Source organism: Pseudochaenichthys georgianus, chromosome 5 (genome assembly GCF_902827115.2).
Source record: "Pseudochaenichthys georgianus chromosome 5, fPseGeo1.2, whole genome shotgun sequence".
NCBI classification, from domain to species: Eukaryota; Metazoa; Chordata; class Actinopteri; order Perciformes; family Channichthyidae; genus Pseudochaenichthys; species Pseudochaenichthys georgianus.
The window spans coordinates 5,773,849-5,918,027 of record NC_047507.1 but is presented as its reverse complement, the minus strand read 5'-3'; the positions used below and the strand labels follow the sequence as shown (position 1 = coordinate 5,918,027).

The 144,179-nt window shown below is 41.6% G+C and overlaps 2 protein-coding genes, 1 long non-coding RNA gene and 1 pseudogene across 9 annotated transcripts in view; 2 read left to right on the top strand and 2 right to left on the bottom strand.

Moving 5' to 3' along the window:
* LOC117446763 (PRA1 family protein 3-like) overlaps nucleotides 1-1,868 on the top strand; it is a 32,182-nt gene extending 30,314 nt beyond the window's left edge. The window contains exon 3 of one of the 2 annotated variants that reach the window (XM_034083162.2): nucleotides 871-1,868. In XM_034083162.2, the coding sequence (XP_033939053.1) occupies nucleotides 871-1,046 (176 nt within the window). In that variant the 3' untranslated portion in view covers nucleotides 1,047-1,868. The remainder of the gene's footprint in view (nucleotides 1-870) is intronic. The other variant, XM_034083161.2, reaches the window with a different exon arrangement.
* A 9,982-nt stretch (nucleotides 1,869-11,850) lies between these two features.
* LOC139433842 (uncharacterized) lies at nucleotides 11,851-13,311 on the bottom strand. The gene is made up of 4 exons (XR_011643244.1): nucleotides 13,210-13,311; nucleotides 12,543-12,743; nucleotides 12,275-12,428; nucleotides 11,851-12,192 (listed from the first exon to the last, which is right to left on the bottom strand). It is a non-coding gene; the product is annotated as an uncharacterized lncRNA (long non-coding RNA).
* Nucleotides 13,312-14,051: 740 nt separating this feature from the next.
* Nucleotides 14,052-25,450, top strand: LOC117446762 (PRA1 family protein 3-like; annotated as a pseudogene).
* Nucleotides 25,451-32,871: 7,421 nt separating this feature from the next.
* On the bottom strand, nucleotides 32,872-95,835 carry frmd4ba (FERM domain containing 4Ba). Of its 6 annotated transcripts, XR_004552124.2 has the most exons (25): nucleotides 69,487-69,809; nucleotides 65,321-65,386; nucleotides 64,439-64,533; nucleotides 64,164-64,256; nucleotides 63,810-63,894; nucleotides 62,497-62,553; nucleotides 62,093-62,115; nucleotides 56,881-56,964; nucleotides 55,142-55,207; nucleotides 53,660-53,717; nucleotides 52,880-52,966; nucleotides 47,041-47,117; nucleotides 46,486-46,624; nucleotides 43,914-44,049; nucleotides 43,650-43,783; nucleotides 43,405-43,521; nucleotides 42,364-42,592; nucleotides 42,054-42,110; nucleotides 41,823-41,952; nucleotides 39,934-40,098; nucleotides 37,580-38,340; nucleotides 36,747-36,876; nucleotides 34,601-34,753; nucleotides 34,364-34,497; nucleotides 33,760-33,844 (listed from the first exon to the last, which is right to left on the bottom strand). XR_004552124.2 is itself a non-coding variant. In XM_034082468.2 (24 exons), exons 1-23 carry the CDS (start codon nucleotides 69,646-69,648, stop codon nucleotides 34,648-34,650), a joined length of 3,057 nt encoding a protein of 1,018 aa, XP_033938359.1. In that variant the 5' UTR covers nucleotides 69,649-69,808; the 3' UTR covers nucleotides 33,755-33,844; nucleotides 34,601-34,647. The 6 variants fall into 6 exon arrangements, 5 of the variants coding, with proteins under 5 accessions (XP_033938358.1, XP_033938359.1, XP_033938360.1 ...); XM_034082468.2 differs by lacking the exon at nucleotides 34,364-34,497 and having other exon boundaries at nucleotides 33,755-33,844; nucleotides 69,487-69,808; XM_034082469.1 differs by lacking the exons at nucleotides 34,364-34,497; nucleotides 34,601-34,753; nucleotides 69,487-69,809 and adding exons at nucleotides 36,172-36,411; nucleotides 95,624-95,835 and having other exon boundaries at nucleotides 33,759-33,844.
* Nucleotides 95,836-144,179: the final 48,344 nt, after the last annotated feature.

The following is a 144,179-nucleotide window of genomic DNA, read 5'->3' as shown; positions in this document are numbered from 1 at the left end:
TGCAAAAACAGAGAGGTTTAAATATGTGTTTTTTAGATGCTTTTACTTTTGATTAATTTCATGTTATTTGTAATAGCCATATAGTTGAATATATAACCCCAAACATCGCCATTTTTTAGAATCCATTCTTCGTGAAGTTCTTCGGCTGTAGGCGTCTGAACCCGGCATACAAACTGCATTCGTTTCTTGATTGGAGCACCCAACGGATGGCTGTAAGTTGTCACCGGTGTCTCGTCCTGTCATGTCCTGTTTGCAAAAACAGAGAGGTTTAAATATATGTTTTTAAGATGCCTTACTTTTGATTAATTTCATGTTATTTGCAAGTATTTGTAAGTTACATTCGATACTGTATACAGGATTAACCACACAGGAAGTGGTAAGGAGGCGGGACATATATCCTAGGCATATTAATTGATTGAAAACAACGGCATTTTATTTTTCTCATTTTTTAAATTTTAATTTATTTTTATTTTGAAAACCGGAAGCGGGGGCGGGACATCCGCCGGAAGCGGGGGCGGGACATCCGGTCGAACGAGGCGGGACTTCCGGTCGAACGAGGCGGGACTTCCGGTTTCAAAATAAAAATAAAAAGGCGGGACTTCCGGTCAAATAAGGCGGGACTTCCGGTCGAAAAGGGGCGGGGCGACCTGTCACTTTTTCTGCATACTAATGAGATTGAAGTGGCATTTGTATTACTACTGTCTTAAGCACAAAGCTACAGTGTAGAATGGCAATGGAATTCTTCTGACCTGAGCTGCTCCAAATGTAGTTTCTCAACGCTGACACTCTTCCGGTTTGACTCTTCACGAAACAAAGTTTATAGGCTTGTTTTTGCCAAACATTCACAGTCACTCCCCATCTGCTTTTCAGTGATACTTGCACACGCATCCTATCGCCTGTGCAACATGAAGAATATGATGGAGTACAAGAAAGAGGCCGTGGGGCTGAAGAGGTCACCCATGGGTCACCTGCTGCTGGCTATGGGTCAGCATGAGGAGATACTTATGAAGATCCAGAACTGCCTGGCGGAGATACTGAACGATTGAAGGGACTTTACGCACCAAAGATTGTGACTTGGATTTTTCTGTGAATGCCTCAGTCTAAACCCCAGTGAGGGCCTAAAATATTCTAAAAAATAATATTTGAAAACATTAAAAAAAATATATATTTTTTATATTTTTGTTGTTACATTTTTAATTAGTTTTACCAAAATAATTTGATTTAATTGTATTTAAAATAATATTTCCAAAGAAATAAATCCTTCGAATCTGCCTGTTCAGTTTCTGTTAGAATGTGAAGGGTTAAATGCCGTCTCTGCGAGTTATGTGAAGACAGGAGGGCTTGTTGGTCCCTCTACATCAGTGTTTCTCAAGCTTTTTCATACCAAGGACCACTTAACCAATAAAAAAACCACCTAACTCCACAAATATCCAAAATCGCATCGTTTTTCTAGAACAGATTACAAATCGCCTGAAAATGGTACAAACAAGTGGCAACATGTGTGATGAAGGTGTTGCGCTGGGCTATATCATGCAATCGAAAGTGAAACTTAACCTCGCTCCATTGCGGAGATATTCCCGCGAGAGTGCGGAAAACTTAAATGTATTTATTTATTTCAAATGTGAAATGTTACCAATATACTCGCGGACCACCAGGGGGCGCTCACGGATCACCATTGGTCCGCGGACCACACTTTGAGAAGCACTGCTCTACATTCACAGAGGGCCCGCTATAGAGAGGCGAAGTCCCTCCCTTTCCGGGAGCCTCCATGGGACCCCGGAAGCGGAAAATTATACATTGAAGTCAATGGAGAGAGAAAGGTTATCTTTTGATCCCGTTTGAATTGTGCCACGAATGACACATATGATGTTTGTCAATTTAAAAGAATTAAAGCAAGTCAAAAAAATTAAAATGTGTCGTAAAACTGTGAAGTTACACATTTTTTTGTGTGAAACCGCTGAGTGAACTACAGGTCTCTTGGTCTCGCACAATACGCGTCACCATCACAAAGATGGCCGTCACGTTAGCAAATGTCACCTGTTTCTTTCAGAAGGAGAATAAAAGTATAAAACGAGGTGACTACAAGTCTGGACACGTTGAGAGCTGTACATACACGAAAGGGGAGTTATTCGGTTCTGTAAGAGCAGCGGGACCGGCTTTACAAGATGTTGGTGAGTAATATGAGTGCAATGTGTAACGTTAATGTCAGCTAGCTAACATTAGCTAACAAGGTACACTAACGTGTTTTGTTTCAGTAACTCGTGTTCTCCTTAAGAACTTCATGGTCTGTGTATGCTGTGGATAACATTAGTGTTCACAAGAACAAGGTATACTCCCGTGTTTTGTTTTAGTTGCTCTTCAGATTGAAACGGCCAGTTTTATATCGACTATACTGTATGTGTGATCTCCTTTTACATCTCGTTGTGTCATTTGAGTTTATTTGCTGTGTGTAGATTCAAGGGTTTTGGTTATCTTGTCAATTTGTTTGGTTATCCAGGCACAGCTGTGCGTGACTCCCTCTGGTACACTGGTATGTGTTTTCCTAATGTAGAGAGCATTGATTAATTAATAAACTACACACTGAGTCTAGATCCTGACCAAATCCTTTTTTATTGTTGATCAAATGTTTTTCAAAAATGTATTCATACACATTTAGAAAAATACAATGTACAATCACAACCAGTACAACACACATTACAAAAAATACAGAAAAAACAAACAATAACAACAATCAGACAAAACTATGGAAAAATAACCCCTCCCACCCCCAGATCCGGACCATCCTTGTATTATTGCTCATTCAATCTATTATAGCATGCTAACAAACATGGTACTTTCTTTATTTGTACAGATCTGCATGGGAGGCGATGGCGCGATGCAGAGCGCTGTCTGTGATTGTGCACGGGGGATGTACAAATGCAGCCACGCTGCAGCATTGGCAATATGTGCCATGTAGCAGATCAGCTCCACAGATGTCGAGTGCCAGTGGAGGAAGCCTGGCACTTCCAAAGTAGTCCAGCCGGTGTCTCAACTTTACCAACAGTGAGAGGAGACATACAACCCACTGGCCAGAGACATCGCCACTCAGGATGTAGACTGGTTCAGGTCTGCACTGAGGGGCGCACAGTGTGGCATGGCATGGCTTTTGTCACCTGAGCCAGAGCCGCGGCCTCAACATCAGGCCATTGTCACCGTGCCGGAGCTGGTGAAGGGGTCATGGGGGCTTGAGGCAATTCTTGCCTCAATGCGACTGAGCAGAGACCAGCAAGCTGCCATCCAGACAGCCACCGGAGGACAGCGGACAAAGTGGCAGTTACACAGGCGGGGCAGGTTGACAGCCAGCAAGTTTGGTTCTGTGCTGCGGTCGGGACTTTCATCCACTCCATGCGCGTCCCTCATGAAGAGGGTGCTCGGGGGGTACAACTTGGACGGAGTCATGGCTGTCAACTGGGGGGTTTTAAACGAGGCCGAAGGGGTGAAGGCTTTTGTGCAGGCCTCTCAGGAGACAGTGTTCGAGTCTGGTCTCTTTGTGAGTGAGTCGGTGTTTTGGGAGCATCCCCCGATGGACTTGTGCAGCCATCTGCCCTGCTGGAGGTGAAGTGTCCACCATCATTATACATGATGGTGTATATAGGATATATATATATATATATTTGTATACATATCTGTAAATTGTATAATTTTATTTGATTTAAAAGTATTTTTGATCTCTGTCTATAAACACAAACTGAGTAAGATTGACAATAAAGTTGACTTTGAAAAATATATATATTCTTTATGAAAATAGTTGACTGTTGGAGAAATGAATCCAAATGAAACGTTGGACTGAACTACAACTACGCCTTTAAATCTCTACGGACTGTTTTTCAGTGGGATGGCAAGTTCCTATCTTTAAACATTTATTAGTTTTTTCTCAGAACAGATTTGATTTTCTGAAGTTAATTTAACTTTGCCATGTAAGGTCATTATTAAAAAGGTACAATCAATTTGTTTAGGGTTGAATAAAATAATGATAAACATTTCATCTGGATAATTTACTGACAGAATAAGAAACTCAATGATGCTCTACTCACCTGTTCCTTTTTATAAAGTGAAACAGTTTAAACGATAGATTTTAGTAAACTTAAAAACAACCTTCTCCAAAAGCTATCAAGGAATATACCGAATACTTGTTTTAGAACTTTATTACATATTTTTATATAAATAGTTTGAGTGATCCATAATTGACAGAAGCTTGTGTTTACACTGACCTGTTACTCATATATTAATGTCTTTGTAACTTCAGTAAACCACTACCTCACTCATTTCTTTCATCACGGTTCAGTAAACTAAGTGACACATGAACCAGTTTAATAATTATAATAACGTAGGATTGCAACTCTTTGAAACTGTAGGTGGCTCTTAAAAGAGCCGTTGTATTTGGGTGTGCTGGTCTCAGGTCAGTCTAAGCCCTCTCTCGCGGATGCAGCTGGATGTCCTTGGGCATGATGTTGACCCTCTTTGCTTGGTTCATCTTACTGGGGGCAGCTACATGGATGTCGGTGCAGTCCACAATCATTGTGCAGTTGAAGGAAGAATGAATGTATTATTGACTCCGAATGAAGCACAACTTCATGTCATACAATACATTGACTTTATTTGTAATTGTGTAAAAAAAAAAGCATTGATTAGCAAGCAGGACCTGCAGGAACAGAGCACGGTGATGGATGGAGCTGGGAAGAGAGAAGAATAAAGAAAACAGATCAACTTTATTATCGGATATTAAAAATTCAATTTCAAAACAAGTTGCCGCTCCTACAGTTTTCTAGTGTGTAAAGATGATTTCACATGACCTATGCACAATGTCACACTCAATACATGTGTGTCTCTGGGGGGTGCATTGTGCCTTTGATGTATATAAATAATATACCATAACCAAATACTATTCCGTACAGTGGAAATCAGGTTGCCAGAGCAGGTCAGGGTGCATGTTCCTCAGGGTCTCAGCAGTTACAGGTGAGGTAAAGAAAATAAAAGAGAAAAAGGTCAGTAACAACACTTTAAAGTAACAACACTTTGAATAATTATCTCTTTTAATAATGTTCTATCAGTAATCACTCAACTACTGTCTTTCCAACAAACAGATTGACTCACTATCATCACAATGAAACACGTCCAGAAGAATGGACCACAGATGGAAATTAGCTATTAGCTATAATCTGGCATATTGCATCTCTTCTCTTTGCTGAGATTAATGTTTTTGTATGCATGGTCCTTCTATAAATAAATACATGTCATGCAAAGCTGCCTGCCTGCCTTCCTTCCTTCGACTCTCCCTGAACTGCCTGATCTTTTAATGTTCAATGTTAACCATTTGAGCAGATAGCATTAAGTAGAAAAGATCGCAGATGCTAATCTGCCGTTAGCCTACCTCCCGCCCCCTTAGCACCTGGCGATAGGCTCCTCTTCAAATGTTTCACAAAATACTTAACATCATGACTACTCTTACTGTTTAACATTTGGGTTCACTTCATGTTAAGGCTAATACAAATGACAAGGCTAAGTAATGTGATGCTAACTAACGTGCTCGCTACTAGCTATGTAGCTAGCTTGACTGTGTTCCATGCACAACATGTGTATTACCTGAGATCTCTGATCCAGCGACTCCTGGTCCTTTCATCAGACGGGAAGCGATAGAACGAGCTATGATCTATAAGTATGATCACTTATGTGATTACAACCTGGTACAAAGCACACAGGCATCTTGTAAAAGTGAATTTATTTTTAGCAATCTCTTATTTATTGGAGGGAATAATCAGTTATGAGATCTTCTTCTTCGCTTTAATTACGAGTCGCAACCACTTGGAGCATTATCGCCGGTGACATCACTTACGCGAGCCAGAATGGGATTTGGGATTTGTAGTCTTTGTAGTCCCGTATTTTTCATAGTCTTATATTTCAACAGTTTTACGACAAAATGTGACTTTTTTGACATGGAACTTATTGTTTAAGATTGACAAACATCATATGTGTAGTTCGTGGCACAATTCAAACGGGATCAAAAGATACGTTTTCTCTCTCCATTGAATTCAATGTTAATTTTTCGCTTCCGGGGTCCCATGGGCCGGAAGTAGATGGGCGTGACTTCGCCTCTCTATAGTAGGCTTGTTTGAGACGCGTTGCGGCTCGCCTCGAAAGTAGACGAGAGTAGCCGATCGCAGCCGGGGGAGGTCTCAAAAAACTCGCCTGAAGTCGGACAGCTCCGAGTCGGCTTCTTCTTCTTCGCCTTCTTCTTCTTCTTCTCTCGGTTTTTTGGCGGATTGCAAACAACTTTAAGGTGCATACCACCACCTCCGGAGTCGGCTTGACTCGGTTTGCATTTATAAAGAATGCACACATGTGTTTTATCGTTAATATCAGATATGTACTAAGTAAATACATTTGTTCCTGCTCAAGATTAGATTCAACTTTATTGTTAGTGCACATATTACAGGTACTGAGACAACGAAATGCAGTTTAGCTTCTAACCAGGTGCAAAAAGCAGTAAAGTGAAAAGTAATGTACACAATCTACAGAATAATATATAGAATGAATTGAATGATGAATAAACAGTGGGGTATGAATACACTAGATATCAGCCTGTGAGCAGTATGGACAGTGTGTATGAATGTGCTAAGATATATAAAGTATGAAAACGGTAAGCAGTGCAAGTATAATATATAGATTCTTTGTTTTAACATAGGTTTTTGTTTGCAGTTCTTGTTTCTTCTTTCTCAATAATCAGACTTTTGCTCTCGCTGCAGCTCTTCTCGTTTGCGCTCCCTCATTTTTAGTTTGAGATTTTGACACAAACATCCCAGGTGAGCGGGACTTTCAGGGGTGCGTCCCCATTGGATATTCAGCTTTTGAGTGACAGCCCACTACACCACAGATCATACAGTGCAACTCATGCAGAAAACTCCGGAGTCCACTCGGCCACGTTACTGTCGGTGTCTCCTGGGGAGTTTTCATGAACATATCGGACTTATCTTATGGATTGCTGTGCATTATACTTGTGATGTGTAGTTCATACTTTATTCCAACTTTAAATATTTTAATACCTGAACACACTGGTGCTGTTAAATAATTTCCCAATTTGGGATTGATAAAGTGTCTGTCTATTTATTTTATAGATAAAAAAACACATCTATGTACATTTCAAGCTAAAGGTGATACACAATATAAACTGTATACTATTATTTTTCAAAGACATGTTACATTTCAAACGCATATATTGCTATGTTTAGGACAAACAATTAAAGACTGCTTTAATTGAACAAATTCTGCAATATAAAAGTGGCAGATTTGCTTTATGAAACAGACCAGACCGGTTGCATACCAACACAATTAGGAGCATGCTCACATCTTACTATGTTGGTCTGAAGAGCTGAAGCATTCATACACAATGGATAAAACCGGTGTTGTTTCATTGTATATCCTGTGAGAAAATGATATACATTTAGCTTTAAAAATTCGACATACTATTCCTAGCCTGAGAAAGATATGAATAATCAACAGATTTGAATGGAATCTCTACCATTTTCATGTAGAATAAAGACAAAAGAGTGATTATACAAATTACATTTATTGAAATTTGAACCAGAAGATGAAGTCTCAAAGAATGTTTTAAATAAAAGGACATAAAACAAAAAGGTGGATAATAATAAAATCTATTAAATGTATATGTAAATACATTTGGTCAAATGAAATGACACTGAGCCAGTGATAACAGTAACGCCAGCTTGGATGAAGATGGTGCAGTTCTTTCTTCATGCCCCCCCTCCATGCTGTCCCCTCAGAGGAAGTGGGGAAACGGGATAAGACTCTGGACGCCACGCTGTCTCAATGATCCACACTGTTAATATGAGAGGAACATAAATGTTTTAGGAAATGAAAAATATGAAGTTAACAAATAAAACACAGCTCATGGACGGAGGTTTTCCTACAAAGTTAACTCAGCCTCCATTGATTTTCATATCAAATTAGCGTGTTAATAAAATAAGCTATCATGGCTTATACTTGCATATCTAAACATAATCATGAAAACCTGTTGGTAGTCAGGCACACGAGTCTGTTTGAGTGTGTGCGCCGGTGTCTGAACGCTCACTCAATGCTAGCTATGTAGCTAACTGTTAGGCTACTTAGCTTGCATTGTTATGGATCTAAAGGTAGCACAAGCTAACTTTCATAGCACAGCTTTACTTCTCACTTTACACAATAAAGAAACAGACGGTATAGCACAAACAACACAAATGATCAATACTTACATATATGAGTAGCCAATGGGGACGCACCCCTGAAAGTCCCCATTGGCTACTGGGATGTTTGTGTCAGAATCTCAAACAAAAAATGAGGGAGCGCAAACGAGAGTGCTGCAGCGAGAGCAAAAGTCTGATCATTGAGAAAGAAGAAACAAGAACTGCAAACAAAAACCTATGTTAAAACAAAGAAAAAATACTTATAGTTTACATGATTACACAAATTATTTGTTTGCAACTTATAGTTTTATTTTTGAAATTTATTTTATTTTGCTTGACTCAGTTTTTTTTTCTTTTAAACTCATAGTTTTGCTTTATTCTGAAAAAGTGTTGCTTTATCTTTATGATACAAAACTAATCCCATAAATTCCGCCCGCTGTGAGGTCTATGCAAGTGGTGCAGTCAGCTCCATATAAAGAGTAGACGCCGCATCGACCGCTACTGCCTATTGGCGCTGACGAGCCGTGGGGCCGCCATCTTGGACCGGGCACCCGCTCCACTCAGTGTAATCTGTCTGGCAGGCGCAATGAAGTGTCAGCGCATTTAATCAATCATAACTCGCTGAATACAAAACTGATTTTCACGGGGGGGGTTTTCTGCAAACGTCATATATAGGCATGATACCGGACACATGATTCGGCGTATTTTAATATTTATAGTAGGCTTAACAGCAACAGAATATTCTGGTATTTGATAGCCTGTATGATAGGTATTTTGCAAAAGACACACGATATATAATATAGGCTAATATATACACACACACACACACACACACACTAATGGTCTATATGATAGAGAAGCAGAAGCAGATTGTGTAGGCCTACTACTCAGCTATTTTAATAAGTTGAAAAATGAAGAACCAATAATACATTATACATAGACAGAAGTTATATATTAGTAAAAATGAATATCTATATCTATGTCAGAAAAAATGAAAATCTACATCTATATCTATATAAAACATGTACATTTTCAAGTTAAACACAAGAACATGACACCACCCCGCCCCAAACCATATTTACACAAAGTTACTCATGAAAGTTTAAATGAGCTAAAAGCCCTGAAAGAGGACTGTTTTGCAGAGCTTCTTTCTCGTGCTCCCTTTCTGCAGGTCAAGAGAGGTGAGTTTGGTGGTGTAGTCTTATTTTCAGAAACACAGACACAACAAGTTGGAATAATGGTTGTCGATACCAAACTGCGTCTCCTCAATGTGTTCCCCAAGCTGAAAAACATCCTCCGTTCCAATCTCCTCCCGGACGATGCAGGTGACTGTCGACACCTTTGGAGCTTGCCTTGTTGAAGCTTGGCGAATCACCCTCTCTGCAGCTCTCAGCACCTTCACTGTGCCTTGTGATGGAATCACTAGGCCACCGTTATTTTTCAGCGCTAGAAGGTGGTAGCTCTCATCAAATGATGAAGGTACAGCATCTCTGACCAAGCTTGCACGGCACACATCACAGGACAGCTTTCGCAGAATCTGCCGGACTACAAATCCTGCGATGTAGACCAACGCATTTTCCACCAGACCACCAAACCGAGTGGGAAGATAGCTGTGGTCACTCACAACAGCCGAAATGTTGGCGAATGGAGATGGGTGCTCTTCAGCAGTTTCAGCAGAGGACATCTCTACCGCAGACAGGGACACAGTGTGATCTTGGGCTGCCACATTGCCTGTCTCACTATGAAACACCGAACCATCAGACGGCGGAAGATGGCCTGGAACTGGCGTGCAGATGGATTGTTATTCCAGCCACCTTGTATGGAAAACAGGCACACAATACATACATTACTCATAAGTCATTTTCAGAAGTTATTGCAATTAAAAGAACATCAACCCTACCTGACGCTCTGATGGAATTAAATAGGAGCTCAAGTGATCCTGGCTGAACCTGTAGGTGAGGACATACCGCTGAACTTGGAGCAGTTCAGGAATCATCAGCATCAACGTGTCGATGTTAATGACAAATCCGATGACTGACAAGTACCTGCAAAAGAAAAACATTTTATGACTCTGATCATGGCAAAACATATACAGTATACTTGTAGGACACTTAGCTAACACATGCAAGCACACATGCAATACATACCATTTTGACACCTACATGTGCTTGATGTTGTGTAATACATACTATTTAGAAGCATCTGGGACCTCAAAAACAATGAATACAAGATAATTCCAACAAACAAAAGTGAACACAGAAAAACATTGAAATAAAAGAGCATCATGTTAGCAGACCAAACTAAAGGAAAACACATTGTAACAGTAGCATCATATGAACCTGATGTAGAGAACAGAGCATCTTATGAACTCGATGCATAACGGAACAGAGTATCGTTGAACTCATGTCGTGAACTTTTCATGCATGAATAACAAGCACTATTTTAATAGACCTCTTAGATCGGTGAAGTGGTGTTCCATCTTTTGTCACCAAAGTGAGCAAGTACTCCCTGGCTCTTGACAAAAATGCTTTCCTCTCTATCCAAAGCACCCAAGGGAGATTTGAATCCTTTGGCACGAGGATTGCGTCCATTCATTGTGTCAAACAGCCTGTCAATAATCTATAAAGAAATATCGGCATCTAAATCACTATCATTACAGTGTTTCATTAGGTATCAGATAGTTGTAATCAATACTCATCTACTCAAGACATAAAGAGAACAGAGTACTTATTTCTAAACGGTATGTTCAACGTGCAAACTTAGTATTTGCTTGACTTCCTTCTCTCCATAGGCCTGCTTTGTGCTACAGCACATTTCACACAGAGCTGTACCACTCTAAAATGTGTGAAGGTATGTGTAAGGTTATATACAAACTTTTGTATTTATGAATATGCAATATCACGGTTCATGAAAATATTTGCATGTTGAACTTAGAGAATTATCAACAAATTGTTCCTGATGCTCAAATCACATTTTGATCAATTATTTTTTTTTAAACACGTACTTGGTTCTATAATCACTAACTGTTTACGTCAATGAATTCTGCCGTTGCCTCACAGTCTTTAAACTGAGAGTACCTAAGATCCCTCACTGTGCGGAGAGCAACTGGCACGGAGCGACTCAGGGACACCCTCATCTTGTGGTTCTCAAAGTAGACATGTTTGTCTGTGATTTTATTGGCAGCATGCAGTCCGTCTTTTTTTTGCACATCATTGAGATGATTGATGAACCTCCACTTGATCTGTCCGGTGGTCGTTGCAATTGGACTGTATGCCTGCAGAGAAAGATTCAGTCACTGCTCAAACAAGTACAAACAGCAAAATGTTGATCATCACGTCCAGCCATAACGTGCAAATGAACAGACAACAATATTTAGATACAACTTTTAGCAGCAGAGACATAACTTGTACAAATAGGTCTACAACAATCATCATTTACCTGCAACATATTACCAACTTCAGCATGTGGCATGCATCCGTCATTACAAATACTTTGTTGTGAGGGATGTGGGAAACTGGTTTGAAGTGGCTCCTGTGGGTTTCCCTTCAGCTCACACCCAAGTTGGTTGCACATGCTGACGTTGGAGGCATGCCCATCCATCGTGACAGATACCACCCGGATGCCCCGTGCATGCGGCTCCTCCAAAGCATGACAGAGAAGGACCCTTTGTGTTTCAGGTGACAGAGACTTCGTCAGGTAATATGCAATGGGAGCCTTCCAATGTCCTTGTAGGCCAACCACCATGAACACAAGAGCCTCAGTAGCAGTATCGGTCTCATTGTTTCCATCACCCATGTCTACAAAAGCAGACATTGACTGGTTATGTGGATTATATTGCACATGTTTTCTGATGGCCATGGCATCCAACATGAGTGCAACACATCCATGTTCAGCCTGGTCGTCCTGGCATCTTCTCTCCAGCATATCCAGCATCATCTTGTTCAGGCCAGGCTTGCCATCCACCGAACACAGCCACCTGTACACAAATTGAGAAGTAGCTATTTAACGTATTTGCAACCGTAATTTCCAAAAATGAAATTGAACAACATTAAGACTACCTTTGTAATGTATGTGGATGAGGGAGGGGAAGATGTTTAGTCTCTGTGAGGTATTTGTATGCCTTTGGACCATGTAGATGCAGTGTGAGGGCAAGCTCTCTGTGGGCCTTTGAGTACTCATGGCCCTGCTTTGCCTTGAAGTCTATTTGAAGATCTGAAATTGTATGAGAAAAAATTAATAAGTCCCCTTCATATAATAACAAAGGAGTTTAATAAAGAGTGTTAGAGTAAGATGTACATGAATTTAAAAGTGCTACTTTCATCTTACCTCAGTAGAAATCAAGCCTCTTTGAGTTCTTCATTAATGAGGTTCTTTTCCCTCAAATCCCCCAAAAGACTCCTCACTGTGGTCTTTGCCCTCTTTTCTCTAGCCATGGCATTCTTCCTCTCTCGCTCTCCACTCTCCACTCTTGCTAAAGCTTCATTGAGTCTGGCCTTAAGAGCAGTAGGAGAAGCAGGCGAGACATAGCTATGATCCCAGTAGAAAGAGGGATGAACATGGTTTGAGTGATGTTTCACTTCACACACATCACTTTGACACAACTAGAGTATGGCCCACACTCTTTCTTATAGTCATCACCTGTCAAAGCCACTGCCAGCATTGTGTGTGTGTGTGTGTGTGTGTGTGTGTGTGTGTGTGTGTGTGTGTGTGTGTGTGTGTGTGTGTGTGTGTGTGTGTGTGTGTGTGTGTGTGTGTGTGTGTGTGTGTGTGTGTGTGTGTGTGTGTGTGTGTGTGTGTGTGTGTGTGTGTGTGTGTGTGTGTGTGTGTGTGTGTGTGTGTGTGTGTGTGTGTGTGTGTGTGTGTGTGTGTGTGTGTGTGTGTGTGTAAGTGTAAGTGTAAGTGTAAGTGTGTTTAATATGAGTGGCAGCAAACAAGAGAGATTTTACTTTGTCTAGGACCATTATGATATGATGTTAAAAATAGAAATACTCACATCATTAGGCTGAGGTTGTGAGTGTGAGGTTGAAGCTTCTGGGTCGTCCTGAGGGGCCACAGACAGGCTCTCTTCAGCTTTTCTGGAACTAGACGTAGTCCTGCCCTTTTCCGGCTAAAATGAAGAAGCATAATACTTGAAAAGAATATATATATATTAGGGCTGTCAAACGATTACAATTTTTAATCAGATTAATCACAGCTTAAAAATTAATTAATCATGATTAATCACCATTCGAACTATGTCCAAAATATGTCATTTATTTATGTATATTGTTGTTGGGAATGGAAAGATAAATGAAAGAAGGCGGATATATCCATTTCACATACAGTATCTATGTTTATTATAACATTGTTCTGTGCAGTGGCATAACAAGGTTGTGATTGGCCCCGGTGCAAATAAAAATGTTGGCCCCCCCCAACTCAGCGCTGCTTGCTTCTTTTTTTTTTTTCTCTCTCTCTCTCTCCACTTTCAAAATCTATTTAAAACTCATAACAAACAAACAAAATTAAAATATTAAAACGCCTTAAAATGGTACAAACAAGTGACAACATGTGTGATGAAGGTGTTTATCTGGGCTATATCATGCAATCGAAAGTGAAACTTAAGCTCGTTCGATTGCGGAGATATTCCCGCGAGAGTGCGGAAAACTTAAATACATTTATTTATTTCAAATGTGAAATGTTACCAATATACTCACGGACCACTAGGGGGCGCTCACGGACCACCAGTGGTCCGCGGACCACACTTTGAGAAGTACTGTTCTAGAGAATTCGAACGGCACTTATCATGGCTGCCACTGAGGAACTTCCGGGTCATTTCACTCCGTTAGGAAGGTTCCTAAGCTAAATGGACTATTCGACTGCAGCCCAAATGTCTATGGTGACAATGAGCATGCAGCTAAGCAGGAAGTGTTTCGGTGGTTTCTGACCAATAGCGTGAGGTTTAATCACGCCGACGAGAGCAGCTTGCTGTCCACAACTGATCGCGCGAGATTTCAGTTGGGTGGTTTAGTGACTTTATTTATGTAACAGGATAGACCCCTTGCTTTGTTGTTAACGATTATCTATTATTTATTTGCAACATTCAATGTTATTGACAGAACATAAGTGACTTAACGGTTTGGAAATGACTCTTGATTAATAAAGTGAACACAAAAAAAACACGCCAACGAGAGCAGCTTGCTGTCTACAACCTCTCGTGAGAGTTCAGTGTGTTGCTTTAATGCTTTGGTGACTTCAAGGCTTGTGATGAAGTCCTGTCAGATCAGTACACGGAGCTGTCAGCAAATGGCTAAAGTGGAGGTGACTCCGCTCAGATCCTGGGAAGACTTCTTCCCCGGCTCGGAGAGGTTCTGCAAACCGGACGGGAATGACCTGACGAGATGGGGCAACAGGGTGGTCAGCAACCTGCTTTACTATCAAACCAACTACATCGCTATAGCCCTGGTGGCTTTCGTCGTTGTTGGGTAAATTACATAATATGCATACAGTAGTCGGTGATGTGCTTATTTGGTTGTTTGCAGCTAAATTCACTTTTCATGGTTGTTTTTGTCTCATGTGTATTGCTTGTTGTTGTTGTTGTTGTTGTTGTTGTTGTCCTGTTAGTTTAAACTGCACTGTAGCCTACGTTAAAGGGATTAAGTAAACAAGTGCAGAAAGGATATATAGTTTTGTGAAGAAGAGTTTTACAGTGGTGTACTCAAGTACGATTTTGAGGTAATTGTACTTTACTTGAGTATTTCAATGTTTTTGCTACTTTGTACTTCTACCCCACTACAATTCAGAGGTAAATACATAGGCAGCGCGTGAGGCTCAGGTTTGAGTTTAAATCTCTCAGGTCATATTACAGGATAAAGGAAATACAGTTTAAACTGCCGTATGCATAGAAGACGCCGACGTGTCGCACTTATCATTCATAGTACATCATCAATCAGATCATCGATCATATAATATCATATATTTCCTTATCTGAGTCAGCTTCTCCAGCCGTATCTGGCCGTGCAACACTTACAGTGTCACATACTGTATGCAGAAGTATTATTTTAAGCAACACATTATGTTGACGAAACACTCGAGTCAAATGTAATTAAAGTCAGACCCACTCGTGTCTTAGATGGGGCGATATCATAAAACTATACGCTTTCAAACACTCGGTAGGCCTAGTTATTTTGTAACCAGTTGTTCTGTATTCTCCTTGCAGGTGCAACTCTGTGGCTTGTATCCTGGATTATATGTTTAAGTCATGGATGTTTAAAGTTCATATTTGTCTAATATTAGTTTACTTTTCATTAATGAAGTATGACGCTGCGCTGTCAGTACACTTGTCCCTGTTTGTGATTGGTCAAATGTAGCTAACCCCGCCCCTTTCACGTGAACGCGCGCTCAGCTGGTGAGAGAAACCCTGGTTTAGTTGATAACCAGCGTCGTAGGACCGCTTAGCGAGATCTCGTTTGTTAGTTTGTTGTTGTTAGTTTGTTTGTTACTCAAACATATCCAGGGTATGTTGAACTGGCTTCGTAGTACAGGGGGCACAGGTGGCTAGCAGCGCTAATGTCAAAGACACAGACATTATACATTATATTTGTATTTTACAAATATAAAATACAAATATAAGCAAGTGTTTAAGTCATGGATGTTTAAAGTTTAACTTCTTAATTTTTGTCTAATATTATAGTTCACTTTTCATTCAGGAAGTATGACGCTGCGCTGTCAGTGCGCTTCTCCATGTTTGTGATTGGTCGAATGCTCCAGATACCACCCCTTTCATGTGAACGCGCACCTAACTAGATAGGACACGGCTGGCTTGAGCGATCCACTTGATAACCAGCGTCGTAGGACAGTTTAGCGAGAGCGCGTATGTTTTGGATTAGGCCAACCGGCTAACTCAAACATATCCAGGTTAGGTTGAACCAGCTTCGTAGTATAGGCCCCTGGAGTAAATTCACAAGCTACCCTGCAGTATACAAAGTCATTACAACTAGCTGCACCTTTACCAGCTTTGATAACACTTTAATGGTAAATTAAACAAAACATATCCTATATATTATTCTGAAATGGACCAATCTGCAGAATGAGTAGTTTTACTTTTGGCACTTTAAATATATTTTGATGCTAATACTGATCTACTTGTACTTGAGTAACATTTTGAATGCAGGACTTTTATTTGTAACAGAGTATTCTTACACTCTGGTACTTCTACTTTTACTGAAGTATAAGATCTGAATAATTGTTCCACCTCAGACCACAGACAGTTGGATTGAGTCCCTTAGGAGTGAATGGAAAATAATGTTTCAGCGATCATGTGATGTACTGTTACTGTCTGTATAAAACTGTCTTCTTTTGAACAAGTTTTAACCAATGTGTCCTCTTATGTAGGATATAGGTAAGATTTTTTCATTGATATTACTATATAATGCGCAATGTATGTCATGAAGCACCTAGTATGTAATAATGGGTACAGACTGCATTCAAGTTATTTATTTAGCACTTTTAAGATGCAAAAGTAACAGAAAGTAACCAAAATAAAACACAACAAAAAAATATATAATAATAATAATAGCAATACCAACTCCCTCCTAATGGAGCAACTCTTAACTTTGTAATTAACAAATACACTTTATACCAACAGAAGTCAACGAACACAGGACAGAATAAAGCATATATTTCAGTTAAAAGCCAATTAAAACCAGTGGGTCTTGAGCATTGACTGTATATATAAGTGTCTTGAGTTGTCCCTTTAAAAGTATGAACACTCTTTTGGAGCCCTCCCATAGTCCTGTGCCATAATAAATACAATCAAGTCTAAGCAGCAGCTCTAATCTAGACTGCTGCACACTTCCTGAAGAACTAGTTTATTATCTAAGGAGGAAGACAGATTTACTCAGACCAGGAAACAAGTGGTTAAATATCTCATCTGGGGAAATATCTTCTCATAGATGGCACCACTTTGTTCCAACAACAAAAGCCTAATATACTAAGAATAGCCCTGTCATGGTTTGTCTGCTGACCTGTGTGTTGAAATATTTAGTCCTGAAGGCTTCATAAGGTGTGTCTAGTCAGCGTTTGCAGAAGCACAGTGGTGGGAAAACAGCGCTTTAAACAGCTGAACCCCAGATTAGGGAGATCACACAGTATTGGATAATTTAGTAAATTCTGAGTCATCATCCTAAACAAAGATGGACTTTGACTGACACATTACATTTGTTTTTTACACAGTAAAAACATAGAAAGCATGGTTCCCTTGTTGGCACATTCACTGTGTTTGTGTGGGTGTGTGTTAGATATGCGGAGGGTACAACTTGTATTGAATCGAGATTAAAATATAAAGTCACATGCAAAGAGTTACGATTGCTCAACTCAATTATAGACTCAGGAAAATGTTTTAAACACATACAGGAAGCAAATATTTAGCATGAATACAAGGGGCTAGCATTTCTAGCAGGACTGGTGGAAAAGGCTAATGCTAAGCTAACCTTCTTTTTTGTTTATTTACATGATGTCTGGAGATTTTCCGAAATGTAGTAACTTTCTTACAGTGGATAGACTACTGAAGAATATATTGTTTTGTTATAGCTTATGACAGATAAGTTGATATAAAGAAATATGTGATGATGACCGTTAGTAACAAGAAAGATGTTTTTCAGGTGATTTAAAAATGTGCTGGTTGTTACATAGTTCGTCCACCAGAGGGCACTGGCGAGTCAATGATCTCACCTGTAAAGTGGACAGTGGATTTGATGTGGGTTATGTATCTCCTTATGTAAATGACTCTTTGGAGCAATATATATATACTGTTGAACAATATATGGATAATTTCTATTTTTTATTATTTTGTGTCACAGATAAATTAATGCAGCTGTGCATTTTACAATTGAGGAAAACAATTAAACAGTTTAAGGGTTTTCAGGGCTGAAATTAATGAATTGCATTAAGAGTATATTTACTTTATCTTGGTTCCTGTCCTGGTATGCATAATGTCTGTGATACTAACAGGTACAATGTTCCATCCAACCACTAGGTGGAGCCAGTGATAATACTGGTAATTTTCAGGTTCATATTAGTATGTTGTGCCTCTACTGGGACATGTCTCCATGCTTTAATGTTCAAAAGCTCTTTATTTTTCTCATACTGCCTGTGCTGCAGTAGCTCTTTTCACCCTCTGTCTGAAACCAGAGGCCAGTCTGCTCTGATTAGTTAGCTGGCCGGCTCTATTGTAATTGGTCAACCGCTTAGAAATGTCCCGCCCCTTAGCCTATCACGTATAATGTGTTGGAGCTTCAGCCAATAGCAGTGTGAGTGTTAAGTAGTGATGTCACTATGTTCTGGAGTTTAGGGATTTTAGCCTTTGCAGACCATTTACATGCACAAACCTATATAACACACTACAGGAAAGGGAAGACCAAAAATACATTTAACTGACCGTTTCCTCTCATGCGTGTCCCTGCAGGTGCCTGAACACTGAGGGGATGTTCGCAGCCATGGCCCTGGGGTCGGCCATCTTCCTGGGCTCAGTGTGGGCCGCAGAGAACCAAGACTTCATGGGCAGCTTGAAGAGAGTCAACCCTGTAGTGTTCGGGATCGGCCTCACGGTCACCAGCTACATCTTACTCTGCATGCTGGGGAGCATCATGTGGTTCCTGTCTGCCATCTCTCTCCCCCTGGCTCGTAAGTAAACACGCAGATTTCAATTCCAAAGGTTTTATTGTCTTAAGCACAAAGCTACAGTGTAGAAATGGCAATGGAATTCTTCTGACCTGAGCTGCTCCAACAATGCAACATATATTTAATAAAATACAAAAATACAAAGTAGTGCAAAAAGTCTATATACATGTCAATAGAATAAGGGATATTAACAGGCTAGAGGAGTAACAGGATACTGTAATCAGAATACAAAAAAGTAACGGTGTTGCCTTACAGTTTCATAAAAAAAGGCGTAATCAGATTACTATTACATTTTAAAAAATTGGGGATTACTAAAGAAGAGTGCATATAGTGTTTGTTGTAAAAGGATCAGATTTTATTTCTTCTCTGTAAGCTGTACTGTTCTGTAGGCTCATACTTTAAGTGTGGATCGATACGTGCCTGAATCTGCTTTATGGTTTTCACTTTCTTTGGTTCATGTGTTCTTTTGTTAATTCAGCAGGTGAACCTTTTCTGTGTGTGAGCTTCACTGTATGTATTTAAACTAGGGATGGGAATTTGAAAGCAAATGTATATTCGAATATTCGACCCCCCAAAAAACGGTTAACCGGTTAACCGAAATGTACACATCCTATAAAAAAAAAAATTGGCTAAACTTTTTTTTTTTTCACCCAATTTTTTTTCAATATTTTTTTTTAAATACATACATGTTCAAATAAGTGTAGAAGCCACGTCGAATTTGTCAAATGTATTGAACTGGTGATCACAGTTTGAAGGCGTGGAGGCGATTCACAATCAGGCCAGCTGTAGAGAAGACCCTCTCAGCTGGAATGCAGGTTGCGGTATAGCATGTATATATAAGTTTAATTTCGCATAGTTTGACCTCTACACCGCACTCACTAACCTGGTTGAAATATTTCCACACATTACTCCTTTTTGACGCCATGTCTGTTGTGTAGGACTCTTCTTAGAGTGTAAATAATTACTGGACTATGACTGGTAAAATATGTTGAATACCGGCAAAACTAAATCTTTCCTGTCAAAATGTCTATGTACTTTGCCGCCACACACGGTTGCCAAGCAGCGCTTATTGTTGTTTAGGCTGGCCACTCATGTGTCGCGAGTGTTGACGGGGCGGAGGAGCACGCTCGTGAACTGTTAGCGCCGGAACCTCACAATGGCTGCGGAGCTCATTTGCGCCACATTTGGGCCTAAGATGAGGTTTGAGTCTGCGTGATCTGCGTGTAGGGAGGGGCAGCAGCCATATCATTGGCTAGAACTAGCTAGATCTGATGGATTTGGACATAAACGCGAGTATAGTATAACCGGACACGAGAGAGAGATCAGCACCTGCAGCTCTGCCCCTGTGAGGGACCGGTGAGCGGAGCAAAACACACCTTTAGACGTCACCTAACACATTTAGCTATGGCACTGTCGTATACATTGAATTATTCAATTTGATAATATGTAATCAACTTAGGCATCCCTCCCACAAAAAAAAATTAATAAAAAAAAAAAAAAAATTCATAACTCATATTCGAATACATGAATAATTATTCGAATACCTGAATCATTTCGAATATTCGATTAATCGTTCCCATCCCTAATTTAAACTAAAACAGAGTATTTCCTGTGAGCTCAGATTTTATTTCTGCTTTTTTAAACTGTAGTATGTGCTCATGTTTCATTGTTGGTGTATATAGGCTACTGCCTGAATATGCTGAATGAAAGGCAGGTTTTCCTATAAATAGGTTTCTTATTTTCAAAGTTCACATTAAAGGTAGGGTAAGAATGGAGAAACCAGCTCGAGTGCGCTAGAATTTGAAAGTAGGCAGCCAAAAGAAATCTGCCCCTTCCTTACAGAGCCCCTCCTCCAACACACACGAACGAACGCGCACATGACCAATGAGGGCACGAGATAAGTTTTGTGCACAGATCGAAGGCTGACAGGCAGGTAGGCCATCCAGTTATTTTAGCCGGGCCGGCTAAAATGATTGGTCGTGCTTTTTACAGAGCCACGGCTTCCACAGATGACATTTTGTTATGGATTTGTTGTCAAAACACTTCAGATATTCATTGCTATCGGGATGTTAAGAGCATTCCATGGAATATAACAAAGTGTATCTCGAGCCGGTTTCTCAAACTTACCTACCCCACCTTTAAGATACAAAATATATTAAATTACTGATTCCATTTTTTCTCAGGTAACTAATTGAAACAGAATATATTTTTAAAGCAACCCTCCCAACACTACATATATATATATTCAACACATCCTCACTCCCAGGTCGGCCTATGTTGACGTTATGTCAAGTCCCCTGTGTCGGCTTTTTCCAATGCAAGGGGGGGCCCTTAGCGTCCATTTTCAATTTTCCGGGATGTCCATAGGCTTCTATATAGCTCCCTAAACGTATGTTGTAGACGACTTGAGATCGCGAGCGAATGCTACCCGCAGATCCATTCTCACAGCGTTTATCAACCTTTTTCTTACTCAATATCAAGCCACACTTATTGTTTTTACTTCTTTATTTTAATTTAATAATGTAGGACTTTTGTTGCCGTCAGTTCTGCGTCGGGATTTGATGCTCATGGAAGCACGGCATTCGTTTGTGTCGACTGCCCTTAAAGGCAATGTGAGCGTCCATTCCCATTGGATAACGGAGAATTGTACACCCGGAAGTAAGTATTCCCCTTACTGTCGATTGATTTTACAGTGATATCTGCACTACTCATCGACTAAAAAACACCAGATTGTCCTTGTTAATTACACAACATTGATTGGTTTAAATTGTGTACAATGCTTTTGTATTTTTCCCCTTCGATTTGGAGAAACAAATATTTTTTCGGAGTAAAGGATGGCAGAAGACACTACACTACCCAGAATCCCCAGCTATCATTTGGACTACACCATGTGCTCTGTTTGACAAACCCCGTGATAGTCCTCAAGCTCTGTGATTGGAGAGTGTGCTCCGAGGGTTACGCCTAGCCTCTAACAGCACTTGAAATGGGATGGAACCGGCAGACTGTCCAAACTGGAGTTGCCAGTATTAAACTGTGTACATCCCTGGAGGTTTAGGGGACAGGAAACACTCACATTTAAAACATATAATTAATAAATGGTGCCCATTATGGGCAGTATTAATATATATACCCACATGCCAGCTAAGGTCAGAAGAGCTTTATTTAACAGCTGGTCTCATGTCTGTGACCCCTGTGATAACATTACATTACATTAATTGATAAGCCTGAAACATGCACTTGTCAAGGTTCAGAGGCACATTTTGCAAATATGGCAGTAGCCATCGATCAGCTTAAGATAAGATATACTTTATTGATCCCAAGTTGGAACATTTGCGTTACATCAGCATGTGTAACAGTTAATATGCAGTTGTGTTTATTTGAAAATCATTTAGTATAATCACACAAATTCTGTGTTTTATATTAACAATTCTGTGTTCTTTATTTATTGATTGTTCAATACCTGACAAGGCCGGAGATGAAATATCTGCATACATCTTATAAGAGCATAATACATTATGTATAATATCAGTTAAAATAAGTGCTTCAACATAGTTAACATTGCTGGAGGTATGCACACATATTGATAGATGTCTTGTAATGCACTGTTGAGGAACCTGCAACCCAAGTTTTTCATTCAGTGCAGAACTACACCACAGTTGTGTAGGCCTATATGATATGTCAATAAACCTTAGAAAATCTTGAAAGGGATGTGCAAAATAGTCATTACATACAGTCTTTAATTAACTATTAGTAGAGAATAACGAGTAATGAATATACTTTATAGGGATCCTATTAATATCTAATAATAAAAATAATGAATTCAATAACATGCTTTAACCACCAGGTGTCCCTTTATATCAGCTGTGCACCTTTATGGTGTAAATACAGCCTATCTACCAACTGGATCAAATATAAAAGTGAGCCGAATTAGTGTTGATACTGCAAGGAGACGTATTGTGTGAAAAGAAATGTAAGATGTTGTTTAATGGCTGATATATTTATGATCCACGTCACGTTTTCAGTTCCTCATGTTTGTCTTCTCATCAGGGCTCTATAAATACAGAACTACGGCAGATATGTAATATGTAATGCAGCCGAACCGTGTATTACAATGCCGTTATGTGATGACTTTCAAAGAGAAAAGCAAGCACACTCGGAATAAAGTATTATTATTTTAAATGTTTTGGTCTGTTTTCCGGTATTTGTTAATGACGATGTGCTGTGAGATGTGAGACTGGAATTGCACAGGGGAAAATAACGTAGGCTATCTTTAGATGCGGATTTTGTTAAACTAATACGTTGCGCTGTGGACCAACACTATACATTGACGGGGAAGGGGGGTAGCAATAAAGATAACACCATTAAACAGTTACACAACATAACAGAAATAATATCGATAGCAGCGTCCCTAGCAACCACCTTGGTAACAATTAAAACGTTGTATGGACACAATTTCCTGAAGTAATCTTCGTAATAACGAGCAAACTAAAGATCATGTACATCCACTGCACACATAATCTGAAATAACAACTCATATTTCTCGCATCAAATGACATCAAAACGCATTTTAATGGCCAAACTAACTTTAAAATAGGCATTTTCTACCGAGAATAAAACGAAGTTCGGCCATGTTTTTTTTTTCTGCAGGGAGAAATGTGAAGATCAGGGTTTGTCAAACAGAGCACATGGTGTAGTCCAAACGATAGCTGGGGATTCTGGGTAGTGTAGTGTCTTCTGCCATCCTTTACTCAAAAAAAATATTTGTTTCTCCGAATCGAAGGGGAAAAATACAAAAGCATTGCACACAATTTAAACCAACCAATGTTGTGTAATTAGCAAGGATAATCTGGTGTTTTTTAGTCGATGAGTAGTGTAGATATCACTGTAAAATCAATCGACAGTAAGGGGAATACTTACTTCCGGGTGTACAATTCTCCGTTATCCAATGAGAATGGACGCTCACATTGCCTTTAAGGGCAGTCGACACAAACGAATGCCGTGCTTCCATGAGCGTCAAATCCCACCGCAGAAACTGACCGGCAACAAAGTCCTACATTATTAATTTAGAATAAAGAAGTAAAAACAATAAGTGTGGGCTTGATATTGAGTAGAAAAAGGTTGATAAACGCTGTGAGAATGGGATCTGTCGGGTAGCATTCGCTCGCGATCTCAAGTCGTCTCCAACATACATTTAGGGAGCTATATAGAAGCCTATGGACATCCGGAAAGTTATGAAAATGGACCGCTAAGGCCCCCCCCTTTGCGTTTGAGAAAAAGCCGACACAGGGGGAATTGACATAACGTCAACATAAGGCCGACCTGGGAGTGAGGATGTGTTGATATATTTCATCTAGCTATGGTATAATGATCTGGATCATTCGGAGTATTGTGAAATGACAACACAGATCTTCCAAAATCAATGAACATGTTTTGGACTGAAATGTAGTTTCTCAACGCTGACACTCTTCCGGTTTGACTCATCACGAAACAAGAGTTTTATAGGCGTGTTTTGCCAAACATTCACAGTCACTCCCATCTGCTTTCAGTGATACTTGCACACGCATCCTATCGCCTTCGCAACATGAAGAATAAGATTGGAGTACAGATAGAGGCCGTGGGGCTGAAGAGGTCACCCATGGGTCACCTGCTGCTGGTCTATGGGTCAGCAAGAGGAGAAACTTATGAAGATCCAGAACTACCATGGAGGAGAAACTGAAGGATTGAAGGGGCTTACGCCACCAAAGATTGTGACTTGGATTTGTCTGTGAATGCCTCAGTCTAAACCCTTCTAAAGTCTGTGTTCCTGTGTTGGTGTTTTTTAGAAAGACAGCTTGTAATCTGAAGGGCTTTATCTTTACCTCAGGGTATCTCTCTCGCTCCACCCAGAACTTGTCGGGGCACTTTACTTCATGCACTTCACTCCTCTGCTATGCAATGTGTTCCTGTGCACATCTGAAGACGTCGGAATTCAGTTTAATGAATCTCAGAAACGGTTTTAGTAGAAGTTGTGAAATCAACGTGTCGTTCTGTGACAAAGACTAAAAGGGTGCAGACTCGACACATATCACTGCCAGGGTATTTGGAAGGCTAAAGTGTCGACGTTTTGGAATAATCTCTCCTTACATGTGGAGCAAGTATTCAGATAATTCGCAACAAATATATATTGGCACTGTAAATAAATACTTGTCCTGCCTTGAATAATGTGAACATGTGTGAGTAGTATCATGAGGAACATGTACTTCTAAGTCCCAAATGTGAAATGTCTCAATGCAGAAAACATGTCTACTGTGAGTGCATCAAATGGGACTATATGTGCAATACACTGCAATATATTATGGACCCATTAAAGTTCAAGCAGAACTAATTTTAATATCTGTGTTGATTTGTAAAATGTCACATTTAAAGAGGCCCTATAATGCTTTTTGAGTACAAAGGCTAACATCCCAAAGTTCCTCCAGATGGAGTTTCCTTCCTGATTCATCTTTTAAAATCAAATGTAGACTGGTCTGGCAAAAAGTGTTTGATATGTTTTCATGTAATATCTTTCTGAAATGTAGTGAAGTAGAAACCTGTCGTGAAATGGGGAACTTGCTCAACTAAAGTAAATCACATTTGTATACAAGTATAATATATGTACTGTCATTGTACTAATAAACCTTTCCAACTTCATGTTCATGCTGTTCAGAAAAGAAACCTTTGTCTTGAGCTATGAAATAAACACTTGAGTCAATATAAGAAATGAAGACTTCAAAGCAGTGTGAGGTCTTAAACCCTGACCATCAGTATTCCTGCCGCACCTCTCACTGCTTGGTTTATCTTTGACAATGCCTCCGTCCTCGGCTGATGGATTATCTAACTTGCCTTTCTCTCTCCACTTACCCTCATGCTAATCAATGGCCTGCAGTAGATTATAGTGTGGAGAGCTGAGTGCTGCACAGACTCATCTGCAGTCAGTCACCTCCAAACCTCGCTGGGTCACAACCTGCAGACAAAAACATAAATAGGATTCCTTTTGAAATTGACTGCAGATAAGGAGAATCCATGTGGAACTGTGTTATATGTAACGTGGCCGTGTGTAAGGATTTGGGGGAAACATGAAGATAAGAATGATGGGGATTGGAAAGAACTTCAAAGACTGAATCTGGTTTTAAGAGTGCGTGTGTTAATTCAGACCTGATGGCCACTTGTTGCAATATTTAGCTGTTGCTCCAAACAGCTCCCTGCACTGCCGCGGGCCGAGGCAGATCATTGGACTTGCTTGTTACAGCGCCACGGCTTCCACAGATGAGATATTTGTATATATGTATTGTCAAAGCATTTAATGTATTTATTGCTATCGGGATGTTAAGAGCGTTCCATGGAATATAACAAGTGTTTCTGAAGTGAATTACCTAGCCCACCTTTAAGCTGAAAAACTACAAGAGAAAACTCTAGTTTTTTAGTGTAGTCAATTCAACAATTTGGGCTAATTAGTTTGACCTCTTTCAGGTACATGCAGTACAACAAATATAATATCTTTATTTAAAGGTGGGGGTAGGTAAGTTGAGAAACCGGCTCAAGATCGCTAGAATTTGAAAATACACAACCGGAGAAAATCACTTCCTTACAGAGCCCCTCCTCCAACACACACGAACGCGCACATGACCAATGAGGGCACGAGACAAGTTTGTGCCCCGATGGAAGGCTGACAGGCAGGGAGGCCATCCTCCGGCTAAACGGATTGGTTGTACTTTTCACAGTATTACGGCTTCTACAGATGACATTTTTTTATGGATTTGTTGTCAAAGCACTTCAGATATTCATTTGCTATCGGGATGTTAAGAGCATTCCATGGAATATAACAAAAAGTGTATCTCGAGCCGGTTTCTCTGAAACTTACCTAAGTGGTAACTACTATTTTCACCCTGTTTTGTACTTTAAAGGCCTTGCAAATGTAGGTTTTTGAGAGAGACACCTCCATTTCAGTCGCACTTAAATACACCACATGTTCCTGTTCCATTCCTATCTATATTCCTAACATGTTAACAAAGAAGTTTGTTTATATTTCACTCAAAGCCTGATTCATATCAGAAAATGTTCCCAAAACATACAACTTTAAATAATCTTGAATAATTAAATCAGCAGTATTTTGTCTACAGTGCCTACAGTTTATAAACGACCTCGCCCTTCTGTTTTTAAAATGACTAAATTCCATGTTAGGCTGCACCATTACTCTGAAAGGTACGTGTGGTATTCTTCTAAAGCAGGGGTGTCAAACTCAAGGCCCGGGGGCCAAATCCGGCCCGCGACTTCATTTTATGTGGCCCCACAAGAGCTTGCAAAAAATATGATGTGTTTATTATACGGTTTACATGTTAGTTTACGGAGGCACGTTACCCATAAACTCCATGTCCCACAATGCATCTCAAATTGACTTTTTCTCAGAATTTGGATTTCTTTTTAAATCATTTTGTGACATTCTCACTGAAGAGACTTGCAATTGTTTGCCCTAGACTTCTGCTTTCAGACGTAGTTAATTATGAAGGTATTACCCTATCCGATAATAATCCAATGCAGAGCCAATAATGTAATATAATACATTATTTTATCTATGTTAAATATTTATATATGTATTTTTATACAGTCTTAAAGTTACAACCGGCCCTTTGAGTGCAACCAAAATGCGAATGTGGCCCGCAATGAAATTGAGTTTGACACCCCTGTTCTAAAGGAACCCTGCTAAGGACCTCTGCGCACTCAGGTGTGACAGTGCTCCAGTGGCTCTCCTCCGTGCTTCAGTGAATCAGTAGTGATACATGTCCTCCCCTGCCGTGCCTCATCTACGTCCATGTTGTGCAGCACGAGGGAGTGAACACAAGCACTGGTGGCAATGAACTCGTGTAAAGTCACGTCTGTCTCCGGGGGCACAGTGGAGGCCCTTGTGTAGCTGCAGCTGCTGTGATGATCATATCAACACGTGTGTGTGTGTGTGTGTGTGTGTGTGTGTGTGTGTGTGTGTGTGTGTGTGTGTGTGTGTGTGTGTGTGTGTGTGTGTGTGTGTGTGTGTGTGTGTGTGTGTGTGTGTGTGTGTGTGTGTGTCCAACAGGTGTGTCTTTTGTGTGTGACAGAAACCAGTAGAGGAAAACAGCAACACTAACTAGTTATCGGTGTTTTTGTGTGAACCCTTGTAGTTTTGAAACATCGTAATTGCTTCAAAGGTAATGGTCAGTGAGGCAGTGACACAAAAACAAACCTGTGTACTGTTTCTGCGCTAGTTGCTAGCACTTGCAACATCTGTGTCATGTTTGGGTTCCACCGCACATACTGTAGGCGTGGGGCATTACATTTAGTGACTTACAAAAAGTGCAATCTGCCATGAAGATTAACAGCGAGAAATTCTGCAACAAGGCCAAACAATCTCAAGCGTGAGTGCATTAGCTTCAAAAAGGCTAACGTGCTGCATGGCATACAGACATCTGGTGTTTTTTTAGCTTTTGAAATAGGCCGGTGTTCAGTCTGTAAAGGAATATGTGTAGACTTTCTGCAGTTCCAAAATCAATGTAGATCTGGTTCCACCATTTTGCAAGACAGTGCATGTTTTTATTGAGGGGTAGCTGAGTCCCACTGCTAGCTAGCCGATTAGCCGCTTTGGAGCTAGTGCATCCATGTCCCGTGTGTCGTGCCTGATCCATTCACAGCACGTAGGCCAGTACCAGTTTCTTGAAGAAGATTCCGGCAGCCACTGGTAGCCTACATGTTTTTGGTAATGCACACTCAGGTTGACCCCTCCATTCCTCAGCATGCCCGTGAGGCTTTGGTTTCTTACTGGCCAAGCTAGTTAGCAAGCCTCATAACTCAGACAGCCTGCAGTCTGTTAAAAAAGCAGGTTTGGCTGCTTGGACCCAGCTGGTCACGTGACAGATGCCCCCTGTGACCTCTGCAGGCTGCCACATCCTTATGAGCTCTTCAATCTGACCGTACACCCACGCTGCTTTCACTGCCTCCTCTACAGAAGGGTGTCTGTATTATTAGCCCATGTGACCGCGCAGCTAATCCCACTGTTCCCTCTCCACAACGTGTCAAAGCCATTACCCCCTGGAATGGATCAAGGTAAGTGTGCTGATCCAGGGGAAGCCGGGGCACAACAAAGTCAATTTAATCTGAGCTTGTCTGAGCCATATGGCAGCAGTGACATGTCTGACATCCATCTGCTGCGTACTGGGTGCTGTTTATGTGATACTAGATTCACTAATGTATGTTTCAGTACTGACACAGAAACTATCCAATTTTAAAAGCTTACTTTGATGCCAACATGTTTCTTGACAATAACCCGGTCATGATGTTTATCCTAGATTTGACAAATTCTTGCAAGATGTTCAAGTCTCGGGCACAGACAAGGACTACTGTCCTGGAAAGACTCAAAAAACCTGACTGCAATCACCAAAAAAGCCCCACATGCTAACGTCCAAACACAGCAGCATTTTGGGGCGGAACAAGCGTCACAACATCATCTTATGAGGTTGTAATTGTTAGGTAGCAGTTGCCTATTTACACATCAAAAAGTCACAGCACAATATTAGAGTTAATTTAGTCATATTATTGAATCGAATGAATGAATGAATTGTACGACAATATTCACTCTACTTTAAGCTCTGAGGAGCCCAAATACCAAGGGAAATATGTGGCTGGTTAGCCCAATGCTACGCTATGTTTCCTCTGCTGGTCACGCAGTTTACAGTTGGTTTATAATGAGTTTTATTTTTTACCAAAAACAGCTTCTTGCTATTTCTAAAAACAGGGTACATGAACCCTGTTTTTAGAAATGACATCCATCCTCCACAGCAGCCAGAGGTGAAATGGCAGTTGGGACATTTGATGGACAGTTGGACAGTTAAGGAATGATACATTTGAAATAACTCAACCGTGATTGGGCAGGACAGTGGACACACTAATGTGTTGACTATGTGCATTTTTATTTTTTTCTATTTTACACACGTGTGTGTGTGTGTGTGTGTGTGTGTGTGTGTGTGTGTGTGTGTGTGTGTGTGTGTGTGTGTGTGGTGTGTGTGTGTGTGTGTGTGTGTGTGTGTGTGTGTGTGTGTGTGTGTGTGTGTGTGTGTGTGTGTGAAATAGTTCAGAAATGACACTGAATGTGTTGAATTGCCTTTGACACAGCAGTGTGTTAAAAAAAGTACACATTCATTCTAAGAGTGTAATACTTTTACTAACACTATATATAGTAATAATATGCATTCACTATGACAATAGCATGCTATTACTATAGGAGTGTTCTAGTGTGTTCAAAAAACAACTACAGAAACACAAAATATTATTCTATAGTAGTACTATTTAAAATAATAGTCTTAATACGGAAACACAAAAAAAAAACACTATAGTAATACTTTTACAAACACTACAGTAATAATATGCATTCACTATGACAATATCATGCTATTACTATAGGAGTGTTCGATAGTGTGTTCAAAAAACAACTATAGAAACACTATATATTATACTATAGTTATACTATTTAAAATAATATAGGAATACTACAAAGATCTAGATACATAGTATTACTATTGAATTATTATAGAGCTACTATAGCTAATAAAATGGCACTACAGAAAAATCTATAGTAATACGATAGCTGGTGAAAAATACTATAGAACACTACAAACTTACTACAGGATACTATACAACTCTTATAGTGTACTATAGTAATACTATAGTTCATTTTCGTAAGGGCACAACAGTGGAACCTAAAGGTGTTGGGGCGTAAAACCAAAACAAAGAGGCTGAAAGGCGCTAATGATACTCAACTCACGGGAGAGTGCCTTTTATTTTACCATGACAATAAGACAATGGGAATTTGTTTTTGTGCTTTTAACATTAATAAGACGCTTCGAAGAACATCAGTAGATAGAGCTTGTTTATCAAAAAACAAAAAAAGTTCCCGAGAAGGTTTGAAGGTTTCAACACTTCCGGCTCTTTTTCTTCCCATAATTGCCATAATCTTCCCCATCTTCCAGTTTTGTCTGTAGTGTTAGATGAGGGGGACGCACATAAGAGCCCATTGTTGATGTAGCGGAGTGTCAGCTGGAGCAGCCTCGCCTGATGTCTGTCTGCAGCTGGTGTGAAGCAGCAGCAGCAGCAGCAGCAGCAGCAGCAGCAGAGGCACAGAGACACATGGAGACAGCTGGATACAGAACGACCCCCCCCCCCCCCCCACACACACACACACACACACGTTCCTCGCTCTGCCTCGGGTTAAAGCCGAGAAGCTGGAAGTGCCTGAGACCTCCCCTGAGCTCACCCAAGAGGCGAAACACTGGAGCACTGGAGCACTGCATTTTATTCCATTCTATTTCTATGTAAATTCTGCTATTGACTTTATATGTTATTATAGTTTTCCTAAAATAGTGTTTTTTTATTTTTGTTTTACTTTTATGTATGCACCATGATATCAAGTTAAATTCCTCGTACGAGTCGACCTACCTGGTAATAAACCTGTCTCTGCTCCACTGCGGCCTTCATAAAGAGGCATGCAGGATATTTGGTGGTGGAAAAAATGTAGGAAGGAAGACAGAGTGGGGAAAGGAGGTGAAGGGTTTCAGCGTCATCTACATGTGTACAGCAGACTTCTCAAACACTAGGCCCGCAGGGAGGGTTGGGTGCTATAAACACAGGCTTGTCATTCAGAGGGAGAACAGGTTTATAACCCATAATGGGTGTGACAGCTTTTAAAGACTGGTTTGGGCGGTTCTCGGCTTAAGGACACGGAAAACCAGCCGAGCAACACAGCAGGCGGTGGGAACAGAAAGGCTCTGCAGCAGAGGGATGCCAGTGATTATTCGATTATTCGTTAGTCTCCATAATCGAATATTATTTTTAAAAATCGATTTTATTTATATATTTTATTATTATTATGTATTTTTTTTTTCTGGCTTAGTTTCAACCAAAATATAGACTAATGCTAGTAATAGTATTACTAATTGTAAATGGCCATTGGTCACACCACCAGTTTGTTTTACTGTAAACTTGGAGGAAGCCTGCGTGCAGAGCAGACTGCTGCTGCAGCACGCTACACACCGGCCCCGTGTTTTCCTGCACTCAGGTTTTTTCACTTGATTACATTCCCTGAGATGTTACAGCGTCTTTACATTACTTTTAAAGGAGTCATTCTTCCGTTAACCCTCCTGTTGTCTTCGGGTCAAATCTGACCGATTTACTACTTTTATCAATCATAACTTTTGAGGCTTTTTGATATCCTTCACAGGAGACATTTGAACATATACAATTGCTGATCACCACTTTCATTGCATTTTGGATGATTTAGTGAACTTTGTAACACCATGGTGTTCCCGGACCGCCATAAAGAAAAGGAATTAGTAACCATCCAGATCTCACACACACACACACACACACACACACACACACACACACACACACACACACACACTTCTTTGTATATGTACTGCAGTGTTAATGTAATGGCAGTTAAAACAGGACCGGTCAAATTTGACTGCGAACACCAAAGTATATGAAGACAATAGGAGGGTTAAATGACCATTTGTCTGATCAGATACTCAGAGTGTCCTTCGATACCTAAAGAAATCGAATGCCTGCACGTCAAATTAAGTATCCAACATCAGAAACAAATTCCTGCAGATTTGAGGTAAATCTTATAGTTTTTGACAAAAGTAAAACTATGTCAAAACATCAAACTCTCACAAAGACTGCAGTATTTCACAAGTCTCCTTTATTCAGGCCTGTGCTTAGTAGCTCGTGCATCTTCACTAAAACCACACATAAAACGAATGGCGCACCTTTGCACGCGTAATGCTTTTTATGCAGAAGTGTAAAAAAATTGTGAGAGTTTGTAAAAAGATGCTTTCATAGTGTTTTACTTACTACACTGAATTTTCTTCCAGTTTGATTCTTCGTCCTCTGAAAAACAAATAATCTATGCGGTAATCTTGCGGGCAAAGTATATATATTATAAATATGACTGAAGACAGACTAAACTGATCTAAATGCTGATTTTATTTATTCAAACAAATGCAATTGTACAAATGACTAAGAACCAGCTTAACAACCATTGTTTTCACTATATATTACATGCTTTTCAAATACATACAAATGCTCTAAAAAAAGACGGAACCAGTGTATTTACAAAACCAACATTTACATACGGCTTCATTCTCTTGAGAGAAACTAGGAGCACCAGTCCATGATTTCCAGCATGGATGAAAATAACCATGTTCAAATAAACAAGTCTTCCTGCAGCGACTGATCAGATGTGGCAGTGACATTTAAGTGTGGGTAATACTCAGAATGGTGACAAGTATTTGGAAATTACAAACAAAGAGTATGGTGGGTGTTAGTAACAAGCTACAATACAACTGGCTCTGCAGAGTGTTCCAGGAAGTAGCCATCACCTTTTGACTCATTCATAACGAGTTCAATCCTTCATTTTTTTGTCCTTATCGCTCCTTGTCCGATCCTTCATGGTTACAGTGTTCATACATGTGTGTGGCGGAGGGTTGTTCGCAGCGGCTCAGTAACCCTCGCTTTGTAAAGTCCACTTTCCCTTTGTCTCCACCACACAGTCCACAGCAGGTCCTGGTACAGTTTCAGTGCATCACCACCACACGCACTCCCAATCCAGACACGAAGACGCTCCCGTGGGCTTTTTTTGTTCGGTACGATCACAGCGTTGTGGGGCAGTTTGGCAACAGATTCCTTTACTCTCACGAAAGTTAAGTTCCTTCATTCTTTGGATCCTCGCGTACAGAGAAAAACAGGTAAGTGCAGTCTAAGGCACAATGACAGCTTGTCAAGGTGTGTGAATTCAAACGACGATGACAGACGGCAACTACACTATTGTTCCCGGTTTTGAATCTTCGTGCCAGTGTATCTTATCGTCCGGCTCTGGGTTCGTGTGCATTTGGTCGCTGACGTGCGGGTCCATTTGGGTGACATCTATGTAGGATCTGGAAGAAACAGACAAGATGAAACACATTAGACCGATGGAAAAGGGAATGTCGATTGTGATTGGTTAAGAATGGATTGACCCTGGGCTGTCAACATTGTGCTATTTTATTTGAGCTTTTAAGTGCCAAGATTAAGAAACTAGAGCTGCAACAAATTGTTTCAACTATCAAAAAAATCTGCCTTTTATTTTAAGGATTAATCGAATGTTCAATAAAATGTCAGAAAATTGTGAAAAATGCTCGTCTCAAAGTATGTCTTGTTTTTTCAATGCAATACCCAAGTATATTCACTTTACTGTGACACAAAACTGAGGCAAGCAAGACATCTTTGTATTCGAGATATTTTCTGCCATTTTAGTGGAAGATTTAAGGACTAATCAAACCGAAATAGTTGTTGATTATGTTTTGTCTACAGGACACTAAACTAAGAGAAATAAGACGCACTCTGGTTTGCGTCAGGCGCGTTGTTATCAATCTCAGTTTCAGACAGATGTCAAACCCAGGGTCAATCATTCTCACCGCAGCACAGCACAGCAGATGCATGCAGGCATTGAACACAAGCATAGCCTTTGAATTTCAGGGGTCACATGTTCCTCCTCTGCCACACAAGTGCTCTCCCACCACCACAAAACACCCAGGGAAACACAGCAAATCTGAAATGTGAGATGATTTCCGTTAGTCCCTGCCACACTGCCACAGATCCAAAAACACATCACCGTCACCATGAGGGGGAGTTTTTACCCTCTCGTCTCTCACCCTTTCTGCTGTGCTGGGACTGATAATGGGAGGGGACGGGGGGGGGTTTATTTCTCTTGTTTGGTAGCATAGGCAACATCACCACGCCACTCTAAAGGCCGTGCAGGGAACGCCATCCTACCACGGCTCCGCCTCTCAAACTCTGGGGGACATCTGCGCATGAGAGGGGGCAAAGGTCAAGGGTGAGCGGTGCAATGACACTTTTTGGAACACAAGGCGAAACACTGGAGAGCTCAAACTGAAGTCAGACACTGAAGAGTCATTGGAAGTTGTGGCCAGAACATTGAGAAAGACATTAGCAGCAAAGAAGTGATACAGCTCCAACCAATTGTGAAAAAGCTCTCTCACCCAGTCTCGAGTATTTAGCTAGTTCTAAGAGAATAATCAACATTTGATAACTAGTCAAAGCAGGCTCTGTTCCCAGCAGGGAGTGATGGGAGCTATCCACCTGATAAGAAGGACGCCAAGATGTCCTCACTGCTCTCTGACACGGTTTGTCCTGGTATTATCTGAAGAATGTTTTATGAATGTTTTGGGCAAGCCGACTCAACTATCTGGGTCATAACTGTACACAGCTCTGGGAAAACAGCTTCCCACTGATATCAGGACAGTGGAGAGACTACATATCTTCCATTGCAAACTGAAGACCCACCTGTTTCGCTTGACCTAAGCAGCACCTAAGAGTTGACCTAAGCAGCACCTAAGAGTTGACCTAAGCAGCACCTAAGAGTTGACCTAAGCAGCACCTAAGAGTTGACCTAAGCAGCCGTACAGAACAACCTTGTTTGAAGTGTATATTTCAGGACTGTTGTTCTTGTCCTTAAGTTTGAATCTTATGGTTTATTTGCACTTATCGTAGGGCTGTGCAATTAATCGTATTTTAATCTCGGTTACGATTTTGGCTTGCAACGATTACGAAAACAACGTAATCGAAATAAAACGATTATTATTTTTATATTTTTTTTTATTTAATATTGGTTTTTCAGTTGAATTATACTTAAAGTTCAGGGTAATCAACTGTTAAAAACATACCGTTACATTTTTTTTTCAATATATGGATGTTTTCAAAGTAAATGGATAATCGTTTTTTAATAATCGTGATATCAATTATTGACCAAAATAATCGTGATTATGATTTTTGCCATAATGGCAGAGCCCTAACTTATTGTATATCTCTTTGGATAAAGACGTCAGCTAAAATCAATGAAAGGATAGTTAAAGAATGACAAAGCTCCTCGGCGGTTTGCCCGCATGAGGCAGGGGAGTGAGAGGAAAGGCAATATCTAAGATGACTAGAAGTAGAACTAAAAGCCATGTCTACGATGTGTGGGCCGAGAGGAAGGCAAACTATGGTGAGAGAAATGTGACCACGGTGACAACAAAAGCCGGCTGGAAGAGGAAGTAAGGCAGGCATGTTTTTTATAAAGAAGCCAAGCCATGCAGTTACCTTATCATACATGACAATGAGCGATCAGTCAAACACACTTCAAAACACGGACAAGCAAGACTATGGAGTCACGTTGCAGACAAAGTGAACGACGCGCAGGCTACGGGGGTTTCCGTCTACTTACTATGAACTACCTTTAGCAAAGGACACCTTACTGAGGCTGTGCCCTCTGGAGGAGTTTGGTCGTGAAGGGCTGGAGGAAAGCTGCCTCTCCCGACACCCGGGGGCGTAGGAGCAGGAGGAAGAGGAGGGATAGGAGGAAGAGGGCGGAGAGGAGGAGGAAGAGCTAGCAGGGAAAAGGGCACAGCGCCTCTGGCCTTCGGGGCTGAGCCAGGAGCCTTTTAAAAGCTGGGAGGCGCCATATCTATAAGAAAGCAGGGCCGGTGGACAGTTAGGGAGGAGAAGTCATCTTAAGCTCCGAGGAACTGAGTGCACAGATCTGATAATCCTCAGATGAACCTCGCTTGTAACCACATGGTCGTTTTTTCCAAACTTGAACTGAAGAAATGGTCCCATTGGCTACACATCAGAGCACAGTATTGTTGTTAAAAAACCATAAAGCAGCTTATTTTGTTCTGTAAACAGCCATTCTGGGTAATGAACAGTAGTGTTAGCTGTGGGGATCAGGAGGATCAGGGAGTGGCTTATTGGATAAGATGCTGAGTTAAAGCCAAGTTGGCCAAGTTTCTTCTTTCTCACCTGCTGTGGGCGGAGTGGCTGTAGGGCGCTGTGCTGTAGGAGTAGGACTGCGGTGCGTGCGGGGGCATGTCGTATTCTGACATCGCACTACCAACACTCATGTGACCGTGCCAGTTTCCACTCAAGGACGCTGAGGACACAAAAATGGTACAAGTCAGCATCCGACCTTCATGTGGAAACGGGGTCGACGGCACAATGCAGGAGACTAGAGATTCCCTGAGGACGTTTCTGTGATTGTTTCCGTTTTGATTTGTCTCGTTATAGCAGCTGTTATATCGTGGAACATTTTTCCACAGCGTTTGTCAGTAAAGACCAGCGAAATGTTATCCTTTTAATTTGTTATTGCCATCTATTAATAGTGATATGCAAGGATAGACATTCATAAAGAAATAACAGGGCATAGTTCCCTCTCTAATATCGATTTGATATAGATAATATTTTAAACAAACAACTGTATTTATTCTTGCCTAAAACAGCAACTTACAAGATAACATTTCAACACATTAAGACAAATTGATAATTAACCAGATTTTAACTGAATAGAGCAAATCATCTCAAGTTAACTAGCTTGAATCCTGCAGTTTCTTTTAACACATAATTGTCCACAATGCAGCGAGATCACATAATAAAATAGGGTTACGTTCGTGGCCGTGTCACTACTTAGTATATTGAATAAAGTGAATGTTGGTGGTTCCTTGAGCTGCTCAGCAACTACAAAGCACTAATTCTAATCTACCATTTGTTTTGTTTTTACTCAACATGGACCAATAATATATATCTGATGTATCGGGTGATCCAGCTGGAATCCATAACACACGACGCAGTGATCTCACCGGAGGAATAGGCGATGTTCCTGTGGTTGTGGCTCTGGGCGGAAGGCATGGTCTGATAGCCCAGGCTGTGCTGCGAGCCTCTGTCGTAGTCGTAGTTTCCGTACGCAGGCTGTTGTTGTTGTTGTGCATTGCGTTGGTACCAGCCTCTCAAATGTTCTGCCACGATGGCTTTCTGGAAGTTCTTGACGGGCTGCTCGTTGCCGCGGGGGACCTGGCGATTCCTGGGTGGGCGCAAAGTGGCGTACGGGTTCTGCGACATGCCGTCCATCTCGTCGTGCCCGTAGTGACCGTGCACTTCCTGGCTGTGATAAGTTGGCTGTGTTGGGTGGTACGAAGGATTGACGGTGTAGTGTCCCTCCATCTCGTTGTCGTACATGTACACTCCGTTAGCGTAAGGCTCTGGTTCTGGGTAGCTGGGGTAACCCGTCACATAGTAGGCCGTGGTGGTGGGTCTGGCTCGCGGTTGGTTGGCATGGCGATTGTCGGGCTGAGCCAGGTTGGGCATGCTACCCGTGTTGGCGTACATGTCTTTTCTGTGGCGGCCGCGAGCTCTGCGCCTGTTCGTGTGGTTGCCGGGGACGCTGTACTCCACGCTGGACTGGCTGGTGTAGGAGGAGCCGTCGTCGAGGATCTCGGTGCTGTTGCTGCGTCGGGCGGGGGTGAAGCTGAAGGTCGGCACGGGGGGCTCGGCCTCCGTCAGCTGAGACTGGGACTCCAGGCTGCCACTGCGCTGGCGGAAATGTTGTGGAACGTCCTCTGATCTGTAATAAAAAACACCAGTTAAAAACTTAAAGAGGCCCTTTTAACTTCTGTAACATAATGACATCACTACTTAACATTTGCACTTCTAAGATAAAATGGACCTTTATTAATCCCTGAGGGGAAATTCAGTAGTTCAAAAAGCAACAGGGTGAGAATGAAAAACACGATTCACACAGATGAGAGGAATAAAATGTAAGATAAAATCAAAGATACAAACAAAATGATATACTGTAACTTTAAAATAAGAAATTAATTAAATGAACATATATACACATTTAGGTCATATATAGATATTAGATATATTGACATGTATGACAGTGTGTATTTTATGTCCAGTACTTGTGACTAGGGATGCCAGTGATTATTCGATTATTCGTGACAGTCTCCATAATCGAATATTATTTTTAAAAATCGATTTTATTCATATATTTTTTTATTATTATTTATGTCTTTTTAAAAAAAATTCTGGCTTAGTTTCAACCAAAATATAGACTAATGCTAATAATAGTAATAGTATTAATAATTGTAAATGGCCATTGGTCACACCACCAGTTTGTTTTACTGTAAACTTGGAGGAAGCCTGAATGCAGAGCAGACTGCTGCTACACACCGACCCCGCCCCCCTGGTCGGTCGATTATTATTCGCCAGGGCTGCCGAATAATCGATTTTGATCATGGTCAGTTTCTGGCAACCCTACTTGTGACCCATTGTTGTGCAGCCTAATGGCTACAGGCACAAAGGATTGTCTATTGGCTAACACTCCAACAGACATTACGTAATAGGCTAAGGGGCGGGACATCTCTAAGCGGTTGACCAGTCACTACACAGCCGACCAGTCACTACTAGGGTTGCAAAGGGGCGGAACATTTCCGAAAAGTTTCCATGGGAAGTTTTGGAAATATTCTATGCAAAATCAAACAAAAAACAGGACATTTCAACAGATTTTTTTTAATTTTAATTTTTGTTAAGTAGAACAGAACAAGTTTTAATAATTGTATTGAACAATTATGTGTTTCATTGAAGAACGAAAACATGGAGGAATGCACAGTGCCTAAAGGGGGTGTGGTCTCAATAGCCATGCAGTAAGCAGTGTGCTATGGCATGGATATTCAAGTATACTTGAATGTCATCGGTTTGTTTTAGTCAAGATTATGCTAAAATATACTTTCCCCAACTTATCTATATATAAGTTCCCCAAGAAGTGCCAACCTTCAATTTAGAAAATTCTCAGTTTATTCCCATGGAAAGTTTCCATCTTTGAAAATTCCCGGAATGTTGCAACCCTAGTCATTACACAGCCGACCAGTCGCTACACAGCCGACCAGTCACTACACAGCCGACCAGTCACTACACAGCCGACCAGTCACTACACAGCCGACCAGTCACTACACAGCCGACCAGTCACTACACAGCCGACCAGTCACTACACAGCCGACCAGTCACTACACAGCCGACCAGTCACTACACAGCCGACCAGCTAACCAATCAGGTGTTTTCCTGTTCATGCTTTAAACTGCACACAAATGCCAGGATGTTTTGTAATTTGCACCAAAAAGAGTGAAAAAAGTAACGGAGTGAATGAGGGCTGTACCTGAGCTGGCTGCTGCTGTAGGCGTTGCGGGTGAGGAGGGGGGTGGGGGGCATGCTGCGGGCGTCACGCGGCTGCCTGGAAGCCGGTTTGAACAGGCTGCTGTGGCTGGATAAGGCGTCGCGGTGGCCGTAGTGGACTGATTCCTGGACCTGGCCGTAATTTAATCTGAAACGCAGATAAGAAGGAATTATTTCAGGGCATTCTGCTGTCAAAGCTGAAGGGGAAAAACACCCGGGGCTTGCTTGGATGCATTTAAGTGATCACTTACACCTGGATGGCTGCCGTTACATAGTCCACTGACCTTTCCTTTTATGCACCAGCAAGCATTATGACTGTATCAAATGGAAATAAATCTCTGAGGCTATAAATGTTTTAATACGAGGGAAGGAATTATCTATTATTTAAGTCTTTGTATTGAGTAGAAAATGTGCAAATGCAGGTTAAAAACGTCATGATTTCATTGCAATAACGATTTAAAAACAGCTTTGAAGCCGAGAGCAACACATCACACATATAATTGAGCAAACAGTCGTGAAGTGGCTGCCGTTTAAACTCCAGGTCCACTTTCCGGTTTCCCTTTTGTTGTCTGCTCCCTCGCAGGCAGCGACATGTTCTTTCCCATCTATTTTTAAAGCGGGTGCATTGGGCTGATAAGCGGCAGATTGTTGGAGAGGCAGGAGAAGGAGGGAGGAGGTGACTGGCAGGAATGTAACTCTGGATGTCTACAGGTCTGAACTAGCCTCATCTGCAAAAACAACTGTCAGACACGTTGGAGATTCAACGTATTAAAGGGGACCCATCATGCAAAATGCACTTTTTGACATGTTTAATACAGAAACACGTGTCCCCGGTGCGTCGGGGGACTCACACGGTGGCAGAAAATAAAACCCTCTCTCCTTTCCTCCGTACCCACATCTCTAAAACGGAGCTGATTCAGATTTGCTGAAACGGAGGGATATGAGGCTAGAATGGGTGATCTTTTGGTATTTTGAGCAAATCACTTCATAGACATGTTTTTTATATATTTGTATACATCCGAGACCTTTGCTATTGCCTTAACCCTTAGATGCATAAGTGGGTCTGTTTTGACCCGGTGACGTGGTTTTCTTGAAGTATCTTTGTAATTACATTTTTTTATCATTTCATATTCCAGCTATTCCTCAAAAAACATGTTTTAGATATCATGCCATTCACATTTTAAATATACATTTGATACATTTTAAGAAATTGTAGTTTTTGTATTTCTACCCCAAGCTTCCACAAGTGGGTCAAAAATGACCCGCATGCATTTTCTATGGCATCCTACGGGAACCTTTGATTCTTATCACCTGTTGCTGTCAGGAATACATTCACTGTGGACCACACAGACGACATCACAAGTGACACCTCTCAGGTAGATTATTTTACACAGCAAGATCTGATACCTGTCAGTATAATAATAATACATTATATATTTATAGGGCTTTTCAAGGACTCAAAATCGCTTTCCAACATAAGGGAAGGTTAGGGTGGGCCTATCAAACTTGATCAACCGGCATGGATTGATGGGGGGGGGGCTATGAGTAGACAAGAGGAGAAGAGATGAGTTTTGAAAAGGGACTGGAATACTGTGAGGGTCTCAGAATAGCGGAGATCTTTGCATCGATATGTTCAAAACGGTTTTTTCAAAATGTAATTTTTTTTTATAAATGTATAATAGTATATATAGTAGTAGTGAAAAAAAATATTTATATATAAAATATTTCTAGTGAACCAAAAATGGCATAAAAACACATTCTAATACGGGTGCTTTTTGAGTGTAGGGTCCAGTCACTCGTGCATCTAAGGGTTGCAATAGCATGATAGGTGACCTTTAATATATTTCTCGGGTGTCAGAGGTATCCGTGTACCTGCTGTCTGGCTGCTGGTCCGAGAGCCTCCTGTCGTTGTTGTAGTGGATGTCCAGCGTGTCTGCATGGTGCGGTCTCGGGGAATACTGAACCGATCTGGAGCGCTGCCTCTGGGAACTGAGCTCATCATCTGGGGGATAACAAGTGGTTCAAATGGTTATGAAATGCAGTGGGTAGGGGGAGGGGGGGCGTTAGTGAACACATGCACACTGGCTATGGCTCAGCACTCACCGTCATCCAGAGTGAGGCTGTCCGATAGGGAGCTGAGGTCTGAGGGGTTCACGTCGTCTGGTAACACAAGAGAGAAAAGGGATTGTTACTTATTCCACATAACGAGAGTAGTTAGTATTAAACAGACGATTACTTAATACGTTCAGAATAAGACAACCTGGTCAATGAAATATATGCAATGGAAAAAATCACCATGAAAATCTGAATAACGGTCCTATCTTTGACAATAGATGAGAAAAAACAGTCCTCAGAGAATCTTTGAAAACCAAAACATCGATTAGACTTGCTCCCCCTGCTGTGGTTAACGTACCTGCTATGATCAGCGAGGCCCTCTGGGTGGGTGTCCTCCCCTTCCTCACCCGGTAGGCGTTGATCTCCTTCTCGATCTCCTCCAGCTTCCTCATGGCGTCCAGGCAGTTGCTTCTTCTCTTTTTCTTCACCGTCTTCCCGAGCTCGCCCTCGTTAGACAGCTTGATGGCCGCTTCCACGATCTTCTGCTGCAGGGCGAACCTGCTCTCCAGATTCCTCAGATGTGGGTCCTGCGGGGAGAAACACAACCAACACAAGGTGAGATGGGGAATTTCCCGGAATATGAAAACAGACCCGTCAACGGAAGCAAACGGACTTCCAACATCTCCATATTCCTTTCACCAAATGACAGGTGGAACCCAGCTACACCTCACAGCATGTTTCATGCAAACATTAGGTCATCTAAGCCTCAAATTAAAAAAGGTAATATCTTAAGCCTCATTTTAACAACAGGGTATATTCAGGAATCCTGAAGTCAGATGTAAGACCTTTTAAGACCTTTTTTAAGACCCTTTCCACACATTTTAAGACCTCATCGCCACTTGGAGTACTAACCGGTTACCTTGGCGACACACTTTACCTCACATTGACTATATACAGAACTGATTGTCCTTCCTCCACTTCCTAACTTGCATTTCCCCATAACGATGTTTAGCAACCGGCGTAAACGGACCTTCGCACGCCATCAGTCAGTGAGCGTGCGATGTCCTGTTCAGATGATGTCAATCCAACGGGACGCCATAAATAAACTCCACAGAATCACACGACACACCTACGCCATGACTACATTCAGGCACACTGTAGAACACAACCTCTTTGGACACTTCATATACTTATTGAAAACAAGCTACAGAATGTAACACCTTGAAAAATCCTGTTCAATACTTTTTAATAGCCTTCATTTTCGCTGCATTGATTTATCAACTTGTAATACTGTTTAAGACCCCGCGGACCCCCTGAGCAAGTCACATGCTCTCTAGGTACCGTGTTTCCACAAAGAGTGACTTTATAGAACAGTGATACATCACAACGAAACACCCACCTCATCGTAGGGGAAAAGGTCATCAAGCTTGAACTCTGTCCCGACGCGGCGGCGTACGGGAGGAGCCTTCTCGCCCGTTGCCAAGGGATACTCTTTGGGCAATTTGCCTGTTAACTCCTGCAGATTACAAACAATATTCAACAGTCAGCCGAGTGGATATCTTCGGGAGGGGCTGTAATGTCTGTTGGGGGTTTTCCTCGTCCTGTAGTATGCTATATGTATGTATATAAGAGAGAGACACTCACTGCTTCTCTCAAGCAGATCTTCTTCAGTTCCTCAAGTTTCTGTTTCAGCGTGTCTTGGAGGTTCTTCGCTTTATTTTTCAAATCGACAACCTTGTCTTTCTTCTGTTCATCTGTGACTTCAGAGTCAGCAGAACCTGGAACAAGCAACCGTCTCATTAACTAGAAATGATAGCAATCACTCATCATAACCACCACCATCATCATCATCATCATCCTCATCCTCATCATCATCCTGGTGATGTAACATTAGCAGGTCCTGCTTACCGGCTGAGATGAGGCTCCCGTTGCTGGCCATAATGAGCTGGTTCTCTAAGCTGGAGAGTTTGATGATCCGCGGGGCGCAGATCTCCGTGAGGTCCATGGCGATGTCTCCTGAACTCCGGGTTGTGGTCATCTGTGACTGGAGGGGAAGAGGAGGGACAGTTAGCCGGAGGAAAGAGGGAGCAGCAGCGAGGGAGGGATTGGGAGTACTTCATTTTAATGATAGCACGCTGCAAAAAGCGGGCTGCTCCATTTGCATGCTGGGTACTCAAAGCCCGTTGCTCTCTCATCAATCAGTGTAGGCTCTATTCCTGGATGACACACCATCTGCCTCCGAGAGACACAGTGGCTGAATAACCTCATTTGACTGCGGCAGCACTCTCATCCATCTCCAGCAGGACGAGCACATCACACGGCGCTCATGCTGGATAATAGCCCGGCTGCTCAGCCAATGTGCTTCACAAACACAAACACATGGACCGCCGGCATCTTCAGCCGGCTCCTAACACTCTGACAGGGATCTCGGCTGTGGGCTTCATTATAAATTATTAATGTTCGGGCTTTTAAAAAATAGTATGTTATTTCTTTAGTGAATTGTATTTTGCTTTAAGCCTTAGATGATTTCTCTTAGGCTACATACAAGGCGCAATAACAGGGGACAAACCATTGATTGGAATTCTATTAAGATTGCAGATATAGATTAGTGCAATATCCAAACCGAGGAGCCGCAGTATTAATAAAGAAAAAAGATGTATAACAAAACGACAACAATATCAAACCAAAAGTATATTAACTCAATAAATCACAAGCAATAATGAATCACATACTTTTCTAAAATAAAAACAATATTAAAGGTAGGGTAGGTAAGAATGGAGAAACCAGCTCGAGTGCGCTAGAATTTGAAAGTACGAAGCCGAAAAAAATCTGCGCCTTCCTTCGGATTTCCTTGCAGAGCCCCTCCTCCAACACGCACGGACGCGCACACGACCAATGAGGGCACGAGATAAGCTTGTGCCCCGATGGAAGGCTGACAGGCAGGTAGGCCATCCAGTTATTTTAGCCGGCTCAGATGATTGGTCGTGCTTTGTACAGCGCCACGGCTTCCACATATGACATTTTTTAATGTATTTATTGTCAAAGCATTTCATGTATTCATTGCTATCGGGATGTCAAGAGCATTCCATGGAATATAACAAGTGTTTCTCAAGTGAATTACCTAGCCCACCTTTAACAGCAATAGGCACACCAAGTTCAACTATATTATTCTCCCTGTGCTATTAGCATAGTGATCAAAGTATTAGAGGAGTTAGAAGCTCTCAACTTAATCTACCAATCATGTAATCTACCAAACACAAGCTCTATCAATAACAGTGATTGTATTCATGTTAAACCAATGAAGCAACAGTTTCCAACACGGGATCTATTTACATTAAACTGGTGGCCTGTCACTTCCCATCATCACGCTGTTGACACAAGTCACAGGCAGAGGACCCGGATCAGGCAGCAGATCACATGGTGAACAGTCACCAGCACACCACGCTGCCACACTTTCACAATAACCTCATGAGCTTCCATCAGTCCATATTCACACCGAGAGAATGGGTGATGAGTGCGTTTCAATCAGTGTGAAAAACAGGTCAACAATATAGCTCGTACGACGTACATCATAGTAAAGGAAATCACTCTAAATCAGGGGTGTCAAACTCAAGGCCCGGGGGCCAAATCTGGCCCGCGACTTCATTTGATGTGGCCCCGCAAGAGCTTGCCAAGAATATAATACGTTTATTATACGGTTACAGGCCGCTTTACGGATGCATGTTGCCCATAAACTACATGTCCCACAATGCATCTTGTTTTGTGACATGCGCACTGAAGAGACTTGCAATTATTTGCCCTAGACTTCTGCTTTCAAACGTAGTTAGTTATTACCCTATCCGATAATAATCCAATTCAGAGGCAATAATGTAATATAATACATTATTTTATATATATATATATATATATATATATATATATATGTATTTGTATATAGTCTTAAAGTTACAACCGGCCCTGTGAGTGCAACCATAATGCTAATGTGGCCTGTGATGAAATTGAGTATGACACCCCTGCTCTAAATGAAGTTCATGACAGTGTCAGTACTTGTAAACTATACCGAGAGGAACACACTGTGTCTATCAGCCAATCAGTACAGCTCCTTAAAACATGTTGTATCAAGTGTAATGTACATGTTGTATAATGAGCACATTTCTATCTAATATATTGGACATTTTACTTTGACTTCCTCTTACTCTCCATGTTAAAATATTTATTTATTTTTAAATTCCAAAATGGAGAAACTGTCAGAAAACAAAATGTTCGCCGCGGGATAAGAAAGTATTCTGATAGGTAATTTAAAATATGATCAACACACAGACACATGTCGCTGGTCTGTCACCAATGTGAGTCACTTGCGTTATAAGGCAAGATGTCTACACACTTGAGTACTAGAAGGTATTATTAGATTTCAAACTGCATCCGAGTCGGCAGGAACTGTGGCGAGAGAAAGTGTGAGGAGAAAACAACAGACACTCACTTTGCTCTGCTTTCTGTCCAGGTAGAACTGGTGCTGACTGATGGCCATCACCCAGATGGTTTTAATCAGAGCGTGGCTGGCATACCACGTGTGAATAACCAGACCGGTCTGTCCGAACGTTCGCTTGGTCACTGTCCTTCTGAGAAAGATAGCAACGACATAACACAAACATTCAGTGCTGCTCTGAGACACAACACAGCTGCAAACACGGGTTGATAAACAAGTCTTTAATTAAGTTGGGTTACGCAAAGATAATGGTCTAATTCAATGTGTGGCTGTTTCTTAATTAATTAACTGAAGAGCAGACGGTTTAACAACAGCTCTGGTGGCTGAGAGAGACGCACGTGTGAAGGGCAGAGGCCTTTAAACAACAGGAAAACAGTCATTGAGCAGAGCAGCCATTAACACGGTGTCCTGACTGGCCCCCGCGGGCTGTGGTGCCCTTCACAGTGTGTAAGGCGTGAGATAAGGACATCTGAAGCCAGCTCAAATTGGAGCACTTCAGACAAAGGGGGGAAAGGACATCAGGTAAGATAAATGAAACCTTTCTCTGACCTGTGCGGGTCGTTCACTTCCACAGCAAATTTCTTCTCGCGGAAATACAGATTCTCCAACTGCTTCCACTGATACAACTGCAGAGAGACAGTTGGGAATAAAGGGGGGGGAGGGGAGGGAGACATTACAGATCCGAGAGTATACACAACACAGGGCTATTGATTAAAATGAGGCATTGCTCCACATTAACAGAGGTATAACTTGGCTGTGAAGCGCAACAATGTAATCAGAAAGGCTTCCCAGCACGCAGCACAGCACCGTTTTCCTGCTTAACTTGCAACATTAGAAGAAACAACTAAAGCAGTGAATGGGCTCAGCGGGCCCGCCGGTCCTGTGTAAGGTAGTCAAACCGAGCCAGGCAGCAAGCCGTACTAGTTTCTCATTTCCTTCTGCTGCGGAGGGAACCAGAGGACGTGTTTCTGTGCGTCAGGATGAAACGTCTGCTCCACTGATAGTGTGTTCAATAGACTCGGTCTGAGCCAGTGGACAACTCTTCACTGCTCAGATGTAGGTAACAAGAAGAGACGCAACAGTGGGGCGAGAGGTTATGTAGGAGAACATGTCTGTTTGACCGCACTCCATTCTAAAAAGGTAAGAACTTAAATTACTTCAAACAAAAACTCAATAGATAACATCGTACCCAGGAGGTCAACTGTGCCGGGGGTGAGAAATGACGATAAGCAGAGAGGACATATTTAAACTTGGCAGTAACTGTAACATTACACTTCCCCGCAGAGTGGCCCTCAGTGACAGACTGCCTGTAGAGCAGGTTCACTTTTAGGAGAACGTTAAAAGGAGCACAAGGAGAATAAAAACATTCAAACCCCTTGACTATTTCAAACAGCGAGTAATTGGACACAATAAAAAGGCTTACCGTGGTTATTTTGTTTTTAAATCCGTGCTGAATTCCCTCCGGCTTGTATCTGTAGAGTTTCCCACAGGGCTAGTGCTTCCTCGAACAATACTCTCTTGTCTGTTCTCAGGGAGCCAGATAGGTGTTGCAAGAGTTTCAGCTGAGCAGGCCACGCCCCTTTAACCACCCCCTCTCCTCTGACATCACAGAAACATCACAGATACCTCAGGAACTGCTCGCTCTCTCTCCCTCCCTCCCTCCCTCCCTCTCCAAACACAGCCCACTTCCCTTTGAGTCAGACCAGATGAGCAGGTTGTTCACAAGCTTCTGCCAGCCCAGGTTTTTAGAAGATTTCTCCGCTCCACTTCCCGTCACATGCAGATAAGCGATCAATCTTCCACAGACTGTGAATGCTCTCACTTCCAGATAGGAAGTTCCTTGCTTTTCATATTGTAAGTGGCGCACAAAGCACTGCTGTGGGGCTGAATTAACTACCACCATGTCCCCCAGCAGGGCAAACATGTTAGGAATCTGTTGCTATGGCCTAATCATTAATACCAGGGGCGAGGGTGCACTCAACTGCCCATACATGCACTTTGCTCCAAACACAAACTCATATATTTACAGGCAGTATGCGCGATATCCGAAAGCAGTACGAGTATGAGAGAAGAAAAGAGAAAGTAAGGTATTTAGTATATAACATGAAGGTGATGACAGTGTTTCCCCACATAATTAGATTTTATTTGTGGGGGCACCGCCCCGCCCCCCGGCAAGAAAAGCCAAAGGACCCAGGTGGCCCACGCACCCACCCTCAAATAAGAAAATACATGCGAGTTCTTGGCTACTGTAGACAACGTTCGTGTTGCTCTGTGTTGCGTTGTTAATGAGTGAGACACCGGAGTTGAGGATCTGTGGGGTTTATTCTCCCAACAATATCATTTAGGCCTTTAGCAGACGCCTTATTGCAAAGCGACTTACAGTGACCAACTACAGGGACATTCTCCCTGGAGTAACTGAGGGCTAAGTGCCTTACTCAAGGGCAGAGTAGTGTAGTTCCAGGCAGGATTTGAACTCGCAACCTTCCGATCATCAGCCCACCTCACTATCCATTAGACCACAAAAAAGTATTATATATTTTTTTTTTTTAAATGTATGAGATCCATTTGTGGCAGACGATATTTAATTGTGCCGGCCCGCCACAATTAAATCAATGTATGGGAAACATAGTTTAACTTCTGACTTATACTGCTATTATCCATTTAGTATTTGTCATATCGTTACTGTAATTAGTTTAGTGTGTAAATATTCTCCTTATTTCTAATTTGTTATAATAGTCTTGTTGTTGTTATAATGTACTGGTATTGGCTCCTTTTCTACAACTCATTCCCCGTTGTGTGTCTCTGCACTATTTAAATGGAAATAAGCGAATTCCTCGTGTGTGTAAACCTTCTCTGCAATGAACCCCAGTCGATAGCGATCGTCTGATTTCTCGTCTTTATTACGGTGGGCTCTAAATGGAAAAAGAAGCATGGGTACCGCCTTGCCTCTAAAAAGCTCTCATCACTGCAGATGAGAGCTCACCCCAATTCACACTCTTGAGTCACCTCATTAGCGTCAGAACAACCGATCTGAAACAAAGGTCTAGCCAATGAACACACACGTTCACAGCATTAGAGATACTCCACACCAGCGTGCCAGTAACAAGATGAAACTAAAGCCATTGCCAACATATTTAAAGGGCCTGACACACCTTTATCTCTACGGTCACAGGTCGTATACTTTACTCTTAGTTCCTGCTGTCTTGGATGCTTTGTAGGCTCGTAGCTGTGACCTTCCTCTGTGCACGAACCACCATGTATTACCAGTTGAGGGTCAGAACTTGCTTTAGGAACCTTTTTTATTGGGGTTTTAATTGCAAATGTACCCATAGGTCTGAGGGTAACTCCGCCTACTGCATCATCTCTCTTGTGGGCACGGGGCCGGAGGGGGGGGGGGGGGGGGGGGTGTGGGTTGGCATGCATGTGTGATGTAGATGATACGCTGTGAATAACACTCTTTTTTTATTATAAAAACTTAACTTTAATATAAATATCATCTGGCGTCTATCTCAGAATTGGCCTTGCGAGGTTCAGGGCTGATTTGTTGAGCCATGTTCAACCCAAGAAATGGCGATTTCATTTAAAAAAAGTATGCGTTTATTAACGCCAGCTTAAATGTGTTTTATCACAGTACAGTTAACACTTGAGTGAAGCTTCAAAGACATGTGTACGTGTGCAGTTCCTTCTTTAAACTTGATCTAGCATGGGTCATATTTCATACTATATGAGTCGTATACAAAAAAAAACACAACCGTAGTGCACAGTAGATGCATTTCATTTTTATCAACAATGAAGTAACTCTAATATTCTTACACACTGATTTAATGGGGTGGCCAACCTGAGAGTTGCTCTTTAAAGTGGAAACGCTCCAAGAAAGTTGGACTACGTAAAAAAAGTGACTCATCAGTACAAGTCATAGGTAGAGAAAACAAAAGCAACAAAGCGTTCCTGAAGCAGGAGACCGCCAGCTCCGAGCACGCTCATGACTTGAGTAATTACACTGTATCTCCCGTCTTTAGTATTTCATCTCCCTTTGTTTTTGCCAAACAGTTCATTAGCGGCAGAGAGCCAGACGTGCCTGTGGTTTCCGAAGGGATCAGGCTGTTCGGATCCAGCCTCACACCCACTATCCGAGGAACCCCAGGGCCACGAGTCCGCAAAATCATACACGGATGAATATGTCAAAGGCTGACTCACACGCTCGTACAGAAAAAGATCTGCCACACCCTCCATGGACCACGTCACATTCCCGCAACACTGTACGTTGCACAACACGTTGATTTAGGTTGGGAAGAGAGAGCGGAAGAATATTTGCCCTACTTTTACGGGGCGGGATGAAGAAAACAAAAAAGTGGAAAGGATTTTTACTTCAGCTCTTTAGGTCCCAGGTCCTTATTACCCAGAGGCTGACACTGTCCCTCATAATGCACTGAAGATTCATTCGGGCTCTGCTGGCTGACCATGTGTGAGGACCAGCATGCGGTCTTGGAGGGTGTCCCATTACCCACTGGGAGAGTGTCACCCAGAGAGGAGGAGAGGCAGAAAAGTCCCCGGCTTTAATTCAGGGAGAATTGAGTCTCGACTTGCCATCTGCTTCATTCCCGCAGTGTGTCCTGCAGACATTGAAGCACTGCTGTGTTCAGTACATCAAATGAATGTTTCCACCTACGGGACAGACCGTTTGGCATCTTGTATGCAGTCTGTGTCCTATTTTGGAAGACACAAGCTACGCCTTGTACAGTAGAGTAGACGGTGCTTACTTACATCTACATGATATTGAAATATGATAAAAATCTCAGTATGGATTCGTATATTATCCCAATCCCAGAAAGCACAGTATATGGTTCAGGCAAACTCTGTTTTCAAATAGCAAGAACTGCAGAAATGTCCTCGCTCACAAATGATATTCTACTGACCTTACAAAACATATTTGTCCGGGGCAGATCTTCTTTCAAATCACCCCAGTTTCAAATCGAGCAGCTCCATGTTCAATAAAGACGGATGGGACTGGCAGCATGCGTGCAGAGAAGACACTGGGAGGTTAAGCTATTCCAGTGGCTTTCAATCCAAGTACTTTTCTATAACTACACGAGTACTGAGCTCTCCCCGGAACCAGCTCTAGATCCAGCCCCCAGCCCCCTACGCAGATAATTGTTCTGTATTGTTTGATCAATTGTATTCCCTCCGAGACACACACATGCATTAGCATAAAGAACACAGCCTGCTGAGAGGGGCTGGGCAGAGGGCAGGGAGGGATGGGCCGGGTGAATAAAGGGGCTGTGAACTGAGGCAGGAAGCCCCATCAACATTAAATACAGAGGACTCCCTAAAGGCAAAAGAGAGTAGCTATACATTTCTATTGGTTGGAGGGGTCAGAGACTAGTCTGAAGTGCTTTTAGCACCCCAACACCCTCCAAATGCCCACCCACCGGCATGGCGGAGTGCCAGTCCCAGGGGCATGCTGCTTCCCCCCCAGAGAAACCATAATTACAGCTTCCACAGGGAGGGTCTGGAGAGACATACTGTGGCTGTGCCCGTTAATGCCTCGGAGTAACAGCACACCCTGCTATGTCAACACGTTCCTGCCGTGCAACAACAGCTCCGTGTAATGAGAGAGGCCGGGAGAAACGCTTGGTTGGGACACCATCACACAACGCGTCTCAAACAAACAGACACGACAAGTGCCAGCTCAAACATTATGAAAATATTTCATTTAAGTAGGCATCAACCAACCGGCATACCGTTAGAACGGGAAAGGGAAAGTCATTGTTAAAAGTGAACCGTTTTTTACACTTAATTATTGGATCTCTTCAGTAATAAATGCGAGAGGTGGCCTTTACGAACAACTTGCAAGAAGGGGTGTTTTAAGTTCCTTGCAACACTAGCCAATGATGAGCTTCTATAGTCAATAAAAGACACTTGTATGCCATTTAATCCAGAGTGTGTTGCTATTTGCACATTCCCCCTTTAAACTTTGCACGTTGAGTCGATTTATATCCCTTTGACAATTCACTCCACTGTTACTAGTTGTTCTGTGTTTGCTCTTACACCTACAGCCTTGACTGCGAGCAGCACCTACTGATACTCCAAAATGTTTTCCCCATCCGTCTTCCTCTTCCTCTTCCTCCTGACTGACATGGGAACCAGGGTCTTAATTACACCTATTTACTGTGTGTGTGGATCATTAACCAGCGAGCAAGAGGAGATGAAAGCTGTTTCCAACCAGCCATTCAAGTGTACATACTTCCAAGAGAAGTTTAAAGCAAATAGGTTTGAAATAGTGTTTTTGGTTCATTACAAACCAAAAAAAGATTTGAAAAAAGCAAAAAGAAAATACAACTCCACAAACAAAAATAAGACAGTTAATGTAAAAAAGAGTTGCTCCAACCTTTCTTGGCTTGAGTTTATCCTGCAGGTCGTACTGTCCGATGCCTTTGTAGCTGACTCCCAGCCACCACGGTAATCCTTGCTTGTCCTGCAAGAAAGCACACACACACACACACACACACACACACCCACACACACACACCACTCATTAGAGGTAGCTTTATTGGTGAGGGGGTTTGAAAAAGGGCTGTTACCAAAGCAATTACCCCATTAGGCTCCCAGCAACACAAGAGGAGATCAAATACATCCAAGGCCTTAAAAAGCCCCTGCAAGCCTGACTGAGTGGTTTTTAACGCCACCGTCTGATCTCCCCAGACACCTTGATCTAACGAGGTTTGGTTGGGAAAGTGAGTGGATGCATGGAGAAGGGAGTTCTAGCTAAACTTAACGTCACTATGTGGAGTCTTCATGCACGTGTAGCTGCGTTCACTGGATAAAGGGTAAACGTAGGTTTTATAGGGCTGTCCATTTGGTTAAAGAATCTAATTAGGATTATTTTGAGTGACATTGCAAATTATGGATGAAATGATCATTTTTGAAGCATTATTCACATCACCATAGAAACAGATATCGAATTGATCATCGTGTGAATTTTTTGTATCAGTCTGGAGAATACTGTTTGTAGGCCAGGCCACACTTTATAGATAAAAAAAAAACCAATCGATTCATGGTGCAGCCCTAATAAGTGAAGATGAAATGCGGAGAACAAAGGAAGCCAGCATGTTGACAGAAGCTTGTTCAAGAGGTTAAGCTGCTTTATGACTGGGGGCAGCACTGTTACCTTCACTTGGTAGTAATGGACTCCGTATGTTGGCAGGGACTCCACCAGCGCCAGATACCTTCACAGAAAGAGGAACAGGTTAGCGGGAAACCCCTCCCGTGTACACTTCATCAGTGTCCACCGGTGGCTGTGGTTCCGCAGGCGGAGTGCGCTTTAAGCTACAGTCACTGAGGAGCCACGGCCATCTGCAGCGGCAGGACGATCGATTTGTTTCCGGGCCGTGACGGAGTGCATTGATCAGTTCAAGGGCACAAATCACCCGAGCGTAAATGACCCAGGGGTTGCTCCGAGTTACAGTCCCGGGAAAAACGCAGTTGGAGGGCTGAAGCGTTCGACTTCTCTAAAAGTTTTCTTTTTGCAATTAACGGTAGAAATGAGGACGGCACACGGTTGTAGAAAATGAAAACCATCATTTATTGCTTCCTCTTTACTTAAGATTTCCTTATGCTTGTTTTTGTTTACAAAGTAACTGACCAAGAGGAACATCTTGATGAGAAAAAGATAAAACACATTTTGAATAATACCGTCATAACTCAAATGAAATCTGGTTTGCATTGTAATCAGTGTTTCCGCCAGACCAGGGCTGAGAGGGCGTCCACCCCGAGAGCTGGGGGAGGGGGGCCGTGTGACGTCACGTCTGAATTTTGAGTTGAGCCGTCCCTTATAGATACTATCTCTTTACGCATCAGTGAAGGGAACTCCAGCTCTTCTTAGTGAGCCGGATCAATTGGCTCGGCTCACGAAGAAGAGCCGTCTCTTTCGGCTCCTAAACAGTTTACCACGGAGCCTCAGTTTCGCCGCTGCGAGGCTCCGGCGCAGTTCACGCGCATGCCCCACTAGCGCCCCCCCGTCAAGGCTCAACGGCAGTACACTTTCCGTCACAGGAACACGCTTTGCTGGCGGCGAACAGAATCCCACCAGACTCCTTCGCCCCTCCCACAGAGGGATGTCCTTTTTGGCATTCCAAGCAATAAAAACTCGATCTTCTCTCGAATTATTTATTTTTTTGGACGCCCTCGGCTCGAGTTCAGGGCGTTCCGAGCTGAAAAAATGACGGCAAGACGCCCCAACACTGCCACTCTGCTTGTATATAACATGTAGTGATCTAATAGAGGAGAAAATGAAGTTCATCTCCGGATGGTGGGAACATTGACTCCTGTAGAATTCATAAAGAGTAACCGATTGCTTTTGGTTACACTCCTATCAATTAAAACTGTCAATGTTGCTAAGAACAAATAAAACAAAAGCAAACCAAATAACATCACACAGCCTAGATATGAAGCGGGGGAAACACAACAAGCCAAGGCGGGCCTGCTGCCCACTTTAAGAGCCCCTCTAATTAATAGCACATTCTGGCATGGTGACAGTCAGCCACCTCTCACAACAACAGACACAACACTGCAGACACCAGGGGTTAAGGGGGGGGGGGGGGGGCATCAGAAGCAGTAGTGCGTAACACAAGTCAGTCACTGTTGAACTTACTGCACAATGGCTTGTCCTCTGGTCAGTCCCTTCAGCTTCTTGTAATGTTCGATCACTGTGTCCTCGCTGCAAATGGAAAGATGAAAACCCCATTGAGTGTTACACATTCCAGCCCACAGAGGGGTTGTGAGTGGGCTCTTCCCTTGACACACATTCTGCCTGCTCATGCAGTAAATGCAGTCTGGCCTACTTGCCAGCTGATAGCTCTCATCTAACTTCTCCTGCATAACGCATCCCATTTACTTCCCACTCTAATCATCCCTTTTTAATAGAGGAGAGAGACTGCAGAACTCGGCCGAGGCTTAGTGGACGGACAGAGACAACAGAGAGGTGTTTTCATGTGCTCACCAATGCTTGTGATTTTAATTTGTGTATTAAACTGAGCCTGCAGCAGCCTCACGTGACCGGTGAGCAGAAGAGGGGGGGGGCAACAACAGCAGTGTGGATTGAACAGACAGATAGGAATCCTTTAGATAGCCAGTGGCTGTCAGCACCTCCCGAGCACTCGCAGGGCTAATGTGCAAACGTAATTAACGCGACCCGGGCTTTAATTAGTCACCTCATCAGAGAGGAAACCGTCTGCCAAGTCTCGGGATGGTCTAGTTGGCACGGCAACACCCAAAATGGTTCTTCTGGGGAAATAAAGGCCTTTTTACAACCAGGTGGTCCTGACCACTGAGGTGAGTCGACCGCATCTTGTAGGGGCTTTACAATTTATCAGAGGTGTCAAAGAGGAACTGGTGCCTGGGCGACGTGGCACAAGCCTCGTCTTAAGGTTGAATGTTGATATGAGTCTTTGCTGTAGAAGATTAATTCCTTTATCTTTTTACTTCAACAAGCAATTTGTTGCATTTTAGAAGAACACTAATAAGCAGCATATTGACGTTCATCTGCACACCTTGACATATGGGAGGTGATCAGGAGAGGACTCGTGGTCCACTTGGGTTACAAAGATGAAATGTTATGGCAACAAATGAGATTGTATGAGTCGTTATCATTTTGTAGAACAGCCAGAGTAGCGGGATAAGGGGAGGTGGAGTCGCCGCCTGCTCTTATCCGTTTCTGTATACATTTGGATCTGAATGATAGCGTCTTCATGTTAAGGTGACTCGAACCTTTTAGAAGAAGTAGGACACAAAAAAACACAACTGAAAACTTGTTGCGAGAAATGATGTAATCGCATTATTAAACAAAGTTAGGGGAATGTAGGTCAATTGAGACAAAGCCAGTGTTTCCCCTAGGTTTACTGCTTTGGGGGGGGTGCTGCCTGAGCGGGGGGGGGGGGGGGGGGGGAGCTGTGGATTATTGTTATTGATTAATGCATCAGTGTTTCTTAGGGTCAATAACTCACAACTTAAAATGAAAGCGTTTAGTTTATTTAATAAGAGAGCACATGTCCAATGTGAAAAGTGACAGTAGATATAGATTAGTTGCTATTTGGTGCTATATATATTTTTTTTTAAACACCTTGAATGTCAGGGCAATGGTAGGGGAAACACTGAAAGCACTTCCAATGGTGTGGCTTATTTGAAGCAAACGTACGGCATTGCATTTCTGTTGTTGTTCCTGGTTTATTCTTGCACTTGTTGTAAGTCGCTTTGGATCAAAACATCAGCTGAATGAAATGTACTGTAGTGGTAACCGAATTCTATATTTGTCCTCACTTTGTGTAGCCATAGAACCTTCTGGAGAAAAGACTGATATTGGTTAAAATAAACATATCAACCGCCATAACTCACCAGTAATTGAGGGACGGGTGCTCCTGCAACACTCTGGTGGGCAGAACTGGGATCTGCTTCAGGTGAGATCTGGCAGCCTCGGCACTGGAAAACAAGCGTACACAGCTTGAATACAGAACATGTATTCATTCATAATAACAAGGGTCCTTTATAGTTACACATCTATGCTTTGGATACGAGAGAGAGCAAAGCACCAACATGACACTGTTGATTGATGAGAGACAAGTTATCACTGTCCAATGACTAACTCGACACATCCTTTACACAAAGTCAGTCGTTATGTTCTGAAAAACAGAAACAAATATGTCCCAAAACGTAAAGCACTACGTCGTCGTTGTTTCACTGCCGGTTGCTCCATACCAACATGTGGACCTTAAGGAAAGGGAGATATATTAACACAAGTATATCAACCTCAAAGTCTGAAGCTGTACAAAGAACCTTTCTCCACGTGTTTGTACTTTCACAATGTGGTTTGAATTTCTATCTTAAGGCCTGGCAGCAATAAGTCATGTTCGCAAACCTTTAGAAAAGGTGCAGTGGCAGGATTATATGTTCATCTTTCTTATCTATAAAAATGTGTACTGCTTGCCAAAACTAAGCTCGAGTTTCATTCATGTCTTGCCAGATTTCATTTACAAAGCCCACGTAGATGCTTTAAGCCGTACAGAGCCCTTTAAGGGACTTGGCAAAACATGTTTTAAAAAACACCAAAAGCCCATTTCATGCAGGTTCTCAACAGTCATGCACACGCAGGTAAACCACTTCATATTGATTGACTTGCACAGATAAGCTAATGATCCCACGGCAGAAGCAACAGGTTTGTTTAACCAACGAGCCAAACATGTTGAGAAAAAGGCTTCAAGTTAAAAAGAGAAAACAAACCAGCCGTGTTATCTGTACGGACAAACTGTGGAGTTTGTTACTGTCAAGGTCTACGATAGTGAACTATGAGTCACTCCAACATCATGTGGGAGGGAGGTCGAGGTCTACAGTTTCTCTGGACAAAAAGGGCTCTGGCTTTGAGGGCCAGTCCACTAGAGAACTGAACAAAAGCCATTCACAAGCACTTGGCAGCCTCTCCCCGTGGGGAAAGTATTGTACGAGCACCGGTGCTGCTGCAAAACAGCCCGCGGCCTCCGAGACAGAAGTCCAAATGTGTAGGTCAACGATCAATGATATACAATATTAGAACATCCCCAAGGGTTGTGTCAGCTAGAACAATAGAGTGGGGCGGGGATGACAGATTTTTGTCGAGCAACCTGGAAGTTAGCGTCGCAAAGGGCTCCCTCTACAAAAATAATTGGGATTTTTCCATTGGATTTTGGTTTCTTAAGCAAAAAACAGAAGGTCTTTGGATACTTGATGCTTTGTTCAGCAGGATTATCTCCACAGTGTAATACCACTAGAATTGTTGAAGACCAAATGCAATCGCAAAAGTTCGAAAGCTAACAATAGCCTAAAAACAAAGCACATTAGTCGTACTGTATGGCTGCACATCACCACCGGCAGGCTAAAGGTGGATACTGCTTGGCGTTAAGTATCATTGGTCACTTGTTAGTCACTGCTGTCATTATTAACTTATATATTTTATGTTGTAGAAACATTTCAAGTGAATGCTTCAGCTTGTACTAAACAGTCTATATCACGAAAATCGTAAAAAAAAAAACTGTTGAATTCAAGTGTGTTAAAATGCTAACTCATTTCCAGGTGTGACGACTCAGTCCTGCACCGCTCTAAAGCCAACATAACAATCAGTTGATTCTAGGACAATGGCCATTTGACCTTGGACATCCATTTGTGCCTCCTTCTTTAACAGATGATTGGAGTTTAACAGCCGCTGACATGGGGGGACATGGCCATGATGATCCAGTTATGCGAACCAGCTTACTAAACAAAAACACGGGCACTTGAATCACTCTTCCCTGTAGCTACCTCTCCTAGGTTGACTGAGTTCTGCTGGCACGGCACTTCGCTGTGTGTTTGATGGCATACATTTTATGGGGAGCTGGGGCCTGGTGTTGTCGGGGTGATCTACTCCACAGCCGCGCTGCCCCGTCAGCAATCTGGAATTCATTACTACGTCTGTTATCTCTCCACAGCCTGCAGCGCGGGGGCAATTCCTACACCCGGTGCAGCCCAGCCCAGCGTACCCAGCGTGGGGAGAGATAATACTCATGTGTCAGCTATTCCACTGCGCTGAGACTGTGTGGAGGGAACACAATGAGAGGGCCTGTTGCTGTGAACGAACCACTAACTACAGGCTGCACCTGCAAATAGAACTAAGCACTAAAACTGTCTGGGTGTAATATTCTTTCCGTGGATAAGATTCAAACACAAATGATATTGTGTTAATCAAAATTGTATGGCAGTTATTTATACAATATGTTATTTTCTGCCGGGAGGGATCTCTTAATCAAAAGCATAACAAAAGACAGGGTTTGCTGGTATTGGGAAGTAGCGTGAGATCCTGGGAGTTTGACATTGAAGTCAAGATATCCCAGTTGTTGCATCATCCGTTGTTCGGGGGGGTTTAACCAGATTATTTTACCATAACAAACGGTCCAGGTCACACGGTTAAAAACTGTAACTTATACACTCAAATATTTACACACTTAACTATTGAAAATGTGGCTTAATACTGGATAAAAGGGTGACAACAAAAACAACACAGAAAAGGACTTTTAACCTCGATTACATTGACAGAATTCGCTGGGTTTGAAAATGATTAAATAAATGTGGGATAATGTGAGTAATCAACATATATAACATGCCTTTAAAGCTAAGTTTGGTCATATTTTAGAAACACTTGTTATAATTTGTTGAAATACTCTTAACATGCAGACAGCAATAAATAAATAAATAACTTTGACAATTTCTGTTGGAAAAAAAGACAAAAACCTGGGCTGACCTGCCTGGTCAGCGCTCTTACATATGACTGCAGTGATACCAGGTGTTTGTCCTAAGCGGTACTCACAGCAGCCATGGTCATTGTTTGCATTCATTATGGTTATTTTTGGGGAGTGGCGTTAGAGGGAGGCCTCAAGAGACGGGCACTCAGTGGTGCCAACTTGGTGACTTTGTCGCAAGATTAAGCACCTTATGGAAATAGTACTGCTAACTACTTTTGTTTAAAAAAAAAAAGAAGAGTGGTTTCCGATTTGAATAATTAAAAAAAAAATCCGATTTCAATAATTAAAAAAATCTATCTTACTGTTTTTAGCTTCTTCCATGTTACCTTCCCAAGCTGTAATATACAGTGGTGTATGTGGTACTGTCTGTACCTCTTAAACTGCTAAAGACAGAGTTAAGGACATGATCTATAGAGTGATTTCCTGCCGTTTTCTACAATCCCTTTAACCAACCTCTTGAGAGCAGTTGGAACTTGTTGCAGTCAGCTATGGATTACCCCTCCACGTGGTGTGAATCAGTACGGTAAGAACTAAATGCAATGCAAAACTGACATAGCAAAAGAAATTGGAAACCCGATGGTGCATTCATTCAATGCACAGCAGGGGGTTGGTCCACACCGCCTCGACAACAGTGAGTCCTCCTGACGCCAGGTTGTCTGCCATTGGACAGTGGGTCTGGCTCATCCCTCTTAAGGCAGCTGGCTGGAGGAGGAGGAGGTCTCCCTAACTCCTCCACAGCTAATCTCGCAGCTCCAGGGCCCTTTTGCTCATACAGTGCAGAGACATTTATATAATATGCTTTATGAGGGGAATTACAGGGCGTGTACTCTTAGAGAAGAAGGTATAAAGCACAGTAATGAAACACTGCTTCAGGACAGCAGGGGATGCAGCACTTCGATAGAATAGTGCTAGATTTGTGTGCTCCAATCAAGTGAGAGAAGAGAAGTTTGAGGTAAACAACTTAACTGTTTTATTAAATGTGTCACAGCCTAACGTCTAAATCAGAATGTGCAGGAGAAAGTAGTATCTGTGCAAAGAAAGATATTTTGGAGACACTCCTATTCTCGTTGATTCTTCCAGATTTGTTGGCAGGTCGTCTTTTACTGTGCTTTCAGATTCAGTACAAAGTGCAGCCCATCCCCACTCCCACATGAGATGAAAGTGCAGACCACACACGGCACTTCACACTGAAGTAGTTTGTAATCAAAACACTGAGGAGGCATAAATCTGCACCAATGACGAATAATGAACATTTATCAGGTCAATCATGCCTGTGTAGATAATGGGGCGCTTTAAGAGCTTGAGAAAGTGCAGCCAAGTTTTTTGGAACAGAACAAAGGCAATGATTTTGACAAGGGCTCAAACTGCATTTTCAGCATTGCTTGTATCGCCATACAAACAGTACACGTGCAATTCCTTACAGAGCACACATCTTTGTTTTAACATAATGGACAGGGAGGCCTTTAGAGGCGCCGCTCTGGGACAACACACAGGTTGTGCAGCTTAGTCACTCACTCAAAGTGCTTTTTTCCAACTTATCACAGCCAATGCCCTTCACTCCTACGGCTGACAAAAAAACAACACACCTTATCAGCAGGTCAAGCCTCTGAAAGCAAACTCCACGATGAAAACATGAGCAGAACAGACTATCTAAGTTTTGTACAGAGCCTCCCATCAGTGTCATGGCCCAAATCTTCTATACACAACGTCCATGCATTTGTACAAACTGTTTGTCAGCTCATATAACATATACTAGGAGATGACGCAATCACAACATATCAGAAAACCAACTTGTTGCAAGTGTAAACATATTGCATGCGCCAAAAGAACAGCCAAGAGATTTTAATAGACAATGTTTGGCAGCAAGCCAGCAGGGGGTTCAGGCCAATGTCACAAGAACAAACCAAGGAAATTATTAACTAAAGGAAGTATAGTATAAAACAAAAATCTAAAACGAGTCAAGTTGAACATTAACAGGCTATATACAGTCATCATTTGTACACTGAGCACTAACCAAACAACTTGACACACCAGGCCCTGCAACATTGAAACACACACTAAACTTTACAAATAGGTAACAGATGCCCGTGTTAACCAAAACAGCAACCATATCAACGTGTAAGTACATATAGCTTTTAAAATACTAATCTTTACATGTACAGGTGTTTTGTTTTAACTACTTTCAAGCCAATGTATCCTGAATTGCTCCCTCAAAACATGTTTTAAATGACAATACAGCTTTGCACGTTTCTACATTTATTTCGTTAAAAGCGTTTTAGGTTATACATTTGAAAACGTCTTACCTTGTGTATTCTCCTTTAGCCTCCTTAAAAAGAGGGAAATAATACAGTTAGTAAAAGCACTAAGGGAAAATGCAATACGTATTAATTGATTTAACGTAACTGTTATGCTAGTGTTAGCTACCTGAACCATCTGCTACAATAGTAACTTTACACGATAAAACATCAAAACATTTAGTTTTACCAAATGTTAATTTATCTAGTACTGGAGATAACACTAACTCAAAAAACTGGCACATTTAAAAGCACATTTTAATTATACAAGAGACAGTTTTTTAATAATAGCCCCAACCTAAGCACCCTCAGGAGAGACAACCGTTTTCAAATATTACCAACCGTCTCCACTCATGTTGTGGGTGAGTGACAAACATTTCAGTGCAGAAAGCCTGCGATAAACTCCTTCTTACCTGCAATGCGAATGCGGCTAACTTGAAAACATTTTCACTCTCCACTTCGATGGTCCCCTGTTGTAAAAAATGTTGAAAATTAACGGTGTCTTTTCGTAAAAACCATGCGCACACAAAGTGCAGCCCGTCCGAAACACTTGACTTGAAAATCCTCCTGTCCCGTACCTCGTCCCACCGTTACCGACCGAACCACTGCCGCACACACAATACAGTGTGTGTGGAACTATCCCTGAAGTGTGTTTACTGCTGTTCTGCAGCGCCTGGGTTAGCCTTAATTTTCTACAGGCGACAAAACACACACTGGTCCCCAGTAAGACTAGTCGAAGGTCCTGCCTGGAGCTACAGCCCCCTCTGTAAAGTGGTACGGTCTGAAAGCAGGTTCAACAGTCTCCGTCTCCCATGGTGACCAACCAGCTCTCCCCGCGAAAAAAAAGCTGCACTGCAACGTCTAATCATATGCTGCATTCAAGTGCTCCTCGTACGGTTCCAAATCCACATACAGCAACTACCTTCCTAGAACTGTATCGATATGGCTGGTACCACACTTTGTCCTTTATTTGAATTTTAGCCAACATTACACAAGTGACTGTATTACGTTACTTTTCTTACAGTCCGTTATAATATTGTGTGTTACCATACTAAAATATCGTTGTATTATTTCACTTTGAACTATGTTATCCAATTGTTGTGAGGAAACACTTGCTACAAGACTCAAGTGAGGATTTACTTTGCTTTAAAAGCTACAACATCTATTTAAATCAATCAAAACAAAAATACCCCACTTTATCCTGATAATAGCCTTAACCTGTAACTTTTCAAAACTCTGTAAGTGTTGAGAAATACATTTGAAGGAAATACTAACAGTTGCTGTACTTGCTGATCAAACAATAAAACAATTGCTTGCATGACCGTATGAATCATACATTTGCGTAAAAGTATGACATTTCAAACAGCACTTGAATGCAGCACTAAGAGCAACAGCAGTGTGCGTCAAGAGTTTCAAAAATGTAAATGTTGTGACATTACTGAGACACTTATTTTTTTCAATAAACAGTATGGTATGAATCATTTATATATAAACACAACAAAAATATCCAACATATTGATAATCTGACCATCAGCCCCAAGTTTAAAGAAATCTGTTGCCCATGAATCTGTAAATGAAGACATTTTTCCTTTCAATTGTTGGATTCTAGACATCTTATCATACTATCAACTAAGGTGTTTAATGATCTGGAACTGAAGGATATACAACATTGAATTACTAGGATATAAACATAAATATATGCTTAAATAATGCTTAAAACACTTACATTAGACACTAAAGATTTAGCGTTCAGGAAGAAGAGCTCCACTGTTGCGTTGTCTTTCAAGTAGGTGATTTTCTCAATGTAAAATCTGAGAAGAAATGTATAGGTCAATACATTTAGCATTTAATCAGAGACTTAATAGTAGTGAAAGAGTTTATCAATCACATAAAAAGCATGTGTAAACTGTTGCATCGGTGCCACCTGCTGGTCAGGACATGCCTTGGAGGCCATAAAGCTCTCAACACACAAATCATATTCTTCTTATTAGGCCTCTCCTTTCTTCGGTATAGGCTGACGTTACTAATAAAGCACAGCAGTATTCAACATTTGGCAAGCTTTTACAGTAAAAGCACTCACCTCACGAGGAATTTGAGTTCCAAAGGGCCCGAAGTCTTGGAGAAGTCATGATCGAGGACTTTACGATCCAGCTGGAGCCAGTTATTCTGACCCCTGTTCAGGGAAAAAGGAACAAATCATGTGTTGAAATACTGCTATCGTAAAGGCTTCTGTTAAAAAGGTTCTTAATCAACCAACCTCTTTCATTTAAAGAAAATGTACTGTATACAAAAACAAACACACACTGCTAAATGTTTTGTCTGTAAAAAGCCTGTAAGAGTAGGAAATGTACTTACGTGTCATCTATGTAGCTCAACCCAAAGTATTCCTTCTCCTTCAGGGTAAAATGTGAAGCCACCAAATCTAACAGCTCACGGGACAACAGCTTGGGCTGTAAAGTTTTGATTAAAAACAAAGACATTCAGTCAAGATTAGAGCTAAAACTAACAATTATCTTTCTAGATTAATTGATGAATCTTATGGTCTATAAATTGTCAGAAAATAGTGATAAATGTCCATCCTCTTTTCTTAAAGTCCAAAATGATGTCTTTATATATATGTATCTTGTTTTTCAAGTTCATTTATTCTTGCATTTTACTTGCACCATTGTGTCACCTTGTCTTTTTGTATGCCTTGATGTCTTAATTATTGTATTTTGCACTGTTGGAAGAGCCTAGGATTTAATATCTTCATTGCCAACAACTACGCTGTATTGTGTATATGAGCATAACACTTTTGAGCCTTTAAATATTTTGAATCCAAACCCCAAAGATAGTAAGTGTAATATGATAGAGAACAGAGAAAAGCAGGGCATCTTCCTATTTGACGGGCTAAAACAGCACTTTCTCCCATCTTGTATGAAAAATCACAAACGATTAATCTGTTATCAAAAAAATCGATGATTATTTCTTCTATAATGACTTATCAATTGGTCGACTAATTGATTTAGCTTTAGTGTAGATCATTATTAAACTAAGCGGTGTGTGAGACACAATTTGCCTCAATTTGACGAGGAATCTAAGCAAAATAGGAACCACAGGATATTCGATTAGGACTTCTTTACAATAATTAACTACAGACATAATTCAATCCTACAAAATGTCAGCGCATGACTATAATCTCACAGGTCTATGCAGCCTAGTTTGTGCCTGAAGAGGCGAGCAGAAAGTGTCCTCTACCTGAACCAGCAGCTCCAGCTTCCTGTCATCGAGGAGGTGAACCTGACACTGACGGCCCTCTGTCATCTGCAGGAGAAAACACACGAGACATGACAACACAGCCACTACACAAACACACTATCTCTCCACCTCTCCACTCAAAGCTGCTCTTCCACTATTTCAGCCCAGGGGATAACACATTTTTCTCTCGAGTGACTCACCTGAATGTCCTGTTTGCCTTTGTGCAGAATGAATAGGTAAAAGGAGCCACCACCATCCCAAATATCAAAGTAATTTGCCTAGATCCTCATCTTTATCAGTGTAAAGTGTATACAAGCTAGATATTTCAACCGTAAATCTTTATAGGTGCACCATGAATTATAAAAATACTCTGAGTTCCTCCACACATGTCTTTCTCTCCCACACGTCCTTCCTCTGCAACAACACCGGTCTAAAGAAAATCCCTAATGTCAAATTCCCAAAGACAATGAAGTGCCACTGCATAGTGTAATTGAATTGCAGCTGCATTGTCTAAGCTGATGAATGGCTTTAGGATTCATTCTGTTGCACTCAGCAGAACTGCCTTTCAATGCAGGATAAGGTTTACATATTGTGGGGATGGATAATAGTTATATTTCATTGTGTCAAACTTCTGCCAACGTTTAGTCTCATATTCTGTATTTAAACATTTTGTATTCCTGTGTCTGAATTCTGATGACATGGTGTTTGTATCATCTGCTGTTTGTAAATGGAATCTCTACTGTTTTGATTGTAAAGAAAGAGCTTTACACAGTGTATGTCTTATAGTGAATGGCTTAAATACAGAGGTCGTGAGAGGTCATGTTAGAAAAAAGAAATATGTTGATCTTTAATTAAAGGTGGGTTAGGTAATTCACTTCAGAAACACTTGTTATATTCCATGGAATGCTCTTAACATCCCGATAGCAATGAATACATTAAATGCTTTGACAATAAATACATAAAAAAATATCATCTGTGAAAAAATGTGGTTATGTTTTCTTTTGCCAAGATCGTTTTGTCTTTGTTTTTGTAATACTCATTTTGGCCACAGGAAGCTGAACATTTCATGTTTTAAAGGCTTCTTTAAAGAAGTCACATTAATTCAACATCAGGGGCAGTTCTAGGGGGGGCCAGGGGGGGCCAGTGCCCTCCTAACACTGACCTCTGACCCCCCTGTGGCCCCCCTAACAATGTTGCTGTAATGTGAGATTGTGCAGACACCCTTATGTAAAGTAGAGATGTAACTGTTCATTGCCTTTATTTTTATATAAATATGGTGTTAGTGCAAACATTGCACTATAACATAAGCTGAAGCTAACAGTAATAACTATAAGATCAATCTGAAATAAATAAGTGTACTGAAACAAATACCAATAACTGTATTGCATTGTTTTCTTATGCGCAATTACTTCATACTGTCTAGTTCTCTTTTTCGTCCTGCATTTATTGTGCCCCCCTCAGAAAATAACTGGCCCCCCAGTCAAATTGGTCTAGAACCGCCACTGTTCAACATAACTGGCTTACACAAAATATATACTTTGATATAGTGGAGTTAACGAAAAAGAGACAGCAGTGCATGCCAGAACCATTAAGTAAACCAAAAGCACCCATTTCCACCAGGACTGTTAGATCGCTTTTACAAACAAAAACTTATTTCATAAGAAAAGTATTGGGAAGATGCTTTATGATCATCTTCCTGGCAATAATCACTGTTATGTGCTTTTCTACATTGTTTCTTCATAATCTACTAATGGTTATTCCTGACCGTTTTCAACAGCTTCATTATGTTCAGTTACCATCTTAAATTGCAGCGACTTAATATTTTACAATGAATAGGCATTTTTTGTTTTAATCTTTAGTAACATGTGCTTGCCTCTTTATGTCGTATTTTAAGACTACTCTTTTTAGTACAGATTTCATGGAGAAGATGCAGATATATTCGATTACACTGTGAAACTTCTGAAATACCTCAAGCATTGAACTTAAATGACTATGTTTGTTGCCTGGCTGCTCTTTGCTACTCTTTTTTGTTCAGTTAAACACATGTGGCATCCAAGTGTTTGGCTCCTGTGTTGGAAAGTGACGGTCACGCTAGCGTCCAGCAAGAAGACGCCCTCTGGCTCCGAGTGTAAAACATCACTATTCTAGGACATTGTTCTGTGCACCACAACAGAGCTGTCGTTCCACTTTATACGGCTCAAGTTGCTTTTTCACTTAGTTGTTTTTCAACGCCCTCAAACACAGTGAGATTTTAGGGTCTGCGGCTCAAACTGTACTTCTTAACAAACGTTTTAATATGCAGTCACGCTAACTCGCTACCTTTTCATCTTAAGCCCCACATTTCACCACGATACCATCTCAGAGGTCCTTCAAAGGAAAGACTAACCCTGACCAATAAAAATAATAAAACAACTGAAGCTAACCTCAATATAAACCACACCTGGATTTAATGTATCATGACATGCAACATAACTCTGGCAACACATAGTTCAATCTGGGATTCATGATTGAATTAACCCTTTCATGAATTGTTGTGTCTGTCCAGGGCACAAGCCTTTCCCATTTATCAATGCTGCATTGTTGCAGGGCAATGACATCAAAACATAAATGGACAAAGGCCTTTAGTTAACAGTCAAGCCCACAGCCAGCCATTGAGTGTAAGATTTAACACTAAAATATATGCATGCTACTTCAAATCCAAGTGCTTTCACCTGAATGCTCAAGGACTTTTCACCTAGGATTTAGTGCATCTTGTGATGTAGATATATTGTAGAATATTCACAATTAACTTAACAACAAAGAACTGGCAACACTTCAAAGACAGTTTCTATATTTCAGAGGCTGACAGATCACTGCACTCAGTCCCAGAAGAGAGGACCTGAGCTTCAGAGGACCTGAGCTTCAGAGCGAGGTCCCAGATGTTAAAGGAAAGGTCATCACAGTGACAGGGAGGTCGTCCCCCTTAAGCTCTGTCATTACGGCCCTGATGGTGCCCCCTTCACATGACCCCCAGCCCACTGACCTGACCAGGATGAACTGGGGCCATCATGCATTTCTACTGCCTTATGAAGCAATAGGTAGACCTGGTTAAAAAGGTAATGAAGCTACAAAATGAATGTAGTGGTTGCATGTTAACGCATCTGTAATAACGATCCAGCAATATATAACACAAACAGGAGCCTTTCTGCACACTCAGTACTTTCACTTTCATTCTTGAAGGCAAGACCTAACTTTCTAAATCACTAAATTCTCATTCTGAAACGGGAAGAAGGGAAAACAGATAAAAGGGATCTGATATTTGTGCTTCTTCTTACACCTCATTTCAAGATAACACCAGAGATTCAAAGGGCTGTTCAAAGAGTTTCAGGTGTTGAATGTAGTTTTCACGGAAGAGATTTAGGGCCAGCCATCCGATATGGAGAATAACGTCTAATTTGTTGAAGCTAGTGGTTCAATTTGTTCTGCAAATTATCGACATTTCGACATAATCTCAAAGTAAAAAAATCCACACTTGTTTATTGTCCTTAGCCCATTCATTCGTTCATAGCATTTAAAGGGAACTGCAGATCCAAATAACTATCTTAATGTAAATGTTCTCAAGTGTCACCAGCTATTTTTAATTGATACTTTATCTTTGTATTTGTATCGGTAAATAATGGGGGTAAATATAGCTCATAGCCCCTAATACATTTTCACATAGCAATACACTCAGACAAAAAGAAAAATCAAATTAGAGAAACCTGACCATTTTCAAGTAGAGTTAACCCAACAGACAGCGTTCAGGTGTTCCAACAATGCATTTCAAAGACAACTTTCTCCTCATCAGCCAGACGGAGAGATCAAACGGCCGGTCATGCTGCTTTCTAATGACTGCCATATGCTGAGGGAGAGACCCTTGTTAAAACACAGGCTCTGTGACTCACCAAGAGCCTGTGTCTCCTCACATCCACACAATAAACACATGCATACACTAATGAGCCAGATGAGGATAAAGCACTGACTCAGATTATAAGTAATCCAATCCATAAAAGTTCAATTCAAGAGATTCATCTGGCACTCAGTAATGAATCCAACATGCAGCCAATAAAGCAAACAAATAAAAACCGCTGTATTCAAACTATTTATACAGAATATTTCCGCTGCCATGGCTCAAGGAGCTGTCATACCTGGTAGCATTTCCCAATCGTGAACCAGGCATCTAGGAAGCGCCTGCAGGGCATCAGCCCGCTGTTGTACCAGCTCCTCAGTGTCTGATGTGCCATGCTCCAGACAAGCTGACTGCCCGACGCCACCAGGTCTTCCATCCCACGTATGATGCGCACAGCCATGGTTTTAATGCCTTTTCCTACAGCTGCTGATGACGCCTCAGAACCGGGAGAAATGTGCAGACTACTTTGTTGTGCTCAAGCTGAAAGAAGCATGTACTCTGACACACACACAGTGTCCTTACTATGTTTCCCCGAGCTGATGTAATGTCAGTGAGAATCGGTGCTCTGGAGAGGCTGGAGCGGAGCAGCGTGCCTCAGGCTCAGTGCTGGGCCCCGGTCCAAAACACTGCCTCATACAGTGCAAGGGAGGGCAGGACAGAACCACGAGGCTCTCGTCTCCCCTCCACATAAACACATTTGTAAACAAACAGAAACAAACACAGACTGGCCACTCCAACTTTAAAATCACTTTCGAACACAGTAACATTGTGGTGAAAATGTTTTGTTTTTAGGCCATAAAATCAAGTTGCACCAAAATATGTTCCTTTATTTTTGCTCTACTAAGGGAACATGACCTCATCTTTTATTTTATTGTTTCATTTCAGCATGTATTGTCTAAAACAATGGGTGTGGGAATGGTCTTGTCGCTTTGCCTGGGCTGTGGGAGCAATTTCCTGAGGAGACCAGACATCTCCACCCAGTATATCGTGCAGGAACAGTTAACTAAATAATTGGTCCTGTTAGGATCAGCAGGGAGGGTAGAACTGACGGGGGAAAACAAAAAATGCAACTGCAGGAGAAAAGATCTGGGGAAGGCTTTGATGTTCGAATGTAGACTCACAACCAGACGTCTTTGCTTTGCACAGCTGCAGTTATTAAGCAACATGTGGCACACAGGCCGCACACCTGACTCAGATAAACAAGTCAGAGAACACTGAGAAAAGAGGAGATGGGGCAGCTCTCAGTGGAAACAATATCCTGCTGTGTGTTTATGTGACCCCAATTCTGAGAAAGCTTAAGTGTCCACAGACAAAATAGAAGGGTGCTATTGAAGACAATGAGCGTAATTGTCTGAGTGAATGTAGCCAAAAGGCTAGAGGCGTAGAGCTGTGATTTTTTATTAATATTTCTGACAATAATATAAATGAAAGTAACTATTACACACGGCATCTATTGCACGTCTGTCCGTCCTGGGAGAGGGATCCCTCCTCTGTTGCTCTCCCTGAGGTTTCTCCCATTTCTCCCTTTAAACTGGGTTTTCTTTGGAAGTTTTTCCTTATACGATGTGAGGGTCTAAGGACAGAGGGTCTAAGGACAGAGGGTCTGAGGACAGAGGGTCTAAGGACAGAGGGTGTCGTATTGTCATACTGATATTATGTACACACTGTGAAGACCACTGAGACAAATGTAACATTTGTGATATTGGGCTATATAAATAAACATTGATTGAATGATTGGTTGATATTAACCACATCAACCTTCACATACAGTTAGTTATCGTTTAAAAAACTTACCACATTGAAACTACGGAAGCCCTGAGAGGCAGGAGAGAAAACTAAATTGTTGACATCCATTTTTTATCTCTGTCTGTTCTTGTTATTATAATTTGTTTCTGTTTTTATGACCTAAGAACAGGTCAAATTAAGAGAATAACGTGTTTGTAATAGTCATTTCGGTCACAAAAGGCTGAAGTTCCACAGTGCCCATTTCACTAAATAGTAATGAAAACATTCATGCTTTCCTCCAGGACTGTTTTCAAACACAAGTTAATTGTGTGACACACACACACGTTATGAACCTTAGGTTTTAGATTGCATGGAGAAATTAAGGTTTATCTGAGAAAAACACAATTGCTTTTACTCCTATAGAGCATATCCGAGAAGATATGGGAACATTAAGGAACGTAGAAAGATTTGGTTTTACCTGATCTTAAATTAAAAACAGAGATAACTAAACAATTTAAAGAGGACCTATCATGCAAAATGCACTTTTGTACGTCTTTTATACATGAATATGTGTCCCTGGTGTTCTAGGGAACTCACCAAGTGTCAGAAAACACAACCCGCTCTATTTTCCTCCATACCCAAATCTCTAAAAAAAGGGGCTGCAACGGATCTGATAAAAACTGATCCAGATTTGAACAGTGTCCTGACGTCAGGACGGTGGCGCTACGGCTATTGGTCCAACTCTCCACCTATCAGGGGAATGAGAGGTTGGGCCACGGCCGGCCATTGCCGCTTGAAAGCGCTGGAGACGCTGTAGTACATATGCCAGGCCTGTAAGTGGCGCTGTAGTCTGCCACAAAAGCAGCGAAGAAGACTTCCCGCGCATGGTTGCCATGGTTGCCCTTCTGTTTATTCTCCGCTGTGGCTCTTTTTCTCCCACTGCTGTATTTCAATGCAATCCCTCCCCGTCGAGGCAAGCACTGTAATTCTCTCCGGTTAGTCCACCAGCAGATGACAAACACCCACCTCTCCGCCTCTTCCAAGGAACGAGGGGACCGTGTGGCAGAGTTTCAGTCAAGATGTCCGTTAAAGTTTAAATCTTCCGGACAAAATTAGAAAAGTGCCGGTCAAAGGTCTTCTTTGTTATTTATTGAGCTTTAAAACAAATGAATAACGACTCTATATAATAATATAATCAGGCCCCTGGCCAACTTGGGGCCCCAAGCGACATTGTGAGAGATAATTCCTGTTTATTATTATTATCAACATAGTTACTTTTTTATACAGTGAGGTAAATGGTAAATGTGCATGTATGTCGTTCAGTATGCGTTTACAGGTGAATACGTCTGCATTTCCTGCCAAATACTAGCCTCAAAAAGATTAAAATATAATTAATGCAAATAAACTACTACTAATAATAATCATAATCAATTCAATAATGTAAATACTATATTATTTTATTATAATATAGTTGTAATATAGTCAAGACAAAACATGTTTATGACATGCTCAAAAACTGATATTTCTTAAATCTGTATTCTAGTTCCCTCTGTCAGCAATGTATCAACAACTACACACACATGTCTACAGTATTTCTCTGTGTTGTGGTTGACATGATGATGACTGCAGGAGTTGAGGGGAGAGGCTGAGCGTCACCATGAAATGTGCAAATTGACATAAAAATGAATAAAAGGGGAAAAAATGCTCCATGTTTTCTGTTATGTAAGCCAACTAGACAGACAGACAGACATCACTCTTCCTCCTGTACATTAGCAGACAAGAGGCATCACATACTTGAATGAATGTTAAATAAAGAATGCTGGAAATAACTGCATCTCCATTAGCCTGTATGCTCTGCAGAGACTGCCTTCTTCATGTCGTGAATTGCAGCTGATGTTTTAATATGGCAATTGGCAATTTGACTTATACAACATTCGCAAGTTGTACATTTGACTTATACAATAACCCACCTTCGAGTGATGCTCTAGTTTCTTCATGTTTTGTTTTTTTCCCTCTTGGGCTGAAACTAGGCTTGTTTGAGACACATTGCGGCTCGCCTCGAAAGTAGACGAGAGTAGCCGATCGCAGCCGGGGGAGGTGTCAAAAAGCTCGTCTTAAGTCGGACAGCTCGGACTCGGAGTCGGCTTGACTGGCTGGGTTTGCAATGGCGGAAATTCCATTTTACCCACTGTAGACAAAGGTGATCTCCATTGCTTTATATAGGTTTGTTAATTCAGTCATGATGATGAACCACACCAGTGACTGGGTTCCATCATTAGAAATGCTCCTCCCTCTTAATGTTTGCAAAACTGATAGGTGACAGGCTACAAATGATCAGTCCCTTCAGATCCGCACACATGAAGCTTCATGAGCATGAATTGAACAGACCTGCTGCTGTGTTAATTCTTTAGCTGCCACTTTAAGCTTTATGATGTGTACAACATGGATGTAATTTGATTTAATCTTGCCATTTTAAATGATGTATTCAATAAATAAGGTTAAACCAAATCATTACAATAGATTTTATTTTAATGATTTGGTTTAACTTAAAGAGAAACTTTATTGTTATTGCACATATTACAGGTACTGAGACAACGAAATGCAGTTTAGCTTCTCAGGTGCAACAAGCAGTGAAGTGGAAAGTAATGTTCACAATCTACAGAATAACATATAGAATGAATTGAATGATGAATAAACAGTGAGGGGTATGAATACACTAGATATCAGCCTGTGAGCAGTATGAACAGTGTGTGTGAATATGCTAAGATATATAAAGTATGAAAACGGTAAGCAGTATAGTATAAAATATATAGATATTAATTTCATGATGATAAACATTGTGGAACAATGATGAAAAATGGGAATGGATGTGGCGACGTAAAACTGACACAAAACAACAACAAACGTTTGCCAGCCAATGGGAGAGCTTCATCAGCAGCACGTGGTAAAAACCACCAATGAGCGCTCAGCTCGAGATACCAGCGAGCCGTTTCCCATCAAGCATTTCGCTTCCGCAGCTCGTGGAGAGAAACTGCGCTAACTCGCCTCGCCTCGCTCTCAAGGCTGCGGGCGTCTTTGTCCCGCGAGATTTCAAAGTGGAGAACTGAGCGGAGAACTGCGCACAGCAGCTGAGGCCCTCTGGGCGGGGCCCCCTGCGCAAGGCGAGGCCCCATGCAGCCTGCGTGATTGGCCTGTAGGGAGGGGCGGCCCTGAGTATAATAAAACACGGAGGAGGGAGATCTATTTTTCTCCCCCTCTTCTGACTTGATCAGAGCACGCCCCCCTCTCCTGCAGGAGGGCGTGGTCGGCTGCAGCTCACATAATCTGCCCCCTGCAAAAACAGGGCTGGAGAACAGCAAATACAGCGAAATGAGGCATGGCTAAAATGCATGATCTGTTTGGTATTTTGAAAACAGAAAGGTATACATATACCTTATATAGGTATGGCCCTACAACATATCATTTAAATATAGCATGATAGGTGTCCTTTAAATTAGACTCAGGCAACACATGACCACAATTGTTTTTTCACACTGCCCTCTCAGGGCTTTCATACGCAACACTGCAGACAAGTAATAAACAAAAGCTTAGCGCCTGTCACAAACAGTCATGCATCAAATTGCTTTGCTGCATGCAGTAACGCATGTGAGTGTAAATCCGCTCTGAAGCTCACATGTTGGAAATAAGCCTATTAATTACCACACTTACGCAGGCAGTGAACTGGCTACACTGAGCAGTGGTGGGCAGCTGTGACATTGGGCGTTTATAAAAAAAATGGGATTAAAAGAATATCTAAAATCATCCTGACACAAGCCTTTCCTTTATTGTAAACTGTACTGTGAGGAATAGTTCAGCATGTTGTGCTTATTTGTTTTATTGCCAAGTGTAAGATGAGGAAATGTTTACTACTGTCGGGGAATATAAAGCCAGAGACAGAAGACAGTTTAGCATAACACATAGGAAAACAATTGACACCCCCTTTAGTCTTATATGTAAGTAAACATACAGTCTTCTGAATCTCTGGTATCTTCTCGTCATGGTAGGGTTGGCGAAGCAGAAGGTACCAGAAAGTGACGGCACTCGGACAGGAAATAGTCCCACAAACAGTTTTATCTCAGACTATACTTTTTATCAGCGTTTCTTCTTGCCACTTGTTCGCACTGTACGGATCAATCGAAGGGCCATGATGTGGAGTTCACGCTGAGCGTAAAACAGAACCCCCAGTCGGTTTCTATCCTGAGACACATCCAATAAAGTTTATTTAAACAAGGCATGCGAGTCCTCCTCAACAATGTTGACAAAGAGAGAAAATGGCAGCCTTATTGCAATATGAAGTAAGAAATAATAAAGGGAAATATGGAGCCACGGACGATCTGGGAGACTGGTATCAATCTTCTCATCTCAGTCTGTGCAAGAAAGCAAATCATTGTATTTTCCAATTTCCTTTCAATCTATGGAAAAATAAATCCCCAGCTGTCGATGACTGTCAGGGAATCTCCTGATGTAATATTGATCTTAAACACAATAGACACTATGCTTCTTAACATACAGCCGGATATTGTTAAACCATAAATAATGCGAACAAAGCAAATTGTTGCTCCACCATCCCACCGAAACAAGTGAATTCCATATTTAAAAGAATGGAAGCACCAGAACCAGCTGACCATGATAAACACAGGCAGATGTGTGAGGCCACAGCTGCCTGGAGCGACTACTAAACAAAAGGTGGACACAAGCCGATGGTCGTACACATGATCGTCACGTGTTGTTGTCCACATAATGGTATATTAATACAGGCACTTTGATGCATCTAGCAGCACATGGTTTCTAAATTGTGCACACATGCATGAAGAAAACATATTTTAAATATTTGCCAACATTTCACCTCTATGGTCACTCTTACGTAATCAAGAAAAGGTTCATTTGGAAATATGCAATGTACATTTTAAAAGGGCATTATTAAGCTTTTTGGGGGGGGGTCTTTCCTGTAGTGGGTTACTGAGGTTTTTGTGCATGTAAATGGTCTGCAAAGGCTGAAATCCCAAAGTTCCCTCCAGAGGGAGTTTCTCTCCGAAACGCCTACATTCGACTCTATGTTTTCTTCTGTAACATAGTGACATCATACGTAACACTCATGCTTCTTTTGGCTAGCGCTCCAACACATTGTACGTGATAAGGGGCGGCACATCTCTAATGGCGCATTTCCACTGCAGGGCCTCGCACAGCTTAGTAGGCCAGGCTCACTTTATGCTACGTTTCCATTACAGTTTATGAACTGGGGTAGTAACTATAGTAACGCAGTGTAGGCGGAGCCGTGACGTCATCTTCAATGCAAAACACAAAACCAACATCAGCCGCTAGCTGTTAGCCCTCAGAGCTCACAGCTCCTCATATCTGTTCAGAAACTTTACAAAAGTTAAACAAGTACAAACCACAGACTGTCTGTGTCATGGTGAGTACAGTCGCTGGTTTATTTATGTCTGTAGGCCGTTGTTGTGAGTGTGGACAGTCGGAGCATATATAACGTTAGCTTAGCCAAGCTCCATTCAGAAAACACGCATTTTAAAAGGTTTTTCGCCTGCCGTCTGTCTGCAGACTTGTCAAAGCATTAATTCATGGTTTTTACTAACCGGTATCAGTATGTTGTTACTTCGGCATCATTTTGAAACGTGTATTACAATTAAATCACGGTCAATTATGTTCATCTTGTTGTAGTCAGCGATTCTCTCACTAGTTTAGCATACTCAGCCCGGTTGTTGGCCTGGAAAGAACCTCAAATTTGGAGAGCCAGAAAACTGCAAAATAGTACCCCCTAGCCGGAACTACACCTAGTGGAAACGCAACCGAAAACGGTCCGGGTTTGGCACGGCACGCTTAAACCGCGCTGTAGTGGAAATGCGCCATAAGCGGCTGACCAATCACAACAGAGCCGGCTAGCTAACCAATCAGAGCAGACTGGGCTCTGGTTTCAGACAGAGGGTGAAAAGAGGTTGTAGAACAGGTGGCTTCTTCGACAGGCAGTAGAAGAAAAATAAAGAGCTTTTTCAACATTAAAGCAGGGAAGCATGTCACATTAGAGGCACACAATCTAAATGTAAAACATAAGAATAATACGTCCTCTTAAAGACCAAAGCAATTATGAAATCATGCAATATAGTGAAACTAAAAAGAAAAGACTGGTTATTTGTACTGTAAGAGTATGCAGCATTGTCTCTGGAGGTAAGCATACTTCTTCTGAACTCTAAAACACACACACACACACACACACACACACACACACACACACACACACACACACACACACACACACACACACACACACACACACACACACACACACACACACACACACACACACACACACACACACACACACACACACACACACACACACACACACACACACACACACACACACACACACACAAGCCAAATGCCTGCAGGCGGTAGATAATCCCAGTTGATTTCCACGCCCTGTAGGGGTTTCGGTGGAGTAGGAAGACGTAGGAAGATGCAACGACCTCAGCTAGCATCCGTCTGTGGGAGTGTGCGCTCAGAGAGGGCATCCCATGGGGAAGAGGGAATTAACTGTCTGCGCTGACTCTGAGAGACGGACAAGGAGCTCTCTATCTTACCCTCAAGTTGTTTGGGTTTCCACGTCTCTCTTTAGCATAACATTAAAGTTGTATCATTATCTTGCATACCTTCTCATTAAAACCTAATTTCCTTTTCCCGTTCACGTTTAACCTAGGATGTTGAAATTTGTCATAGCGATCAAGTGTTTGAGAGGTTGTGTGTGTGAATGCATCAATATGTGGATGCAATGATGCATGCATGGTCGTAGCTATAGTGAATTGGCACTTTTTTGAATTATTATAAAAAGAGATTACAGCAGCTAAAAGGCTAAGGCTTCTCGTTTTTCAATATTTGTTATTCTCAAAAGTCAGAAGATGATATAATGCCAAAACATTATTCAGACTCAGCTCTCTGAACTAAAGCTTCTTTTAAATGTTTAGAAAACCAAGGTAATGCTCTTTTCTAAAGCTAAAAAGACACCAGAGCCTGTTTTAGATATTGTAACTACGCAAGGAATAAAACTTGAAGTGGTTGCCTGTTACAAATACCTTGGTATCTGGCTTGATGATTGTCTCACTTTTAAACTTCATGTCAATAACCTGCTTAAAAAGCTGAGGGTTAGGCTAGGTGTCTTCTACAGCAGGGGTGGGGAACCTTTTTCCTCTCAAGGGCCATTTCAATGTTTTCAACATCCTCCGAGGGCCGTACAAATTATTGACCTCTGCTTAGAAAAACTAAAATCACAGCCCATTCATTTGGCCTTTCTTTCATGCTGTGCAAAGAAAAAGCAACCTCTCAATCCAGATATCTTACCATGATGATGCATGCACGGTTGTGGCATGAACACCAAAACAGAAAGATATGGACACAAGATGTGTGCAAATGTATTTAGTTTCCTATCCATGTGGACATGATTTAAGTGGGGGGGGACCTAACCTCCTCTGGGGGTTCAGGGGGTATGCTCCCCCTGGGAAGATTTTGTTTTAAATATTGAAGTTGAAAGCATCAATCTGGTGCACTTTGAGAGCAAAATTAGGAGCTCTATGGATACATCTCTCAACACCCATATGAAACAGAACTGTAAACAGATTTACTTTTTCTTTATGGACATTTTACAAATCACTCCCCTTTCAAACTGTATTCTTGTTTATTAATAACAACTTTGTGTTACTGTTATATAGTATTTTAGACCTGATTACTTTATTATCTTATTTTTTTATAATAATGATCATATAAAGATGTGCCTTTACCTCACTGGTTGGAGAAAAAGCTTCTTATATTCGTTAGCATAGCTAGCTAACCAGATGCTAATAACAACAAAGTTATTGACTGTATGATCAGTATGACAGTCATGAACAGATCGCCACTGGGCTTTCAACTAAAGACACAGACACGTAGAAACTGCAGCATGTGTACGGCTCCTTATGGGTAGGCTACTGCAATTTTTGGAAATGCCGGAGCGGCGTTCTGGTGCTCTCCGTCAGCACTACACCCCTGTGTCAGACGAGACATATACCACGTGATGACACGTTAGGCTCGTGTTGTGTTCAAGGACCCTGACCTTGGCCAGGAAAAACAGGCACTCGCTTGTTTAATTTTTTTGCGGTCTAGATTTCTTTCATTTTTTTGCGTGTGTTTATAAATTACCTCGAGGGCCGTACCAAATGGTCTCGCGGGCCGTATACGGCCCGGGGGCCGGAGGTTCCCCACCCCTGTTCTACAGGAACACGTCCTGTTTCTCGCTTGAGGCCAGGAAAAGGCTCTGTGACCTTTGACCTGTGCTGGACTATGGTGATCTGATGTATATGAATGCACCTGCCAATTGCCTGGTCAAGTTAGATGCTGAGTATCACAGTGCACTGTAAAGCATTAACCCATCACTGTACCCTGTATGCAAGGGCTGGTTTGCTTTCACTAACTGTACGGAGGCTCAGTCACTGGTACATTTTTATGAGCCATGTTAGGGAAACTTCCATCTTATATCTGCTCCCTGATCTCTCGGAGAATTGTAAGTGGCTACTGCCTGAGATCGCATGCTGTGGTTTTATTAAATGTGCCAACTGCTAGGACTGTCTTAGGGAAGACAGCTTTTAGATGCGCAGCTCCTCTGTCTTGGAATAGTCTGCAAATGAAATGGAAACTGAGCAATCTGGTGCCACTAAATGTTTTTAAAGCTCGGTTGGATGCTACTCCATCGGAAGCTATTGGTACCTGTGTATGTGGATAATTATGTAAATGATGCTGTATGATGTCCTTTTGTTGTTCTATTTATGTTTTTATGTTTCATGTGGAACTACTTGAGCAGGTTTCCCTTGAAAAAGAGATCAATGATCTCAATGGGATTTATCTGTATAAATAAAGGTTTGAAATTAAATGAAAACCTAGACTTAGGACAAAGCACAGTTAAATCCACAAAACAAAAAACTGACAACAAATCAAATAATACGTGTAATTAAATTAAACAAATGAATAAATAAATAAAACAGCAGCACTAAGAACCTAATACTTTATTATATAATGTATACCTAAACACTTTTAATAGTTAACCAGGGGGCTATTGTGGTGCTTACGATCTCTTATATTATCTGTTACTCAGAAGCTCATCCTTTTTCTGCCCTTTTAATTGTCATTTGAAACATGTTACATGTTTAACAAACTTTTCATAGAAAATATTATCAATTTAAAAGAGGACTTTCTGCAGTCAAAATGCAAGACCATTCAAGAATAGTATTCTTCTCTGACTTTTAAATGTCAGTGCATGTCAGCTATTCTGTCATTTTGAGGAATATCATTTCACAGGCACCTCCATTGCCTTTGTAACTCAGTGGCTGCCGTCTCCAGCCTGGCACCACAGCTGTAAACTAAACACCATGACCTCACACAGGGTCCGTCACCCCCTCTGATGTCACTCCAGTGTCACTCCAGTGTCACTCCAATTCTCCACACAAGTCATGTGCTGAACACAAGACAGTGCTCACTTAAAGGCTCATTCTTTTCAAGGCTGTTGTTATACTTTGCCCCTCAGGCGGAGAACAATCAATTGTTGTTGAAGTGCAGCACTGGCTTCACGCTGCAATGCCCTTCTCCAACCAGCAGATGGTGAGATCGAGTCCTCGGGGACTGAAAGGGGAAATACATTTAGTGCTGGAAATTGGTAAATGATTCCGTCTGGAGGGTATTCCTATTATCTTCATGCCAATGTCACGCCCTTTCTACCAAATACAAGGGCTTCATTTCCCTCTCGATGCATAGATTGAAGGTTTAATAGGAATACAGACAGGCAGGCTGTTACAATTTAGCCCCACTGCTTTGTTCAGTCCCAGAAGTTCAGTTTTAATAGGCCTGAATCTGTTGAGAATACAAGGCAGAGCATGACAGGGGCGGCCGCGCTGCCAAGATCATCACATCTCCCTGTCCCTGGCCTCATTTCAACGCGGGATGGCAATTACCATGTACAGTAAGTGGTAGATTAATTGTCTAAAAGGGGAAGGCCTCTGAGTGATCATAATAGTCTAAGCAGGGCAGGCTAACAGCTGTCATCCTCACGGGCCTACAGCTGACGGGCCATGCCACATACTGAGTTGCAGCTGACGCGCTGAATGGGAGACACTCTGTGCAGTATGCCTGACACACTCCTCAACACACACACACACACACACACACACACACACACACACACACACACACACACACACACACACACACACACACACACACACACACACACACACACACACACACACACACACACACACACACACACACACACACACACACACACACACACACACACACACACACACACACACACACACACACACACACACACACACACACCATTGTTGTTAGTTATCGTGTGCTTGCCCCAGAGGACCCTGCCTGCTGCTCGCGTGTCAAGCTGCCTAAATGTAACTCGTGGTCAGAAATGGAGCAGGAGGACCCTGCTGTCAGAAATCATGAAACTCGATAGGAGGATGATTTGTAGTCATACATCATTGATGAATAGATTAAGTTTATGAAACATGTAGCAGGGCCATCTCTGGTCACGCACAGAGCATGTACCACCCTTTGATGGACTTTGCTACTGCAAGCCTGATGTGCACGAATCCTGAAATGAATGGCTTCTGTCTTATTTGGATATATGCATTGTAAATCAACTAATTGATCGACAGAAAAATAATGGTCCACTATTTTAATGGTCAATTAAAGTGGTTTTTCATGCAAAATAGACATAAAAAGGCTGTTGTTAGCTTCTCATATAGAGTCTTTGGTTTTTAAAGTGGGTTTTAAACTAAAAAAACAAGGAAATATAGACCGGGATGGACCATTTATTACACATTTCTGACATTTTATTCAACAAAGGATTGATATTGAAATTAATCCCCGAATTCATAGTGAAGGTAATCGTAAAGTGTAGCCCGGTTTGTCTTTCTTTCCTAGACACATGCTTTGACAGCAATAAATCAACAAAAAAAAGGAATGTCAGATTGTAAAATAAGATTTTATGGATTTTTAACAACCATGCTTGTTTCTGCGTGGTTGCCATAAATCCAGACAGAAATCGTCGCTGAATATGTTTAACAAATCCACAAGACATGTTAATTGCAGCCAACACCATGTGATCAGGCTCCATTTGGCAAATGAATGGCGAGACAGAAAAGCTTTTTGTGTGTTTAGGCGGTACAGTCAATCTCAGCTTTGTGTGGCAAGGCAGGGGGTAGAAACAGAAAAAAAGCAGCGAAAGAGGCGAGGGCCCGGGAGATTCAGGCTGCCACCATTCGCTTGTCTGTTGGGATCTGTGGCAAACTCCTCTTGCTGCACAGGACGACAGTCACGGTCTCGCTGGAGGCCACAGGGCATCACATACCATGTGGGTGTGTATAAACCAGATGCTATGTGGAGGAGGTCAGAGCGGGGGAAGTGTGTGAGGGGCAGAGACCAGCAGCCCCTCGCTGTCTGCTGTAACAAAATGTTGCCCCGAGGGGCTGTGGGTGCTCAGATTTGTCCAGACATTTCTTTGAAGGAGCATAAAGAGCCTGTGTCATGAGTTTTCAATATCATAGCCAAGTGATGGAAAATATGAATGGCCACTGCGGACATCTCCACAGGCGTCCAAATGAAACAAAGAGAAAGCAAAATAGATGAAGCAGAGAAGGGGGAGGGGAGGAGACACCACCAGTGAGGGGCTGTAATGAGCCTTGAGGCGATGGAGAGGGGGACATTATAGCAGGAAGAAAACAAAAAAAGTAATAATTTAAAATTGTTTTGCGTCTAGGAGTATTAAACGCATATCATAAAAGCCTTTCCATATTTATGTTTAATGATCTGTCAGGCAATGAACCATGATCGTGCACTTATAGTTCAGTATGAATGCTGTTTATTATTAGCTATCCTGGGAATTAGTAAATGCAAAAGAATAACAACCCTTGGAAAAATCTTAAGCCCCACGGACCCGGTTCCGGGGCCGAAATCGCGTGATTTGAAGGAAACAACGTCTAAGGAACCTTAATATTTAATAAACTGTGAATATTATATATCCATATAACGGAAAAAAACTAATTTAACTGATCTTTTTAATTTTTGTGTTTTTTTCTCCAAAAAAAACACACAATGCTAACACTGACCCTCTGAATTAGCCCCGAGCGAAAAATGCTAACCTATTACTGCACCGAAAATCACTCCTAGCTCCCTTATTACTTATCTTAGGTGCACATCCAAAACATCGTTTATGATCGTAAAGACACAGAATCTAACGGTGCCCACCTCAACACTGAAAGATACAAACTCGCGACGTTATCAACAAAAACGTACATCAAAACATGTGGCGCTAGGTAGCCACAACCGCTAACATGGCTTACCTTGGTTAAAACTGGTCTTCAATTGCATTAAAACGATAAAAACGATGCTGTAGTTAATCCATAGGTTAATATCCAATGTGACTGACTGTGTCCCCTTTGAAATGTTCTGATAATCTATAAGCAATAAAACTGCGTTTCCGTTTCTAGAATTCAGAGCAGGGATATTCCTACGCTCTGCAAAAAGATTGCATGCGCAGAGAGACAGTTTTTTTTCAAAATCGAGCAAGGGGGGCCAGAGATAGGTGAAATCCACCCAAATGGCCCCAGAAGAGGTTTCTTTTGCTAAATCTGTCTAAAAAGGTCAAATATCACTTGTTCATCAATTTTGATACAGGGTACTTATTATATGTTGTAATTTCGATTCCTAAAGCTTTTAGTCTACTAGCCCATCGTCCAAGGTTAGTTTTCACTATAAGTACAAAATATGTTTTGGACGGACATAATTTACAGTTTTTTACTATGTTCAATCTGAATTTTCTTTAAAATAAAAAACATCTATATTGATTCTGACTTTTCTACATCCAACTCACAGGTTTATTATTACTTTGAGAAAAAAGATTATTATTTTAACCCTTTTAGAAGGGAAGAGATGGTCATTTGTTCCTGAAATGTAATTTGCGAGCCTGAAACCTGAAAAACATGGATATAAAACCATAATCTGTTTAATTTCCATAGATAATTGTAAATGATGCCTTAAGGGAGAGTGTGTGCAGATTCAGAACCAAGGCTTTACATTAAGCTTCCTAATATGCTAGTTTAAGAGCTGTGCAGCCATAAGTGAACCTCAACTTTAAAGAGGGGTTTCCCAATGATCTGATGAGCCATTATTCAGAAACAGCAATAGCCTGTAACATTTCCCATTGGACAAAGCGCCCATTGGTCCAACAGGCAATTTCCCTGAAAGCAAACACTAATTGGTCAGAAAGCACATTGCTCTGGAAATACACACTATCCCTGCAACCACACAAGCACACATAGCAATATTCCTACTATGGCAAATGCACGACTCAGCTTCTGATTGGCTGTTACGCATTGCCTTTGTTTGTCAGGGTCTTTACATTAAGGTCATCAGGAGTGTATTGGTTAGGGTTATGGTTAACCACTCAGGCAGAGTACCGCAGGTCATTACTTTGTTAGAGTAGGCATATTAAGACATTGCTATTATTTTCTGAAAATGTTGCGTTTGTTTATGGGAGAATTGGGCAATTTTGCTATTGGGATTTTTGAATAATAGTACATCGGAACAAAGACATGACACCCTGCGAGCCATGCTAACATAATTATGCATACATGCTCGTAATGACAAAGCACACATGGTGGTGTTTAGCAGGTATAATGTATGTTACGTTGAGGGTGTTAGCATGCTAACATATGCTGCCTAAAGTGGTAGAGCTGAGGCTAATGGGAATGCCATATGTTTGTGAACAGAATGCTCACTAACCTAATGATGGCCTCAAATGAGAAGTCACGGCAACTTCAAAAATGTGGAACAATTCATCCTGATGTCTGGACCAGATGTCCTGGTGATACATCCGTTAGTTGTTGAGATGTTTCAGCCTGGACCAAAGTGGACTCACTGATATAATGACATTGCCATCCCAAAAACACCACCACCACCATGGCTTGAAGATAGCTTTTTTGTAAAAAAACAAAACAAATGCTCGATTTGATTGCTGACATGTTTCTCACTGGCTTTTTTAATTTGGTTTTAGAACAGCGGACATTTGTTTAATCTGATACCAGCATTTCTGTTATCAACCTCAGAACCCCCTGTGAGGATTATAGCTCCTTTCAATTAAACCAACACATTTTTTTTGCCACTGCAACATGCAATTATCACAGTCCTGGCAGTTGATATGCGCATTTAGATGAAGTAATGATACCCTCCGGCTTATCACTCTCAATACAAATTGCTCACATGATAATCAGATCAGATATTGCCTTATCTGGCCAACAACACATGTATAAATAAGATCAGATCCAGATACTGTATGTTAAAAGCTGCACTCAAAGCTCTGTATCGATGCACTTCAGAGCCTGTTTGGCACAAGTATAGCACTTTAAAACAAATAGTGTAAACGCCTCTTGTCCCTAGCCCCTGTCGCGTCAGTATTAAGCCACCACTATGGCAGCAAACCACCTCTATTGTTGCTTTGCTGTATGGACACACAAGCTGTTGGTGGGCAGAAAGCTCTCAAAGATTCCAGGTCTGTCAGAGCAATTTGAAGAGGTACCATGATGTGAAGGGACGGTGAGTTCGCTGGCAGCAAATGGGGATACATAAGTAGGTATCTGTAAAATATAGTCTAAAAAAAGGACATCTGTTACTGCTCTATAATGGCTAATTCAGTTCCTTTCCTGTTACTACAACATCACATATTCTGAAACAGCTGCCACACTGCTGGATCGTTGCTTTTCAATATTTGATTGGTTAGAAAACACTGCATTTAAGTGAAAGTAGGTGAAGGGGGAGCGACATAGCAGGAACTGTGAAAGACATCACTGATCGCCCAATCAATGAATCAATGGGTCTTTTTTGACATGGTTTGAATTCACTATTTGTACATCTGTGAAAGCTTTTAACTAATTATTCCAGAAACACTGAACACATTTCCAAACCAGATTAGTTTAAAAGACATAGATGAGTGCATACCACCATCAATTTCCGCCAGTCTAACCTAATGCTGCCTTCCCCTGGGGATACAGTATTATCTTTCCTCCCAGTGCGCTTGACACCTGTGACCCACTATATCCGCTTTCTATCCCCAAACACTGTCCGGGCATAATTTACTTCACATTGACTATGTGAAGCGACTGAGAACCTGTAATACTGGATGCATGATTGGTAGTACTCTCGTGAACCATGTCATGTATGCTGATGATCTTGTTGTGCTGAGTCCATCTAGCGCTGGTCTTCAGCAGCTGCTTGCTGTGTGCTCTGTGTGTGGTCACGGTGTGGAGCATGGCATCAAATACAACGCCGGTAAGAGTGCTGTCATGATCTTTAGAACCAAAGAAGATAAATGTCTAAAATGTCCTGATTTTAAATTGTCTGATATTAATCTTAGTGTCTGTGTGAAGCTGGCCGTTAAGCGGCGCAGACCAAGCAAGGAGGCAGAGGCAGAACGTCCAAAAATATAACCTGGCGTGGGCATTTATTAAAAACATGGGCACAAAGTTCACCGCCTCAATTCTGCTGTTCTCCTCGTCCACATCATGCAGCCACAAGGATCTCACACACACCCAGCCTCTCAACAGACAGGGCAACAGAGCCTAAATACCCACACTCCAATCATCACAACAAGACACAGGTGAGGGGGGAGGAGACAACACAGGACACCAGGTGCACACACTCATCAGCCACAGACAACATATACTGTGCAATCACGCTAACAAAGTGCCCTACCACCCGGCCTGAAGCCGTCAGTGCATAGTGGCAGCCCCCACCCTCTGGAACGCTCTCCCTGCGGAGATTCGCAACATCCCCACACTTGACGCCTTCAAAAGGGCCCTCAAGTCCCATCTGTTGGCCAAGGCTTTCGGCCCCTAATCGATCTGTTGTTTTGTCTGTCTGACTTTTGTTTTGTTATGTTTGTTTTTGCCCTACTACTTGTAAAGCGACCTTGGGTCCCTTGAAAGGCGCTATATACATCAAAGCTATTATTATTATTATTATAGTGACGAAGCCACCTTCGTCACAGTCAAAGCGGTCAAGGCGATAAGTTAAAATATCTTGGACACTTTATTACAGAACAAATGACATGATGAAGATATTTATAGGCAATGTAAGTTTGGTGCGTGTGCAGATGGAGTGGAGATGTCTCTGCTCAGAGCATGTTGCACACCGCTCTAAACGACACATCTGTGGTCAAACTACAGAAAAGCAAGTTTACGGAAACTTCAAGTAGCTTATAATGATGCCATGAGAATATTGCTGAAGAGACCTCGATGGTCTAGTGCAGGGGTTCTCAAAGTGCGGCCCGCGGGCCAATGGCGGCCCTCGGAAATGTTTCTGGCGGCCCACGATAGTTAATGTGACACGCTGAAATGCATGCGTTATATTTGAATCCTCCATGGTTGTATCTAGTAAGAATTAGAATGGAATTTAAGAATGGTAAAACTGCGCCCCCTGGGTTGTCATTCCTAAATTATGAATGACAGCTTGTGGAAAGTTTGCTAGACTACTGGTTGCATGGCAACTAGGCATCTCGCGAGTTGCGGTAATTGGTTAGTACAATAAAGAAAGGATTTGTTTTGGAATTATTTTGTGTTCCGTTTTTTCTTGGGCGGCCCTCAATCCAATATTGGGTACCTAAGTTGGCCCTCACTCATCAACATTTTGAGAACCCCTGGTCTAGTGCAAGTGAAATGTGTGTGGCTGCAGGAGTCAATACTCTACCAGCTGTTTTAAGAAATCTTATGTATAAATGTATTTGCCGGCTTAATGACTCTGATAATGAAATCCTCTTGGCCTTATCGAACATAAGGTTTAGTACACGCTACCAATCGCAGCTGTGGAGACGTTGGTATAGTTGTCTCTTTGTAGGACACTGATTTAAATTATTCTTAAACTATGAATTCTTTTTATGCTGTGTATAATTTATTATATGTAATGCCTTGTCTTTTATCTGGACCCTGAGTCTGTAATAAAGTTTTCATTCATTCATTCTAAGGTATCCTCACACTGGACACTTTTAGACGATCGTCTCTGATGTAAAGCCAAAGCTCATGATTTGGTTGTTAACACTGTAAGATCTGATCATGACAACTGTCAATAAGATTCAAAGACTACATCTCAGAGGCAAGTGTGTTTGCTATAGCAGGCCTGTAATGGAACAGTACTTTTCTCAATAACATGTGCATCCTGTTTGCTGAAACTTCCAAAAATAGTAATGTATTGGTTCTGCAGACAATTTGAGGTGAGAATATACACGAGTGGATCGTGTTGAATAAACTTGTGGCTCTGCTTTAACTGTGCGGGAGTCTGACAATGGCTGACATGTCAATAATTCATGTAAATGACTGACCCTGACTGACCCACTGTCTGGTTGGGAGCAGTTGATCCAGCCATGATCAGTAAACGCTTTCCCTCTACACTCTTTGGAAAAGGACGCCGCACGAAGCAGAAATTCATTCTAACTCTAAAATAAGTCCGCCCTAAATTCGGCTCCGAAACAGGCTTACATTGTAGTTGCTTTGTGTCTTATATATAAGTGTGTACATCCAGCTCTCTGAGGTGTACTGCTGTTACAATGGAGTGCAGTACAGTAGGTGAAAGGGTAAACACACACAGGTAACCCATGTATTTCAAAAGGAAGTAGCCAAGCCTCTCAGGAACACAATGCAACCTTGAAGAGACCTCTGGATCAAAGGCCATTTCTCCATTGAATTACAGGCTTTCCTCTGGCATATTTCCTTGTCATTGTGTCACCATGCACTGATATTGTTCCCTCCGTGTTGCTGCTAACATGCACTCTGTCTCCACAGCTTTCTGTCCCTGACACAGGGCTCGGAGCGGCCTGCCTGAGTGGACAGCGGGCGCTTGGTTTCGGTCCACGGGGCAGGGGGTAATGACTTCCCTGCCCTCGCCTGCTTCTCCTCCTCATCCCAAGTTGCAGCGGTGAAGGTGCCTGCAGCTGGGTGATTTCTTTCTTTCCAAACTGCAGGGGATATAAGCAGTGTCTGGGGTCTAGTGTGTGTGTGTGTGTGTGTGTGTGTGTGTGTGTGTGTGTGTGTGTGTGTGTGTGTGTGTGTGTGTGTGTGTGTGTGTGTGTGTGTGTGTGTGTGTGTGTGTGTGTGTGTGTGTGTGTGTGTGTGTGTGTGTGTGTGTGTGTGTGTGTGTGTGTGTGTGTGTGTGTGTGTGTGTGTGTGTGTGTTTCAGTCTAGGGGGGGTGTTGGTTTCTAGTATTAACCCAGTAAAAGAGAATCACATGCCACTCCATTAATGGTGAATGCTAAGCTCTAGTGGGTGAGCACTTAAACAACAAAAAAAGGGTTTTATATTTAGGTTTTTTTATTTAGATTAAGGCAATTGGTATATAAAGAACATTTCACAAAGATTTTTTTTTTAATATTTTGTATTACTTGTATGCATTGCACATTATTATTTACTGATTTGTTCATTTTTATGTCCCTAAATGGACATAAATACATTAAAAGTAAATTGCATTACTTGAAAGAAATGTAATATTTAAGGTGATGTGCATGCGTTTACTTGTTATACATGTTAAGTGCATGCGTGTGTACAAGCCAAGTAGTTCATGTCTTATTTTATACAACATCTTTCCAAAAGTATGGAAGAAAATGATTGATAATGAAAAAAGGATGCAAGGCGCACTGTGCTCCTAACGTGCACTGCTTAAAATGAACATAGCCTTGTACCTTATACCATAGTATAATATCATAAGACTCAAAATAAGAAAATCAACATCACTATGAAGAACCGAAACAATATATCTCTTTAAATGTGATTAATTAATTCAAGTGTATCCCCATCACCCCCTCTTCACAATACGTTAGGACTTGTGTATGTACACCTCACTTTCATATCGCCAACACAGGCAAGGAGGATACAACGTTCATTTCTTTTGTCTGACACACCCACCCGAACCCCTCCCACTCCATAAAACTACCACCAATACAACCCAAACTAAATTAACTAATTGATGCATGGTTTGAAAAACGGAAAAGGCACAACAGGAAATGACTTTAAGGGGGGTTTGTGAGACTCAGAGCATCACATATTCCAGTGTTTCTCCTGGCCTCAACCCTTCTGGCACTAAACATGTAAAGACAGCGTTGAGCCGATCGATCTCTGTGGATCCCAGGCTGTGGGGGTCTGCTTGTTTTCTTCTTCCATGTACCTCTCTGTTTCTGCCTGAGAGGATACTAATAGCAGCTCAGGCCCTTTCCGTCCACCCCCTCCTCTTTTACCTTGCACACACTCACGGTGCAGGGAGTCTCATTCTGGTCATTACCTCTCAGGCTTTCAAACGTGCCCTCTACATCATCGGCACACCGCTCTCCCGGTGTGTATTTAAGTGGAAAATAGGGAGAAATGGAGAGTGATCACAAGAGAGTAATGGATGGATGGATGGATATATGGAGAGAGGCACACAACAGCATAATTACAGGGAAGACCCGACCCCTCCTCCTCTTTCCGAACAACCTCCCAGGCAAGCCAACAGCAGAACAGAAAGAGAAAAAAGGTGGTGGAGGCTTTGTTGTGATTTTCATTTTCTCAGCCTCGCAGTCTGAGAGACACAAGAGGAGGAGGAGGAGGAGGAGGAGGAGGGAAGCACACACAAGAAGAGAGGGGTATTCTGCTCTGGAGTGTAAAGCTGCGTACATCTGTTGGGTTCATGGCCGCCTCGAGTGCCGCAGGTTGTGGATGAACCCACCATGAGGCGGGGGCTTCTCTTCTGGGATCTGTATCTCAGCTGCACACCTGTGCTACACCACGTTTAGATTTTAAATTCTTAAATGGTGGGTTAATTAGGAAATCTACGTGGCGATCATCAGGAGAGACACAACAACCATTCTCAATAAAAACATTCATTTTTCATTCTTTAAAAACCTTTATTTTTAAGTACGCCACTTCCTCGTAACATTGCATATCAAAGGCGCCATTATGCTTGTTTGGTTTTCCCTTTCCTTATGTGTGTTGTATAGGTTTTGTGTGCATGTAAATGGTCAGCAAAGACTAACATCCTAATGTCTACCCTCAATTGGACACGTTTGTGTACCTCTTTGACAGAGGGATATAACTATGAAAGTTGAAGTGAGCTTTGTCTGAGTCAAACTGAGGACCTTGCAGGCCAGTATACTCCATTTGAAGTTCCTGTCAAATTGTCAAACTGTTTCCCCACACGCTTTGAAAACCGGAGGTCAGCAATATCTGCTACTTCCCTGACAATCGAAGATCTCTAACCTCACGCAGCACACCTGTCTGTGGAGTTGAGACAGCAGCCAGGGTTTAAACTTCCCTTACTACGATAAAAGTGAACACAGTTTGGTTTACCGTAAGAATGTTCTGCTCTTAAGAACTAAGATTCTGTTTTTGCTAAATGTTAAATTGCAAATGTTCTGGTGTCACCTTGAACATTTAAATATTCCGTTGTTGTTGTCATGTTTCATTCCAGTCAAGTCACGCTAGAGAAACGACATAGCATACTGTTGAGCAACGTTAAGTCGTAGGACTGCATTTGTATGTAACTGGCACGATTACAAATGCCAGAACAGAACCAAGATATTTCAGTTTTGGTTTCGCTCAGGATCGAGTTTCTTACAAATGAAGAATGATTTTATCATGTTCAGTTTGAAACAGCTTTCACTAAACAAAATAAATATGTATTCATTTGAAAGTCTAGGGTTGTTCTTGCCGTAAGCAGCTGCATTTGAGTATTCATAATTATTGCGGTTTTACCTTTTATTTATCGGTAATATTTTTGAGAAAATTCACTTAAAGGTGGGGTAGGTAAGTTTGAGAAACCGGCTCGAGATCGCTAGAATTTGAAAATACACAACCGGAGAAAATCTGCCACTTCCCTACAGAGCCCCTCCTCCAACACACACGAACGCGCACATGACCAATGAGGGCACGAGGTAAGTTTGTGCCCCGATGGAAGGCTGACAGGCAGGTAGGCCATCGTTGTACTTTTTACAGTATCACGGCTTCTACAGATGAACATATTTTTATGGATTTTTGGTCAAAGCACTTCAGATATTCATTGCTATCGGGATGTTAAGAGCATTCCATGGAATTTAACAAAAAGTGTATCTCGAGCCGGTTTCTGAAACTTACCTACTACCCCACCTTTAAATCAATAACATTTAGAACTATATTATGTAGCTCTAAAAAATAGCATGTTTGTAGTTATTGAATTAAATGGAACACAGCTACATATTAACGTAATGGGTAAATGATGAAGTATAACCAACCGACTGGTCCACCTAATTCGTTGAGGTTGTTGTGCTGGCATATAGCATGCACTGTTGGAATTGTGATTAATTTCCCTCTACCATTCCCCCGGGACGGGAGGCTTTTACTTTGAAGTGCTCGGGTCAATAGCCGCTGATACACATGGGTAACCTATAAATCCATCCCTGTGTCCTTTCTTTAAATAATTCATAAGGAGGTGGGTTTGGGCGCTGCATTTTGGGGGAGTTTGTCCACAAACATGGCATGTGTCTGTCCTTTTACAGATTGGAGCTTGTTTTAATGCATTCTCTTTCATCTAAAGGATATGGAAACCAGCTCCCAGAGGGAATTAGCAACCAGCTGAGAGCCTCTCTCCAGGGCTGGTGCTAGTGTTTTCTGCTTTATTCTGAAGGGGAATACCAAACAAACGAACCCGGAAAATCATTATTCACCACAGCCCCTCATTAAAGGACAGAAATCCCTCAAAATCAAACAAAAGGCGACAGAATTTTTGTCTCTTAAAACTCTCCGCACGTGGTATTTTTTGTATACAAGAACATTTCGAAAAACACAAAAGATGTTTCACAATGTCTGCTTTTTGCATGTGAAACTAAGGGTCAGACACTTTGTTTTACCCAGGATTTCCTGTCTGAGGGGACAAAGCAGACATGACACAAGGAAAAGAGATGTAGCCTGTTGGTTTAGAGCCAACGAGGAACAGATTCCTGTTGACACAACTTACTTTGTGAACCATGTTTGCAGTGATTATGTTACACAGGGTACTGGAAACACTGAAGACCTTTACGGTCAAAACAGGAACTCTCAGAGATTTTGTGGTAAAACGTATAGACTAAATCTCTTTACTAAACATAGATGTGGCTTCTGAACTGGATCTGGATTGATTTTCACGGCTAAGCCCATTGATTGCTGCTGACCCACAAACAGACTGTCTAGAAAACACTCCAGTGTCTGACCCTGAATTAGGCCTGAAGCAGAAAGCCTGTTTACGTGTATTGAAGTGCTCACAACATCCATGTGTCCCCTCCTGACATCAGCTACGCAGTTATAGTTTTTTACATTGCATCACCTGCACCTTGCATCAAGAGTAACGTGACATAGTTTGTGTTTTGCTACAAGTTAAATGTTAAAGGCAACTTTTGAGAAATTAAATAACAGACTAATTTGATTCAGTGAGCTGCATTCATGTCTCTTTTCCACTTGTTTTTGTCACAATAGCTTCTAGTAACTATCTAAATCACTGTTTAGCTAGCTATCAATAGCTTAGCATGTTAGCTAAATATCTATCTGACTAAACCAATGTTTGAATGACAGTATTTTAGCATTTAGCAGAGCCTGCTGCTTGGCAATAACTTAGCATGTTAGCATGTTAGCTAAATATCTATCTGACTAAACCAATGTTTGAATGACAGTATTTTAGCATTTAGCAGAGCCTGCTGCTTGGCAATAATTTAGCATGTTAGCTAGATTACTCACTAACTAAACCACTTTAGCAAAAGGGCCACTCTACAATTTTCCAAAGGGTTGGCTCATTTCCAATGTGGCTCATGGAGGAAGTCGTGCCCTAAGGTCTAAACTGTATGATCCAATGTTTTAGAGCTTAACTTAAGCTAAGGCTAAAGATCAGGATTTCATGTCCTCAGCTTCTTCGGTTTCGATTATTATTATTTTAATCCTTCCCTTGTGAGCCTAGCAACTTTCTGTAAGCGCGGTACCCTTTTTGATTTCATGTTTTTAATGTTGTCTATGTTTTGAACAAATAGCGTGCTTAGCATTATCTTGATACAAGTTGTTTTTGTTTGTTAACTAAACAACATCATTAACTCATACCTTCACATATAAATCAATTGGATGGATTTAATTTGCACGCCTGTCACATGCCAGACTTTGATCGAGAGTCTGATCTGTTCTCAGAACCAGTCTGGCAGGAACTTGTTCTCCTGCAAAAGTGTTGAATTGTATGAACCAGCATGACAACAGTATCATATACCCTAACTGACAAATGCTCTCATTCAAATGTCTGGGAAAAAAATAAAGATGTGTGGGAAAGAAAAGGAAAACATGCTGATGAACAACTTTTGAACACACAACAAGGCTTTGAGGAGAAGGTGGGAACACACCATGAACTCCGGTCACACTGTCCCCAGGTTGACTGGTTGTTTAATCTCGTGTACTCGCCTTGTATGGATACGGTTGTTAATGGCCCCTGATTGGCGAGCAGCAGCAGCGGTGTTGGAATATTCTGTGACGGTTAATAGCTTTATTGAATCGGAAGCGCTGACCCCATTAAAAGCTGAACATCCCAGACTAAAGTCAACACAAAGCAGCGCTGCCTTTGCAGTTTGTCACTGTGTGAGTCAGAAAGAGAGGAGGCAGCACATGTTGCTTTCATGACCACAAATTCAATCTGTACACTCCTGTGTCTTTGTTCTCTGTCACTCAAACAATTAATGTCACCGTTTCCTCATGCCAGGCCTGCACATTACTTTTTACGTGTGATATATTTTAAGAGCTCTGTATTCATCCTGTTTTTTGCCGACCACAGCGCACGTACGCACGCACGCACGCACGCGCGCGCGCGCACACACACACACACACACACACACACACACACACACACACACACACACACACACACACACACACACACACACACACAAACACACAGGATATCATATGCCTGACTCCCCATTGTTTGGTTTGTCCAGGAAACAGGATATTCACACAGAGAGCACACCGGCTGACCACGGAGCCAAAACAGAGATTAAGTTTCATTTTTTTTTACTTTAGAACAGTAGACATTTTCTCACTTCCTTTCAGTTTCACTGTAATGTTCCTGTCAACCACTTCACCTGTCCTAATAGAATTGTTAATAGAATCTATTAACAATTCTAATGTATGTTTCTGACCAGCAAAGCATTCATGTTGACATGTCAACAGCTCTACACCCCGCAGAAAGTAAAAGACATGATGAATGAAGGCTCAGTGAGGTGTGGGTTCATTTCTAAACACACAAACATTAGCAGTGTTTTGTATTTATATGGTGAAGCATAAGACAAAAAAACACCCTTTTCCCACAACATATTGGATAACATGGAGCAACAACGTACCAAAAATCAGCAATAAGTGCAAGTTATTTAAAATGCAAGATAACAAAACGCACCGTCAGAAAAGCTGTTACAGGTGATCACAAAACCGGATTCTTTTTTTAAACTAACGAACAAAAATTAGATCCAACAGATTACACTGTATTTGTATGGATATGAATCGTTCCTAACCTTGTGTCTTTTGTTGTGATCCGATCGCTGCCACTTTATTGTCTGCGCGCGGAGCAGCACCGGGTCAGTCAGATAAATCCAGCTCCTCTCCTTATATGATGAGATGTACGCAGAATACAAACAGGTTGGCAGTGGATAAAGAGTTGGTTTAGTTCGTTTGCAAAGTCCAGGACGGGAAGCCTAGCGCCGTTCGGCATAATAACCTTGTCTGTTTCGCGCACTCACACAGTGTGTCAGTCCCATCCATCCACACTCCTCCTCCTCCGCCTCCTCCTCCTCCTCCTCCGCTTCACACATACAGGATGGGACAGATGAATTTGGCGCTGCCTGTGCGCCACTGCTGGCCAACAGAGGGGCGCTCTCTCTGCTGCAAACACTACTGATAGTGGAAAAGAATTAGCTGTTTTGAATGACAAATTAAACACTCTCTCCAGGGTAGATGTATCTGTTGTAAAAGATAAATGGATTTAAAACAACTGCAACATTTGTTTTATCATATCTCATCCTCAGTGTGTTACAGTTCATAAAGCACATTTACTTTTGTATTTTTAAAGTATAAGTAGGACTATTTATTTTCCCTACACACAAAAAGGTTTGATGAAATGTAGTATGTGCTTTGCTTAAGTATATTCTTTTCATTTCAACGCTACAATTCAAAGGGAGATATTATAATTTTTATTTGACTAAATATATTGTTTAGATTTTTTATTTTTTTGCAAACAACACATACAATATGATGTGTTGTTTTGAATTAAACTAACTAATAGTTTACGCAAGAAAAACGTAATCAATTAGCCAATTGAGAAATATAATTGGCATTTATAAATATCTATTGTGTACGTTTACGTTCTTTAAGTACATTTTGCTTTGATAGTTTATGTACATTTTGCTACTTACTTTTACTTAAGTAACAATTTGAATACCAGTATTTGTATCTATCTATCTATCTATCTATCTATCTATCTATCTATCTATATATCTATCTATCTATCTATCTATCTATCTATCTATCTATCTATCTATCTATCTATCTATCTATCTATCTGTAAATGCTTCACTTTTGAAGAACTGAATATGGTTTTTTTAGAACATTATTCGAAGCATTTAGACACATTGTAGATTTTCCAGTGAGTGCCCGGTGAGGGGAAGGAAAGGAGTGCCACACTGTTGTGGCTTCATGACAGGCTGAACAATGGAAACGCTCGGCAATCCCCAGAAACTGCAGCAGCGAGGAAATGGGAGGAATGAAACCGTCCAGTTTATTGCAAACCAGTTGAACCATAGTGTCAGGGCAGCTACGAGGTGACGTTCCCTCGGCTATTTCAGCAGAGTAACACAAAAAAGGATGAACCTTCACGTGCAGGCAAAGGCATGAGTGTGTGTGTGGAACTAAATGCTTTCTCTAAGTCTAAATGAGTGACTCCAGGGACAGCCCCCCATCCCCCTCCCCATTTGTGAGGATTTCTGGTAGCCCGTGATTAGGCTCACCCCGGTGCCATGTGTGCACCAAGTGCCGCCCCATCAACCCCCCTCACCCCCACCCCCTACACTTGCACACCAAATCTGTGCCTGGCCTCAGCTCCTGTTGAGATTAGCCAACTAGCTATTGTTCTGATGACACTCCATATAAGCCATACTCTCATTATGTTAATGCGGAGACAGCGTAACTGGGCGATTTTGAAGAATAAAATATGTGTGGTGGTGAATGGAGTGCAAAGAACACATGAAATAAAATCAAATAAGCAATACTTGTATTCATGTTTAGAGTTACATTTTCTATTGTGTATGGAGGACACTAACACATGGTACATAAGCTATACTCTCATTATGATAATTGAAATAGAGTATTGTGTATCTGGGTGATTTTAAAGAATAAAATATGTTTGGTATCATCTTTGAACGTAGTGCAAAAACCACATAAAATGCGAAAAATGTAATCCAAATGAGTACAATTTTAATCACATCATGTTTTGATATACATTTTCAATTTTTTAGAAGATGGGCACTGACAACACTACATGCTGTATAAGCTGTACTCTCATTATGATACAGACAAAGACAGCACGGCGTAACTGGGTGATTTTGAATAACAAAATATATGTTTTGCAAAGAACATATAAAATGCAAAAAAAAGAAGCTTTTAGAAAATGTCAATCAACATTCTGATGATGTTATTTGCTCAAGTTAAACAACTGACAAAACCAAATCCTGCAAACAGTCTAAGTGCGTGTGTGTGTGTGTGTGTGTGTGTGTGTGTGTGTGTGTGTGTGTGTGTGTGTGTGTGTGTGTGTGTGTGTGTGTGTGTGTGTGTGTGTGTGTGTGTGTGTGTGTGTGTGTGTGTGTGTGTGTGTGTGTGTGTGTGTGTGTGCAGAAGGAGGAAACTATGAATTGTAAATACAAGGGGATTATGTTGTGCTTGGGAACAGATGTTAACATGGAGAGGTCTGCCCTCCTGAGAGCGGCCCCTCACTCACACACTGTCCCACCACACTCATTGGCCCGTTGTCAATGTGCATCCTGTCTCTCTTTAGAAGCACAACACCCCCTCCCCCCCCGCCCATTTCCAGGACAGATTAACTCTGCACCCCCTCTTCTTCCCATCAACCTTGACCTTGATGGGCTGGTAATGTCATCTTCTTTTGTGCGTTGAAAGACATTGCCAACTTTCATGCTTCCCCTTTAAAGCACACTTGCATGCATTCATGATATGAATAAAGAATGGATGACAATAAAAACCATCAACAATAAGTGAGCACTGAACCATCCGTCCCATCTCCGTCTCCTCAGCGGACCTCTAAGCAGGTCAGCTGTTGTTCTGCTGTCCTCCTGCCACCAGTCTTCATTCTTCTCCACAGCATGGCCTTCAGTGTGTCTTAAGTGTTTTCCAGGTCATGGTGAAGGAATTAAGTTGCCCTTCGCAGGGTGTTGCCTCCCATCCTCTGCAAACTGGGGACCAGGAATACGTAAAACAATTCTTGAAACAAACCATGTGTTGTTAAAATGACCGTATAGCAATCTGTAAAATGTGCGATGACTTCACAACATTTGGCTTATTTAACCTGTAGTCCCAGACGGTTTATACAAATGGAAACAAATATTAGTGAAACCTACCATATTGTTTTGTACGCCAAACATGTGACCATTAAAATACATTTCTGTTTGGACATGTACAAAAATAAGTGTCAGTTCATTATCTTCAAATCCCCTGAAACCCATTTGAAACTACTAAAAATGTAATTACCTGAACAGGCCAGGACTTGTTGGAAAGAGGCCACATGAAGACATCTGGTTGTGAAAACGGCAGGGACCTTTGTGGAGTGTACTTCACCTCACTCAGTGCAAGATATGGAGATACAGTATACCTCCAATTTGGGTGAAAACTAAAAGATTGATTGCGATGTCTGGAGGACTTTCCATCCATCCATCCATCTTCTCCCGCTTATCCGTGGTCGGGTCGCGGGGGTAGCAGTTCCAGCAGAGAGCCCCAAACTTTCCTTTTCCCTGGCGACATCAACCAGCTCTGACTGGGGGATCCCAAGGCGCTCCCAGGCCAGCGAAGATATATAATCCCTCCACCTGGTCCTAGGTCTACCCCTTGGTCTCTTCCCAGCTGGACGTGCCTGGAACACCTCCCTAGGGAGGCGCCCAGGTGGCATCCTAACTAGGTGCCCGAACCACCTCAACTGGCTCCTTTCGACGCGAAGGAGGAGCGGCTCAACTCCGAGTCCCTCCTGGATGACCGAACTTCTCACCTTATCCCTAAGGGAGACACCGGCCACCCTGCGGAGAAAACCCATCTCGGCCGCTTGTATCCGCGATCTCGTTCTTTCGGTCATGACCCATCCTTCATGACCATAGGTGAGGGTAGGAACGAACATGGCCCGGTAGACAGAGAGCTTTGCCTTCTGGCTCAGCTCCCTTTTCGTCACTACGGTGCGGTAAAGCGACTGCAGTACCGCTCCCGCTGCTCCGATTCTCCGGCCCATCTCATGCTCCATTGTTCCCTCACTCGAGAACAAGACCCCGAGATACTTGAACTCCTTCACTTGGGGTAAGGACTCATTCCCTACTTGGAGTGGACAGTCCATCGGTTTCCTGCTGAGAACCATGGCCTCAGATTTGGAGGTGCTGATCCTCATCCCAGCCGCTTCACACTCGGTTGCAAACCGATCCAGTGAGTGCTGAAGGTCGCAGACCGATGAAGCCATCAGAACCACATCATCTGCAAAAAGCAGTGGTGCAATCCTTAGTCCACCGAACTGCAGACCCCCTCCCCCACGACTACGCCTCGAAATCCGATCCATTTATATTACAAACAGGATTGGTGACAAAGCGCAGCCCTGGCGGAGGCCTACCCTCACCGGAAATGGGTCCGACTTACTGCCGAGGACCCGGACACAGCTCTCGCCTTGGGAGTGCAGAGATTGGATGGCCCTGAGTAGAGACCCCCTCACCCCATACTCCCGCAGCACCTCCCACAGTAACTCCCTGGGAACTCGGTCATACGCCTTCTCCAAGTCTACAAAACACATGTAGACCGGATAAGCGTACTCCCAGGTCCCCTCCAGGACTTTCCTGGAGGCTAAAACAACTTTCATTTGAAACTGAGGATCTGAAATCAAGAAAACGTACTCAACAAAAACCAAGCAGTGAATATTATTGAAGTCTAAATTATCTCTACGTGATTTGTCTCAACCTTCGATATGTATGTGTTTTAAATTGTCGTCTGTGTTTGGCAGATTAAAATGTCCTGAATGATAATATATGTGTGTTGATTTACAATGTCGGATACCTGACTCAATAGCTTGGCAGTTTTGCAACAGCAAGGTAACTTTAAAGGACGGCAGCACTGATGAAGGTTTTCTGTAACTGTCCAAGTGTCACGATCTTAGTTTTATCTCACGGTTTTAGTTTGGTCTGTCTTGTCATGGTTTTATTTTGCAATTCTGTTCTCCCTGTGTCTTGTCTCCCTCCCTGTCGTTAGTTTACCTGGTGTGTCTGATTGTCTGATTGTGTTCACCTGTTGCCCTTGTGTTTCTCCTTCCCTGCCCGGCTGTTTCTCGTCTCGTGATTACCCCTCCCTGTATTTAGTCTTGTCACCTTTTGTTTGGATGCTACCTCGTGCCTCGTACCTGTTCATGGATTCTTGTTTTTTAATAAAGCTCACCTTTTGTTTCATTTTGAAACCTGCTTCCCTCCTCAATCTGCATTTTTGGTCCTATTTTTCCCCAACCCTGACAGAATGAACCAACCACATATGGACCCAGCAGATGATCCATTTGAAGTGGAGTTGTATTCATTTACCTACTTGCTGGCTTGCAGCTATGGTAAATGGAGGGGAGCAACCAGTGCGGAGCAAAAGAGGGCTGCCCTGGCAGAGGCGTACCAGAGGGCAACAGAGAAACCAGGGTTAGTGAAGTTCTTACCTGGCTGGATTATGGACTTCCTCCAGACATACGTTTCCCGGCCTGCTAGCCCCAGACATGCTAGCCCCCACAGTTCCCAACATAGCTTATTTCGAGAACGCTTTTGATGGGTCTCGTCTGGCTTTTGGAGGTCCACGGAGCCTCCAAAAGGCTCCTAAGAGGAGACCCAGGTCCAGGCTACCAGCACCGGCCCCAGCAGCCATGGTTCCGGCTCCAGTACCGGCCCACACAGCCATGGTTCCGTGCTCCAGTGCCAGCCCACACAGCCATGGTACCGTGCTCCAGTACCATCCCACACAGCCATGGTTCCGTGTTCTGGTTCCGTGCCCAGCAGCCATGGTACCTGCTCCAGTACTGGCCCACACAGCCATGGTTCCGACTCCAGAACCGGCCCACATGGCCATGGTTCCAGCATCAGTTCTGGCCCCAGCAGCCATGGTTCCAGCCCCAGTTCTGAACTGGCCCACAAGGCCATGGATCCGTGCACCAGTACTGGCCCACACAGTCATGCTTCCGTGCTCCATTACCTGGCTCACACAGTCATGCTTCCGTGCTCCATTACCTGGCTCACACAGCCAGGGTCCAGGCTTCTGTTCCGTGCCCAACAGCCATGGTTCCGGCTTCAGTACCGGCCCCAGTAGCCTTGGTCCAGACTCCAGTTTCGGCTCCAGTACTGGCTCTCTGGCCGACGCCATCTCCCCGTGTCCTGTCGGCGTACCGGCCGACTCCAGCCCCTCGTCTCCTCTCGAGTCCCCTCTCGAGTATCCTCTCGAGTCCCCTCTCAAGTCCCTTCTCTAGTCCCTACTCAAGTCCCTACTCCATGTCCTGTCCCGTTGGGGTCCCGCCGACTACTCTTCTGCCGGGGGTCCTGCCAACTCCATGTCCTGTCCCGTTGGGGGTCCCACCGACTACTCTTCTGACGGAGGTCCTGCCAACCCTATATCCTGTCCCATTGGGGGTCCCGCCGACTACTGTTCTGCCGGGGGTCCTGCCAACCCTATGTCCTGTGCCGTTGGGGGTTCCGCTGAGAGTCCTGTCAACCCCATGTCCTGTGCCGTTGGGGGTTCCGCTGAGAGTCCTGTCAACCCCATGTCCTGTTCCGTTGGAGGTTCCGCCGTCACCTGTCTCGCCGGGGGTCCTGCCAACTCCTTGTCCTCTTCCGTGGGGGATCTTGCCGACACCTGTCCTGCCGGGGGTCCTGCCTACTCCTTGCTCTGTTGCGTTGGTGGTCCAATCGACACCAGCCCTTGCTCCATCCGGGGTCCCATTGACACCAGCCCATGTCATGTCCAGGATCCCGTCCACGCCTGTCCCACCGGCTCCGGTTCCTGTCCGGCCGACACCGGCCCCCTGATTTCCCCAGCCACGGCTTTTGTCCTTGTGCCCGGCCCCCTGAGTTCCCCAGCCGCGGTCTTCGCCCTCGAGCCCGGCCCCCTGAGTGCCGCGGTCTTCGCCCTCGAGCCCGGCCCCCTGACTTTCCCGGCAGCGGTCTTCGCCCTCGAGCCCAGCCCCCTGAGAGCCCGGCCCCCTGAGTGCCGCGGTCTTCGCCCCCGAGCCCGGCCCCCTGACTTTCTCGGCCGCGGCCCTCGGGCCCGGCCCCCTGACTCTTCTAGCCGCTGCCTTTCGCCCTCATGCTCGGCCCCCTGAGTTCGCCCGCTGTGGCCTTCGCCCCTTTATGAACTCTGCCTTGCTCCTGGGCCGTCCTCCTGAGACCCCCACCACGAACTCTGCCTTGCCCCGGGCTGTCCGCCCCCGAGACCCCCACAATGAACTCTGCCTCGCCCCCAGGCCGTCCGCCCGAGACCCCTTCCTGGTCCGTCAGCCCAAACCCATCCTCCAGACCCCCTCCACCCACCCTTTTGGCCCTAGTGATGCAAATCGAGATTGAGTATACAACTAAGCCGTGTAATTAATGAAATAAAGTTATGATCAGTGCATGTAGATATATATATATATGTGTGTGTGTGTGTGTGTGTGTGTGTATATATATATATAGATAGATAGATAGGAATTCTTATTAGCTTACAATATACCTTCTTGACAATGAGTGCAGTGCCTGTTCACTGCTGCCTATTTTATATTCTCGATGCAAACTTTACTAATATTAAGTGTCTCATGTCCTAGTTGCACTACCTGGGTCCTCAGAAATCACCCACCAAGCATGAAGAGACTAACTGTTTGAGTTTTTACATATTCTCTGGTGCAGAAACATTGTTTTTTATTTTTACATCATCAGTCATGTATTACTACTCTTTGTGCACGTTGTTTTTCCAGAGCATTTTTATAACATTATAGTGGTGGGGAACATGTCCTTAGCGTCCTGAGCATTAATGAAGCAGGTCTGTGTGTGTTGTCCCCTGAGTGACTTTGAGCGTATAGCTGCTGAAAGGACCTTGAGTCGGCTTGGACTGAAGTGTCCTGCTTCCTCACGTAGTCTCGGTGTAATTAGGTTATCGTGCAGTGAGAAGTAAAGGGCGTACAGACCAGGGTGTGCATGACGTGTTATTTCTGGGCAATCACGTCTCATGACTTTCACTTTTCCTTTGGCTGAAAATATAATGTGATCACACTGTGAGAGAATTGAAACAATGTTTTCGGATAATCAGGACACAGCTGGGAAGACCTTGTGCATCATCAGGAAGCTGAGTAATGAGTAATGATCTGACAAAAATAAGATGCTAAACTCAAACCTTTCCCCGCCTTATTCATTGTTTGGTTCCATTATTTCTAACTAAAGGTTATTTGCTTTCTATTCACAATCTTTATAACTACCGGTGGTCTAGCATTAAGATAATCGCTTTTTGTCGCTTTACTGAAATGTATGTTTGAATGTGAAAATGTGGCAATATCTCATACATGTGCGCTAATTTGTATACATTTGCAGAACAGAAATATGATCCTTGGATGAAGCCAGGTTCAATTGATTCATTCTTTTATTCAAGTCAAACGTTTTTACAGAGGAGCATTTTGGATATACCTTTTTACAGTTTGATTAATCAGAAAATACTGGCCATAGACATAACACAATTTCTTTCTATCAATGATTATGTCAAGATTTCTGGCACAGAGAATGAGACATTTCAGATTTAAGAAGTATCTTAATGCAACTAAGATACTTCTTAGTGCAAGTGTCAGTGCTAAATATATAGCAGTATACAAAATATATAAATAGACGAAGTTAGTTAAAAAAAGTCATGTATAGTTTGTGTGTTTTGTTGTTGTAAAGGAGATTTTATGGAAGCCCAAACTCTCAAAAGTGCATTCAGGAAATTATGCTTTTGCCAATAAAGTCTGTTATTGCACATAACCAATATAATGTATCTTATTCAACATGAGCCCCTATGTTGCTTTGCTCCAGAATTAATGCCCTTACCCATATATTCAGTCAGCATTGAGGCTGCCTGTCACAGTGAGTGAAAGTTCCTTTAAGGGGATGTTATAGTGCCATCCAGTGGAGTAATATGTGTTGTGCCGTGTGTGACTACAGAGAGAAGAGATTTACACAGCTTTATTTAATTTCTTTCATGTTTCTTTAATGTCGAAACATATAGATTTTCTGTTTGAGGCATTTAGTCTTTTAGGAGCCCTCCAACAATGCAACACAAGAATACAGATAAGCAGACAATATTAACCAATATTAAAATATACTATATTAAAAGTAATACAAAAAGAAAAAAAAAAATTTTAAAACTGAAAAATAAAAAGTGGAATAGTGCAATACGAGTCTATATACAAGTTATTGGAATGATATATTAGATAAATAATTTCTAAGTACCAGATTAATGTTATGAAATTGTTTCAGCAGTTCAGTTGTGCTCATTTTCAGGTTCATATTTGTGCCTTTACTGTGACAAATTGACATGCTTTGTTATTGGTCACCACCGCTTAGAGATATCCCGCTCCGAAGCCTATCACGTATGTCTTGTAAAGCTAGCCAATGCAAGCTCAAGTGTTACACAGTGATGTCACTATGTTATGGAGGTAAACAAAGGAGTCCAATGGAGGCGTTTCAGGGCGGTGGGAGAGAAACTCTCGCTGGAGGGAACAGAGGGATTTAAGCCTTTGCAGACCATTAACATGCACAAAAACCAATATACCATAATAGGAACTGTTTAATCAATCTAAATAAAAGTATGCGAGTCTGGAGGAATAACCAAAATGAAAAAAAAAGATGGCAGAAGCCTAGGACAGCTACACCAAGGGGGGGGGGGGGGGGGCAGGATTTGAATTAAACTAAATAAATTCAAAGTGAAGTGGACACTAATTCTGGTTGGTTTCATATTTGTATTTTGCGCCCTCTGCCGAAAATGTGTATCTATTGCAACTTTCAGCTATAAATCTACAGGGACTGCGTTGTTGAAGCTCAAGCTACTTTTGTTAGTGTGCCTTTTCACAGCACATAGTTGATCAAATGACCTTTTCTCTGGGTTTGTGGACCTGCCAAGGAGCCAAACACAGCCTTAAACTTAATCACCCCTGGCTGACAAGGCTTTCAGCTGCCAATCTGTCTGACCCTGAACCCCAAACCTCCAGACATGGAAGAGAACAACTTCCCTGGAGGTACAAAATAACAAAAAACAACACATCTTATCACCTTTGGTTATGATGCCCTCCGTTATGACTGTTTTGACGTCTTGCTACTCACAGGCCCTGAAGTCATGTTAGTTCGACTATGAGATGAACTCTACGCTGCTCTCTGTATGCAGAGTGCGTAGGAGAGGCGTAAACATGTGACAAAGCCACATTTAAAATGATAGGAACCTTTTCTACTAGTTCATGCTCATTCAAAATAAGTTTCTCTTTGAACAAGAAGGAAAATTACACAGCACAACACAAATCTGACCTTAAACTACTCTGTCAACGTAATTCATGTTGGAGACACATGAATTACAGTATGTTGTGTCACATGGATTTAGTATCGCGATAGTGAGGATACAAACGAATTGTAAATGATTCCCTGTGAGTAATCAGATCACTGGACTTTTTTCAAAAGATGACGATAACTAGACGGATCAAAATGCAACAATATTTTTTAAAATACAGATCAATATAAGTGGATGGCCTGCATTTTGGTTTTAGTTTAGGCTACTTTCAATCCTTTTTAATTTAAATATATATTGTTTAAAGGCAGTAGAATGGCATAAATGTTTTAAGTAAACCCTCCCAACCCATGGTTATTTCGTTATGACTATGTCTTGGTTCGAATAATATAACTGGTCCCAGCACGGACCAACCCCCTTGTCAAACCGGTCACTTCTACTGCGATGTCACACCCAACAATTGGACAAATAAGTAAAGAAAAAAAGATAAGAAACAAAATAAAACCAATAGGATTAATTCAGTTCTTCAAATAATTAGTTTGGTGGCTCAGATACACGTATATAATCTGGGCAGTCTTTACGGAGAACTTCTGTAGCCTCTGGAACAGTTTGGAAATGTGATGGATGTGAAAAGGCTAAATATATAAAAAGCTTGAACTAACCAAGAATACGATAAATAGAGGCAGTATGTTGTTGTGTTGGGAATGACATAAAGCATTATTTGTTCAAATGCATCTATACTGCAACAGATCTCATTAGTACAGTTAATGTTCCAGCAGGGGATAGTCTTAAACTTTTTTTCACAACACTGATCCAGTAACCAACAAAGCAACATTTGTTCCCTGATATCATGATATTTCAAAGAAAACACATGATTATTATATGGTGTATTTTACACATGATGAATACACATGTCTGGACATGTATGTATATTCCATATACATACTTATCTTATCCTTCTTTATGTTGCAGACTATTTATTTAGTTTTTTGTATTACTGTCATGTGTGATGAGGTAGTCCATATGTTAAAGTAAGAATTTAAAATGTTTACACATATCACACTTATCACATAATACAATATTAGTTCACAAACTGCTTGCAATGCAGTGGCGTAACTATCGACGGTGCAGCCGGTGCAACGCACCTGGGCCCAGAGCCGGCCAGGGGCACCTGCACAAAAAAAAATGTTGGGGCCCCAATGGCATTGACCGGTTCACGCAGTCTTCAAAGTAACCAAGCAACCTAAATTAATTTGTAATTTGTCTGTCCAATGACCTTGCTCCCTTTCATGACATGTGATACCTTGCGTGACGAGCGAATTGTTTAATCAACCTGTACTGTAGCTAGCAGCAGCAAGTTCGGTAGCATTATAAAAAATGTAATAGCTTGCATTTATAATGTATAGCAAATCAAAGCACAAGAGCGGCGCTCAAAAGAGAAAGGACAAGAGAGAAGAGATGTAACAGCTAAACTGACAAAATTAGACAGTTTTTTTTGTCATACATCGTCCGTGAAATCGAGCGTTAACGTTAGCAATGCTGACGTGCAACGAGAGCCGGAGGCTAACGATAGCTCAACTGCCTCACCACCATCATTGCCATATATCTCCACAAGTGAAGCTGTATCCGTGGCCGTGGCTGTGCAACCTCTGTCCAACAGAACACAACAGTTCCCCCAAGGGCCCCAAACGATAGGGGACTCTATGGCGCTATTGAGACCCCCGACGCCAAGATCAAAAGCTATATTATAGCAACTGGTGTATGTAGGCCTACTGGCCCATTCCCCAGAGACAAACATCAAGGAAACAGGTGTAATCCTCTTCTTAGTTCGCTGTGCCGTTGTCGGGCTGTGGTGGTTTGAGGCCAGGGCAGGCTGTTGTTGATAGCCTACATGTGGCGCTTCTGAGTGGTTGTGTATGTCCGTGCGTGTGTGAGCGCATCAGCGTGCGCTTATGTTTGGGGCGATGGGGGGGGCCCAAAACAATATTTGCACTGGGGCCAATCACAACCTTGTTACGCCACTGTTGCAATGTATATCATGTAGTTTATTCAACACTTCATTTCTGCCGAAATGCTAAACTGCATTTCAATCAGGAGAGACTTCATTTTGTTTAAAGAACATTTATTGACACATGTCATAAGATAAATGTTAAGTTTGGCGATTAGCCCCCGATCCTGAAATCGTATATCTAAAGGGGGAAATGCAGCCGTGAGCATATAGGGAACCCCCCGGGGTCTAGACACTGGTGATGATGCTGAAGATCTGGATTTGATGAGGAGATGGGATGAAGAGGAGGTGTGATGGGGTCTTTGGATTAACTCTCCTGGCACTGTATAGTGGATATGATGAAAGGAGGTGGATGGAGAGGAGGCGGGCGGCAGCATGAACACCTGAAATCACAGCTGACTGCAGGAGAGAGGAGAACCATTTTAAAGTGTGGCTGCAGCTCGCTGATTGGCTGATGAGGTGAATGTAATGGGATATATTACATAAAGTGCATCATCAAGTGGCCAAAATGTGATCAGCTCATTTTCAGACAGGTTTTTATATAAATGGATCAGGACAAAAAGTGAGCGAATCTTTTTTCCTGAAACTTTCAGAATCTCTTTATGTAGGGGACGTTTATGTAGAAAAGACATGAAAAAGTGGAATTTGCACAATTGGTGACCTTTAAAGATTAAATATTTTTTCAGCTAATTTCAGGAGATTTATAAACTATTTATCGCTACAAAGGATCCTGGAAAAACTGCTCCTTCACATCTGTTTCCCAGGAACTAAGAAAAGATAAGTTTGGCAAACTTTTTTTTTAGCCGTCATAAACACAGGAGAGAAAGCTACTTAGATCAGACCTCAGAGCTCCTGTTCTCAGCCCTACTACAACTTAATGATATCGTTTATTGAGTCATTGAAGTATGTTATCTGGAGTCAGCACTAGACAGTTGTGTTTTTGTAGAATGTATATAACATAACAGAAACAAATAGAAGGAGAAAAAGAAACGGGCCCCAGTAAAGAACCTTGGGGGACCCCCACGGCAGATTAATAATGAGAATGGAAGAAATAGGACAGTAGGGGATCTGTGGAATAAATACATATATTTCTGGTGATATTTTTTTTCTTTCTTAGAAACAAAGGCCATCTGTGTCACTTATGAGACATCACATAGATTGCAGGCTTCCGATCGTTGTTTTAAGCTTCACTTGGGGGGCTTAGTTATATAAAGTACCCACAAGGTTGCAACAAAGCAGAGCTGGTGGTGTTGTGCACTTCTGGAAACATTGTCTATACTTTTCTGTTTTAGATCTTGTGAATAACTCATTATCCTAGGGAGAGAACACACAGCGTTGCTTTGAATGGTCCTTTTGTGTGCAGACAACTGGCCTTATAATGAGTCGCATCCTTGCACATCAACCAGCAAAATTGAATTTTTACGCTTCAACCATTAATGGAGCAGAGCGACACGGTTAGATTCTTCCAGAGAGTCCTGCGGGAAACAAAACACATCTCATAAGCCATTATTTGTATAACTCCACACAGTCTGTGGCACACATTGTTGTTGATTAATGTGTCAAATAGCGATTTTTACAAAAGAAGTTACAGATGTATGCTTTGTGAAAGTGTCAGAAATAGGTTCAGGACCAGAGATGGGGTTGTTACTAAAAAAAAGTAATATATTACATATTACATATTACTTTAAAAAAAAGTAATATATTACACTACTTCGTTACTATCTACATAAAGTAATTCGTTACTTTACTCGTTACTTTACTCGTTACTTTACTCGCAGGGCCGGCCCGCCCCTCCCTACAGGCAGATCACGCAGACTGCTCAAGTTTCAAATGTTCTCTTTAGTTCAGTTTCCATTGTCGCATAAGACTGATCCAGATAGCTTCTGAATGTTTTCCTATCTGACCATGGCTGTCCTCTGTCTCCTGCTATCTGACCGTGGCTGTCCTCTGTCTCCTGCTATCTGACCGTGGCTGTCCTCTGTCTCCTGCTATCTGACCGTGGCTGTCCTCTGTCTCCTGCTATCTGTATATTTTGCGCAGTCTATCTCTGCTCACGCTGTTGCGTCAGCGTGTTCTCCTGCGTGTTGGCCATGTGTTGCACTGGAGCCAGACTTCAGCCGAGCACGTACGAACTGCGCATGCGTGAGTGGCAATAACTCTCCTTACCAGCAGGCGGCGGTAGTGTGTATTCGTCATTCAAAACAAGCAACAACCGGAAAACAGAGAAGAAGAACTACGTGTGTGTGTGTGTGTGTGTGTGTGTGTGTGTGTGTGTGTGTGTGTGTGTGTGTGTGTGTGTGTGTGTGTGTGTGTGTGTGTGTGTGTGTGTGTGTGTGTGTGTGTGTGTGTGTGTGTGTGTGTGTGTGTGTGTGTGTGTGATATAAATAAACAACAGCTATGTGCGTTAGCTTCACCTAGCATGTGTTCTTTGCAGGTGTTTGTTGAGGTTTGATTATGACTGATTTTAGAAAGTAACGAAGTAACGCGTGTCGGGGCAATGTTAGTAACTGTAGTGTGATTACTGGATTATAAAAGTAGCGCGTTACACTACCCCGTTACCGACAAAGTAATATTATTACAGTAACGCGTTACACCCAACTCTGTTCAGGACTACTGCTGCATTGTGAAATCCTTTGTGAAGATATTCATCAGTCTCACAACTCACGCGATGGGAGGAAGGTGATGAAACAGTCTGGAAAAGAAAGCACCAATTTTAGAGTTTCAGAATGGAAATGGTTGAATCACAACCCTACTTCCTGTTTTCAGTGGCTGCAATAGCTGGGCTACATTTACTATCTTGGGGAATTCAAACTTTTTAAAGCAAACTGAGCCATTAGTCATATTTTCAATATGTTCCACGTGCATTTTCTAACAGTTTATTTGCAGCGAGGCAGGGTTCTTTGCTTTGCTGCACAACAACACAATATCTTAAAAATAAACGCTTACTGCAGTAATCCATTTTGACAATATGCACAGTAAAATAACATTCTTACAGGATATAAACTAGTTTAAACCAATAATAATAATTAATTTTGACTTGAGCCTGATCTCATTCAAGCTGAAACTTGAAATGAGACAAGGTTTTTAATGAGAATGTGGAGCTAATATAATTTTACAGCCTATAATACCACTACTTTTTGTATAACAAGTTTCTTAAATTGTACATTTAAATATGCAAATGAGGCATTATCTAATGCTTGGTTTTGGTGAATTAGGAGAAATTGATAAATGCAAACAGTCATGGCATTACTTTTTTTTTAAGTATGACCCTGCAGCCAGAAGAAAGTTAGATCATTAGAACAATGGATACAATAGTGAGTATCCTTTTTTTTGGTAGTAAATCACTTGAAATCTAGTTTCAGCATTATTTAGGAGCCTATCTGTTGGAAAATGTACCTTGAAGCAACTCAACTACAAAATCCTTTAAAGAATATTGACGTCTTTCTGCGTTTATGTTTTTTGACTGTACACATTTTTCTCCAAATAGCCAGAGTCCTGCAGACATTCAGAGTTTGGACCATATTCAAAATATTCTATGATCTCAATTCACCATCAGCAGTGAATGGAGATTGTGTGCTAGATAACTGCTTTATTTGCAAAAACACAAAACAGCTCATCCTCCTTCCCTTAAGCAGTATGTCCTATTAGACCACAAAGCCAAGACATCTGGGACTCGTCATCGTGTCAACCTGCAAGTGAGACATTGTTGTGTCACACCAGGAAGTCCTGACATCCTTAAGTGCTTTAAAAGAACCTAATTCCTCAAACCGCTGCCATAGTGAAGTGGGGACACTTGAATCACTGACTAACATGAAAATTAAAAGGTAAGAAACTGAATTTACCCAGTTATTTTCATGTGTTTTCAAATATCTCTTTCCATTATATAATCTTATACACTAATGGGGGTCTATGAGAGACGGGATAAAGGTGTTGCCCTTAAAATTGTAACCGGGTTAGAAAGGTTATTTGATAAATGTATTCTGTTAGATTACTAATTTCCTGTAGTAAAAAAGGGAAGTAATTTAAATATTATAACCTGATTACTTCTGTTACTTTTGGATTACTTCAATAGCAAATGCGATGCAATAAATACAAGAACAAATATATATTCTTTCAGGCAGGAGGGGGAGTGTGTGGGGGAGAAACTCCCTCTGCGGTGAACTCCACTGATGAGTTTGGATTTCAGATTTTGCAGACATGCACCAAAACCTATATAATGGCGCTTTTCCACTGCAGCACGTAGCATGGTTTAAGCGGGTCAAACCCGGCCCGCTTTTTTTTGCTTTTCCACTAGGGCTAGTTCCGGCTCAGGGCTACTTTTTCACCTTTTTTCTGGCCCTCCAAAATCGAGCTTCTTACCGGGCCAACAACCGGGCTGAACATATTTGTGACCTGCTCCATCGAAATCAGTCGCATTGACCCGAAGACACATTTTGAGTTGTATACACTGTTGGAAAGAGGATATTCCTAGCTTTCTAATGATATCAGGATTGTTTTTGTACTCCAAATATTAAGCGAAATATGTCACATTGTATAATGACTGTCACCGAGTCATCATTTTGAGAAAAAGCCTTTAAAGTTTTCTCTTCTCTGGAATCCATCGATCTGATTGATTATTAGTGGAGCAAATTATCAAAATACTACGGAGGGAAGATATTTTGGAGGGGAAGCTCGCGAGTGTGTGTGTGTGTGTGTGTGTGTGTGTGTGTGTGTGTGTGTGTGTGTGTGTGTGTGTGTGTGTGTGTGTGTGTGTGTGTGTGTGTGTGTGTGTGTGTGTGTGTGTGTGTGTGTGTGTGTGTGTGTGTGTGTGTATTTTTGCATTTGCGTGTATTGTGTTTGTTTCCCGGGGAAAACCCTCACGAGAAACACCGGCTGTTGTTCTGCCTGCTGTGACGTCAAGTTACTCCGTTCTCCGCTTGTAATTATGCCGTTACAAGCTTCAAAGTTATATTTATCATCTGAATTTGCCGAAACAAGTTTAATATTCTGAAAGCCAAGACTTTGTTTAATTTAAATCAGATGAAAACAAACTGTAACGGACCCTGCCGTGTTATCTATGATTACTATACTCTTACGTTCATAATGTCAGCCGGAGGGAGGGGGGCGGCGCTGCTGGAAGAGCAGATTGCGAGTGAGAGGTGCTTGTCTTCGTCCCTTTACAAGCTTCAAAAATATATTTATCGTGTGATTTTGGAAATAAAAGTTTCATATTCTGAAAGCCAAGACTTTGTTTGTTTAAAATCAAACAAAACACCCGGACCCTGAAAAAATAGTTTTTTTACGTAAATCAACGTTTATTCTGAAATAAGCCGTTGCGACTTCCGACTGATTTCGATAGAGCGGGTCACATTTTACCGTGATTTAATTGTAATACACGTTTTAAAATGATGCCGAAGTAACAACATACTGATACCGGTCTGCAGACAAGACGGCAGGCGAAAAACCTTTTGAAATGCGTGTTTTCTGAATGGAGATCGGATCGATCTGGCTAAGCTAACGTTGTACAGTATATGCTCCGTCCACACTCACAACAACGGCCTACAGACATGAATAAACCAGCGACTGTATTCGCCATGACACAGACACACCGTGGTTTGTACTTGTTTAACTTTTGTCTAGTTTCTGAACAGATATGAGGAGCTGTGAGCTCTGAGTGCTAAGAGCTAACGGCTGATGTTATGGTTTTGTGGTTCGCATTGAAGATGCGTACTAAGCCGTGCTAGGTCCTGCAGTGGAAAAGCGCCATAATACACCCGCCAGAAAACAGGGCCTCTTTAAAAAGAAAATATCTGAGCTAACAGAAAATGCTCCATTATAGTTGTATACATACAGATCACACACACTATTTTATGATCATAAAGGTTCACCTGCTGAATAAAAAAAAAAAATAATAACTAAAGTGAAAACTATAAAGCAAAATCAGACAGTAGTGGTATAGATTCACACTTTAAGTATTTGCCTTCAGAACAGTACAGTTTACAAATAAGGAATACTACTCCTTTGCAACAAAAATAATATGCTCTTTTTTAGCCTCTTAGTAACATTGTAAACCTGCTATTATATTATATTATAGTATCCTGATTATGTCATCCGATTACATCTATTACTCCCCAACCTGATTGTAACATTTTACACCACATTTTTTACCAACACATCAGCTATGCCACACATGCACACAAATCATTTTCAACAGTACGTTTTAAATGCTGAGTGCAGAGAATAGGATTTGTGTGCTTTAAATACAATTACCACACCGTCGCATGGAGTTGGGTCATTTTACAAACTGAAGTCAGTGGGGGTGATTTTGCTGTAGATACAATGTCTTCACGCTCTGAAGCACAACGCTTCAAATTGGTAGCATGATATCAATCTCACTATTCCTTGGTCAAGGACACAACAAATCCTTGTTCTAGTTGTTTAAAGAGCCTGTGACAGCCTCCCAACAACTGTTGTGCAATGAAATATTGGGCTACTAGTAATCTCGAACCGTCAGTTTAAAAAAGAAAAAGCGATACCGTTCCGTTAAATATCAATAATTTAGAACATCGCGGGGAAATTCCTTCGACTCATTTTGAAGTTTTGGGGGAAGCCGGAAGTGACGTCAATGCGGGAACGCTTCACTGTGCGGCGAGAGAGCCGAACACGGACAAAGTGTGTTGTCATGCGTAGAAATGGTGAATTACTGAGTTGAGGCACGTTAATAACGTTTTAATGAAGTTGACTACAGTATATTTATATTTGTCAGTGCTTTCATGTCAATTCGGCGACATAAACATAAATGATCGTGGTGAAGATGATGATTACATTAGGATTAAAAATCGGTAATGAGAGCTGCTGAATTTCCTCCCGTAGGATGTGATAAAAAACAAATCGATTATTTTTGTAGTTGTAAACTCAAGTGGATGAAACTACATTTATTAGTGCTTTCATGTCAATGCGGCGAACATATGATACATTAAATGATCGTGAGGATGATGATTAAAAATCGTTTGTTTGTGCCGGTCTGCATTTCCTGATGAGAAAACAAACCGATGTTTTTTGTAGTTGTAGTACACCAACATGGATTAAACGTGTGGTTTTTTACCACAATGTTGGGGAAATTAATGGATAAAATGCACGGATTATTATTATTATTATTCCCACTCCGATCGGGACACTAGGTCCACCGTTTCCCCGCAGCGAGGCTCCCCCCGTTGACAGTTTACGTGGGCTGGGTGCAGTGGCGGACTGGCCATCGGGACGAATCCCGATGGGCCGGTACCAAAGTGGGCCGGTCGGATAAGTCACCAGCACATCCCCCATAGGCGGCGCGTGAGGCTCAGGTTTGAGAAGGCTAAATAACTTTTTTTACCTGACGCTGTCCGCCTCCGGCGTCTATAGAAAAGAGATCAACTCAGTGTGCGGAGTTTAAATCTCTCAAGTCATATTACAGGATAAAGGAAATAGAGTTTAAACTGCCGTATGCAGAGAAGAACCCGACGTGTCGCACTTATCATTCAAATTACATCATCAATCAGATCATCGATCATATAATATCATAATATATCATATATTTCCTTATCTGAGTCAGCTTCTCCAGCCTCATCTGGCCGTGCAACACTTACAGTGTCACAGACTGTATGCAGAAGTATTATTTTAAGCAACACATTATGTTGACGAAACACTCGAGTCAAATGTAATTAAAGTCAGATCCACTTGTGTCTTAGACGTGAACGCGCTCTCAGCTGGAGAGAGAAACCCTGGCTTGATTTACCGAGTTGATAACCAGCGTCGTCGGACCGCTTAGCGAGATCTCGTGTGTTAGTTTGTTGTTGTTAGTTTGTTTGTTACTCAAACATATCCAGGGTCTGTTGAACTGGCTTCGTAGTACAGGGCACAGGTGGCTAGCAGCGCTAATGTCAAAGACACAGACATTATACATTATATTTGTATTTTACCAGGATGCAGTGACACAAATATTTACATATTTACATTTACTATATACAGCACCTGCCGCCCCTGACATCCCCACTCCGCCCGTTGACAATTTACTAGCGGTACCGAAGTGGCCCGGGATGATTTTTAGTCCCATCCCACCACTGGCTACATGACCGTATTATCGCCCATATTGACGCACCTCATTCCTAAACTTCTAACAGATACAACATAAATCGATCCTTCAGCCTCATATGAGCTCTCAGACACGTTCAAAATTAAACTGTCATCGCTGTCTGAGCTTGCTGCTGTGTGCGCCGTCGTGCGTTTACATGCAGAAGCTGGGATCCTGAACGGTGCAGCTGGAGCTCTTGGCCCGCAATGACGTCACCCATCATTTGGCGGGATTTGAAGAATCCACGAGAAGATCCAGAAAATGGTCAACATTGAAGGCAGATTAATGGTTATCAAAGTACAAATATCCAAAATCAGTTCAGTAACGGTTTTCAAGGGGACAATATTTACTCAAATTGATGGGTTTGGATGATGGGGGAAACTCGTGTCACAGGCTCTTTAAGTAAAGAATAATCAGTACACACTCAACTGTATTCTGCTGAGTTATGTGTGAGTGAATTTATGAGAAAATGTGTTTTGTTAGATCAGATGTTTTTTTGTTTTGTGAGGGCCATTTTGATTTCAGTAAAGCAAAGTTTTTTTTTGTTTTGTTATTAGTAATCTGAGGTTAAAATGAAACTATTAAAAATATTCCTCTCCAAATATTAACCACAGTATAGGCCACTGATTAAATACATGCCATCATTTAAAAAAATCATAGAGCAGTGCAGAAATGATTCTTAAAACCAAGACATTGTTGGTATCTTGCCACTTCCTGTTCTCACTTGTAGAAGTCAATGTTTCTTTGCCTGATATCCCTGAAATAAAGCCCGTGGGAAACACAAGATATTAACATTTTGTTCTACAACACAAAATACATCAGTAAACACCTCACTCGTTGATTGTCTGATCTTCTATGTCTCGTAAAACATTAGCAGTTGTTAGCATTTGCCAACAAGTGAATACATTTGACTATTTAACGTCCTTACGACAAACATGAGTCTGCCGTTAGCTTAGATGTGGTGAGGTGCAGCCATGTGGCCATAATGTAGCTTGTTTAGCCTAATGTTAGCTTTTTATTTCTGGTGATTGCATTTACGCTTAAAAGAAAATCATAAAAACAGTGTTAATATGGGGATATTATCCTTCTGAACAAAACGTGTACGTACCATAAACGTGTGTTTGCTACAGATATTTTATTTTCCAAAATTACAATGGAGAAATCCCATTGCTATTTGTCGAGGGACCTAACTTCTAGGTCGGCCTAAACAAATACGTCATTACTGCATCCCCAGCTAGCGGGGAACGTTCTCACAACTTTGGCTAACGTTACCTACAGGTTCTAATAAGGTTTTAAAGAAACGTTTTAATCTGATGTTCAAAGAACCTTTTTATTTTTTCAAATAATGTTCCTATAAGGTTTAAGGGTAACTAAGACATAATGTTTTAACTGCAACATTCAGAAGATGTTTTGAGGATGTTATTAAGAAATGATAGAAAGTTTTTTTATAAGACGTTCCTTTAATGTGATTTGTTACCAAAGGTGGAACGTTTTGCCTGCAACATTCTAAGGATGTGTTTTGGACGTTGTCGGGGGAACACATTAAAGATGTTCTTTATAAAACGTTCCCTCAATGTTACTTGATAACAAATGAAGAACATTCTCCAAGCAACATTCTGAAAATGTTTTCAGGAGGCTATTCTTTTTCATAAATGTTCCTGTGACAACATCCATACATTCATCTAGCTGCTACTTAGAAATTATGTATCTATTTATCTAATATATCATATTCGAATAACTTCCATATAGACTGTTATCGCACTATTTCACTTTTTTAAACTATTTATTTTTGTATTTACTATTTACTTGCACTATATTTTTTCTGTTTATCTATGTTATTGTGTTGCATTGTTGGAGGAGCCTGTGACCTATGCCTTTCATTGTCATACTACTGTAGCTATGTTCGTATGACAAAATGAAAACCTTGAACGTGATGCGAAATATTAACACTACAACAATAGTCAAATAGGGCTTTCCACTGTGCACTAACCCTACCTCTGCACAAAACAACTGATGTTCTCAAACACATTCAGAAGGCAAGGGATTCCCCAAATTGACTCTTGACAAGGCACACCTGTTACTTGAAAAACATTCCAGGTGACGACCTCATGACGCTGATGAGAGAAGCCAAGAGTGTGCAAAGCTGTCATCAAGGCAAAAGGGGGCTACTCTGAAGAATCTAAAAGAAAAATCATATTCTGGATTTTTTTACACTTTTTTGTTAACTAGATAATTCCTATGTGTTCTTTCATAGTTTTGATGTCTTCAGTATTAATCTACAACATAGAAAAACTTTTAGATAAACACAAACCATTGAATGAGAAGGTGTGTCCAAACCTTTGACTGGTAGTGTGTATATATACATATAAACTTTAGTGAAATTAAGATGGAAAATGTCTGATTTCTGGTCAGTTTTAATGGGTTTAAGGGTGAAGGGTAGTTGGAGCGCTGTCATTGGTTCCACTGATGTGTCAATCTCATACACCACATCATAGAGAGAGAGAGCGCAATTAAGTCCCGCCCACACCAGAGGAGAATTCATGTCTACCACATGGACAGGACTACAAAGCAACTTGTGCTATATAAAGGTAAGATAATGATGTAACTCAAATTATTTACAGAAAAATTAAACATTCAGAAATGAGGCAAATGTACATTTACCACATCTCATTCTTTTAATTCTGCCATTATTTTAAGCACATTTTCTTTGTGAATGCCATACGAAACAAAATATAACGTTTACAGAGCAACTTGCAGATTAGAGACCCCAGTGAATAAATGTGTATGAAAATGAGGTATACACTAGATTTTCAAAAAAATATACATAAATAAAAATATATATATTTACGACAGTGACATCTGGCGTCGTTTTTGTAAGATATTTTTACTTCCATATTAAAGACCACCCGCGTGTGACGTCAGATGAGGGAGAGCGGCCGGTCTAACGTATTAATAAACATGGATCACAAATCACAATGCTAGTTTTGACACAGAAGAGGTTGAAAATGTATATTTGTAATGACGGACCACAACCTTATAATGATGAGCCTGCTAGGCGGCCAATAGACCAGGAGTCAGGAGAAGCAAATATAAATAACGGCCATCCACATTTGACGACTCCCGAGGCGAATCCCGGGCGAATTGTACACGTGCTGTGTACCGGAGGGGAGAGAGAGGAGCGAAGGGGGGGGGGGGGAGAGAGATGTAATACGGTTTCCTGATAAACGTTTTGTTTGATAGGCCTCAGCTGTGGAGAGTAAACCATGATTACAAATGGTGAAATGCAATGTAAAATTACCGAAAAAATACCAGCTCACTAAATCACAACCGCTCAAACCAACCACAAACTACTTCCGCGGATTGGGCAGAGAAGGAGTCCGAGGCTGCGTTTCACTTCGGTTAAATGGATTCCTTGCGTCCCTCACTTGCGTCGTTTCCCTGCGACTAGTCCCTCCGGCTCCCACCAGGGAAGTATGGAGAGACGCAAGGAAACCACGAGAAGCAGGGACATGAGTTTTAAGAGCAATGGGACGTCCTTTCCTCCGGAGCGTCACGTGAAGCGACGTCCGTTTGTGATGACGCCGCACAGCAGTGTGATGACAGCAGCTCTGTCCCCGTTATTTTCACAAACACCCCCGCCTACATATTTACTGACACAAACATTTGTATTATCTGTTGTAGACCCAAATAAATAAAATCAAATAAGAACTCATTCTCAAAAAAGATAAACGCCATTCTTAAAATGTATAAACAAACATTAGTTGGATTAATATTGATTAGAGTGCAAAATAGAAATAAAAATAATTGAGTGAAGAAAAAGAGATATGTTATCTATCAAAACCCAGTTAGATTAACATTCATTGGATTGCACACTTTGTTTGTTTGGATATGTAGCACATTAACATTTTAATAGCACTTAAAGGTGGGGTAGGTAAGTTTCAGAAACCGGCTCGAGATACACTTTTTGTTATATTCCATGGAATGCTCTTAACATCCCGATAGCAATGAATATCTGAAGTGCTTTGACAAAAAATCCATAACAAAATGTCATCTGTAGAAGCCGTAATACTGTAAAAAGTACAACCAATCGATTGGATGGCCTACCTGCCTGTCAGCCTTCCATCGGGGCACAAACTTATCTCGTGCCCTCATTGGTCATGTGCGCGTTCGTGTGTGTTGGAGGAGGGGCTCTGTAAGGAAGTGGCAGATTTTATCCGGTTGCGTATTTTCAAATTCTAGCGATCTCGAGCCGGTTTCTCAAACTTACCTACCCCACCTTTAATGACTGACTGAATGGAAATGACAATAAATGAAAATGTAAAACGAAAAAAGCGAGCATGACATTTTTTCCAAAAAATGAATAAAATGACCACTTTGATGTTCAGATATGTCACATATTTGTAACTAAATGAAACATGAATTGAAACAAAACACGGTATAAACTGAGGAGTGACTCCCGTGAGTTTCATGTGTTTTCTTCACTCCGCTGGGAAACTGCTCTCATGTCAAGAAGCATCAGATCAGTGCATGCACTGCATCGTCCAATCAGTGAGCGATACACAGTAAGGGGGCGGGGCGAGTGTCTGAGGATTTCATCGAAGGATGGTCAGGTGGTTCCTCGATTATAGCTCCTCCATTATCGCTCCTCGCTCCTCCGGCAAAAATAAGGCCATTGGGACACTACTCAACATGGCAGAAAAATCAACTTCCGGTGAGACAGAGACCGAGGAGCGAGGAAATGAAAAATAAGAGAAGTGAAACGCAGCCCGAGAAAGTTGCTCCCCCATGTGACGTAATATGACGCGTTTGACGTATGATGTTTTAAAAAAGTAGTTTTTAGTAGCAGAGCTCAAAACGGCTCCTTTCCCCTCTGAATTCCTGCCCTTATGTCTCGTAAAACATATCAAATCCTGCATTAACTTTTTTAATTGTAATTTTCAGGCAAGGTTAAGCATAAAACAAACCTGCAAGTTGCTCTTTAAATAATTGTGTCATCAAAATAATTAAAGAGAAGTTAAAGAAACTAAAACATATTCTGCACTCTGAGCCGCAGAGTTCCTCATGACTTGGCCTTCACGAAAAGTTAACTTTTGAGTCCAGGGGCGGCGCCAGGGGGTATCTAGGAGTTGCTATAGCAACTCTAACAATTGGCCTAGCAACGGCTTAGCAACCCCATTGTTTTGATATAAAAATGTATCATATTTATACACATTCTCGCAGCCCGCGAGAATGTATAAATATGATACATTTTCGCGGGATCTATCAGGGGCGGGTCGTTGTAATTTACTGCGTGAACTGTTACTTGGCTAATTCTCATTAGATCGGAAATGGAAACATTTCTCACAGTCACAAGTCAGCGTAAACGACCGCGATCTCCAACGGAGCCGGTCCAGCCGGACAACCCTGCTATCCACAAGGATCCCGATGTTCACTATGAAAACCGGGAGGATTGGGACCACGAAGAACAGGTGCCCCCGCCAACTGACCCGCTGCACCCGCAGCAGCAGGACCAGCTAGCTGCTACCACGAGCTGCAGTGGAACGAGCGCTGCTCCTCTCCGCACCGTGATGATCCACTGCCCTCATTTCCTCCACCCTGCTCTCTGCAGAGCTCCACTCCAGAATATACACATTCTGCTAGTCAGTGATTCTCAGACACAGCGTCTCACCCTTTGAGCATCTCGGCAGAAATGAGCAGTCACTCCTCTGTTACAAATGGTCATTTTAAATGAATCAAGAATGTGTTGTATTTTCCGACATGGCGCATTGTTCGAGGCGTGCTGACAGTGAGATCTAACACGGGGAATTGTGAATGAAGAGAAGAGAACTGAGGAGGAGGAGGAGGAGGAGGAGGAGGAGGAGGAGGAGGAGGAGGAGGAGGAGGAGGAGGCCAGAGAGGAGGAAAAGTGCGTTATTTAGGCAATGTTGTTGGTGGGAGTTAGGGAGAGACCGCCCCTTCCAGGTGTGTGTATGTGTGTGCGTTTTCCGGTGTGTGTCACGTGAAAGTCATGAGTGTTACACTAGTGATTGGTTCTGTAAATAAAGAGAACGTTTTATACATTGAAGGCTTGAATGATCTTGAATAGCGGTGAACGCTACAATATGAACAGGCTCGTGCTTGGCCCACTGGTATTGTTTGTTTATTTTGAAAATTAACTAGCAACGCGGTGCTGTCATATAGCAACTGCTAAGCTACTGCAGCAAAAAAATCCTGGCGCAGCCCATGTTTGAGTCAGACAGCTATCTCACATTTATAATGTTTATTAATGATTTACTGTGAGTGCAGATTATTATTTTAGCTTCAACGTTTTTTTTTTTACAAAATATTGTGTCCATGTCACGTCTTGGAGGGTTATTTGTGAATATACTAGACTACGTTTTGCCTTGTCGACCAACCAACGCAGCTATTTCACGTTTTTTTTGTGAGACTCTTTGTGAGAATGTAACATTCTCATAATGTTTTTAGAACCACAAATGTCTAGCTGGGTCTCTTCATTGACCAGTAAGGAAGTCAATAGCATACCCCAAGTGGGCTTATTGCCAACTTTGCCTCTTACAACACCCTTGCAAAGAAGCAAGCTTTGTTAAGATGTCTCGATAACTCATCCGTTAGATAATGTTTAAGTGAACAAGCTTAGTGCAGTGGTGTGTAGACTGGGAGTTTGCTTTCAAACGCATATATATAACTCAACAACAAGACCCAAAGTACTCCTTCTAATCTTAATAAACCATGAACAGATTTTGTGAAGTAAGTAAGATATTCTCGGGTAGAAAGCAAATAAAGATCATTGAGTTTTCTCTGCTTGTTCTAAAGCATCACTTGTCGTGTTGAAGCGAAAGCTACAGACCAAGGCTAGGTTCAACATGCCAGCCTAATTAGTGCGATTATCGCACAGCTGCAAAGGCTGAGAGGATTTGAAGTGGTTTTATCAAAAGGATCATTTTTCTGGGGAATGCCTCATCCCGACAGTGTGTGCACTGCCAATTCCATTTCTGTTGGGGATGTGCAGGCGCTGTCCACTCAAATGTGTCTTTGAAAGGGTGAACTCAGAGCAGACAAGAGGAGAACAGTGGTAGCATACCGTTGAGATCCTGCTCAGTGTATAATTGCACATGTGTAAAGCTTTGTAAAGATTAGATGCCTTTTGTTTTGGTCAGGGCACAGGTACTGCCTCAGACCTCACAACATACCAGTTATTTAAAATCTGTTGGCGCATAATTACACCAGCTTACCCCTCAGGCATTTTCTTGGAGAGCATGGAGGCGGATCCAAATGTAGGCCTAATAATCTTACCAAACAGAATGGCCACTGATGGTGGTCTCATTAACAGCATTAACAATTAAATAAATGCGTTGGTTCAGCTAGGGATTTGCCTTTACTTCCCAATGAAATGGGAGTAATTAGCCTCCAAGTTAATGCACCTTTAACAAGACATGAAATCTTGTTAAATGTCTTATTTTCTCTGGCAATACTATTTATATCATTGACTTTTGATTTTCATCCAGTGCTGGTCCAATCACTGCAATGTGCTAGACCAGTGATTGTTGGGGGGGTGGGGGGGGGGTTGGTGCAAGCCAGGAACACCAGGGGGCCTCAGCAAGTAGCAAGCTAGTGCCACACACAAAACAATCTGAAAATAAAAACCTGACGACCAAACCACAGCCCAGCTGACAAAGGTGCTGATGCAAGAACTCAGAAGAATGCCTAGCTCAGTAAAACTAGCCAGAACGAAAAATCATTATCGTTTTGTTTTTGAATGCCTCTTTGAATACCGTACAATTGGGATCACAGGCTAATGCTTTCTTTGGGGTCATGGCATGGATACGTTTAGAATCCATAGCCCTGTCGACCCAATTGCATCCCCACTCCAACACAAACATAATTGGCAATTTTTTTTGGAAATCATCTCTGGCTTCCCTCTAACTCAATCATCACACTGTATTCCATTTCAATACCAATTATTGCTCACTGACTTGGGATGGCTCAGAAATATGCCACTGGCCTTGCTTGTCCACCACCAGCATGTTATTTCTCTTGCTCTGTTAATCTCTGCCCCTCCTCTCTCTGTGCACTTGGGTGGGCCGGGGTCTTCAGTGCTCCCCCGGACCTTCATGGCCTCCACAAGCGCCTCCAGAGTTCCCACCCTCCACCAGCCGTGACGTCACATGCCCGGCTCCGAGACCAGTCGGCATTTGCCCATCGCCAGGGTCATGAGAGTAGGGAGGATCGAGAGAGGAGGACCAGGGACCTTCTGTACCACGGAACCCAGCCCACCTGCACGGTCCATGTCACGCCTCCCATGGAAGTTATGAAGGTAAGCCCACCAACTCACTTGTATACCTGTATGAGAAGCAGCCGTGATGTGAAGTGTGTCAATGTTCTGTAGGTGGTGGAAACCCTCTTGTCGAACTTCGATTCCATCTATTCCAAACTAAAGAACACATATTTACAGTTCTTTAAATAGCTAATTCAACAACTTTGGTTGCAGAATTTCCTCCCTGTGTGTCAGCTCCTGAGACAGAAACACAGTTCTCTGAGAGTGGACTGTGTTAAATCCACAGGGGGGATTATCTCTTGACAGAATTCCTGTTTCCAGACATTTGGCGTTCAACATATGTAATCCTATTTGCTCCACGACACTGGACCCTGAACAAGTGCATCTGGAAAACCAAGAAAGCTGCAAATATCCTGGAAATAATATGGGCTTGGTTATCATATATATTACATCGGTGAGATGTGTTGAATCAATAAGGAATTTCAAATCAAAAAGTACGTCAGAAGCAGACTTGGGTGTAATTCTGCCAAATGTCTCAGATATGCTTGTGATTTAATTAAGTCCAATACGTTCTGCAAGATAAGTGTGACTGTGAATTGAAGACCTTTTAAGTTCATCAGTTGTTGACTTGTGTTTTGTAAACGTTTAATCACCAGTGTGTTTATTAAAGCAGAGTAATATAATCCTTTTAGCGCTCGTGTCAGTCATCATGAAAATCCAATCCAGCCAGTCTCACTTTACATGTGTTACTATTTTCCAATGTGAAAAATAATATAACTTAATTGTTTTTCCACAACATATTAGTTTCTGCAGCAAAAGACTGTTTGTGGGATTCAGAGGAACTTATTCTCATACTGTATTATTTCCATAGTGAGCCCAGACAAAGATCTCAGTTTCTTGGGCAAATACTTCTTGACAGTTTGAACCTAACCTGTCTGTGGATTATCAAAGACCCCCCAAAGCCGTGCAGGCAAGGCAAAATTAGCTTAGAAGTACCAGGCAAAGCTGCTGGACCATGAAAGTGAAAACATAAAGCCCAGATGAAGTTGTCAAAAAGGGGAGGGGGGACCCTTAATTAGCCAGGTTACCCTTGACCCCAGTGAGAACGAAGTGAAAAAATAGTTCAGGGATCAAGACAAAGGAAGGCAGAGTAGGTCGACTCACAACTCAGCAACAAATGCATATTTGAATCTGGGGTTCTTTGGTCTGCCATAGTTTCTATTTATTTCTATATGCCATCCGGTCTTTTTAGAAAGCTAGATTGTTTTTAAGATAGTGCAGTATATTGTGAAAGTGGCTTTTATCAGTATGTCTATAATAGTAATTCATCAAAGGATGTAAAGTATGTGTTATGTGTCTTTGGTAGTTAACATAAATATAATTATCACATGAATTTGCCACTTCCCTTCAGCTTTATTGAGCTTTTTAGCTAATTGTTTGGCTGTCAAACCCACATCTTTACTGTTTGGTTCACTTTAACTGCTCTATTAGCATCGTTCACAGTAAAGAAGCTCTATAAACGAATGGGACACTACACGCTCAGCAGCAAACAACAAACAGACCCAGTTATGGTGAACACAGTGGAGCATTTTAGCAACTTAAGATAGACAAATTACACTCAGGAGTTGTAGAGACCAAGAGATAAAAGAGGGTGGACTTTACCAACATTCATCAGGTGGCCAGCAACCACAGAAATGCAGACATAGCCACCATGCACTACAATTTTTAAGCCTTGAGTTTGGCAATTTGGCGTTTGCCTCAAGTACCAATATTTGGACGAAACGGTTGAGGCAAGTATAAGTAAATGCTAAAGATATCGTTTGGGCGACCAAAATGTGAACTTTGAGGACCTGAAAACACACTAGGGTTAAAGTTTTGCGACGAAAACACGAGAAAAAAAAAAGTAGCCACACACCCTGATGCAAACTGCTTTGTTCTCAATTTTTATTTATAGGACTATATTTTTGTTGTATCCAAGAGCAACTAAAACTAGCAATTGAAACTCATATTTTAAGTGTTTCCGGAGGCAAGGGGAATAATACATAAGGTGAGAAGTAGGCTTTTCATCTCATTGACTTTCATACAATCTCACTTCTCACGACCATTTCGGCGTAATGCAGGTTAAGGACACTTACGCATTGGTTTCATTTCCCTCCATAACTGCTAGATGTGGAAAATACGGCACTGTTCAACTTTATGCAAAACATTACTGTCCCAACTTTAAGGTGGAGTTAATTTAATGTTGTGTTAACCACTTATTTCCATTGAGTGAAAGCTTTATTAAGAAGTGACTATAACTAAATGTGAGTTTTACATACGATACCCGATCACAACAAAGACTGGACTCTTGGTCGCGGTTAAGATCTCTATTTATGCAATAGGAACTTCTTTGTGTTTCCATCGTGCATCATAGCTGGGAAAGTGTTCTTGCCTGTGGGCTTCAACCGTTCTCCTTCAAATCAAATCAAGTTTTATTTATATAGCACATTTATAAATGATTTTTGGTTGAGCTAAAGTGCTGTACATATAATAAAAATAGCCTACAGTAGAGACACTTTACAGCAAATACAACAGCACAGATTGTTCAGAATATCAGTATCACAAAAATGACACCCTCTATCCTTAGACCCTCACATCATACAAGAATAGCCCCAGTGAGATGATAGTGAACTTGTCATGAAAAGTTCATGGAATATCAGTGAACCATATTCATATTCATGAACAGCTTATAAACAGCTCATAACAAAGTTGATCAACTGTTCATGAAATGTGCATGAACATTAAATGCAGGCATGAAAACGGGTCAGGGGTGAAAAAGGTGAGAAGTATATTATCCCTCTAGGGGGGTCCGGGGGCATGCTTGATCAATCTGATGCATTTTGAGATGCATTTTTTTTGCCAACCTGGGGAGAGCTGGAGAAACTTAACTTCAGCCATGAGTGAAAAATATGATGGCCTCCTTACTAAGTATTATCAGGGATGCAAACTCATCAGGTATGGAAAAGGTGACAAGGACCCGAGCCCCCCAACCCCACGGAATATCGTCTTTAAAATGAGGAATAACAGAGGATTTTAGCAGTCAAAACAACTAAAGCAGCAGTGTTAATAATAACAGAAACGCTAAAGAGTCACATCTAATAGAAATATATAAAAGCATTTATTTTAATTGTGTAGCAGTCAGTTTATAATTTTGGCAGCACTGTTGAGCATTTTGAAAATCTATTGTCATGCCTCTGTGCAAGGCTGAGTCTTTCTATCTTTATGGCATCTGGTGTAAAGTAACTCAATTCATAAACTCAAGTACTATACTTGGGTACAATTTTGAGATACTTGTACTTTCTTTAAGTATTTCAATGTTTTGCTACTTTGTTCTTCTTCTCCTCTACAGTTCAGAGGTAAATGGTGTACTTTGACTCCACTACATGTATTAATACCTATAGTTACTTTACAGATGTGGATGAATGATTTGAAATCTAATCAAGTGTTGAATCAGACTTTAGTTCCACCTGGAGTAAATCCACAAGCTACCCTGCAGTCTACAAAGTCATTCAAACTAGCTGCACCTTCACCAGCTTTGAGAACACTTTCATGATCAATCATTATAAAACACATCATATATATTATTCTGAAATGGACCAATCTGCACAACGACTACTTTTACTGTCGCTACTTTCACTATATTTTGATGAGAATACTTTTCTACTTTTACTTGAGGAACATTTTGAATGCAGTACTTTTACTAACAGAGTATTCCTTCCTACACTCTTGTACTTCTACTTTTACTCAAGTACAAGACCTGAGTACTTCTACTTTTACTCAAGTACAAGATCTGAGTATTTCTGCTTTTAATCAAGTACAAGATCTGAGTACTTCTACTTTTAATCAAGTACAAGATCTGAGTACTTCTACTTTTAATCAAGTACAAGATCTGAGTACTTCTACTTTTACTCAAGTACAAGATCTGAGTACTTCTACTTTTAATCAAGTACAAGATCTGAGTACTTCTACTTTTACTCTAGTACAAGATCTGAGTGCTTCTACTTTTACTCAAGTACAAGATCTATACTTATACCACCTCCGTTTATAGGCTATGAAAAAAAAACTATTAGAAAACGAAGGCTAAAGCTAACGTTAGCAGATAGTGACAATGTATGCTAGCTAGCTAGCTCAACGATAATATTGCGACAGAAAAACGTTTCAGTGCACATCAAGCTCCGCGCTCCGACAGGGAGCTCTGCTCTGAACGGCCCGTTCTAACAGCTGTTCACCAGCGGTCCAGTCTGTGCCACAGTGACTCCGGACCGCACAGTTAATATTAACGTACGCACCCGTAGCTAATGTGGCTGCTGAAGCTAGACCATCATCGCGGAGCAGCAGAGCCGACAGGCAGGAAGACTCGAGCACACAGCTCGCGCTGCATTATAATATATAAAAAAAGAACACCATGCGTGTCATGATGGCACATAACAGCTCGCGGCCGCAGATTACTCCGGGTCCCAGACCCCCCCATACCCCAAAACTATTTTTATTGCAGATCTACATGAATCACACGAACGACCTATTTTGGATTCAAAACGGCGAATTTTGCCGAAAGGCGAGTGATTTTCATGCCTGTAAATGGCACTAGGGCAGTTCATGAACTACTCATGAAACTCCTGTGCTGGAATGGTTCATGAACAATTCATGGAATATGGTTTTAGGCAGGTTCATGAACAATTCATGAAATTGAGTTTTCAGTGAGTGTGTAGGGATATTCAGTTTTCAACCAAGAACATTTCAAGAATTGTTCATGAATTAACCATGGTTCATGAACATATCAAGAACTGTTCATAACAACTTCATGAACCGTTCATGAACAGTTCATACCCAGTCACTGAATATAATTCAATGGCTGGCTATGAACTGTTCATGAACTGTTCATGTACATGAACTGTTCATGAACCATTGACCGGGTCAATTGGCAACCATAGAAAACAATAATTATGTCAATCACAATGGAACTTTACTAAAATTAACAAACAAACAAACATACAAACATACATGTATACAGGTGGAGCACTACAATTAATCCTATCACTATTTGAAGCACAGTTCTTGACACTCAGCTGCACAACATTTTTTGTTACGGGTCCCAAAAGCTTGGGTACCACAGCAACAATAAATGATTTCTGTAGAAAACAGAAAAGTGCAGCAGCAATAGTTATACACAGGATCCGGTTGATCGTCTGGATTGCTTCTTATTCAAAATTCAAAGTACACAGTTACATTCAAATAGCTGTACTTTACAAACATCACATTTCTTCATTTAAGTTATCCGTCTGTCACAGTCAATTACTGTATCTCAAGGAGAAATTCAACATAGTCAATATAAATTATTACATTACATTGCATTTAGCTGACGCCTTTATCCAAAGCGACTTACAATAAGTAAGCCAGTGCTTTATTAGTATATAAGTGCTTTGTTAATAGTTCTATTGCTCGAAGTGGAGTCGAAAGAGATGAGTTTTCACACTATCAATCAATCAATCAATGTTTATTTATATAGCCCAATATCACAAATGTTACATTTGTCTCAGTGGTCTTCACAGTGTGTACAGAATATCAGTATGACAATACGACACCCTCTGTCCTTAGACCCTCACATCGTACAAGGAAATACTTCCAAAGAAAACCCAGTTTAAAGGGAAAAATGGGAGAAATCTCAGGGAGAGCAACAGAGGAGGGATCCCTCTCCCAGGACGGACAGACGTGCAATAGATGCCGTGTGTAAATTGAAAAGATAATACATTTGCAACATAGGTAGTCCAGATGTTTGGAAATGCATGTGTGTATAATAGGAAGATGAATCCACGAGGATATCCATCCAGGACCGATGATCCAGGACCACAGCCACGACTCAAGATCCAGCGCTCGCGATCCAGGACACAGGACCGCAGGATCATCCATGACTCCGGATCCCAGCGTATATAGACACCAAAAAGAAAGACATTTGGGGAAGCTGGGTTAATCGGAACATGAGAGTACACAGGTATAGACAGAGAGAAGGAAGAAGTAAGATGTCCCCCGACAAACTAAGCCTATATCAGCAAAACTAGGGGCTGAATCTAATCAGCCCTAACTATAAGCTTTATCAAAAAGGAAGGTCTTAAGCGCACTCTTAAAAACGGATAGGGTGTCTGCCGCCCGAACACAAACTGGAAGCTGATTCCACAAATGTGGAGCTTGATAAGAAAAGGCTCTGGCTCCCATTGTACTTTTAGAGATTCTAGGAACAACCAACAACCCTGCATTCTTGGAACGCAATGCCCTAGTAGGACAGTAGGGTATAATGAGTTCTTTAAGGTAAGATGGCGCCTGCCCATTAAGGGCTTTGTAGGCGAGAAGAAGAATTTTAAATTCTATCCTGTGTTCTATAGGGAGCCAGTGTAAGGCAGCCAGAACAGGAGTAATGTGGTCCCTTTTCCTAACTCTGGTTAGTACACGAGCTGCAGCATTTTGAATCAGCTGAAGCGACTTGACTGACTTCTTGGTACTCCCTGATAATAAAGAGTTACAATAATCCAGCCTAGAAGTAACAAATGCATGGACTAGTTTCTCTGCATCGTTTTGAGGCAAGATATGCCTGATTTTTGCAATGTTACGTAGATGGAAGTAGGCGGTCCTTGAAATTGATTTTATATGGGCGTTAAAGGATAAATCCTGATCAAATATAACACCAAGATTCCTTACAGTCTCACTGGAGGCCAAATTAATGCCATCCATAGTTAGTATATCTTTAGATAATTTGTTTCGTAGATTCTTCGGGCCAAGTACAATAACTTCTGTTTTGGTCGTGTTTAACATCAAAAAGTTTAAGGTCATCCACGTTTTTAAGTCCTTAAGGCAGTCTTGAATTTTATTTAGATGATTAATTTCATCAGGCTTGATTGATAAATATAGTTGAGTATCATCCGCATAACAATGAAAGTTTACAGAATGATTCCTTATAATATTGCCTAACGGAAGCATATATAATGTGAACAAAATAGGTCCGAGCACTGAGCCCTGTGGCACTCCATGGCTAACTTTGGTTTGCGTGGAAGATTCATCATTAACACGTACAAACTGAGAGCGTTCAGATAGATAGGACCTAAACCAGCCTAAAGCAGTTCCCTGTATGCCAACTAAGTGCTCTAGTCTTTGCAATAGGATATCATGGTCGATAGTATCAAATGCAGCACTGAGATCGAGCAAAACAAGAATAGAGACAAGTCCCTTGTCTGAGGCTATTAGAATATCATTTGTGACTTTAACCAGAGCTGTCTCTGTGCTATGATGTGTTCTAAAGCCAGACTGAAAATCTTCAAATAAATCATTGTTTTTTAAGTAATCACACAACTGTTTTGCGACCGCTTTCTCAAGAATTTTTGAGAGGAACGGAAGATTAGAAATAGGTCTATAGTTGGCTAAAACCTCTGGATCGAGGTTGTGCTTTTTAAGAAGCGGTTTTATCACTGCTACTTTGAATTATTGTGGAACATAGCCTGATAATAAAGACATATTCATAATATTTAATAAAGAAGTGCTAATTAATGGAAAAACTTCCTTCAACAGCTTAGTTGGAATTGGGTCTAACATGCACGTTGATGGTTTAGAAGAGAGAATCATTGAATGTAATTGTTCAAGGTTAATGGCTGAAAAGCATTCTAGTTTACTATCTAGTGTAATATTAGAACTTACGTTTCCGGTAGCTGTTGATAACACTATACTGGTCAAAGGAAAGAGGTCATTAATTTTGTTTCTAAGAGTAACAATTTTATCGTTAAAAAAGCAATTTTATCGTTAAAAAAGCACATAAAATCATTACTACTACAGCGTCGACAGTGTCGACAGCTTCAATCTGCCCATTTACTTTGAATGGGGTGACGTCACGTTGCCTCGCTTTTTCGCCGAACTGAATTGTGGGTAGCATAGCGGTCCGTCTCGGCCGGAGTAGCCAGCGCCAGCCAATCAAATCCCGTTTCGGAAAATCTGACAGCTCAAGCCGTAGCCAATCAAACCGCGTCTAAGCTGGGAGAGATATCGCGCCGTTCATTTCTATATTTCAAAAAAAGATGGAGGAGAAACTAATTACCGCTGTAGCAAATCACCCGGTTTTGTATGACCAGACCTTCTTCACCTACCGGGATACAAACCGGAGGAACCAGGCATGGAGGGAGGTGGCAGAGACAGTGGGGGAAACTGGTTGGTTTTCGACTGTTTGGGGAGTTGGGTTTTTGCTTTGTATGTCGGGGGCGGGAGATTCATGTGATTGGTTGTTGGTCGCGTTGCTTGAATAACATCCCCAAGCTTCAGACACGCCCAGCTCCAAGCTTTTTTTGAAGCTGTAGTGTGGACGCTCCGTTACCGGAAGCCAGTGGAGGGAGCGGAGGAGCGGCGTGGTGTGGGAGAATTTAGGAAGGTTGGAGACCAGACGAGCCGCTGCATTCTGGATGAGCTGCAGAGGTCGGATGGCACATGCAGGTAGACCAGCCAGGAGGGAGTTGCAGTAGTTTAGGCGTGAGATGACGAGAGCCTGGACCAGAACCTGCATCGCTTTCTGGGTCAGCTGGGGACGTATTCTCCTGATGTTGTAAAGCGTGTATCTGCAGCAGCGGGTTGTGGCAGCTATGTTTGCAGTGAAGGACAGGTTGTTATCTATAAACACATAACGCTATCAAATAATACTTTCGATCAATATATTTACCAAATATAACATATTATGGAGATCACAAAAATACACTGTCAATGTTAATAAACAAAAAACAAGGCAATGTGCCTGCAAGACTTCACTCAGGTAAACAAAACATATTAACCGTGCGCTGCCGGTAACGGTACGTCCACACAGCAGCTTTTCAAAAATCTTGAAAATCTTGGAGCTGGGCGTGTCTGACAGCTTGGGGATTTTTTGCGAGCAATGCCACCAACAACCAATCACATGAATCTCCCGCCCCCGACATACAAAGCAAAAAACCCCGGGGATTTTATGGGAGCAATATATATATATATATATAAACTCCCCAAACAGGCGAAAACCTACCAGTTTTACTCACTGTCTCTGCCACCTCCCTCCATGCCTGGTTCCTCCGGTTTGTATCCCGTTAATAGTTCTGGTCGTAAAGAACCGGGTGATTTGCTACCGTAATTTCTCGTTTGGAATATGAGGAAATGAACTGCGGTCTGGTTCTCCCTGCTTACACGCGGTTTGATTGGCTAGCGCTTCTACTGTCAGATTTGCATAAACGTGTTTGATTGGCTGACGCTTCAAGCTCAGCTTCAAAAGTTGAACATTGCTCAACTTTTGAATCCTGGAAATCCTGGAAATCTTCGCTTCGCTCCCCCACAATGCAGTTCGGCGAAAAGCGAGGCAAAGTGACGTCATCCCCATTCAAAGTCAATGGGCAGAGAAGCGTTGGAAGCGGTGGAAGATTCGTCTAAAGCTGCTGTGTGGACGTACCGTAACGGGTAGCTGCTGCAGCTAACCTGCCTGCGAGCCTTCGCTCAGGTCACATTTACCCAGGCGCGGCTGAAGCCGAAAAATTGCATCAATTGTTGCCGACAGTTTAGTATTTTTAAAATACCGTTACTATGTCAAACATGCTCAAAACTTTCTGACACACTCTCCTAAACATCTCCAACATCATATCTAATTCACACAAGTTAACATCGATCATTTTCATCATGTACTGACCTGTAGAAAACAGAAAAGTGCAGCAGCAATAATTATACACAGGATCCGGTTGATCGTCTGGATTGCTTCTGAGGAGGGGGCGGAAGTGTCCCCCCTAAAATAACCCAGATGTCACCGCTCACCTGCCAAAGGTTCCACCTTGGCGCTACTTACTCGTACTGCTTCTCAAACAGTACAGATAAACCATAAAATGATATGAATGTCACCAAAATAAATACAGATAATGTTCAGTTTCAAATTCACTATTGTTTTGTTTTAAGATTAAACATTTTAAAAAATAAAGAAATGTTCAAATAGTAGATAAATATTCAAGAGGTCTTTGAAATCATCACACTGATCATCAAAAGTTCATAAAATGCTCATGAATATTCAAAAATATTCTGAACTTGCCACAATCATCCAAAATTCATGAAATGCTCATAGTCATGAAAAGTTCATGAAATACTCATGCAAACTTTTTGGGGTTTTAATTATAATTTTGTGATTGGCTGGATCATGAAATGTTCAAAAATTGCTCATAAAAGTCTGTCATGAGCAAAACAGGAACTTGATATGAATGAACAATGTTCATAACAATTTCATGAACTGCTCTTTAAAATGGTTCATGAGCATTTTAAAAATGTTGGTTCATGAACATGACAAGTGAACATATAATGTTGTGCTCATGAACAGCTCATAAAGTCATGAACTCCAACTCGCAGGGGAAACTTCCAGAGAAAACCCACAGTTTAAGGGGAACATGGGAGAAACCTCAGGGAGAGCAACAGAGGAGGGATCCCTCTCCCAGGACGGACAGACGTGCAATAGATGCCGTGTGTAAATTGAAGAGATAATACATTTTACAGCATATAGACCGAATGTTAGGAAATGCATGTGTCTGTAATAAGAAGATGAATCCACGAGGATGTCAGCTACAATCCTGTGGAAGCCATCAGGGAAGCTGCATGACGAGACCCAAGGCAGGACCGCAGAGACAGGTTCAGCCACAACTTAATCCAGAACTCAGGATAGAGGATCCAAGACACAGGACTACAGCAAGAGGATCAGCCTCGACTCCGGATCCCGGCGTAGATATAGATACAAAACAAGAAAAAAGATTTGGCTGGGTTAATCGGAACAAGAGAATACACAGACACAGACAGAGAGGGGAAAGGTCATTGGATAAAAGTTATTCTTGATAACCCTCTAGAAAGATCTCATGAACTTCCCCAATCCATCTATCAAGACCCGAGCAGTTATATTAGATACAGGATAAGAAACAGAGATAGGGAGCACAACAACCTATCTCTTCGTCAGATGCACACCCCCGCTTATCTAAGCGACTCTGTATCCCGTTACCCTCTACAAGGCCATAGACCAGCAGAGGGAAAATGGGGGAAGGGTAAGGGTTTTTAAGAATAAACCGCAAGGGTCTAAAGGGAAAAAATATGAAATATAAGGTACTATATTTTAAGTAATCCTATCTACTATTCCTATATTCGAATAATGTATAAACTATTTTAAAAAATACTTTATGAAATCCTATGTTATGTTATAAATATTAAAATAAAGAACTAAATGAATAAATAACTGAATAAATGAATAAATAGATAATTAAACAAAAGCCAGAGAGAAAAAGTGAGTTTTAAGTGTTGATTTAAAAACCCCAGGGTCTGGGCCGACCTCACATGGAGGGGCAAAGTATTCCAGGATTTAATCTCTATTAAGCAGTCCTTCAACTGCTGTAGTGAGTTTGCATTTTGATTGAGAGGCAGATAAATCTGTACATCATCAGCGTAACAATGGAAGGGGATATTATGTTTTGTGAGAATTGAACCTAGGGGCAGTATGTACAATAGAAAAAGGATGGGGCCCAGAATCGAGCCTTGGGGAACCCCACAGGTAAGAGGGGCTTTGGCAGAGGAGAAAGCACCTAACTGCACTGAGAAGCTACGGTCCGTCAAATAAGACCTGCACCATGCAAGGGCAGAGCCTGTAATGCCTGCGGACTGTTCAAGCCGTGACAACAGGATACTATGATCCACAGTGTCAAAGGCAGCAGTTAAATCTAACAGCACCAAGACAGCTGGGCTGCCTGAGTCGGCGGCTAAGAGCAGATCATTAAAAACTCTTAAAAGGGCTGTTTCAGTACTACAGTATGCATAGGTTTAAAGCCAGACTGACATTTTAAAAATGACTGCAGCTGGGCGTAGACTACTCGCTACAGGGCTTTAGATAAAAAGGGTAGCTGGGAGATGGGTCTGAAATTTGCGAGAATGGAGGGATCGAGATTTTTCTTTTTAAGTAGTGGCTTAACCACGGCATGTTTGAAGGCAGCTGGGACACATCCTGAGCTAAGAGAGGTATTTATAAGTAATACAATACTTGCTCCAACTGATTCGAAAACATCTCTGAGAAGGCGAGAGGGAATGCTGTCTAAGGTGCAGTTTGTCGGCCGCAGGTGCTTGACTACATCTGAGAGAGAAGAGAGGGATACAGGCTCAAAATGGTCGAGGACAGCAGGGCACAGAAAGGGAGCAGGATCTGGGCTAGCACTAGTATAGGCTAGCCTAAGAACAGATTTAAGAAATGTATCGCAGAGTAGTTGATGGCACAATTGGAGAAGCATCACAAGGATTAATGATCGAATTGAGGACATTAAAAAGAACTTGAGGTTTATGGCTGTTTTTGGAGATTAACAGAGAAATATACTCTGTTTTGGCTGCTTTGACTGCCGTCTGATAATCGGAAAGGCAAGCACGAAGAATTTCTAAGGAGACATGAAGTTTATCCTTATTCCATTTTCTCTCTGCCGTCTGCAAGCGCGAGTACAATCATCGAGCCACGGCTCTAAGAGAACTCTAATGGCGCATTTCCACTGCAGCGGGTAGCCCCGTTTAAGCGTCCTGGACCGTCCTCAAGCGGCCAGGCCAGTTTTTGGTGGCATTTCCATATAGCCTAGTACCGGCTAGCGGGTACTTTTTCTCTCTTTTTCCGGCCCCATATAATCGTGGTTCTATCAGACCAGGCCAGGGCTGTGACGTCAACACTCGACTGCTGATTGGTCAGAGAGAATCGTCACAAGATCGCGCGCGAGATCATCCCTCGCGTCACATATATATCAAGAAGCAAGCTTGCAGCATTTTGTAAACGGAGGAGCTACAAAAATGGCAACGTCGAAGAAAAGCACACCGTGGTCGACCGAGGAGGTGACGACGTTCCTACATCTCATTGGGGATGATACAATCCAGCGGGAGCTCGACGGAACAACGCGAAATGTGAAAGTGTTCCAGGATGTCTCTGCACAGATGTCCGAGCGCGGATTTTCCTGCGATGTAGGGAAAACGGAACGGCTTTACTGGAGTCCCTGCAAGGTACGCTCACTTCTAACAAAGAAGTCTATTTTATCCTTACATTAATATTCGACAACCCGTGCTTTTATGGAGCCCCGAAGAGCTACATAGCTAGCTAAGGCAGATAGCCTAGGCAGATAGCCTTAGCTAGAGCTATTGTTTGCTAACACCATATGTGCCATTGTTTACGTTCAGTTTTTCTTTTCTATAGTTGTTGTTGCTATTTAGTATTGTGCTGCAGTAGTTTGTGGAATTAACAAGTCATTTTGCTGTTCTAGATGATTACATTGGGACTCGTGAGGAGGAACATTCCCGAACAACGGCAGTGTTCCGTCCACATCGTCATCGAATCCAGAACGGACCCCAGCCGAAGAATCGACACCGACTCAACCACCAACACCGAGTGCCATCACGACACCGCAGCGTGTGGTTCTAGGTAAGAAATAGAAATGGCAAAACGACTGGAATTGTGTTTTTGTTTTTTTAAACCGTGGATCATCCATCGTCAGTAATTAAAATAAGCTATATCACTGTGTGGAAATGCTCTGTTACAAGTAAAGTCTTAGCTAGTAAGCAGCTAGTACAGTTGTGTGTGACATCCTATCATATACATATATTTATATTCATTATCAACAGGCTGGACATAATGTAATTCACTTTCACAAATCATTGTAAACATCTAGGGCCAGAACTTTCTTTAGTTCACCTTACTGTTGTTCTGTTTATACATGTTATTCTTATATCCTTGTGTGAACTGTACCTGTCCTGTGTGTTTTCCTTATTGCTAATTATTATCTTATTGTCACCCAGGCAAGAGGAAACGAGGAGGAGAGGATCGGGCCCAGCAGGAACGGCACCATGACTGGGCAGCCGACGTGGCCCGTCTCCTCCCTGATACTTCAAAAAACCTTAATAGTTATTGTACATATTATATATTTGTTATCTAGTTAATTTTTAAATGCAACATTTGTACTTCCTTGTTTATTTATTTTCTTTAAAATGTTCATTTTATATTTACAATTCCATGTATATTTATGCTGGCTGCAATACAGTTTTACATTTTTTATTTGTATTGTTTAATGGCATGCCTTTTTGATACAACATTTGTATTTGTATACTGCCATCAATAAAGTACTTCTTTGACTTATCTTATCTCTTGTTGATAATGAATGGCACCCAACATAAAAAATCATAAACATACATGAATTTATAAAGCAATAACAAACACCATCAGTTAGGAAAAAGCCCCTTACTTTTAAGAGATTTAAAGCAAGAAATTTAGTTTGCTAGCTTGAGGTCCTCCTCTAAAACATTATTACATGTTTATTTTGTAATAGTATTAAGAATACATGATAAATACATAATACATGTAGAAATTGCTCAATTGTAATACCCTCGTTCTACTAGACTCAAACAACACATTCCTTATATATTTAAAAGACGAGAGAACAAAATAAACCTATAACCCATTCAAGCAAGCTTTTAACATGTCTAGAAGAAAGATTGAGGTTATATTTAATATTATTTTATGTTGTGGATACTTTAGTCTCCATCCATGTTTACAATTGTCCACACTATTTTACACTTGCATTTATGAATATAGTTTTGCTGTGTTTTACACTTTAGTATTTATGTTTATAGTTAGCTTTGATATTTGCTTAATTGATTAGAAAGATTTTCTTTTCATGATCTGATATTTCCTCAAATGTTATTATGGGGCAGTACTTACTGGTGCTTGAAATTCAAATATTCAATTCAGATATTTGTTTAAAACATTTGACAAACACATGTATATTGAAAAAAAAAAGGATTTATTTATGTTCAATACAATGAATACAATACAATGCTTGCTGTGATCACTTTCCTTCTTGCTGTGATAACAAGCCACACACCAAGAAACAAGTAAACGATCGCTTCCACATCCTCCATTGTTGTGTGTGTTTTGTGAGTTGTGTCGCATTGAAGATGACGCCACTGCAGTTTTACCCAGCGTCGCTCCGACCAAAAAGCTGATCGCCCCGCCTACACTGCGTTGCTACCCCAGGTCCTAAACTGTAATGGAAATGCGCCACGGCCTCGGCCGGCCAGCGAGGCAGCCCGAGGCCTGAGCGAGGACGCTTAGGGACGCTTAAACGGGGCTACCCCGTTGCAGTGGAAATGCGCCATAAGAGAACTTTTGTTGTAAGCGTAAAGGGAGCACCGGAATCCAGTATTAGTGTGCATGTCGAATGAAACAAGGAGATAAGCTCATCCGCACTAAAAGCACAGTTCACCTCTAATTTACAAATCGGATAAGTATTAAAAGCATCTGAAAACTGTGAGGCTGTTATGACTGTAGTAGATCTTCACTAGTGCTAGTGTCCTTCCCAGCTTGACCTTTTTGGTTCTAAACACATTCTGAGAATCTTACCATTCATTGTTCTAGGAATGTTCTAGGAATGGGGGGGGAGAGAGAGTAGAAACAAACACACAGTAGAAACAAACACACAATAGAAGCAAACACATACAAACACTAACAGGGGTTTCAGGGACAGGCAGTGACAGTTGGTCCGTTCCTCGATATGTCCGTCGGTCTCAAATCTAAAGGGTGCAATAACGATTTTGATCCAATATGCATAAACAGCGGACACTGTTTATACGCAGCCCTCACACACCACACACGGCCAGATAGCGTATCTAACAGGTAGAACCTACATACGAGACACAACCTTATAGTCGGAAAAAAGTGTGATTATTTTCTGATATTTTACACATATGATATTATGAATACCGTGGGATCCATACCTTAGTGTGATTATAAGTGCATGTGAGTGAATATTAGCATGCAATACGTTTTTATACGTCCTATTCATTGTCTCAATGCGCTTATACGGCCATTATGCAAATGCAACAACTCGCCTGCCGGAGGAGAGTACCAACGTTAATCGGCGATACTCCTGGCGACTAAAAGTGGCTTTTGTCATGATACGAATAAACTTATTTGGTTTTCTAAGTGTTATTCTATCAATATGACAATAGAGACATGTGCATAAACAACCAAAACACTTGCAGCTGAAAACTTGTTAAGAATAGTAGGGTATAATATTCGAACAATGTTATCAAAAACATCTTTAGAAGGTTATCACCATACATTTTAAGAATGTTTTTAGAGAATGTTATCCTACCTTTCAGAAGAACATTCTGGGAACCAAAAGAAAACGTCCCGCTGAAGACATTCCTAGAACAATGAATGGTAACATTTTCAGAATGTTTTTAGAACCAAAATAGTCTAGCGGGGAACTCACAGATGCCACTGCAAACATGAACTATCTGCTTACAGCTTATCATGAGTTACGTGCTTGTTTATTTTTTAAAGCGCTCTACAAATAGATCTGACGTTGACGATGACCGTGTTAATATTTCGCATCACAGGAACGTTTTATAAAAAAAGAATACCCTCCTGAAAACCAATGAAAAATGTTGTCATCTCAGGCCTCAATAACATCCTGAAAACATTTTCTGAATGTTGCTTTGAAAATGTTCTTCTTTGTTATCATGTGACATTGAGGTAATGTTTTATAAAAGAACATCTGTAATGCGTTACCCCGACAACGTCCAAAAAACATCCTTAGAATGTTGCAGGCAAAACGTTCCACCTTTGTTAAATCACGTTAAAGGAACGAAAGACAAGGAAAGGAAAAGAAAAAGTTTATTCAGACAGTAACTGGCAAAAGATAAAATACATTCTAACATTGGATTAAACTTTATATATATTTCAAATGTTGTCTTTGTGGGCACTTTTGTAACAATGGTACAGTAGTAAAGTAAAGCTGACAGATATGTTTGCCTTTTACAATTATATTATGCGACAGACAGGTAGTGTATATGTCATTTCCTGTGGTAATGAAGGAGCTAGTGTCTTGTTTCTGTATTTGTGGTGTCATTAGTCTTCTGACTCTTAAAACTTAAGAGCATATAATTGATCTATCCTCCAAATGTTCCTCTTGAATTGACGCTTTGAATTTATCTGGTAAATGGGATCAAAGACAGTGGTATTATCTGATGGCTCAAAAAGGTCCGGACTTTTAAAAATCACCAGATTCAACTCCACGTGCAGACATTCATGGCTCACACTGACCTTTTCCTCCAACTCCAGGCACATCGAGCTGGATAATGTTACATCTTTGTGCTCTTTGATTTTTCAGGGTAGACTGTGAGGTCTCAAACTTAGCAAAGAGAGCCTTTTGTTTGATAAACTCAACAGAGTTGACCTAGCGCTCTGTTCTCCAGAAGCCATTCGATTCTTTAAGATAAGGGTTTTAAAAAAGTAGGACAACTGCGGCATGCAAAAGCTACCACAGGAAGTTTCCAGCAATTTGTTTGTTAAAGGTCACCTATTATGCACAATCCACTTTTTCATTTCTTTTATTAGGCAAGGCAAGGCAAGTTTATTTATATAGCACTTTTCAACACAAGGCAATTCAAAGTGCTTTACAAAAAATGAAAGACATTAAGAAAATGGCATTTAAAATCAGTCATTAAAAAGAAAAGCTAATAAAAGAAACATTAAAATAAAAAGTACATGGATAAAAGTTACAGTGCAGTCTAAGATATTAATAGTTCAATTAAAAGCAGCGACAAAAAGAAAAGTCTTCAGCCTGGATTTAAAAGTAGTCAGAGTTGCAGCGGACCTGCAGGTTTCTGGGAGTTTGTTCCAGATATTTGGAGCATAATAACTGAACGCTGCTTCTCCATGTTTAGTTCTGACTCTGGGGACAGAAAGCTGACCAGTCCCTGAAGACTTGAGAGATCTGGATGGTTCATAATTTAGCAGGAGGTCAGAAATGTATTTTGGGCCTAAACCATTCAGTGCTTTATAAACCAGCAGCAGTATTTATAAATCTATTCTTTGACACACAGGAAGCCAGTGTAAAGACTTCAGAACAGGAGTGATGTGATCCACTTTCTTAGTGTCAGTGAGGACTCGAGCAGCGGCGTTCTGAATCAGCTGCAGCTTTCTAATAGATTTTTTAGTGAGACCTGTGAAGACACCATTGCAGTAGTCGAGTCTACTGAAGATAAAGGCATGGACAATTTTTCCAAATCCTGCTGTGACATTAGTCTTTTAATCCTAGATATGTTCTTTAGGTGATAGTAGGCTGATTTAGAAACTGTTTTAATGTGACTGTTGAAACTCAGGTCAGAGTCCATGACAACACCTAGATTTCTGGCTTTATCTGTTGTTTTGAACATTGCAGACTGAAGCTCAGCGCTAACTTTTATACATTCTGCCTTGGCTCCAAAAACCATTACCTCAGTTTTATCTTTGTTTAATTGGAGAAAGTTCTGACACATCCAGTCACTGATTTGTTCAATGCACTTATAAACATGTGTCCCCTCTGTGTAAAGAGATTCTGAAAGTTTCAGGAAAAAAGATTCTCTTTCTTTTTGTCCTGATCCATTTATATATAAAAAAAAAAACCTGTCTGAAAATGAGCTGATCAGATTATGGCCACTTAATGATGTCATAACGATTTTTTGGCTTGTGTAACCATTAGCCAATCAGCAACGAAGGTAACCCCCCTCCCCCCTTATCACCTGCATCTCCTCCTAGAGCACCATTGTGTTCTTTTTAACCAAATATCTCTCATACTCATTCACACCAACGGTGTTTCAGGGCCGGATCGGAGCTGGAGCTTAAAAAGCACCGGGTTTTCCTGTTCACACCGCAGCGGAGCCGCCTCTTAGCTCCGGAATCCGGTTTGTTTGAAGCACCAACAAATTGTCCGTCTAGAGCAAAAGCACCGCATACGTCACGCTTACGTCGAGGCGGGGGCAGGGGGAATCGGAATCGTCGATTGTAAAGCAGTTTTGAATGTAGCATGTAACGACTGTAAAGTTGGTAGTAAAGTCGTCCCATTTCTTCCATTTCGTTTCGACAGAGCAAAACCAAAACGAGTAGCGCTTCAACACAATCGGCCATTGTTGTTGTTGTCGGTGTGAGCTGTGAGGGGTTTCCGCGCGGTTTGGCTTTATGAAGCAGGCACGCAAACGGTTACGTCATGACGCAAACGATGACGCAATGGCGCAGCACCAGTCGGACTCTGGGCGGTGTGAAAAGAGCCGGAGCTAAACCGAAGAACCGGTTCTGAACCTGAAAAGCTCTAGCACGGAGCTTAAACCGGAGTTGCGTTGGTGTGAATGAGGTATCAGAGGGACGTGGGGAGGGGCTCCTTATTTTCATCAAACTAAAAGATGGTTAGGGTTAACCCTAACCCTAAAAGACAACCATCTCATGCAACACACTCTTAGTTCCTTCTCCCTTTACTCTGCTTAACCCCTTTAAGGACTCACTCAGAACATTTTAGTGATGAAAAACGCTGCCACCCCAGGTCACTGCTACATTGTCTGTCTGTACCAATCTGTAAAAACAACCTTGCTGATAGCGAGAGAAACAAAACAGACCACGTCTCTCTTCTGCTTGGATTGATAAGGACAGCAAGGTCACGAAAAGTTTGCCTCATCCTTCTCTCCCCACCTCCCCTCTTAAGGACATCTTTACGTACGTTTAGGCTATTGAGCACAAGAGCCATAACCTGTTAGAGTTGACTTGGAATTAAAAGGTAATCCCTTTACTATAACAATTACATTTTTACCCCCAGATGATTGATTGATACATTTATTTCGAACAAGTAAAATAATTAATTACAAAACAAACAAATGTCATGTTAGAGAAAATAAATAAATGGCATTTACAACAACAACAACAACAACAACAGCATTAGCAACATAAACAGAGGTATAATTATAATTTATTTAATCTCACCCCCTTGTCCCTAAATGATTTATTTATCATTCATAATCTGCAATAATTATCATCCATCCATCCATCTTCTCCCGCTTATCCGTGGTCGGGTC

Coding starts and splice junctions, on each gene's coding strand:
- frmd4ba (XM_034082465.2), bottom strand. CDS start 69,648: ATGGCTGTGCGCATCATACGTGGGATGGAAGACCTGGTGGCGTCGGGC. Junction 52,967..53,659: donor TCCATTACTACCAAGTGAAG/GTAACAGTGCTG, acceptor GCTTTCTTGCAG/GACAAGCAAGGATTACCGTG. Junction 36,412..36,746: donor AGCCACTCCGCCCACAGCAG/GTGAGAAAGAAG, acceptor GCTTTCTTATAG/ATATGGCGCCTCCCAGCTTT.